The sequence below is a fragment of the Lepidochelys olivacea genome (genome assembly GCF_965140295.1).
Source record: "Lepidochelys olivacea isolate rLepOli2 genome assembly, chromosome: 1".
NCBI classification, from domain to species: Eukaryota; Metazoa; Chordata; order Testudines; family Cheloniidae; genus Lepidochelys; species Lepidochelys olivacea.
The window spans coordinates 209,526,463-209,647,204 of NC_140411.1; the positions used below are offsets into that span (position 1 = coordinate 209,526,463).

At 44.9% G+C, this 120,742-nt stretch overlaps 4 protein-coding genes and 1 long non-coding RNA gene across 7 annotated transcripts; 2 read left to right on the forward strand and 3 right to left on the reverse strand.

Annotated features, from left to right (window-relative positions):
* Window positions 1–4,562: 4,562 nt before the first annotated feature.
* NAA50 (N-alpha-acetyltransferase 50, NatE catalytic subunit) lies at window positions 4,563–28,105 on the reverse strand. Of its 2 annotated transcripts, none has more exons than XM_084642558.1 (5): window positions 27,907–28,105; window positions 14,903–15,036; window positions 14,197–14,316; window positions 12,669–12,735; window positions 4,563–8,355 (listed from the first exon to the last, which is right to left on the reverse strand). In XM_084642558.1, exons 1-5 carry the CDS (start codon window positions 27,912–27,914, stop codon window positions 8,175–8,177), a joined length of 510 nt encoding a protein of 169 aa, XP_084498684.1. In that variant the 5' UTR covers window positions 27,915–28,105; the 3' UTR covers window positions 4,563–8,174. The 2 variants fall into 2 exon arrangements, with proteins under 2 accessions (XP_084498684.1, XP_084498683.1); XM_084642557.1 differs by having other exon boundaries at window positions 14,903–15,039; window positions 27,907–28,099.
* A 164-nt stretch (window positions 28,106–28,269) lies between these two features.
* On the forward strand, window positions 28,270–65,624 carry ATP6V1A (ATPase H+ transporting V1 subunit A). 2 transcript variants are annotated; one of them, XM_084642343.1, is made up of 15 exons: window positions 28,270–28,417; window positions 43,134–43,229; window positions 44,285–44,413; window positions 46,414–46,628; window positions 47,451–47,588; window positions 49,336–49,487; window positions 50,297–50,459; window positions 51,993–52,101; window positions 53,029–53,151; window positions 53,244–53,358; window positions 55,052–55,115; window positions 56,001–56,204; window positions 60,126–60,220; window positions 61,675–61,846; window positions 63,462–65,624. In XM_084642343.1, exons 2-15 carry the CDS (start codon window positions 43,148–43,150, stop codon window positions 63,552–63,554), a joined length of 1,854 nt encoding a protein of 617 aa, XP_084498469.1. In that variant the 5' UTR covers window positions 28,270–28,417; window positions 43,134–43,147; the 3' UTR covers window positions 63,555–65,624. The 2 variants fall into 2 exon arrangements, with proteins under 2 accessions (XP_084498469.1, XP_084498470.1); XM_084642344.1 differs by lacking the exon at window positions 28,270–28,417 and adding an exon at window positions 39,009–39,141.
* A 2,795-nt stretch (window positions 65,625–68,419) lies between these two features.
* On the reverse strand, window positions 68,420–76,757 carry DUSP12 (dual specificity phosphatase 12). Its single transcript, XM_084646812.1, has 6 exons — window positions 76,408–76,757; window positions 75,719–75,832; window positions 75,495–75,613; window positions 74,860–74,956; window positions 73,920–74,106; window positions 68,420–70,711 (listed from the first exon to the last, which is right to left on the reverse strand). The coding sequence occupies exons 1-6, from the start codon at window positions 76,656–76,658 to the stop codon at window positions 70,550–70,552; spliced, it is 930 nt and encodes a 309-aa protein (XP_084502938.1). The 5' UTR covers window positions 76,659–76,757; the 3' UTR covers window positions 68,420–70,549.
* Window positions 76,758–94,587: 17,830 nt separating this feature from the next.
* On the reverse strand, window positions 94,588–99,398 carry LOC311526846. The gene is made up of 3 exons (XR_014713177.1): window positions 99,148–99,398; window positions 97,025–97,150; window positions 94,588–95,344 (listed from the first exon to the last, which is right to left on the reverse strand). It is a non-coding gene; the product is annotated as an uncharacterized lncRNA (long non-coding RNA).
* A 103-nt stretch (window positions 99,399–99,501) lies between these two features.
* On the forward strand, window positions 99,502–105,970 carry TENT5C (terminal nucleotidyltransferase 5C). The gene is made up of 2 exons (XM_084617190.1): window positions 99,502–99,605; window positions 103,228–105,970. Exon 2 carries the CDS (start codon window positions 103,255–103,257, stop codon window positions 104,425–104,427), a length of 1,173 nt encoding a protein of 390 aa, XP_084473316.1. The 5' UTR covers window positions 99,502–99,605; window positions 103,228–103,254; the 3' UTR covers window positions 104,428–105,970.
* Window positions 105,971–120,742: the final 14,772 nt, after the last annotated feature.

Genomic DNA, 120,742 nt, shown 5'->3' on the forward strand with positions numbered 1-120,742 from the left:
GGAGAGAGCAGAGCTTGAACAATGGGATTCACTACAGCTTGACTAGGCTCTGAACTAAACAGAATGAACTATGCTTTATTCTTCATTCCTCTGTGTTAACCTAGGGACTTCCTATGCTGTGTTCCAGATGACTAATAAACCCTACTGTTTTGACAATGCTGCGTGAGTGTCACTGCAAATGCTTGGAGACATGCCATCAGTGTACACATCTCCATCAGGGGTCTGTCTCATCTAGACTTGCTGAACAGGGCTCACCGTGTGAAGGAGATGTGGTGCAGGCCAGAGGTCCTGCCTAAGGAAGCAGTAAAGTCACGTGGCTTATCGTGGAGGAAGAGTGAGACACTTAGTCTGGCACACTACAGAAGTTACTTTAGAGACCATTCCAAAGCTGGGGCCACAGCACTGATCCTGTGGATCCCTGACACTACCTCCCTTTCCATTTGCAATTTGACAATATCCATGTGGCAATCTTAGCAAATTCTCTCACTGAACAGTTAAGAGAGGTAGCTCAGTATGTCCAATCTGATCACTGTAGACCACCCACAACTGCACTTATTCCAAGCAGCTCTGTAGGTGAGTGGATTTGGATCTGCCATATGAAAGACCTGGCTTCTATTGCCAGGTCTACTTGAAGTGATGTTGAGCAACTTCACACTTGTAAAATGGGGTGGGGCTAATACTCAAGTGTCTTGCAGGATTGGGGTATAAGAAGAGCCCTGCAAATCTGTGGACCATTTTTGTGGATTGCATGCAGATACAAATTTTTTTTCCGCACAGGGCTGTAAATATAGGATCTCAAAGGTGGGGAAGCAGCTGTCTAGAGCTCTTAGCCTATGAGTTTGCTCCCCGCCTTCCAAATCTTATATTTCCCCCCTCCCCCGTATGTACTTACTTAACAGAAACAGCTGCCTCCCTCTCCAACTGACCTCAATAATGAAGTTGGGAGAAGTTTCCTAAATAGCTTGGCTACTTAAACTGTTGTGATAGGACCACAGGGGATTTTGCTGTCTGTCTTGTTCTATCACATCCCCTATTTCAGTATGCAAGGGAGAGGGAATAGAGGCTGCTTCCCTGCCATCCAGATCCTCATAGGCTATGAGCTGCAGTCAGCTGCTTCCCTGCCTTTGAGAGCCTATATACCAGGGGTGGTCAAACTTACTGACCCTCTGAGCTGCATACAATAATCTTCAGAAGTTCAAGAGCCGGGCGCACCGCCTGGGTCTCGGGACTTCTGCCCTGTGACAAGGTAGTGGGGCTTGGGGCTTTAAACCTGTGGGGAAGGGGATCTCTGGGTTTCAGCCCCACTCCTGCTGAAATCCCGAGCCCCAGCAGGTGCCTCCCCAAGGGCTGAAGCCCCACCACGCTGCTGCAGGGCAGAAGCCCTGAGCTTCCCTCACCCCCTCCCAGTCTGGTAGGTGGAGAACGGGGGGAAGCACACTTTAACTGTAAAAGAGCCACATGTGGCTCAGGAGCTGTGGTTTGGCCACTCCTGCTATATGCAGTGCATGCATGCATGCATACAAGCTGCTCCTCCTGAGAGGCACTGTGAGAGAGTGTGCTGCTGTTGGTGTAGTACAGATAGATAAAAAGACTGAGTGCAGATCACAGGTTGATTCTTGCAGATGCGGATCCACATTTTTGTATCCATGCAGGGGTCTAGGTAAAAGGATCTGGTCAGCAATAAGGGGTATGAAGTGCAGATATATAAACAGTAGTAGACAGACATGAGACCATAATTCACATTCTCCCATGTTCTCCTAAGGCCCATGGTTATGTCCATCTCATAGATTGCAGGCTAGTTGGATGGTCTGTCATTTACAGCAAAATCATGTAGACTTCAGCTGTCTGTTTCCTTCTCTTTGTTTCTTTTATGAAATTATTGATGCCTGTTTAAGCAAGACACGTACCCCTCAACTGTGCTGTGTTTTGGATGACAGCGAGCAGCAAAGACACACCTACAAGGCAAACTGGATGAGATATGCTAGATGGACTTTGGTAGGGGGTGGGCTGTAATACTGCAAGGGACAGAGATTGCAGTCCTCAGCTGATGACTCTCAGCAGAAGTGAAGAGAGCAGTCCAGGGGCAAGCAGACATGCCCCACAGCAGCCTCTGCTGCAATCACGTCTCCCTGTCCTCTTTCTAGTCCTGAGATATCACAGCTAAGGCGCTTGAGATGACAGCAGCTGCAGCAGTGTGGAGCACAAATTTGCCAGCTTCTGCTGCTGGTGAGACCAGAGCTCTAAGCTCCACTCCTGATACAGCTTTAGCACCAGCTGTGCCCTTCAGGTTCCCCAGTAAGTCAAGCGACAGCTGGTATCTTCAGCATTGGCAGCAGTGCATTCTATCCAGGCTCACAGCAGCCTGGCACACCACACTGCAGAACCAGAAACTAAGACCAATAAGTTCAACTACTGCTTTGGGAGCAGGTTTTTTTGTGACAAGACAATGGCTGTGAACTGGGCAAGATCCATGATGTAAATTATGGGGGTACTGCCCATAGCACTGTCCAGCTTTGCTAAAAAAGCTAAACTGGAAATTTTAAAAGCAGGTAATTTTAATGGGGGAGTTTGTGTCTTGGGAATCCCTTGATCAAGCGATCACATCTGCTTGCACAGCAGTTTTCAGGCCAGTTTGACTATGCACATACATTTTAAAGTACTATGAAAAATTGCTCTTATTCAGAAACTGCATCAGAAGCTTAATTCTGGGGCATCTTCTGGTGCCTCATATTTAGCATTTTGGGATAAAGTTACTTTGTAAGTCAGTTTTGCTGGGATGTATTAAGGAAATAGATGTTGCAATTACTTTAAATTGGTCATTTCTTTTGTTTGTAGTGCTTAAAGATTTCAGAGTGGTAGCTGTGTCTGGATCAGCAAAAAGAACGAGTACTTGTGGCACCTTAGAGACTAATACATTTGTTAGTCTCTAAAGTGCCACAAGTACTCCTCGTTCTTAGTGCTTAAAGAGTCTCTCACAGCCTTATCTGAGTTAATGGAGCTTTTTAAAAAGAAAAAACAGAACAGGTAAGTTTTGCCCCTTCCTAGGCAGTGCCTGGAGCTACTACTGACAGATTGTCCATGCCTCTTTTAAAGAGGACACTACCAACAATCCTAAGGAAACCTCTTAATACTTTACCAATCTCAATCAATTATTGTCTAATTTCACTTCCCAGGGTAAGGTTACAGTGATGGATCAAGTCCAGCAACATGTTTGCCTCCTGCAGCATCTTAGATGATGATCCCTTCCACTGTGGTTTAAGATCAGAATATAGCCCAACTTTAAAAAAGAAAAGGTTTGGGGGATTTCCAGCTGCTTCTGGAGGTTAGGGAATTAAGTGTGGCCAAAATCCTTGTTATACACTCCTCCAGATTATAATTGATATTGCAATGGTGTCTGAATTGTGCTTGGCAATTTGCATGCACTGTTATATATTTATAATATAAAAATATGCTTTTTGGGGTAGCTGTTGAAGCAAAGGAGAGCAATAGTGGGAAAGAACTGTTGGAATGGAAAGAGCAAGTGAAAAAGGGCAGGAAGAAGGTCTGAGCAGGAAACATTTTTCCCATCCTGCAATATATATATTTTTTAATCTCAAAGTTCCCATCCCACATCAGGATGAAAAAATTTTTTTCAAAAACTTAAAAGTTTTTACAAACCAATAAATGGAAAAAATTGGTTCAGGTCAATTAGACCATTTCATTTTGATAATTTCAAAGCTTTGTTTCAATTTTTTCACTTTTGTCTTTAGCTTTTTTTTTTGTGATTTTTTAAAATAAATTTCTAAACAAGTAGTTTTGAATCAAAACTTGAAATTTTTCATTTAGAAAATGTTGAAACAAGATTTTGATATGAAAAATGTTGAAAAAAGGTTTTGAAGTTTGGAAATTAGTTTTGTGCCAACAGTTTTAGTTGCATTGAATTGGCATTTTTCAGCAAAAAGTGTTTTGTCAAAACATTCCTGACCAGCTTTCTAGCAAATGACGCTATGAACAAGATGGGGCTGGGCAGCAGTGGGAACAGGATGAAAAGTGACCTTTTCTTTGATCCAAAACAGATTCACAGTGCTCTCTGCACCTTAAGACCACTTACTTCTACAGATACACACTACAGCTGCCTGCTTTTATAGCATTTCTCACAGGAAGCACGCTGTTTGTTCTTCAGGATCTGCAATGGCTGGCAATTATTTTCCAGAGACAGTTTAGTGGTTTTTAACCTACAAAGCCTAACGTGTTTTGTGTTGATGCCCCTCTCCTTGTGCAATACCACAGAAGTACATCAGCTAAAGTGTCCACAATTGCTCTGGTCCCACATAAGGCAGGGGATTTCAGTGAGTGGCCCTTGATTTTGGAAAAGTCACTTCCCTGATAGTCACTTACACACAGCAATCACCACACTGCCAGATCCATACCACAGTTCATGCTGCTCAACTTACTGAAGATCATCAGGAGAGGAAAGCTGCATGGTCTGTGAAAAACCTGAGTAAAACCCCACACCTGATTTCAGACAGACCAAGGATTGATGGAAACAAGGCTAAGTTACAAGAAATGCACAAGACAAATCATGGATGACAACTCCAATAGTGCACGTTTATTCTGAACAGTATTTTTAAAAGTTTTACTTTCAAGAGTTTGAGAAAAACAAAACATGCTCCTGATGTACAAGGGCAATGATCTAGATTAAAAATGGACCATCTTATTTGTAAAGAATTTGATTACCCCAGTAATTTAAAAGTCATAACATTGAGGATGCATCTGTAAGCCGCACAGTGCACCGGCCCATTCAGACAAAGTCCTAATCAAGAGACAGGGGCAATCTTAGCCATATTCAGTACGAGGCAGTTGCAGATTCCGAAAAAACATCCAAGTCAGCACAAACATTACAAAACCGACTCTGTGCATAGCTGCTGAACCTGGATCACAGCACAGGGGAGGAGAATGTAACAGTGGGGGTTTTTGGTTCAAATTTACTAGACATCACAGGGCACCATCAAGAATTAACACAATATCACTTATTTGTTTTAGCTGTAACAGCATTGGCAGGTTTAACTATTAACTGCACCATGTAAACTCAGCCCATTTGTGTATACAAAAAAAATATTCCATCCCCCCAGACGAGGGACATCATTCTGGGTGCTTCTTTTCCCAGGCCCCTATATTATGGTTTCTGGTAGCGAATGTCTCTTTGTGGAGGACAGTATCTTCATGGTTCAACTGACGTATGACATAACCTATTGTAGAGAGGTTTAAAAGCAACTTGCATGTACACAGCCTAAATGTTGCCTGCAAGCTCTTCATCCAGAACAGAAGTGCTGGTGATTATTTCATAGACACTCCTAACTTTTTAAATCATTGTGCATATGCTGTTATTTTCAAGCTAATGGGAGGTCCTGCTGCAGTAACATTTGGAGTAATAGAAATTTACTGCAGACAAACTAATACTCAACACTATTCCAGTGTCTCCTACTGACAGCACTGAGGTAAGTTCTCCTCCCACACCCAACAGTCTGGGTACACTAATATTAACACAACCGTTTGGTAGCCAGAACTATTGCCCTTCTTCCCATGTATGGGGTGCAGCTTTTGAAGAGGTTTTAGATGAAACCTTTTGATGTGTGTGCTTAAGAGTACAAAAAAACCATTTTCCAAGACTAATAGTCTGAGAAAAGGAGCCTTGATTTCTAGTTTCTCTCCCTTCCACTTCCTATAAAATATTTAGTTAGAAGTTAGTGAGACCGGTTTGCTGTGGAATGGGAGTTCTAAGAATTTTTTTGAGGGATACATTCATAGAATGATGGCAGCCCAAAGCAAAAAGACAGAGACAACCAAGCAAGTCCAGACACCAGACTCGTTTATGCTTTTGAAACCTGCAGGAAAACTGCCTACAAACCACTGATTTATGGAAGCCTACAACAGCAAATCCTAAAAAGCTCACCCCTATACTTACCTCCCCAACCCAAACACTTACCACTTAATTCTAGAAGAATCAAGAGCACTTGGCTTGGCACAAAAAACAGCTATGGTCTGAACTATAGCTGTGCTGCATGAACATCCTCCAATGCATATTCTCTCCCCCCATTAACACCTTTTAGTCCTGTCTACAACTGTTCAAGAAAACTATGTTGGCATCTGAGGAACTAATTGTGCTTCAACACTAATCTTGCTAGAAAGGTGCTGAAACTGCCTCCATAATCAGTGTAGGCAGGGTCTAACTATGCTATAAAACTTTTACAAAACTAGGTAATCTGTGGCCAAGGAAACACTGTCAGCACTTTTCTAGCTAGAGTCCACCACAGGGTGATATGAACACAGTTCCCCTGGCCACTCTAGCAAGGCTTTTACAAAGCCAACGGGGAGTTCTACCACCAAGACTCAATTAGCATAAATCCAGAAACTGAAGTCAATGAGCAGCTACTCAGTTCAGGCTCATCAATGTATTCAAAAAGCTCTCATGGTGAATAGTGATAGTTTTGGGGTTGCCTGTTTTTGATACCAGGGATCTAGATTGCATAATATGAGGTGAGAGACATTTTTTCCTGCCTTAGTCTCACACCCCCAATGTCAAAATCCTTGGTTCCCAAGTCAGCCTCAGAGCAACAGCACCTGCTCACGAGATGTATACTGTTATGTGCACCATGGGTTGGAGGCTTTTGAAGCAGATGGGCTCAACAGGCAGCTGCATTTTTAAAAACACTTATGGCAAAGGAATGCAGTTTAATCTCAATCTAGGTGATGGGGCAGGAGGGTCAGTTTCAATTCAGTGCATTTCCCAGATGCTTGGAGTCTCCTCTTAGGTCAAGTTGGTATGTAACTGCTGACAACAGCGTGTACAAGGTAGCACTGAAATTCATGCAAATGAAGCATGAAAGGATGCAAAGCAGAGCTCAGTAAAAAGTTTACTGTAGTTTTTATGTTACAGTACTAGGAAGAAGCCAGTCAACCAGCCTATTTTCCAAATCCCAAAAGATGTTCCAGTCTGAGCTGTTTTCTCTGATGCTCCATGAAACACCCTTTCACAAGAGGAGAACTGCAACACTGGCAGGTGGGAGAAAAGTCTTCAGAGGAGTTCAAAGAGCAGTTCTTAATCCCTTCATACCCACAGATCATATAAACTCAGCAAGCCAAGCAGAGCCCAGGCCATTTCAGAGATCCCCTGCAAAGCTATTTGATTAGGGTCAGGACTCTGGTTTCCCTTCTCAGTCTCACTGCCTGGTTCCTCCACCTTTGCTCCAATCCCAGGTTTCTTTGTAACCGCAGGTTTGACAGTCCTAGCACCAAACTAACACTTGGACACAGGCACTTGCCTTAGAATTGAACTGGACATGATGATTACAGTCCCTTCTCCCATTCCAGTAGTCTGGATAAAATGAACTGCCCCTTATGGACAGCTGAGACCTGGAGAATTTCACTTGCTCTTAAAACAAGCACCTCACCTCAGGATACATGTTTTTGCAAGGCTCTTCTTGCTGACATCAGATTTAGCTCTTACCCTGGCAAGAGTCTGGTCGGAATTGGGTAGGATGAATGGTGATGGTAGCTGAAAAGGAAGAAACTAAAACTCACTCTGAATCCTTTTTTGGGTCAATCAAGGAATGTAGCACCAGCTGGGGTGATAACTTTCAGCACAGGCACAATAAATGTGCTGGTAAACCAGCCTGCTCTTCTCAGCAAGAGATGGAGAAAAAGTCAAACAAAAATATTTGGAAAGATTAAACATTTTGGGGGGCCTGGGGAAGAAGAGGGAAAAGAGAATTGCTAAAACAAAGTTCACGCATATTTCAGGGGCTGTAAAAAACAAACTGGTATTATAGAACTCAAAAAGGACAAGATATTGCTTTTTCTTTCAACACAGACTTTTTTAGGCCCTACCTTTCGGTGTGAAAGCAAGAGATAAAATCACTCTCTGAAGGAGACTGACTTCAGGAAAGCCTACCCAAGCCCTCCACACCTCAAACTAGGGAGATCTGTACACCTCTTCCTATCCTGTTGAACAGAAAGAGCTAAAAAACCCCAAACATGATTGGACAATCCTTGGGAAAAGCATTACATTTTGTTGGAGAGAGGGCAAGAAGAAAAAAAAAAGATGAAGGGAAGGGGGGAGAAAAAAAAAATCAACAGGCCTCTCTTTCCTTATTTGGCGACAAGCAAGTGCAAGAAAGTGTTCATTGGGGTTTTGTTCAGTTGTCGGTCTTTTGCACATCTGCATTCTGGCCAAGACAAGGGGTTTTGAGGTTTTTCTGGAGGACATGAGCATCTGCTGGCTCTATCCTCTTGTAATAGTTTTTCTTCGTCTCAATGATCTCAAAGCCAAACTTTCTGTAGAAGTCGATAGCTGACTCGTTGCTGATCTGGACATGCCTAGGGCACACAGGAGGATAGAGAAAAAGACATCAGCATTTTCTGTAGTATAAAATGTAGCCTACATACCCAGGAATTGTATACCCAGGAATAGAGAGTAAGGGCTTGTCTACACTGGCAATTTACAGCACTGCAACTTTCTCGCTCAGGGGTGTGAACCCCCTCCCCCCCCCCCCCGAGCACAGCAAGTTTCAGCGCTGTAAAGCACCAGTGTAGACAGTGCCCCAGCGCTGGTAGCCGCGCCCCTCATGGAGGTGGTTTTCTTAGAGCGCTGGGAGAGCTCTCTCCCAGCTCTGTGTCGCGACCACACAGGCACGTTAAAGCGCTGCCGCAGCGCTTTAGCATTGCCAGTGTAGACTAGCCCTACGATGGAGGTGAGGGGGGGTAATGCGCTAGAGTTAGATGCCGTGGTCTAATAGAGCACAGAATTGAGAATTAGGAACTTCTGACATCTAATCCCGTGCTAACACAGATTTCTTTTGTGACTTTTAGCTAACCACCTCACCTCTCTGCCTCTATTTCCCCATCCGTAAAATAAACCTAACCCCTCTCGAGAGAGCTGTTGTGGGGATCAACTAGCTAGCATATGAAGTGCTTTGATTATATGAAGTGTTAAGTATTAACATTATCAGCTCAGTAGTTTCCACCTTGGCAGATATTTTGTGAAATATAACAATACAACCTAGTTTCACTGGAGACACTACTGCAGTTTGATTCTGTAAGTTCTTTCAGTAACACACTCTAAACACTACAGTAAAATCAGGCTTATCAATGACAATCATGTCATGAATTCTACCACAACAAAAGAGTGCTCTGATGGTATTAACACATGCCCTGACCCAACCCACACAGGCAAGACCAGACTGTTTAGATGTGGTTGGGGCTTTGTATTACAGCACCTTCCCTCCTATACAACAGTTTTTGTAGCATAGACAGATTCTGTGGGGTTTGGGAAACATTTCTCCCTCTTCTTTAGAGTTTTACAAAGCTTGGGAGAACAGAAACTCTTGGGGAGGTGGCGGATAATCCCCCTAAACAGCCTTTAATTTTCTATTCTAAACTGCTAGAGGACTTAATTTCTGTCATGGGTCTTATAAAAAAAGATTTGTGTTTCGACTCCCGCTGGCTCAATAGTATCTGTTAAATAAATATTTTCAGAGTTGAACAGACACTCCAGATGCTTGTGATCTAGATGCTTTAGTACAGCATTTCCCAAATGGTGGGTCCTAGACCCACTAATGGGATGGTAGCAAGGTTCCAGATGCATTGCCACATTCAGGACGAGATTAACCCATCACAGGGCCCTGGCCTATGCAAACACACACTTCTCTCATCCTGGGGAAGAGGGGAGGTCTGGAGGTTTGGACAGTGAGCCAGACCTGAACTCACCTCGCAGCAGTGGCTCCAATCCTAAGGGGCTAGACCAACTCCCAGCTCCAGGATCTGTGAACCCATGCATCAGGTCACAATGCCTGGAGCAAAGCTCAGTGGGACAGGAGCACCAAACTGGAGTGAGTTTGTTCTCCAGCACTTCCCCGCCCTCACCCCAGGGCGTCCCTTCTGCAACTGGGCTGGGATTAGGGTTGCTGTGTCAGGGTGAAGGGTGCATCTGTGTAATAGTGGTTCGCAAAGACAGACAAAATGCATTTGGTGGGTTGCCTTAGTAAAAAGTTTGGGAATCACTGCTTTCACATATCAAGGTCCTAAATGACATGATGTGGAACCAATGGAACAAAAACAGAGTCCAGTCTCATCACCGGCAATGGTCAACATCTAAGAGGGCATTTCACACTTACGACATAAGGCCATGTTTTTGAACATTAGTTGCCTAAAGTTAGGGGCCTAAATTTGAAGATGCTGGCCCAAGTGTCAGCAAAACCAAGAATATGGCCACTCGTAACAGGTATTTGGTGTGCCCATCTTTGCCAGCTATTCATCTCCCATCCTAGAACAGTACTTTGGTAGGTGGAGAGACAGATTATGTAGGGCGCGCCACTCCCCCTTTTTTTTGGCAACAGCAGCAGATATTTCAGATTAGTCTTCCAACGTGCACATTACTGTAGCTTCTTAACTTGGAGACAGAAGGAAAACTAGTATTCATTAACAAATGTTTAACGATGGGCCTGATAGGCCACTACCTCTGAGGGGAGAGAGCAGGAAGCATTTTAGTTAGTTTGCAAACAAGCTCCACTGCAAGGCTTTTCCTATCAGTCACTACTAGCCAGAGTCAGCACAGTAAACTTTTGAGAATTCTCCCATTAGGGTCTTTGCTTCAGCTTCCTGCTAATGCAGTGCTGGGTGTGGGGACTGACCAATCCATCAGGAGATATTAGCTTGTTAAACATTCCACATACTAGGGTCCTCAGCAATCCTGGTGGAGGCTCAAGATTCAGTCAACTGCTCTGAAGTAGGATCAAAACCACATTTTCTAGTGATCTGGCGTTTTAATGTACATGTGTGGACTGGGTATCATTATAGACACTTACCACCTATGACATTTTAGTTTAATATAGGATTTATAGTATTACCTACTCTAAGGAGAGGAGATATCAGTGTGGTAAATGTTTGTTTATTTTTAAATGCTGCCCATTGTTTAATTGATCTTGCTGTTTGGCCATTAGCATGTAGTTACAGTGCTTTAAAATAGGGCTGTCAAGCGATTAAAAAAATTAATCGCAATTAATTGCATGATTAATCGCACTGTTAAACAATGACAGAATATCATTTATTTAAATATTTTTGGATATTTTCTACATTTCGAATACAAAGTGTACAGTGCTCACTTTATATTTATTTTGATTACATATATTTGCATTGTAAAAAACAAATAGTATTTTTCTATTCACCTAATACAAGTACTGTAGTGCAATCTCTTTATCATGAAAGTTGAACTCACAAATGTAGAATTATGTACAAAAAAACCCACATTCAAAAATTATTATTATGTCCCTTGATACTTCAACCACCATTCCAGAGGATGTGTGTCCATGCTGATGATGGGTTCTGCTCAGTAACGATCCAAAGCAGTGCAGACCAACCCGTGTTCATTTTCATCATCTGAGTCAGAGGCCACCAGCAGAAGGTTATTTTCTTTTTTGGTGGTTTGGGTTCTATAATTTCCACATCAGAGTGTTGCTCTTTTAAGACTTCTGAAAGCATGCTCCACACCTCGTCCCTCTCAGATTTTGGAAAGCACTTCAGATTCTTAAATCTTGGGTCAAGTGTTGTAGCTATCTTTGGAAATTTCACATTAGTATCTTCTTTGCATTTTGTCAGATTTGCAGTGAAAGTGTTCTTAAAATGAACAACATGTACTGGGTCATCATCCGAGACTGCTAGAACATGAAATATAAGGCAGAATGCAGGTAAAACAGGAGACATACAATTCTCCTCCCAGGAGTTCAGTCACAAATTTAATTAACGCTTTTTTTTTTTTAAACAAGCATCATTAGCATGGAAGCATGTCCTCTGGAATGGCGGTTGAAGTATCAAGGGATATATGAATCTTTAGCACAAATAAACATAAATATCTTGTGATGCCAGATACAACAGTGCCATGCAAATGCCTGTTCTCATTTTCAGGCGACACTGTCATTAAGAAGTGGGCAGCATTGTCTCCCGTAACTGTAAACAAACTTGTTTGTCTGAACAATTGGCTGAACAAGAAGTAGGACTGAGTGGACTTGTAGGCTCTAAAGTTTTAAATTGTTTTGTTTTTGAGTGCAGTTATATAAACAAAAAAACTACATTTGTAAGTTGCACTTTCATGATAAAGAGATTGTACTACAGTACTTGTATGCAGTGAATTGAAAAATACTGTTTCTTTTATCATTTTTCATGCAGTGAAAATATCTGTAGTCAAAAATAATATAAAGTGAGCAGTGTACACTTTGTATTCTGTGTTGTAATTGAAATCGATATATTTGAAAATATAGAAAAACATCCAAAAACGTTCAATACATTTAAATTGGTATTCTATTGTTTAACACTGCCATTAATAGTGACTAATTCTTTTAACTGCGATTAATTTTTTTGAGTTAATTGCATGAGTTAACTGTGATTAGTCGACATCCCTACTTTAAAATTCAGCACTACTTTTGAAGGAAACCTTTCAAAACTAGGGAAGCGTCTGCTACTGGGCAGTGCCTGGAACAAATCTAGAATTTGAGTGCTGAATGGCTGGGCAGTATTTATAAGATGGGACCAGTTTTGATCCATCATCCCACAGCAATTGAAACTGAAATATTGTACCCTCCTCACTCCCCTATGGAGCCTCTCCCAAGCCCAGGAGAGCAAGAATGTCATTTACTTACAAATAGATGTTGTCAAAAGTGCCATCTTTCTCACAGATGTTTAAGACGTGATTCAACATTTTAGTTCCTGCCAAGGAATAGAGAGAGACTTAATCACCCCACAAATGTGCAACCAAATCAGTTTAAAGTTTGCAGTCAGCTCTGTAACTGCTTAATTCCCTAAGCAGGGATATACTGCTCTTAGTGAGTTCATATGACATATTCATAGAGCAAGTGCTGAGAGCATTGCTATTGTACTCTGAAATTAGCATACTATACTGCACTTCATGTTTTAAGTGTTATTTGAGGCTGCTATGAACATTAAAATCTACACACTGGATATTTTAAACAGTAACTTAAAATTAAGTTGCCTAAATTCAAAGGCCTCAGGGAGGCTTAAAAATATCAATCACAAGGAGGACTCCCTGCAAAAGAAGATATTAAAAATAGGAGAAACCTCATGTCAGAAGACCAGGAAACATATTTAGAACAGAAAAGATTATTGAACATAATAGTTTGCTCTTCTGTAACACCTTTCATGAAAGATTTCAAATCATCTTACATATTTATGAATTAAGCCTACCAACACCTTGTTATGTATTTTCCCCATAGGTGAACAGATGCAGAGAGTTTAAGCAAATTAAATTTAAGGTTAATAGGCCTATCTTCCCTCCTTTGACTGTTCACAAAGTCTAATTCTTTATAATTTCTTTTAAGAAAATGCCTTAATGCTTTTAAAGTTAACAGAAAAAGCTTACAGCCTAGCAATGCTAATAAGCAACTCTACGTGGTACCAATGATTTGATTAGAGAACCTTCTTCAAAAGAAAACTTCCAGGGCCTCAAAGTGAGCAAAGAATGCGATTAAATTTAAGTAATAGCACTGACAGTATTAACAACATTACCTGACAAGCAGGTAACAAATAATTTAAATGAATAAAGCTCCGTTTTTGGCTTTTTGTCCCAGTGAAAGATTTTAATGGAAATAAAAGGCCTGTATTAATGTGAGAAGCCCATAGATCTGGGAGAAAAAGCTGAACCCCCCCCCCCGAAACTATATGCTATGATGTAGATAGAAAATAGCAGCTCTCCTCAAACAAGGAGAGTTAACTTATTGTGATGGAAAACTAAGATACATGGTGACTGGATGGAACATTGTCCAGTGGGTTATATTTCTACGTGTGCCACTGACTGGCTGTGAGACCCTAAGGCATATCATTTCCCCTCTCTTTGCTTCGGTATTTTTTATCTGTAAAATAGAATACCTACATCACAGGGAGGGTCTTAGGCTTGATATACAAAGAGCCCTTTGAAATCTTGAGTTAGAAAGCAGACTCACTTCCACAGGACAGGGAAAGCAGAGTTCACTATAAAACAAGTTCTTCTTTCCCACAGCTCCCTTCCTAAGACAGGAATCATCTTCTAATAAAGCATTAAGTTCTGCTGTATCAAAGGAACTGAAAGCTTTAGAAAAGCATTCAGAAGGCTGCCCAGCACTTTTTTTTTTTTTTTTTTTGGGAAGATGCAGATCAAAATGCAGGTAGCCTTACCTATTCCTAGCCTTCGGTAGGGTGCCAGGCATCCAAGTGTCATGATGTAAAGTCTCTTCTGGTTCTGAGAGTGATCCACTCTGCAGCACACTGCACCCACTGCAATATCATTGAAATATGCTGCCAGGGAGGGAAACAGTCAAGTTTTGGTCATTTAGAAATCTCAAGTCTTATAAATATCCTATCCTTCATTTGTCTTCCTTCACTTCTCTTCTTTTTCCCCATAACCACTTTTTCCCTTTTTCTGGGGAACATGGATAATTATATTCTTCCCAAAAATACAATAAAACTTTTAGTCAAATAAGTCATATGGAGATATATCCAATTAACTTCTTCCACACTGCTCCAAGAAACATTCAGGTAAATGTTAAATCTTGGCTGACATTTTCTGGGTGATGTTTGCCCTGTGGTGCTCATGTCAAAGGATTTGATTAATCAGAAGTCCAGCCAATGAACCACGTGGGAAAAAGGGGTAAGATTCCACATACATTTTCCTGTGCTTCCCCTGGTAATGAACAGAACATCTACTCCCAATAAAGACAGACCCTATTTAGACTGCAAGTTCTTTAGGGTAAGGACTATGCCTCATACAGAGCTAAGCATATTTTCACTGCTTAACAGAACAGGAGGAGCTAGTGTCACAAATACCAAGAACAGAGGAGGGTAATACTTCCACCCACCCCCAAACTACGGACAAAAACTGTACCTAATTTAGCTAGCTCGCCAACCTCCAGCACATCCTTGTAGAACTTGTCATTGTAGCTGACAGGAAAAATGACCTGATTTAACCTCTTCAGCTGCTTAATGTTGTGTGGCGTCACATCTCCCAGCTCGATCCGGCTACTGGAACAAATCAAAACATGCTTAACACGTCTACAAACCCACAATTTATAAGTATATCAAATATTTAAAACCAGGTATTTTATTTATACCTAGAGGGCTAGTTAGCTGAACAACCAATTGAATAGCTACCTGAATCATTGGTGTGGGGTCAACACGCACACACAGCTCCTACTCCCTCTTTTGCGGGCAGCTGCTTTAATACCAAGAAAAAGTCCCAATCAGTACCATAAATTCAGAAGATGCTAAAGGTCTTGAAATGGTTACACAAGGCTGGCTCTCCACAAAATACTGTGTCTGTGTGTGTGTGTGGTTGTGCCAGCATTGGAGAAAGAAAGCAAAAAGAGAACATGACAAGAAAATGTCAGAATCACCCTGTGAGCCAAGTGGCACTAGTTTCCAAACCTTCCCCTTAAATTTTTACCACAGATTCACTAAGATTGCCTCTGTGCCAGCCTCATGTGTGCCTCTCTCCATCTGTTCAATGTACAGAATAAGCTCCTTAGCCAAGTCCAACTACTAACAAGACAGTCCTGAATTTGTGCTGATTTTCAACAAAATCAGGGGATGAACCTAAGAGAAGTCAAATTACCTAAGAAAGGCAGGTCCTCCCTAAACTTCCTTCCCAGAGAGTCCTGGAGGCTGCACAAAATATTGCCACGAGCACTTGAGCTAGATCTGTTTTAATATGCTGGTGAACTACTGCTTGGGGGGAAAAGGTCACAGATTACAGTCATCAAAGTCACTGTTCCTGTTAAATATGACAGGAGCAGAACTGGGACTGTAATCTACAACTTTTGAAATACCATTATGATGAACAATACTGAGGAAAAATAACATGCCCTTTCATAAATCCAGAATACAGACTCCTGGTAGGAACATGATGCATCCAGGACAGCAATGTGTGGGGATATCAACTGTATACACCATCCCTGCCAATTTCTCTCCAAGCTATGGAGGGGGACTTAAAAGAATGCTCTAACAGCTTTAGCAAGGACTTGCATAATGAAAAAAAAAAAAACACAACCTTGTTCCAAGTGGACAGCTCTATATACACAGGCAGCTGCCAGCTCATTGTGTGTTATGACTGAGGAGCAAGCATGGATGATTCCAGATTAGTCTACGGCCTCAATTTTATTGACTAACGTATAGACAACTAGAATTTTCTTCTGCTCAAGAGACACCATTAGCGTTTTGTTTTGTTTTACACTCTATAACAATTCTGTTTTCAGGAAGACCATTTTACAAAGACATATGCAGGCTGGCAAGGTTTGAGGTAAGTACACTTCTCTAGAATTATTTTGATTTCCTGCACTTTTTTTCCTAACAGCTAGAGCTGTTCACACGGGTTAGTGTCTTTAGAAGAAAAAAAAAAAAAGTATAGATGACATATGCAGAACACTGTAAAACAAGTATGACCTCTGCTGAACTAGGCACCCTGCTGTCTTCAAGTACTGCCCCAAACATGCGGGATACAGTTTAGCTCTGTTTTATTAAGAGATCAACTTCTTTAAGCAAACAATTTTTTAGTCTCTTGATTAACTACTGACAAGTTCAACTGTATTTAATCACTTTAGGTACAATATACATCTTAATTAACTATCAAGTCAACTACCACCAGCAATGAAGGAAGTTAGGTTTTTGTTTTCTAAACATAGTGTTATAGCCTGAGAGAGCTACTACAGATCTTAGGGCCACAGTATAGAACCCCCAGTATGTACTTTAAGAAGTGTACACAGCCCAAACACACACTTTATAAAGTGTGCATTATTTCTGTACAGCTACTGAAGCATTCACAAGGTCTGCAAGGCTATTTCATTCATAGATTCTAAGGCTTAGATGACGATAATGATCCTTCCGAGTTTGATCTCCTGCATAACAAAAGCCATAGTTTTCTCCTAGTGATTCCTGCATTGAGCCCAAAAACTTGTGGCTAAGCTACTAGAGCATATCTTACCTTTTAAAAAGCCATACAGTCTTGATTTAAAGACTCAAGGGATAGAGAATTTACTGCATCCCTTGGCAATATGTTCCAATGGTTAATTACTCTCACTGTTAAGAAATATTGCATCTTATTTCCAATTTGAACTTTGCTGACTTCAACTTTCAGCCACTAGATCTTATCATATCTTTGCCTGCTAGATTAAAGAGCTTTCAGGTATAGAATCACAGAATATCAGGGTTGGAAGGGACCTCAGGAGGTCATCTAGTCCAACCCCCTGCTTAAAGCAAGACCAATCCCCAATTTTTGCCCAGATCCCTAAATGGCCCCCTCAACGATTGAACTCACAACCCTGGGTTTAGCAGGCTGATGCTCAAACCACTGAGCTATCCCTCCCCCCGTATCAGATAGAAGATACGGGAGGTATCTTCTCCTTCTGTAGATAATTATAGACAGATCCAGCCCCCTCTTAACCTTTCCTTTGGTAAACTAAATAAGTTAACCTTGGTTAGTCTCATTGTAAGGTGTGTTTTCCAGACCATTAATCATTCTTGTAGCTTGTTGCTGAACCCTCTCCAGTTTTTCTATTTCCCTTTTAGAGTATGACACCGGCACTGCATGCAATATTCCAGTAATGACCTCACCAATGCCATGTACACAGCTAATATCACCCTACTTCTATTTTATAGTTTATTTTAATACATCTGAGTGTATTAAAAGCAGAAATGGCTGGGAACCAAGTGGCCCTGTTGAGCTATTCCACAAAGTACCCATTTTTCTTGTCACCCTCACAGTTTTTGCCATTCCCTCTGTGTCACCGCTATCTCTTTTGCCTTAGGCTACTCTGAGCATGTCTACATTAAGGATTTTGGCACTACTGCATCAGTGCAACCTCTCTCCTTTTCCTCAGCGTAATTGCACCAATGTAAAGCAAGGCTTGAACCAACATGACTTACCCTGGGGCAAGCAGTGATGTTGCAAGCCCCTCTTTTCACTGCTGCAAAAAATATCTAACATGCCATTGGTATAGGGTCTCATCTAAACATTCACTCAGCGCTCTAGACCCTGTCTACATGGTTCTTCTAAAATCCACACGCTTGCAAATGGTCCTTTAAAATGCATCAAACCCAGTTCTTGATAGCAGGTGTAACTGGATTTCATCTCGAAAAGTCAGTGCCAACGAGAAGAGAGAGGACCAGATACAATGCCACAGAGGAATCTTTTGTTGAAAGCATATTTTCAGTATATACCACTACATGATTGTCATCATATAAATTAGACCCCAAAAATCTTCATGAGCTGAAGGAGAGCTTGGCCCTCCATTCCTCACCACACAGGCCTCCCTCTCCAAATGCTCCTCCAGTTTGCACAGGACTTCAAAGCTCAACCTGGCCCAAATCTGCTCTTCGGAGCACCTGCGTGGACAATATCTAATGTCCACAACAGGCCTTAAAGATCTGAGAATCACATGAACTGCATTAGCTCTGAAGAACTGTGGACAAAGAAAAATAGATTCATTTTGTCTAGGGAGAGATGGGACAGCATAAGTACATGGAAAACAGGGACCATTCAGCGCATACATGCTGAAGCTCACTATCTGCAAGAGTCACTCTGTACAGACAGACAGTTTTCCGTCTTCAAATCTAAGGACTTGTAAAGTTGCCCTAGACCAAACATATCTCGGACACAGCATATATATTTGGCCATGCTTTTCTCTTCATTTGCATCAGTGACAACACAAGTATAGCGTTTGAAAAAAAATGTTAGTAATGAACGTGTATTCTTTTGTTATTTGCTAAAAACTATTCTATGCCCAAGGTATTAATGAAAACTGTTTACTTTTTCTATTTAGTATATCCTGAGGAGGCCATCTCTGTGCATTCCACTCTGTATGTAATTTGTTGCAGAATTTCTATCCCTTATGGTGGTGAAGAAAACTTTAAAGACAACTTCAGGGTACTCCCGCATTACAAGTGCTACAGTGGTACAGCTGTAGCACTGTAGCTAAGCCACTCTAGCATAGACACATACTACTGCAATGGAAGGGATTTTTCCATGGCTGTAGTAAATCCACCCCTTTGAGAGGCAGTAAATAGGTCAACAGACTAATTCTTCTGTCAACCTAATTATGTCTACAGTGGGGGTTAGGACAACCTAACTACATAGCACAAGGCAAGAAATTTTTCACAGCCCTGAACAATATAGCTAGGTTGACCTAAGTTTTAGGTGTAGACCAGACTCTAGTGCAGATCTCTAGATCACGATTGACTGGTCAATCCTGGAGCCTCTAACAATCAATTGTGATCTCCAGCCCCTAAAAGGCTCCCTGCCTGCCCTATGCCGCTCCCAGAAGCGGCCAGCACCCCCCTGCAGCCCCTGGCAGGGTGGGGCAGGTGTCTCCGCACGCTGCTCCTCCTACAAGCACTGCCCCTGCAGCTCCCATTGGCCAGGAACAGGAAAGTGTGGCCAATGGGAGCTGCAGGGGCGGTGCTTGCAGGCATGAGCAGTGTGTGGAGTCACAAGCCGCCCTCCCCCCCCCGCGGCCACAGGAGCATGCTGGCCGCTTGCCTTAGCCCTGCTGTGCCACCAACCAGGAGCCGCCCAACGTAAGTGCCACCCAGTAGGAGCCCACATCCCAAGCCCCCTCCCAGAGCCAGCAACCTGCACTCCCTTCTACACCCAATACTCTGTCCCACCCCGGAGCCCACTCCTGCACTCAAACTCCCTCCCAGAGCTTGCACCCCTCACCCCCTCCTTCACCAGGCTCAGCCCGGAGCCCGCTCCCACACTCCGAACCCCTCTGCCCCAGCCCACAGCCCGCACCCCTTCCCGAAACCCAACCCCCTGCCCTATGAAAGTGAGTGAGGGTGGGGGAGAGTGAGCGATGGGGGGGGGTGGGGGGTGGAGTGGACGGGGCCGATCCTGGTTTGCACTTAAATTCAAAAAGTCATCTTGTGCATAAAAAGGTTGGAGACCACTGTTAGTGTAACAGATGCAGTCATAGATACTCGAGTCTTCAGACAGCCTGAAACAATCAACTATATGAAATGTCCCTATCTTAATGGAGCATTAACACTGAAACCGACAACATTATTTCACTAATTTTAGCAGAAACATCCACCTAATGTCCTCATCCCATAATCTCAAACTACTGACAACTGTATAGGTGACAGAGGAGTCCCATTTGTCCCCCACCCGGATGCCAAAATTTCTTGCTCTGACACCCCACTCCCAAATTTCTACCACAACTCCCAAAAGTTGTGTTTTTAATACAAAATTCTGCAGCCCGTTAAACTTGTCAACATAAAATAGAATTTAATACCAAATTAAAGCAAAGGGTCAGGATTGTACTGTTTTTTACTAAGTTAGATAATACAATCTCCACTGACCATTTAAATGACGCTGACAAAGAATTTCCAGTGTGTAGTATGTGTGTGTGTACAATGTGATGAAATTCAATGGGCCTCACTATAGAGTTTAGGGCAAGTGTGTCACAACATACATGCAACTTCAAGTCTGGTGGAATTTGAGTCCATTGGACAAAAATACTACACCATTCTTCTTCTTCAACACTTCACTAAGTGATTTTTAAAAAAAAAATCTCAAACTGCAAAAGTGTTTAATTTACTTTAATGTCCAAAAAAGTCTACTTCATGTTTTCAAAAAGTCAAGCTCAATGTCCAGAGTTAAGTTACAAGGATGTCTGAGGAACCTTGTCTTACGATTAGAAGTCTAGTAGCAAGTGGAACTCCAGAGAAACTTTGGTCTTTTCATACTATATGGCACTTTTCATCCCACAAACATTATGTAAAGGAATCACTTAACTACTGAAGGGCACCCATGACTTCTGGGGTATAATGCAGCTGCTGACAATGCACAGAAACACTACACAAATTTAAGAAAGGAAACAAAGAACGATTCTACATCAAATTGAAATGGAAGTAGGAATTTAGTGAGGTGCTTATTGCTACTGAAACTGGAAGCCTGCCCAGAACACTGGCATTAACACGTCCACTATCACTGCTCTACAATCTTTCCAGTGCTTGCCAAACACAAGCCTGCTTCCCCCGAGATCTAATTACAACTCATTGTGGTATGGGTTGAAAACCATACATAGGGGAGCGCAGAGTTGGTGTTACTGTGCAAACTGTAGATTTGAAGTTGGTAGGTAAATAACCTATTTGGCCCTGGTGGAACTGACAAGTCCCACTCACTTCACTGGCAGCAGCATCTGCTTGCACCAGGTCAGAATGTGTCCCCTTGATGGTGTACTCAAAGGAAGCAATGCTGTACCAAAAAGAAAAGGAGTACTTGTGGCACCTTAGAGACTAACCAATTTATTTGAGCATAAGCTTTCGTGAGCTACAGCTCACTTCATCGGATGCATACTATGGAAACTGCAGAAGACATTATATACATAGAGACCACGAAACAATACCTCCTCCCACCCCACTCTCCTGCTGGTATCCTTATCTAAAGTGATCACTCTCCTTACAATGTGTATGATTGGAAATGGCCCAACTTGATTATCATGCACATTGTAGGGAGAGTGGTCACTTTGGATGAACTATTACCAGCAGGAGAGTGAGTTTGTGTGTGTATGGGGGTGGGGGGTGAGAAAACCGGGATTTGTGCTGGAAATGGCCCACCTTGATTTTCATACACATTGTAAGGAGAGTGATCACTTTAGATAAGCTATTACCAGCAGGAGTGTGGGGTGGGAGGAGGTATTGTTTTATGGTCTCTGTGTATATAATAAAAAGAAAAGGAGTACTTGTGGCACCTTAGAGACTAACCAATTTATTAGAGCATAAGCTTTTGTGAGCTACAGCTCACTTCATCAGATGCATCAGATGCATGCTGTAGCTCACGAAAGCTTATGCTCTAATAAATTGGTTAGTCTCTAAGGTGCCACAAGTACTCCTTTTCTTTTTGCGAATACAGACTAACACGGCTGTTACTCTGAACGCTGTACCAGTTTACAGTTCAAAAGGAATTCAAATTATTTCCCAGAAACATTGATCATGATGAGAAGCTTCAGTGACAATCAATATTCAGAGCTTTCAAAACCAGTTAGAACCCACTATAAAGAGGAGAAAGGGAAATTTCAAGTTTTTTTTTTAAAATGTTACAAGAATCTCAGCCCCATTCAACCATAAAGCTAGGATCGATGCTCTGAGAACGACAGCTAGGATTGATGCTCTGAGATCGATCCACTGGCGGTCAATTTAGCGGGTCTAGTGAAGACCCACCAAATCGACAGCAGATTGCTCCCCAGTCAACCCCTGTACTCTACCCCCAACGAGAAGAGTAAGGTAAGTCGGCAGGAGAGTGTCTCCTGTCGACCCCCCGCAGTGCAGACCCCGTGGTAACTCGACCTAAAGAACGTGGACTCCAGCTATGTTATTTATGTAGCTGGAGTTGTGTAGCCTAGTTCAACTTACCACCGTAGTATAGACATAGCCTAAGTAATGCAAGTCCCTTTCTAAAGGGATGTACCTGACTGAAACAGATCTCTGTGTAACTGATAGCAGAGCTCAGATTTATCTAAAGCAGCTGGTGTTCTAAATTTAGCAGAACAGAATCTCCAACTCACAAATTTTACTGGAGGTATCAAGGAACAGTCAAAGTAAGCTGGGGGAGAAAAAAATTTAACACAACAAATTGAGGACTCAGGAGAGGGTTTGCTGCCCAGTATACAGCAAGCTAACTTTATTGCTTCTGTTTTGGCTTGCAAGTTAAAACAGAAGTCAAGACAGGATAATGCACTCCCATAAATTAAAACTGAAACAGAGCTATGAATGATCTGCAAAGCATAGCTTTGCTTAGAATCTCCTCCAAAGCCAGAAGAGCCTCTAGTTTTCTTAAACAGATTGGCTTTCTTGCTAGGCACACAGGTTACTCAGGGTTCAGGGGCATGTCAGTTTGTTTTCAACTATCCCTTAAAGACCTGTGGGTTGCACACCTACTCTGCTTCCCTGCAGCATTTTTCAAATGCAGCCAACTGTGGGGGAATTGGGGGGTGCAAAGCAGCAGCCCCTCCCGCAGGGCTGCCAACAGGAGTTGGGCCGTGCCCTCCTCTGGAGCCAAAAATGCTGGAGCAGGCAGCTAGCGTGAGTTTCCCCACCTTTCCGGGGATGGTGGGGGTTCGGGCTCTGGACATGCTGCCTCCAACTGTGGGGCCCTGGCTGCTTGGCAGCAGGTGCCAGCCCCAGCCGCCCATCCATCCCATTGCCCCTGCTGCCTCCCTACCCACCTCCCCATATTTGGCTTAAATTTGTCCCCTGGCTTGCCAGGGCTAAGTAAATGTGTGTTTCTCATGTTGCTTCTGATGCAGCCTGTAGTGTGCTGTATCAAATGTAGCTGTTGTGTGATGGTCACATTCTACCCACGGTACATGAAAGCGTAGGATTACCAGATCTAGGTCCTCAGTTCAGGACTCACTTTCCTAGCCAACTGAAGAACAAGGACATTCCTGTATTATTGTGGCAGTCTACCTGTCCAGGCACAGCGAAGAGTCCAACGTGAGCACAAGGCTTCACAAACTTGATCTACAGTTTGATATCCTCAGGCATTAGGGCTTTACATGTTTCCTCAATACCTACTCATCTGAGGTCTAAGCCTAGCCATAGCTATTCATCATGTGCTCTTCAGGGGTTTCATGCATATTACCACCACTTCTCTGGCCTATATTCAATGTTCCCAACTGTAGTCTCACCTCTATAAGTCCACAGAGAGCCAGCTGCCTCTGGAAGAGCTCATCTGCAAGGCTTCCAAGTTTCAAAGCTTTTTGGGGGAATAGGGGGTGGAAAAGACCGTTGATTACTATGCATATGTGTAGTATCTAGCATAGTAGGGTCCCGATTTCAGTTGGGTCCCCTGGACCAGTGTTTCTCAACCTTTTTGATTCCAGGGACTAGTTTTCTGCCTTCCTGAACTGTGTCAAGGAGATTTTAGGGACCGGCGTTGGTCCATGAACCGGTTATTGAGAAACACCGCCCTGGATAATACCATGACATCTGAATCAACCTGTAGAGTCCTTAAGGCCACAGATAGAGCTTCTGAGAAACTGCTTTTCTGTTTTTCATTCCTCTTTGAAGTCTGCCTTTTGGCTAGACCCCTCCTGCCTCAGCAGGTGGTATAACTTTATTTTCTGACACATTACAAATCCCACAGAAATGTTAATCAGCAAGTTGTAACTTGAGCTCTTGCAAGTCAGTGAGAACCTCCCTTTGTACAGTCCTTGCTTGGAGGCAGCAATGTAAAAACTTTAACAAAACAGTGTAACAGAATGTGATATAGAGACAGGGATGCTATTCGCAACTGCTTTGCATGCAAACAGTGAGGTCAACAGGGGGCGGAGTTCAAGTTCCTCTCACTAAAGTCCCCCCCACAACTAATCAGAGCCAATATTTTTAATTAAAAAAAATATGAAAACTGGATTTATGGCAAAAATAAGAGAAGCAAAAGTGGATCTCCATGGACCATCAATTTCACAAGCTGCAAAGTGAACAAACATGAAAAAGTTTTGCAGATAACCTTTACATTGGATAAACTTAGTGAGTAAGGCCTGGTCTACACTACAGGATTAATTCGACATAAGCTGCCTTGCCTTGACCTAGCTGTGGAAGTGTCTTCACTTAAATTTGGCTCCAGCTGACATAAGTGCCTCTCTACGCTGCTTTTGTAACACCGCCTTCCAAAGCAGCATAGAGTCACGGTCGACGTAATTAGGTTGACGCAGTGTTAGTGCAGAGATTCATTGCTTACATCGACTGTTATTGGCTTTCACGAGCCACCCCACCATGACAGTACAATCGATACAAGCACTAATGGAGAGAATGTGCACCGCTGACACAAGGAGTCAAGTGTGCACACACACAAGCGATTTAATAACTGCAATAGCTGTATGTTGATGTTAAGTTAGGTTGATGTAATTTTGTAGTGTAGACATGGCTTAAGTCATGAAAAAACAGGGAAGGTGTAGAAGATGAGAGAAAAGCAAATGTGATCATGATCTTCAGAAAAACAAATGAGATCCTGATAATTACCCTTCCGAAAGTCTAATGTTTAACCTCTCGTAAAACAGAACAAATCAGAGAAAACTGTTTTTCACAGCTAGATGATTTCACATCCTCCTTGAAAGAAACCACAGCTCTTCTCCATCTTATGCAATATCTGTCAGTAACAGGGATCTTTCTGCTAGAACTTCCAGCATTAGAAAGTCCAACGGACAGGAGTTTTAAAAATGGGAAGAGGCTCCCTCCAGTAGCATAGGTCTCCTTAGAAGAGAATGATGGGAACTTCTGCGAGCACCAGCAGTGGAGGACTTGTTCAGAAGCTTACAGTTCGGCTCACTTGCTGGAATCCAAGGAGCCACAGCAGCTGCCAGCAGAGGTCCCTTAACTTCTCATTGATTTCTCCTTGCTCTCAGCAGAGGGGGTTCTGGGCCTATGCAGATTCTATGGCCACACTAAATGATATGGTAGATTCAACATAGAACGTGAAGCAACTGCACACGCAGCTTCACTGCTGCATGTTCTTCTAAATTCAGAGAGATTGGAGAGAAGAGCCATAAACCACATACACTGTGCCACTGCCTCCTTAGATTTGAAGGGTCACAGAACATTAGAGGACTATGAATGGCTTCTTCCAGAACTGACCTGAATGGAGCAGGATTGGGGACATAAAATTGAGTATTAATTTGTTATGAGGGGGTGGTAGTGGGGTGTTGTACTTGTATGGGAGCCCCAAACTCAGAAGCCACTGAAAGCCAAGAGTACACAGAACACGACAGAGCTGCACTAGAGGGATATATAACTATATCCTGCCAAGAGACCCCAGTCTGGTCTGCCCTGACATGCATAGACATACAAGTATCATATCCAGGCCCAAATAGCTCCTCTGTCTGATTCACAATCAACATGGAGTCAGAGGAGAGCCAAGCTGTAGAAATCTGCAAGATGGGTTACAAAGAGAAGAAAAAGACAAAATTCTAGCTCCAGCAACAAAGGAGCGGACCTAACTTAATAACTATGCCAACTGCTGGCTCACCTTTGCTGATCAATTCTATTGCCCTTCCCTACACCAAATAAGGTAACTCTGACTAGCTCCAAGGGAGTGGGAAAAGAGAAAGGAATCCATCACTCCTGTTGGGCAATCTTTTATTCATATGCAATTCTATGGAACCATTCCACATTGTTACCTGATGTCTAAGTTTTGGAGCCTGTTTTTTATCTCTCAGCTTCACTGACTCAGTCCCCGAAAACCATTTAAGGTGTTTGAAACTAGTCATGAAAATGAGAGATAACCAAGTTTTTATCATCAAGCAGCCTTGGTTTGTGACCTCATCCCAACTGCTAACAAGTTAATAACAAATAGAAAGTGGTTTAAAAACCTAAGAACTTCAGCTATCATTCACCCTGCCTTAAGCTGCCAAACTGGAATAGTAATATCGGACACTTATAAAACACTTTCCAAACAGTAATTATTTGCAACACCACCTCTGGAAGACAGCTTAGGAACACCCTTATTTTATAGAAAGAGAAATTGAGACACTAGACATAAACAGGTCATCAAATCTGGGAACAGAACCTTGGTCTCATGACTTCCAGTCCTGTGTTCAAAGCACTAGACCATGTTACCTCTGTTTAGCAGTGGAATCAGTGTGTCATTTACCACATTTGAAATCCCTATCCTACATTTTCACAAGACAACCAGAAAGGGAGGGAGACCCCAAACAGATTACACTGCAGAAATCATTGTTAGCTACAAAACATAGCTCTTTCTCATCCATCCATGTCCTGCAACCTCAAAGAGATGTCAATAGAATTTAAAGGCTACATCAAAGCAAATACTCATGGAAATTACACCATCCTTTCAAACCTCCCTATAAAGCAGTCACACAAAATTCTACCTGGCCTGGGGAGGCAACATTTTAAGATAAAACATTATTTCCAATGCTGTTCAATCCAGAACTTTGCTGAGTGACTTCCAGCTACCAATTTGATGACACTAGTTATATCTTCTTTATTATCTTCTTTATTATTATCGTGAAGGGAGGCTAAGGAGATTGTATGCTAAAACCAATTTGTTTTTATATCAATTTGGCAAGATAACTTCACAGGAAAGACCTCTGCACAAAATGATAATCTGCATTTCCCAACAGCGGAATGGAACGCACCAGCTTTTCCACCCAGTATTTCTGTAGTACAGCAGATAAGGTGAGACAAGGACTAGGAGAGCCGCTTTTGTCGTGCAGGTGGGGTACTTTCGAAGGGCAACGTGCTGTGAGCTTCTTGTAGATAAACATCAGTGTTTACCAGACAGACCCTTAATGGGTTTTACTTTAACACTAAGCACCGACTGCAACTCAATAGCTGAGTTTTCTCTAGCCCGTTCCACACACAAGGTAGCCACACGACAACCAACAATCCAAGAGCCCGGCCCAGCAGCACGCCCCAGGGGCCGGGCACAGACAGCCGGGGGCTGCCCGGCTGAATGGAGGGCCCCAGGCAGGACTTGGCCGGGAAGCGGCGGGGCACGGCGAGGGGCGGACAAGGCGCGTGGGGCGGCTGGAGAGCGGTTAACGTCTCGGTGTTCGCGCAGCTTCGCTGGGGAGCGGCGGAGGCGGCCCAGGAGTAGCGCTGGCCCCCGCCCCGGGAGGATCACGCCACCAGTCCCGGCAGCCCGCGCAGACTCCGGGGCCGGGTAGGACCAGGCGGCTTCCCCCACTGATCCCGCGGCGCCTGGGGCTCCCCCGCTGGCCAGGGCCGAGGCAGGGCCAGCCGCCGCCAGCCGGGGATGCCGGGCGGGAGCTCGGCAGCGGCACGGAGCCGGGCACGGGGAGGCCCCGGTCACAGCGAGGCCGGGCCGCGCCAGGCCCCCCCCGGGCTCAGGGCCGGGCTGGAGCTCGGGGCCGCACTCACCCCTTCATGGTGCGGCCTGGCGGGGCCGGGATCCGCGCTCAGTGCGTGCGGGGCCCGACGATGCGGCTCCGGCCTCCTCCTCCTCTCCTCCTCCTCGGCGCTGGCGGTTCGCCCTGCAGCTCCCCCTCCACATGGGCCTCGGGCCGCCCGTCCGCTGCGCTCCGCCCCACCCCGCCGACGTAACCCCTCACCTCGCTGCGGCGTGACTGGGCCGGCGTTATGCGGCGGCGCCACCCACGTGACCTCTCCCGTGGCCACTTCGCGGGAAGGGCCTTGTCCTGTCACGTGGCCCTGGAAGGCCAATCGCCTGCCTCCGCATTGGCCACCTGTCATTTAAAAGAAACACCCCCAGCCTTAAACTAGAAGGTCTCCCGATTCCCTCACTTCCGGCGGGTCAGGGACTACGCTCGTGACTCGGAGCATGCGCCCTATGAGCGAATGAGCAGCTGATCGCCGCTGCCTGCCATTGAAGTGAAGGGAAAAAGAAGTGGTTCGGCTGCGCCCGCCCCAGGTGAGACTCTCCCCCATCTCCCCTCCCCCCCCCCCCCCCCGCCCGGCCGCGAGACGTCGTCACCTGGCAGATGTGGGAAGCGCCGAGCCGGGGGTGGGCGAGGCCGGCCGAGCGCGCGGGGGGCTCTTCAACCTCACCCCCGCGCGCGCGCCCGTGACGCCGCCGGGCCATGCTGCTCGGGCCGGGGGGCGCAGGGCCGTGGTGACGTACCCGGGCCCGTTGCGCCGCTCTGGCTGCGGCGTCCGGGGCGCGTCGCTCTGGCGGCCTGTGGGCCCCTGCTGCGACTCGCGGCGGGGGGGGGGGGAGGCGCTGGCGGGGGAGGGGGGGTCGCGCGCGTTGCCGGCCTGGGGGCGGCTGGCGCCGCGGGAGCTGAGGCCGGTCCGTGCTTACGGGGGTGGGGGAAGCCGGGCTGCGGGGCTGACGCGTGACCCGGCGGCCTGGGCACCCTGCCGGTTACTGGCCGAATGAAGACGCGCCCCTGTTGCTGCGGTCCGGGGGCCAAGCCTGGCAAACAAAAAAGCAACGAAACCGCCCCCCTGAAATGCAGAACAAGGGGGCGGCGGGGGGGGGGGCGGCTAACCTGAGGCTGGAAGGTGGCAGCGTTTAGCAGCGGCTCCATTGCGGTGTCTGGCGTTGCACAAGTAACGCCTGTAAATGCTGCTGTGCGGGCTGATCCTGCTATTGAGTGGGTCCCCCGTGAAGGAATTAGCGCCGCAATTTCGAAGGCCCCAGAGAACTTCCATTTCAGCAATGGGAGAGTAAGAGAACGTGAAACGGCTCTTGAATCTCTTTAATCTAGAGCTACACTGGCTGTATGCTTCCAACTACTTTGATAGTTGATCTGAAGTATCTATTTATAGTCTCCCCTTTCCAATCTCTTGTACTTACCTCATCCAGACACTGTTCTTAACTAAGGGAAGGGGATGTGGATGTTTCTGTTGGCGTTGAACGTTGTTGTTTGAAGCCACTGTAGATCATCTGATAAGGTGACTCAGTCCCATAGGGAGAGTCACTGTATGGCTCCCTATCCAGTGTCCCCACTACACTTAGCATAATCTGGTGGTATGAGATCATAAGAGTGGTTCTCTAATTTTCTTAGCCCCTGCAGCTTTAGACTGTCTTATTCTGGAATAAGTGTCTCCACATGTGGACTGGTTCCTGAAGAGCTCCATGTGTAGACCAAGCCCTGACTTCTTTTAGAACTCTGACACCACATCTAAGGCTCTTATTAATTTTCATTAAGTGTTCTTCTCTTGCTCCTTTTGCTTGCACAGGCACAGATAGGCCTGTCAGCCTGAGATGGATCTCAGATGAAATAATGGAATCTCTGATAGAGGACTCAACTAATAAAGGAGGATAAGTAATGCCAATCTGCATGGATTTATCAAAAATAGATCTTGATATTATTTTTGAGAATACAAGTTTAATAAAGGTGGTAGTGTTGATGTGATAGACTTATGTAAGGCATTTGACTTGGTACTGCATGACATCTTGATTAACAAACTATAGCAAAACAAAATCAACATGGCACACATTAAATGGGTTAAAAACTGATTAACTGATGGGTCTCAACATGTAATTGTAAATGGAGAATCAGGTGGATGTCCCACAGGGATCAGATATAGCATAGGGCTAAGAAAACTTTTTGTTTTTTTATTAGAGATAAAAATGAATAGTGATTAAAATTTACGGATGACAAAAGATTGGGGGAGTGGTAAATAATCAAGAGAACAGGTCACTGGTATTACCTCTTGGTAAGCTGGGGGAAGACAAACACTATGTTTCAATATGGCCAGATGTAAGGTCATAAATCTGGGAACAAAGACCGTAGGCCATTCTTACAGGATCGGGGACTATCTTGGGAAGCAGGGATTATGTGCGGGGGAAACGGACTTTAGGAATAATGGTGGATAATCAGCTGAATGTTAGCTACCAGTACGACACTGGTCAAAGGCCTAATTTGATGCTTGGATGTCTAAATGGGAAAATATAGAGTAGGAAGGTAATATTACTTCTGCTTGGCACTGGTGCAACCACTGCTGGAATAGTGTCCAGTTCTAGTGTCCACAAATCAAGAAAGATGTTGATAAATTTTAGAGGGTTCAGAGAAGGGCTACAAGAATGTCCAAAAGATTGGAAACTATGCTGTATAGCGAGAAGACGTAAGAAACTCAATCTATTTATCTTACCTTATCTTATCAAAGAGAAGATTCAGGGGATGATTTGATCAGTGTATATGTACCTACAAGGGGAACAGATTTTTGATAATAGGGGGCTCTTTAGTTGACAAATAACAAAATGCAATGGGGAGAAGTTGCAGCTAGACAAATTCAGAGTGGAAATAAGGTGTCAGATTTTAACAGTGAGGGTAATTAACCATTGGAACAATTTACCAAAATAAATGTTTTTTCAAACAGATATGCTGTAGTTCAAGTACAGCTACTGGACTTGAAGCAGGAAACAATATAAGGAAAATCCTATGAGCTCTGTTAGACAGGAAGTAAGACTAAGGCCAGAAGTCTATGAAGAGTCTGTCTCTTTGGGTGGAAGGTAAAGATCCATCTTTAAAGTAGCAAAGGGATTGCATTGACCATGTTAGGTGTGAGCTTCTGTTGGAGGGGAAGAACAAAAATAGATTTTTTTCCCTTCAACATGACTCCAAAATTTTCTTTCGACTTGAAAATATTGCTGACTTTTTTTTTCCTGAGCAGTCAAGTCCACATGACCTATTGGAGGGAAACAGCATCAAGAAAACCCAGACAGTGGACTGAGCTGGAATATCATGCCTGTGTGTTTCACCCTTACTCACTGTGTGTTTTGAGAAGTGTCTACTTCAGAGGGGTAGAATAGAGGAAAACAGAACAGTCCTCTTCCTTTGTGGTACAGCCGTCAACTCCTAATGTTGTATTCCAGGGAAATAGTGGATCCAGAACTTCTTGGTCCTCTTTTCCTAGAGGTGATCCGGCACTATGTGTGCACTGGACTTAAAGGTGATCTACCAAGGAAGGAAAATTGGCCTTATCTGCATTATTTTTGTTTCTTCATAGTGAAAACACAAGGCCTGAAACTTTTTTCTTTTTTTTTTTTTCTTTTAGAAAGTAGAAAATAAGGAACTGACCTGCTGAATCAGAGCAGTGGACTTTTAGTCCAATATCATGTCTAACAGTGGCTCATACCAACTGCCTCAGAAGAGCCACGCTGTAATAGAGGCAAAAATGGTATATCCTGCCCTTGGGCGTCCTAACTCCCGGTTGTTAAAAATGTCCTAAGGTGTAAGGGCTTATATCCTTAAACTTTTTTTAAATTGTAACTTTGTATTTGTTTAAATGTCTAATACCACTTTGATTTCTTCAGGGCAACTGCACCTGGGTTCCCCCTCAGTGGTCCAGCAAGGGCACCCACTCTAGGTTTCTGGCTCCCCAGCTGTTGCCTCTCTTGGGTGGAGTCAATTATCTCTCTTCTCTCAGAGATTTCCACATTGCATGGTCCCTTGATGATACTGTGAAATCCCCAGCAAAAGACAGGCTGCCTACACAGGCTTCTTTTGACCTCTCTTTAGAGAAAGTACACAGTGTAGTTGCCACAGTATAAATTGCCACGCAGTTCTTTCTAAGCAAGCATGTTTTATTCTTAAGTTTAAAGGAATGCAAAGAAAACATTTTAAAACAATTAAAGAACCCTCACACACATACCAAAAAAGCTTAGCAGTGATCACCCCACCTGCAACGTGGACTACGGCAGGAATAGTCTTTTGGCTCGCACTTGGGTTTATCCTTTGTGTCACTCATGTATCCAGTTTGGCTCTTTGAAGAGACCCTGAATAGGTAATCAGCCAGACAATGGGTCTCTGCTCAAAGTGCAACTTCAAAAAAGTGGATTTCAGGTGGGGCATTTGCATTCTCCTCTGCCTTAGTATTTCTTAGGAAATCCACTTCACATGTACACCAGACCCTCGCTAGAATGTGGGATTTGGGATCCATGCCTAGTACTGCGTTATAGTGGGGACCGTGTTAAAATGAAATTACTGTATACAGTAATTGTCACATCCATAAAGTATAGAAAACCCTAGAAAATAAACTCCGACTTGAAGGAAACAATAAACGACGAAAAGTGTTGCTTTATTAGAGATTTAAAGTAGACATTACAATAAAATAGTCTAGTTTTTCTTAGTCAGTGAGTTGCTTTTGCTTCTTGCTGCTGTGCCGCTTCCGCTTAGCAAACTGCAAAAGACTACGTAGCTGCATAATTTTTATAGGCTCAACGTCTTGCATCTCAAAACGGTCTCTAAGCCAGCTACGGTCGCAGTTGACATTGGAACGATGTCCACTTCATCTTCCTCCTCTTCCATGACTAAGGCCAATTCTTCAGCTTCTGGAATGTTGTTTGGTCATACTGCCTGAAGAATTTGGTCATCCATTAGACTTTCAGCAACGGGATAAAATTCTTCTGCTTCATTGTCGCCTCTTATCCAGGACTCGATAATTTGTGGCGGAACAGTTACCCTGAGCCCGGGCAGTTGCTGGCACAGCTCCTATATCCACTCCATGTCTGTTCTTCCAACTTCCTCTTCTGTAAATTCCTCTAAGTCGAATTCCTTGTCAGACTGTGATCTGCTTTCTTCATTTTCTTCCAGGAGCGGGTGGCCAAATGACACTCTCCGTCCCACCATCCAACAGCGGTTTATTGTTTCGGCGCATAATAAATTCCAGGCATTGCTGACAATGTAAAAAGTCTTTTTTATAATCAACTTCTTCAGAAAATCAGTGACAGACAACTCGCTTTCTATCATTTGTCGTACCAAGTTTCATTAATAGTGCCGCTTAAAAATGGCGATAACACCTTGATCAAGCGGCTGGATTTTTGAAAGTCGGGTTTTTAGGTAAGTATTCAACCCATATTTTACCATCATGGGTTCTGAGTCTTTAGGCCAGAGGATGCACTGGACAGTTGTCTAGCAAAAGAACGGCCTTTTCTTCTAAGCAGTTTGCCCTCAAAGGCTTTTGCACAGAAGGGACAAATTCGGTGAAGAGTCATTGTTCAGAAATCTCTCATCCAGGAATTTTTGGAGTTCTTGTATGAAAATGGCAGGCAGTTCACATTTACGTGATGACAGCACCAAGGCATGCGAGACTTTCCAATGCATAATGGTTTTAATTTATGCTTGCATTTTGCATTCACACAAAACAATAAAGTAAGGTGACTTTTTGCCTGTTTATATTCTTTCTTACATTCATCTGTTCTGACAGGCAGGGTTTTATCGGGTAACATTTTATAATTCCTGTTTTGTCTGCATTGTAAACCTGTTCCTCCGAGTAACTCTCTGCATGTAAAATTTCCCTCAGCTTTGCAGGGTATGATTGCTTGGCGTCTGCATCAGCAGAGCGTTTTTCTCCCGAAACTGCAATCTTAGAGATTCCGTGTCATTTCTGAAATCACCTTAGCCAACCTGAACTCACCTTAAAATTGCTGAATTCGCCATTAAGTTCCAGGTCGAATTGCATGGCTATAAGCAGACCAGAGATCGGAATGCCTTTCTGCTGTTCTTGCACAAACCATGTGTACACTGCAGAATCAAGATCGGCATCATTTGCTAAATGGGCTCGTTTTCTTTGAAGGCCATGCTCTTCATCCAGGTTATGAATGCAAGTTCCGAGCTTGTCAGCATTCTTTAGCCATCCACAAAAGGTGGACTTGTTAATGCCAATATCACGGCTAATCTTTGCCTGGGTTTCACCATTTCTAAGTTGTTCGATAGCGTCCAATTTGTCCTGCACCAAGTAAGCCTGCCTTTTGCCTGCCATTTTTGACTTTTCTAAACATAAATACTGTACCTGTAAATTTTTATTACATTACATTTGTATGGTGTTCTGGGCCTACAGCAATCGTCTTAGGGCTTGTCTACACTACCACACGAGGTCGATCAAAGATGCGCAACTTCAACTACATGAATAGCTGACGCTCTCCCATTGACTGTGCTTGCGCTCCTCGTTCTGGTGGAGTACTAGAGTCGACAGAGCACTCAGCGGTCGATTTATTGCGTCAACAGTTTTTTTGAGTATACTGTACAGTACTTAAATTTGGGATCCATGGCTGCGACCACGTTATGTCCGAATTCACATTATATAGACACACGTTCTAGCAAGGGTCCAGTGTATTATCTCCCAAAGGTCCTTTGAAGTTCCTAATATCTCCTAGAGGATGCATTAATCCCAGTTTCCTCCTAAAGAAGTTCTATAGAATCCCACAATAGTACTCAAACATTTGTATTTTGAATACAAATACAAAATATAGCAGCCCTAGCCTCTGTTTGCCAGAAGGTGGGAATGGGCAACAGGGGATGGATCACTTGATTGCCTGTTCTGTTCATTCCCTCTAAAGCACCTGGCATTGACCACTGACAGACAGGATACTGGGTTAGATCGACCTTTGGTCTGACCCAGTATGGCTGTTTTTATGTTCAATAAACCCCAATGGTATGAAACTTAGTAAGGTTTGTCTAGGATATTGTTGTCTTCTATCACAATGGCCTTGCAAAAACTTTTTTTTTAAAAGCCGTAGGTTTGTATGTTTAGAACTCAAGCAAGAATTAGACATTTAAACTCTCAGCCTAGTAATATCTTGTGGCAATGAATTCCACAATTTGAATTTGCCACTTTCAGTTTCTTTGAATGTCCCTTTGCTTTTGTATTATGAGACATAGTTGTTAGAAGTTCCCAATTTACCTTACCTATACCATTTATTGTATCACATCTTTTCTTATCTTCTCTTTAAGGTATGTAGCCCCAATCTTTTAAATATCTTTTCATGAAAGTTTTTGCAGGCTGCTAATTACTCTTGTTGCCCGTTCCTGAAACCCCTGTAATTTTGTTGTGCCCTTTGAGCTGTGGTGACCGGAACTGGTACAGTATTCCAGGTGAGGGTATACTGTTGGTTTATATAGTGGCATCATAATTTCTGTGTTCTCTACTCTGTTATGAAATCCAGTATATTTACTCTTTTGACTCATGCTGCACACTGAACTCTGTACAATAATGCCCTGGTCTTTTTCCTGAGTTAATACAGTTAATAACCATGTAAGAAGTCTGAGTAGTTCAGATAATTCCCTTCAATGTGGATTACTTTGCATTTGTAAACACTTAATTTCACCTGCTATCATGTTGCCTATTGACCTACCTTGTTTAAATCTCTCTGAAGTTAATTTTTCTCTGGTTTTGACTAACTGAAATAGTTTTGTCACACGTAGCTTCACTGTTTGCCCCATTTCGAGATAATTAATATTTGTAACAGTGGTCCTAGTGCAGAATTTTATTTTTTTTTTTTTTTTGCCGTGACTATTTGTACTTCGCATTGTCTTTGCCACCCTGAAACTCTATGGATGTCTGCAGACCTCCTTTGAGTTATGAAATCTCAAGTAGTAAGGAAGTGAAATCTAACAGACAAAGCTATTTTTAAAAACAGTTTTTATACAATTATTAAATGCAAATTACTGACAAACGGTTGGGAGGAATGATCTCTCTGATTCAACACCATTGCACCTTTTAATTAAGGGCTGAGACTGCTCCCAGGCAACTCTTCTAAGTCAGCCAAGAAGTTCTCAAATGAAAGAATAACAAGACTTCACATTCTTGATATTTTTGAAGAAAAAACAAGCAGGAAGGGAAAAAACTTTGCCTCCTTCAGATTAAAAATAATTCTGTTTTTACCCTCCAGTGCTGCTTCTAGTGACTGGTTCTCAAAGCCTCTGCAACATGAAATCGGTCTGGCTTTGAAATGAAGTAATTGGCAATTGACTAAAAAAAAGTCTCATTGTGCATGTGAAAAACTTACAATGCACTGGGCAGCTGAGCTGAAACTTGCTCACAGTCCAGTGACTGTCTTTCAGTGCAAAATTCTGCATTTTGGGGTGGGGGGGGGAAAGAGTGTTGCATTGAGACTGGGCTTCTGCTTTCAAACATTACACTACCATAAACCATGCTCATGTGACAACTTCCCTTAAAGCCACATCATCTACTGAGAGGCCTTCAATACAGGGCTCGTCAACATTTCTGTGCCCTACATAGGAATAGTACTTATGAAAGCAAGTTTCTGTGAAATTTGAAAACATTCCCGCCCCTCCAGTGTTGAGAGCCCGACCACAATACACGGTCAGTAGGGTTGCCAATTTTGGTTGGGTGTATTCCTGGAGGTCTGATCACATGACATAATCGTTAATTCAAGATTAATCTCCAGGACAATCCTGGGGGTTGGCAACCCTAACTGTCAGTGAATGAGAAGAAAAGGAAAACACTTCTCTGATGAAATGCGAATCATAGAATATCAGGGTTGGAAGGGACCCTAGAAGGTCATCTAGTCCAACCCCCTGCTCAAAGCAGGACCAATTCCCAGTTAAATCATCCCAGCCAGGGCTTTGTCAAGCCTGACCTTAAAAACCTCTAAGGAAGGAGATTCTACCACCTCCCTAGGTAACGCATTCCAGTGTTTCACCATCCTCTTAGTGAAAAAGTTTTTCCTAATATCCAATCTAAACCTCCCCCACTGCAACTTGAGACCATTACTCCTCGTTCTGTCATCTGCTACCATTGAGAACAGTCTAGAGCCATCCTCTTTGGAACCCCCTTTCAGGTAGTTGAAAGCAGCTATCAAATCCCCCCTCATTCTTCTCTTCTGCAGGCTAAACAATCCCAGCTCCCTCAGCCTCTCCTCATAACTCATGTGTTCCAGTCCCCTAATCATTTTTGTTGCCCTTCGCTGGACTCTCTCCAATTTATCCACATCCTTCTTGAAGTGTGGGGCCCAAAACTGGACACAGTACTCCAGATGAGGCCTCACCAATGTCGAATAGAGGGGAACGATCACGTCCCTCGATCTGCTTGCTATGCCCCTACTTATACATCCCAAAATGCCATTGGCCTTCTTGGCAACAAGGGCACACTGCTGACTCATATCCAGCTTCTCGTCCACTGTCACCCCTAGGTCCTTTTCCGCAGAACTGCTGCCTAGCCATTCGGTCCCTAGTCTGTAGCTGTGCATTGGGTTCTTCCGTCCTAAGTGCAGGACCCTGCACTTATCCTTATTGAACCTCATCAGATTCCTTTTGGCCCAATCTTCCAATTGGTCTAGGTCCTTCTGTATCCTATCCCTCCCCTCCAGCGTATCTACCACTCCTCCCAGTTTAGTATCAGCAAATTTGCTGAGAGTGCAATCCACACCATCCTCCAGATTATTTATGAAGATATTGAATAAAACTGGCCCCAGGACCGACCCTTGGGGCACTCCACTTGATACCGGCTGCCAACTAGACATGGAGCCATTGATCACTACCCGTTGAGCCCGACAATCTAGCCAGCTTTCTACCCACCTTATAGTGCATTCATCCAGCCCATACTTCCTTAACTTGCTGACAAGAATACTATGGGAGACCGTGTCAAAAGCTTTGCTAAAGTCAAGAAACAATACATCCACTGCTTTCCCTTCATCCACAGAACCAAATGATGTGGGAGAAGGGGCCCACTTCTTAATATTGTCAGTTGCAGGACCTAAAAGTGTCTGTCTTCTAGATCCTTAACACTTAGTTACACTACATTACAATTAAGATGTCCTTTTTAAAAAATACATGTCCCATGCGATGCGCACGGTGGAGTGGCAGCATCTATGCTATTGTCCTAATGAGAAGGGATAGTAACTGTGTGCCTATTTTTGTTTTTGAGGCAACTATTTTAAGGTGGAGGAGACTTCTTCAAAGACCTACTGGCTCTTTGAGGCAGGGCTCACATCTTCCCCTGTCTTTTTATATAGTGCAGAGCTCGCTGTTGTCATGTAACTATTTTCCACAGCAAATTCTAGCAGTTGTTACTCCAAGAACATTGGTCCTCATAGCTAATACCCTTCTTCTGCTTGCTAAGCTAGAGAAGGTTTTTAATTTTAACAGCATTAAATCACCATATGGACTTATTCCTTACCTTACCATGAGTTCATTCCCTATTTTAAGCCATAAGTAGTATTGCAGATTCTTTCCCCTGTTTCTTCACTGTCGCAGCGGTGTTCCATTCACAGGCTGCTGTTGACTGAGCAGTAAGAAACAGTCATTCTTTAAAACTGCGCTCGAATTTGCGTCTCACGTTCGGCTAGTTACTGTGCTGCTTGATGTGCATGCGTAGCTATGTAAAACCACCAAGAAATAACTAGATAGAACTTGGTACTGAAACTGATGTATGAAATCTGAAAGTGAATTAACTGATTGTATAGACTGACTTAAGCAGCTAGTAGAAAGTGTAGGAAAATTCTGCTTCTTTTAAGGATTTTGTTTAAGGATGTTAATTTCCAAAGCTGAATTTACTAGCTTTTCCCCTAGAGACCTTTGCAGGAAGAACTTGCTACGAACCATGATGTTCCTTTTACCTCCTGACAGCTAATACAGTGAAGCTGTATTTAGGAACAAGAGCTCAGATGGGCCTGGAGCAGCTTGATTTGCTATTGCAGCATTCTCAGTGCTGTTGGGGAGAGACTGATGAGTCATCAAGTCAGGTGACTGTGTCTTTGCTGTGTGCCTGGAATTTCTTCCCCCTCTGCAGCAGGCTTTTTGCATCCCTCTGTGTAAGGGGGTTGGAGGGCCTTTTGGGAAGGACAGTCATTTGCTACTAAGTGCTGCTACTTTAGTGCTGAAATCTGGGTTGCTTCATCTGGCCTGTGGATTTTTTGCCTCCCCCTTTCCCTTACAAAGCAAGGTAAGAAATCCTTTGATATTTATGGTATGATAAATCGAGAGTCATTTGCTTCCTGCTAGAAAAAGGCACTTTATGATCATCTCACCAGGGTCTTAATTCCTAAACCAATTTTCGTCCAAGGATATGGGGCTCAAACTTTGAATGGAATTGAACGTCTCTCCATCAATGATCGCATATCAAATTTAAAAGGCAAAAGATAGTAATCATGACAGAGAATATTGGGTGCTTTCTTACACTGGCAGCAGAAAATCTTTCACTTTTTGGGGGTCTTCTCTGCAGTCAAATGATTTTATTGGGGGGAATCTAGGTAGAAAACTACTGGATTTGGGGCTTTTCTGTCTGTTACTTATGGATTTCCATTATAAAATGACTAGTTAGATTCGTGGTGTACTTGCATAGCTTTCAACCAGCTAAGTCTGAATCTGGTTGTGTTCTGAGGTCTGCTATTACTGCAGGGTTTTGGACAGAATACATTCATCTTCTCTCTAGAAGGCCACTCTGAAAGGATCTTTAAAATCAGGTTTTTTCAGCTTTTTATTAAAAAAACAAAACTGGTCAGTAATGCTTGTTAGTCTGTTACATTCTATGTAACTGCTCTGCTCACGCTGCGGGTAACCAAGGAAAAGTGAACTGTGTGTAATGTTTAACCTCAGGGGCTGGGGGAATCCTCTTAAGGGACTAAAAGAATTTAGTAAAATCCTTGTGTCCAGCTCTGTTAACATATTAAGGTGGTCTTGGCTGATGAAGGTCAGTAGTGTGGTGGTGGTTAAATACTAAACACAATCACAATCTGTGCTCATAGTGCAATGCTGGCTGGCAGATAGCAGCCTCCTATAGCACATGGATGAGTTCCACCAGTGTGGGGGGGCACAGTACAGAATATAGTGACAGTCTTGCCCCCGAAGGAGTTGACCATACAGGCTAAGATGAAAACCTGCAGAACCAACCTGAGCACTAGCTACCAGGTATCTCAGTGGGGGAGATGCAGAACAGTGGTTTCTGAATAGTGTTCAGTATTTCAAGGATCATAACCTCTTGAGAAAGGTGTCAGTGCTTCTGGGGCTCATGGCTTGGTGCAGCAGGATGTGGAGGCTGCTCTGACCATGTGGGAGAAGGATCCGAAGGGAGTGCTGAAGCAGGTTTCGTTGCCAGGGCAGTGGAAACCTTAGCAGTGGATGTTGGTTTTGGAGAGGTGTAGGCCAGAGCAGTGCTGTGCAGACATTGGGCATGCCTACACTGCAGCTGGGAGGTGTGATTCCCAGCCCAGATAGACTCATGCTATGTCAGCATGTCAAAAATAGCAGTGTGGTCAGTGCAGCATGGGCAGCCATTTGGACTAGTCACCCAAATTCAAGCCCATCCACCCCATGGGTCTGAGCTCAGGTGGCTAGCCTGAGCCACTGCCTGTGCCACAATGTCCCCACTACTATTTTAGCATGCTAGTTGGAGGTATGCATGTGCGAGTTGTACCTCCCAGCTGCAGTGTAGGCATATCCTTAAAGGTCAGGATGAGGAGCTTGAAATGGTTGGGTCAAGGGCAGTCTAATGGAATGATTCCAAAACATTCCACCTGGAGAGAGTGGTGGGTGAGGAAAATTACTTTGGTAGCCTTCTGGACAAAGTACAGGGAAGCAAGTGGGGAATGGGAATGCTAGAGAAGTGGAGGAGATTGACCGTCTGGATGAAAGATGGACAAGATCTAGGTAGGGTGTTTTTGCTGCAGGTCTAAATGCATGTGCTTGTCTGTCCTTGGAATGATTGCTTTTGCCGCCTGCTGTGAGCTCTTCAAAAAATCTGACTGAAGAGGAGTTAAACCCTTTCAAATAACCTCACTGGCTTTGGCTCACAGCTGACCTTCCTGATCTGAACAGTTTGTGTTTGAGCTCCAGAAGGAACTGACCTAGAATGGTGTGACCTGATCAAGTCCCTTGTATGCCTCTGTTAAGCTAGGTGGGAGTATGGATGAGGAGGAGCAACTTTTTACCTCTCATGGTTCAGTCCCATCAGAATGTAGATTAGTCTTTGCTTCACCTTTTTAAGGATTGTGTAGGTAGGAACTAACCCTGCCGTGGTGTTAATGGCTCTGGAGCATCCATCTGTGAATGATCTCTTGGCGTACACGTTCTGGGTGGAATTCTAAGTCTTGCTGCTTGTTCAGTGGGGCATGTGGAATAACGCTGCTGGAGCCACTGCTGCACCGATTCCCTTGCCTGCGACTCCTGAGCTTCAGGTGGCCTTTTGGTCACGACACCCTCTTGGAGTTGTCAAATAGCTGACGGAATTCTCAACAAACTTTTTGAAATTGGCTTCTAATGCTAAGCTACACAGTCTAGTTTCACAGTGCTGAGGACTCCACTCTGTTCCTGAGGTCCTGCACGGTCACAGGACACTTTGTGCCCAGAAGGACTAGGTAGCTCTAGGAACTAGAAATGGAACACCCAGTCTTTGATCTCTAGGTTACCAGTTCCCATTCAAGTTGGTAGGGACTGAGTCATGATCATCTCTTTGGTGGCTAGAGAAATGAATAAATGGGTATCCACATCACACAAACCACTACCATGAGTGAGCACTTGGGCTTGAAAAAACCTGCTTGCTCAGGGTGAGTAGGAATTCTGGCTGAGTGGGGCTAGGGAAGAGCAGAGGGCCCATGTACAATGGAAGAACTGAGAGACTGAGCCCTATGTGCCCTGGAGAGCAGCAGCCTTCTCCCTACTATCCCTAGAGAGCAGACTGGGAAGAGGAACCCTGCAAGGCGGGTGGGATAGGCGATGTGTATGTGCAGATGGATTAGCAGCACATGCATCTTTTACAAGGGGTAGTCGGTTTATGGGGCAAGTTTTTCAAGCCATGATAAACCCCCTTGTTAACTGTTTCAACAGAGACACTGGGCATAGGGTGCGCTGTGAGCCTGAACTCAGTTCTCCAGGGTTGGTTTGATGGTGGGGATGAACTGCTGTTGGCTGTATCTGATCTGCCCTGTGGATACACAGAGCAGCCAGTCTCCAGGGCTTTTCCCAACCCTTTATTTTGATTTGTTCTAGGAGTGAATTAACATACGAGTAGCAAGTGATGCCCACTTAGATCAGTAACATTGTGGGGAGTTTCCAAGGTAACACACACCAAGCAAAGGGCTGTTATCTGCACCTAAAGCGCAGTGCAGCCCTACGGCCAGTTACTACAGGAAGAACGTGCATCTACAGTCTGTTTGTGGCCAGTCAATGAGGAGCTGTTTTGCAAATCCTTGTTTTTAAACTCTAAATCTATTTTTAAGTCTTTCCCAATTAGTAAGTATAAGGCCTCCTGTTAGCCCTGCAGAATCTATACAGCTGTTTAACAAGGGAGCATATAGCAGCTGGATGCTGTGGTGTTGGCATCACTTGACTTGTAGAAGGAGTACATTTGCTGTAGCAGTCACAGAGAGATAGCACCACTTTTCAGCGTTTGTTATAAAAATGCACTGGGGGAATTCCAGGCATAGTGGTACTTTAGGCTGCATACCGTACTTACGCAGCTCAGAAATGCTGGTTTGAAAGTTGTGAAATCACTTATCATTCTAGTAAATGTTGCAGATTGAAGTGAGCCTTTCAGCAAGGGGGAGGGGAGTGGGAGATGAACTTTGAGCTTAAAATAATACATTCAAAGCATAGTTTGCTGTACTTAGTGATTTCTGCTGTTAAAATCAGGGTGGAAGCAGTTCCATAATAAGCTCTTTGTGACACTGTCAGTACAGGGCCCCATGTTATTGGTAATAAAGCTTGCTCATACTAGTATGTCTTGCTGAATTAAACCAAGCAAACCACTCTTGGCTATAGCTGGCTATGAATTCATAGTGGTGGAGGGGGGAGTTAAGGTGCATGAGTCCACATGAATTTTGAGACTCCTGCAGTGGGCTTTAATTGGAAGCACTGGAAAAGGGGAGCCTGCTACTCACTGGGTTAGGTCTCTTCCTGCTCTGTATAGAACGAACTGTTGATTGTCTTCTTACTGGGCAGGTAAACTGGGCAAGATGAACTTTTCCAAGCTACCCAAAATCCGAGATGAAGACAGGGAGAGCGTGTTTGGCTACGTCCATGGAGTCTCAGGACCTGGTAGGTGCTGCTTGGTTGGGGATGGCCCACGTGGGTTCAACATTGTATTATGAAAACTGTTTCATGGACCTTTATATCCTCTTGGAGGAAGCACAGTGAAGCTTTTCTAAGTGGTTAATTGTTTCCCCCCCACTCTACCTAGCACAGAGCCCTCAAAGAACTGTCTGCTGCGTTACACATGTGTACTAAATTGGGAGCCACCAGCATGGGAAATGTCAGCAAGGTGTTACTATGTATTTTATTTATTATACATCGGCCACAGTGGATGCATGTCCTCCTGTATGTCAAACCCTGTGTATTAGAGGGCATTGTATTGAAGGAAGCGGGACAACTTTAGGAATCTCTTAAACATAACAGTTTAATTCATAAGCCAGTGTCTAAACTATTGTAGTTAGTTTCTGGTCATTTAGGATAGTGAAGTAGCTTAGGGCCAAAATATAATCTGCTTTAAAATAGTTCTAATCAGGTGGCAAAGGCTCTATCAACTTTAAAGATCTGTTTAAAAATCATCTGTCACTTTCCTGCAAAATCAAACTTATCAAATACAAATAGTAACAATAAATGGCACAGTCCCTGCCCCAGCACACTCCATAAGTTAAATAGACAATACACCAGATGGTCTGATGTCAGAGTAGTGGGGGTGTCTTGTTTTGTTTTTTTTTACTTTTTCCCAGAGGCGAATGTGCTCATGATGGGCTTTGGGGAAGGAGTGTCTTTATAGAGGGATTTGGGAGGATAGTCATTTAGAACCTTAAACCTTCTTAATCTTGTGCTGAGTACAGGGCATATCCTGGATATGAATTACAGCTGTCTATAGACTACTATGGTATGATGGTACCTGGCCATAGGCCCCAGAGCAGGAATAATAAGCACAGGACAGTTTTTTGTTTTGGTTTCTAAGCTCTGCAGTTGTGCCTCCCAGACCGGCTTACTGCTTACATGGACTGACTGGGTACCAGGCCTCTGCTTTCCAGCACTCTACATTCTCTGCTGGGTTAGCAGACTTCTTCAGACAAGATGTGAAATGGTTTCACCCAGGTGTTTTTCTTTTTCAGTGGTCACTGCCTGCAACATGGCAGGTGCAGCTATGTACGAGTTGGTACGAGTTGGCCACTGTGAACTGGTGGGAGAAATTATCCGGCTGGAGGGTGATATGGCCACTATCCAGGTGTATGAAGAAACCTGTATCCTTCTCATTGGTGTCTTTAAGGCCTGTCAAACTAAGTAATCCTAACAGGTAGGATGATGAGTACAGTAGAGCAAATAAACAAACCTCAGTGGGACCAGATCACAGAAGCCATCTCTGTTCCTTATCCCTTACACTGCTATAATTGCACAACCCTGGTAATGACAGTCTTCAAAGTACACATCTGCTTGTATAAGACTTGCATAATATACCCAGTACCTATTGTTCCAGTTCAAGGCAACTGCACCTGTATTTACTTTCTGGCCCGTGCAGGGCACCCACTCTAGGCTACCGGTTCCTCAGCCATCATTTCTCTTGGACAGAGACCTGTGTCTCACTCCCTCCTAACTAGAGTATTTCCAGGCTGCACAGTTCCTTGCCTACACTGTGATATTCCCAGCAAGCCAGGCTGCCTGTACAGGCCAGTGTCTGGGCTTTGCTTCCTTTCCAGAGGCTATGAACAGAGAAATTGCCAGAAGTTACAAGTTACCATACAGCTCTACATAAACCAGCACCTTTATTCTAAAAGTGAAAGTAATACAGAGAAAACATATTAAAAATAATAAAAGAATCTACACGCATGCTAAAAAGCTCACCAGGTTCACCAACTCCAGCCTCGGGCTTTAGTAGGAGTCAGTCTTTCAAAACCGCAACTGGACTTTCTCCATCATTACAAGTTCATAACTATCTCAGACGGAGAACCAGAACGCAGACTGGACAGATCAGCCTGTTTCTTTTATAGCTCAGGCCTTCGATCGCCAACCTCCCAGAACAGGTAATCAGCAGAATGTCATCCTGTCCTCAGATACAGCGTCAAAAGGCTGGAATTTTGTATGACTGGAGGTGGGGAATTCGCATAAACCTCTCTCTAGATATTTCCCCGGAAATCTACTTCACATTTGAAGTCCCAAAAGTTCATTCCTGCCTTTCTCAGCATAGTCCTTTGAACTCCCACACATCACATTACATCTCCCCCCTAAAGCGGTTACTTATAAGCCCAGTAAAGTTTTTCGAGGATATAGAAGGAAATTTCTATCACACCTCCTTGAACCTCAGTCCTAATTTAATGTCTAACATCAGTTACACTTGAACTTGGTAACTGGACTGTATTTGTTCATTGACAAATACAAACATCAAATACCAGCGCTACCAAGCAAATTCAGTTTTTGGGGGTGGTTTTTGCTTTGGTTTCAAAAAGTGTGTACTATTAAAATATCCTAATACAGCTTTAAAATTGGGAAGGATTCATCCTTTGGGTGGATTCAGATTTCGCTGCTAAACATGAGCATATTACACATGTATCCTTGGGAAATCCATTCTATTGATCCAAACTTGCTTGCTACAAAAATGTACCATCTAGTAGTGGTGATGATGGTAATAGATAATGATGTTGAAGAAGGAGGGAGACTATCAGGGAGGGAGTCATTAAACTTGGAGTCTGCCACAATGTTTCCATCTCTGTGCAAAAGTACTATGTGGGCCATGAAGTCTGGCTGAAGTTCTATTTTGAGGGCTTAAATGGAGAATAGACCTCTTGCCGACTGACTCCACAGGTTAATTTCACATGGGAAGAGCCCTTATACAGCCCTCATCACCATGGTATGTGAGCACCTTCCTACAGCATATTAAATGGCAACTGTCACCTGTGACTCATTCTCTTATCCTCTCCTCAGGAGGTGTAAGTCACATGAGGCTCTTTAGAGATGAGCTAGCTTTTATCTGTCCTCTTTGGATCTCTAAATATGGTTGTGAGTTTCCAGTAAACTTTTCCATTTTGTGGCTCGAGACTAGTGATCATAAGGGAAAATATTTAGTGTCTCCTCTCTGGAGAGTGAAAACGTCAATCTTAATTATTCCAGCCCGAGGTATGAGAATAGAGGCTGAATGCTTATCTCCTTTGCAATACAGTGCATTGCACAACCTGAGCAATTGAATTGGTGAGATAAAGCGTCTTTTGGTAAATGTATGGATGAGCTTTTCCTGAACAGGCCTCTTTAGCTGGTGTGTCTGTAGGAGATCCTGTACTCCGGACTGGTAAACCCCTCTCAGTGGAACTTGGCCCTGGCATTATGGGGGCCATTTTTGATGGTATCCAGAGGCCTCTGACAGACATCAGCACTCAGACCCAAAGTATCTACATCCCCAGAGGTGTCAACGTGTCAGCTCTGAGCAAAGACCTCAAATGGGACTTTTCACCTTCCAAAAACCTGCGGGTAGGCTATGACAAAGCTGCCAAAAATCCCCCAGGCACATTGCAGTGTGGGGGAAGAACGTGCAGTGATGAATTGTCACATTTTCAGATACATTGTGTCTGTGAAACAGAAGTCCAGTGCGCTTGAGGATGGGCATACTGGTGGATTAAGGCAAAGTGGCTATGAAAGAGCAGGTCACTGTACCACTGACGTGATGCTAGGTGGCACTGTTGGGAAATACATTGGTACCTATTAAACTGGATGTCTTTACAGTACAATAAAGAGAATTAATGGGAACATGCTGGGCATAGCAAGTAGGATAGCTATAGCTCTCTAACGCATCTGCTTTCTGGGAGAGGGTGGTATACCTCTGCAAATGGAATACTTCTAGCCAAGTGATTTTGTCAACCCTGAAGACGGCCTCGCTGCTGAAACATGCAATCTTTGATCTGATTGCCGCCTTCTAGTACCTCACTTTCCATTGCCTACAAATTGATGCATTCCACCTCTGCTGTACTCAACAAGTCAGTCTGGCTGGTGGGTAGAAAGGAGTCCAGGGAATCTCCAGTACTCGTCTGTAATCACACAGCTGCCTGAGCCTTGCAAGCCTCATTGCATAGAATGGTTGCTGTTCTTGTGTAGGCTGATGGCACGTTTCTAGCAGGGCTGTCACAGTGCTAGTAAAAGATGCAAACAGGCTATTGTGCTGTTACAGTACCTTACATGGGAGACAATCAGGGTGCTAGATTTAAGGACCATTTTTATAAAGCCTTGTGCTTCTCTCTCTAAACCTAAACCTTTCATTTGTATGATTAAAGGAGTACTTTCTTTTCCTGATCCTAGGTTGGCAGTCACATCACTGGGGGAGATATTTATGGATTGGTGAATGAAAACTCCCTTATCAAACACAAAATTATGTTGCCCCCACGGAACAGGGGTACGGTAACATATATTGCTCCGCCAGGGAACTACGACACATCAGTAAGTTTTCCAGATGGTGCTGGCTAATGCATTTCACGCTTTTGCCAGAAGGTGTGTACTGTGTACACCCCTTCTGTGTCCTGCAGCACCAACCAAAGGGCATTATATGCAGCTGGGTATTGGAGATGCAGGTCACCTGCTGCCAACTTGCCAACAGTGATCACCCTAATGCCTTGTGAAATCAAGCTGCTCTGTATGGTGAAAACTCAGCCTTGCTCATGTGCGTGAGCAAGTGCCATTTAAATACACCATGTTTGCTACTCTACTGTGGGTGGTCCTGCTGTGTCCTGGGTATATGCAGAATCAACAAGGGCATTTTCTTTAGCTACTGTGCATCATGATTATTTGAAGCTGAGGCTTTATGCTTACACTTGATTTCCTACTCCTGAGGGCATTGTGTGCCAAAAAATTTAAAAATTCTGTGCACAATATTTTAAAATTCTGCAAAATTTTGTCAAATGTGGAACCTCCAGCATGGCATTGGGGAGCACAGGCCACTGGCTGCACAGAGATGGGAGATCACTGTGCAGGGGCCCCCCAATTTCCCCAGACATGAACTCAGCAGTGAGGCTGCACCCAACCCTGACGCAGCGCAAGGACTGGGGCAGCCACAGAAACACCACAGTGCCCTGCCCCTCCATGCCAGGTGTGGGCAGACAGGCTCAGCAAAGCAGGATCCAAGTGTGGCGGGGCTTAGTGTGCGGGGGGGTCCAGGTGTGGTTTGAGAGGGTTCTGTGTGGGGCAATCTGGATGCAGGTGGCTCAGTGCGGGATCCAGGTGCAGGGGGGATCTGGATGCACAGGGGCTTGGGGCGGGGGGGACTGGTTCTAGGTGCAATGGTAATGGGACTCTACAGGGGGGTCCAGGTGAAGGTGATTGGGACTCAGCAGGAGGACGGGGGGGGGGATAAAGCTTGGCAGGGGGGGTTCAGATGCTGGGGGAGTGGGGCTCAGTGGGTTGGGGATCCAGGTGCAGGTGGCTCATTAGGGTGGTGCAGGGGGAGTGGGGCTTGTCAGGGGGTTCTGGGTGGGGGGATGAGGCTCAGTGGGAGGGTCTGAGAATGAGGGGGTCTGGATGCATGGAGGTTGGGCAGATGAAGGAGCAGCGCCCTGTACAGTGATTCCTCCCCCTGCAGCTGAGGAGCAATGGGCACAGGAAGCATGTGGGGGAGGGGAATTTGCAGAGCTTCCTACAGCTGGGGGAGAAATCTGGGGATTGGTCTGACATGGCCCCGGATGCCATGCAGGAGAAGTAGTCTCGTCCTGCTCAGCCGGGACTGGCAGCTGAGTCTGGTGCAGGGTAATGGCCACCAGCTGGGTCTTCCCCAGTCCCACCCTCTGCCCCACAGTGATTTACCCTCTGCTGGCTGCCCTGGGCACCCGAAACATACTGCTGGGGAGGGTCACATGACGGCTCTTGTGGCTTCCCTTTGCTTCCCCATCAGAAAGTCATTTTTCTGCTGGGAAACAAAGAAATATGTGGGGGAACATAAATTCTCCATGCGCACATTGGTGCTGAATTCCTCCAGGAGTAATTTCCCCGACATGGTAAATCTAGGAAGTGGGCTTCCCCCAGGCTGGGGTAGTACACTGAGGTGTCTGGAAGGCCTATGGCTCTAAAAAATACCTAGTCATTAATGATGTGGGTTGCTGGTGGGATTCTGTATAGACTTGTGAGAATGAGAACTCGCGCATTCCCCCCGCATCCAGCTGTCTGCTTACTCTGGGTGTCTGCTTCCTTCTGGTAGGATGTTGTCTTGGAGCTGGAATTTGAAGGTGTGAAGGAGAAGTTCACTATGGTCCAGGTCTGGCCCGTACGTCAAGTCCGTCCTGTCACTGAAAAGTTACCAGCCAACCATCCATTGCTAACTGGCCAACGGGTCCTTGATGCCCTCTTCCCGTAAGTATCACCTGGGGTTCTGCGGGGCTTGGTTCCGATCTTTGTACAAGAATTCCTTTAAGGGGGGCTGGAAAATTATACATAAATCTCCTGTGCCCCAAAGCAACATCCCAAAAATGGTGATGCAAGTACTTCAGAGGAATCCCTGGCAAAAGCAAAATCTCACTGTGCACCAAAAGGAGGAGGAAAATGTAAAACAGGCCTAGTAAATACTATAACTGGGGAGTCTCCACATATAAATAGAGTTGAAGGTCTTATCACTGAGAGAGCAGCTTGTTCAAGGGCCTACATTTTTCAAATTGGAAGCCTAAAGTTAGGCACATGCAACTCCTAGTGACTTCAGAGGCTTGGCACCTGTGAAAACAGACCACTTATTTAGGTTCCTACATATCGATTAAGTGCCTAACTTTAGGCATTTATGCTTGACAACTTTGGCCTAATGTCTCATCTCTCAATGATGCTTCTAAGTTGGATGTTCTCAGTGTGCTCATTCCTCAGACATCTCCATTCGTGAAACATATTTTTGTACTGAACCTGTTCCAGCCATTGTCCCAGCACTAGGTAGTTACTCTGGGAACAGTGGTAGGTGCTGTTGGCATAGAGGGACAGCCTGTTCGTTCCCTTTGTTCTGGCTTGTTGAAATATCACATGCACTTATGACATGGGGTAAATCTGGCTCCATGTGTTGTCTTAGGCAAGTGAAGTGAGAGCCTCAGAGGGCTGAGAAGAAAACTTACTACAATATGCAAACAGGACATCGCTTTTCTCTGTCTGAGTTCAGTATAAACCAGTCTGGCTCTTTTCCTCAGGTGTGTACAAGGTGGTACTACTGCTATCCCCGGGGCCTTTGGCTGTGGAAAGACTGTGATCTCGCAGTCTCTCTCCAAGTACTCCAACAGTGATGTTATCATCTACGTAGGCTGTGGAGAACGAGGAAATGAGATGTCTGAAGTACTCAGAGATTTCCCAGAGGTCAGTATGGGATGCAAGGATTCTTTCCAAATGTTCCTGGGAACAGAGCTGTTGCGTGTGTCTTGGTGAGGTGGTGGTTTTGAACCACTGGATACTGTCAGACCTCAGCTGTTGTGGGCCTTGTTTCATGTCCCTCCAGACACCCTGTGGCATGGTAATCTATGTTTTGCTATAGTAAGAGCTGTCACTGGCCCATCCAGGGAAGGACATCAGTTTTGGGAGCTCTCACACAGCATTTGAACTAACACTGGGATAAATGTTTGTTTTAAAACAAACCCAAAATAATAGGCAAAATTACATAAATGTTGAGGTTTTAGTTACACCCATGAAGAAAATCTTTCCAAAAGCTGTTTGAACTCTGCCCCTTTGTATGGTATATACTAGTGTTGAAGTAACTGAGAATGTAGGTGCTCAGCACCTCTGCAGATCCGATCCTAGGGGGTGTTCTTGCAAGATAATACAGGCAATGTGACAATGTGCTCTTCAGTGCTTCTTTCTTTATAAGGGAAAAGGGAATCCCTGTCTCTGTTTCCTAATGGTAGGTCTCATTTATGGAATGGAAAACTCGTGTATAAATTTATTTATTTTTTAAAATCTAAACCCTAATGTAGCATTAAGAATGTTTTGCACGTCAGTTTATTAACTTGACTACTGTGGTTCCTTCCTATAGCCTTATGTTTTCAAAGCAATACCTGTGCAGTTCCCTGCTCTTCCCTCTTCCCCCCAAAAAATAATCCACCTCAGTTGTCGTTGGGAGAGTTGAGTCAGTTCTTTACGGGGATATAATAGTAGGGAGGACAGATGTGCCTCCTGGGAGAGCTAGCTTCTTCTAGAAATTACAGAACACATTGCACAAACGTGTAAGTAAATTATTTTCTGGCCACACAGGGAGGCCGAGGAAGAGTGTGTAATTAAATTCATAAAGACAATACACTCTGCATTTCCCTCACAAGTTTACTGAACAGTAACACTGCTAATACTAAGATAAGCCAACAAAATGGCAAACGTAAGAACCAGAGAGCAATAATATAGCGATACTGCTCATCTAGCATATTTACAGGACATGGTCTGAGCACAGGAGTGAGGCCTGGGCCTGTGAGTTCTAATCCCACCTCCTGCTCTAGAAAGTCATTTACCTTTTCTGTCTGTTTCCCTATCTACATATTGTCCACAGAGGTTCCAAAGTACAATTGTTCGTACACCATTTTGAAGGTGAAAGCATTTATATCCGTTCTAAGTGGTATTGATCCAATTACCTGAACAAGCTTTACCTCTAGTAAATCTGTCCTCTTCCTTTCACCGGTGGGCAAACAAAGGCATGTAAATTAAGGGATTTACCCAAGTCCCTTGGGGGTCTCAGTAGTAGAACAGCATCTAGAACTCACGAGCCCTGAGTCCAATCCCCTGCTCTAGTTGTTAGACCACTTGTGAGGGCAAATACTCTTGTACTGGGGCTTTTTCTGGCACAGGAGTATGAGGATAATCTCTGTAGGGTTATACAGATTCGTGTGCTGCTTTTTTTTGCCTTTTTAGCTCACAATGGAAGTTGATGGCAAGGTAGAAAGTATTATGAAGAGAACAGCCCTAGTAGCAAATACCTCCAACATGCCCGTCGCTGCCAGAGAGGCCTCTATTTATACTGGTAAGAGTTATAAGAGAAGTAAAGGCTACCCGGGACAGGTGTCACCTTGCCCTCCGGTATATCCAGATACCGATGTATTCTCTGCTTACTAGCTCTGCTTAGTTTCAGAAACTGATCTTTTTAAACCTTCCTTATCCAATAGGTTTTGTGTAGTAGTTTGATCTTCTCTTAGATATAGGCTGCCAAGGAATTACATTTGCCATTTTAATCCTTGCCACTAGTGTGGATTTTTTTTTTTGTCTGCTCTGATCCTGTAGTTGTGTGGTATTAACTCTGTAAAGCTTAGCTCATTCTGGAGAGAGTCTATGATTTCTTGACTGTGGAATACAGCTATGCACCTTTTTATCTCCCTTTACTTTGCTAGCTTCCCCCATTAAATTGGTGGGATGAGGGTTATGCCCTTCATCTTAAAATACAAGCTGTTTACTGAATGCTGTTAAATATTTGAGACAAAATCTGACCTCCCTTAAAGTTATTGTAGTCTGCCATTTGGAAACCAAAGGATGCATCCCATTAGCTTTAAATCCCCTTCTCTACTGTAAAGGACTGTTTTAAAGCCACACTTCGAGGTTAGCCTCCCTCTCTGTTACACCACCACAGAGGCAGCCTTTCAAAAGAAGCACAAGTTAACTGATGGCATAGCTCTTGAATCTCATGGACGAGAAGAATGGGACACAGTCCACGTGGCTCACCAAGGGGGAAGCAAATCTGTGTTCAGAGAATAGGAGCAGAGAGGGAGAAGAGACCAGAGCAGTGAGGAAACTCTTGGGAGTCCAAAAGGAGTAACTTTCAGCCTCCCTTGTCATCAAAATCTAAATGAGTAATTCAGTGATACTTGAACAGGCTTCCTGCCCTTCTAGGGAAGGCATATGAGCCAGAGTACTTGTCTGAACTGTAACCTGCAGTGTGCTCTTCTCTTTGTTCTAGGAATCACCCTGTCTGAGTATTTCCGGGACATGGGCTACAATGTCAGTATGATGGCTGACTCCACTTCCCGATGGGCTGAGGCCCTTAGGGAAATTTCAGGGCGTTTAGCTGAAATGCCAGCTGGTGAGTAGTCTTTTTCTTGGTGTCCAGCCACGGGAAGCCTTCCTGTAGATGTTGAGCCTTCACGTGACTTAGTTTCTGTATGGTGCTTGCAGACAGTGGCTATCCAGCCTACCTCGGTGCCCGTCTGGCCTCATTCTATGAGCGAGCTGGCAGAGTGAAGTGTCTGGGGAACCCTGAGCGAGAAGGGAGCGTCAGCATCGTCGGGGCGTAAGTACTGAACCTTTCAGCATTCCCTGGATTGCAGCTCTTCTCGGGGGGGGTGGGTAGTGGGAGCAGTGGGTTGGTGCTTCCCAGACAGGCAAGCAGAAATGGCCCCTGCCCTGAGGAATTCCCAGCCTGAGTACAGACTGACAGGTAAGCAGAGTTTGGGCCGGGAGGGAATAACATACCTGTCAACAGAATTCAAGAGGGACTGAAATGTGGAGAGGATAAGAGGATATGTGGTATGTAGGTATGCTCAAGGAGACTGTACCATGCTCAAGGGGCAGCATGGATGGAAGACAGTATGTAGATGATTATGTGAGAAGCTGGAACATGAGTGGTTGAGAGTAGGAACAGAGGCAGAGCAGAGAAGCCAGTGGGGGCTGGACAGGAACTCATTGTGATGTGAGAGAAGCTTGCATAAATAGGGAGGGTTTTGATAGTGGTGACATACTGCTTGAAAAATCCCTCCACGGACTCCCCATCCACTACGGCATCAAGCTAAGGGAGGGAAGTGACCTGATCAGAATGACAGGCAGGGAAGCTGATTGTCTCTTCAGCAGAGAGGTTGAGCAGGATGAGAGTATAGGTGCTGAGACTTGGACAGGAAGAAATGCTGGAGACCTTTGACAGCAGTTACTGTAGAGTGAGGTAATAGTTGTAGATGGGCTGACAGCTGTTTCAGTGTGGCATTAGGAAGGTAACTTTCCCTAGACTTGCAGGAATGTCTCTGATTTCTTCTCCTTGTGCTCAATCTCCTAATAATTTAAACATCTGTATACCTGTCTGAGGAGCTGGAAACCTTTAAATTTAAAATCAACTTCATTTGCTTATCTGAAAATGGTAGATGGGTCTACTGGTTTCTAGTGCCCATCCATTTCTCTGGGAGGTCTTACAGAAATTAAAATGTTCATCAGTCATCCATAAGGCTACATTTTAGTCACGGGTATGTTTAGTAAAAGTCATGGACAGGTCACAGGCAGTAAACAAAAATTCATGGTCCATGACCTGTCCATAACCTTTTAACTAAAAATACCAGTGAATAAAACTGGAGGTTGGCCCAGTGGGGTGGAGGCAAGCGGCGGCGCGTGGCCTGGGACCCCTGCTGTTGCTGGAGGGTGGGGGGGAGGAGTTGGCAAGGCCATCAGGCTCCCTACCTAGCTCGGCACCTCTTTCCTCTTCACCCCGCCCCCCAGCAGCAGAGTTTGGGTTTGGGTGTGGGAGGGGCTTGGGGTGAGGCGGGCTCTAGGCGGTGCTTACCTGGGGGGCTCCTCGGCGACATCCCCCTTGCTCAGCTGCTAGGCGGAGGCGTGGCCAGGCAGCTCTGCACGCTGCCTCCGCCTGCAGGCACCGCCCCTGCAGCTCCCATTGGCCGTGGTTCCCTGCTGTCTGCTTTGAAACCTTGACTCTTGATAGATGAATTCTATTTTGTACCAAGAATTGGGAAGGCCTGATGCTGCTAATGCTGGATTAGGAAAATTTGACTGTTCACCAAGAGTAAACCCAGTCAAGATCCTTCCTCTTTCTGCATCCTCTGACTTTGGTTTCAAAGGAGTGTGGCATTTTGTTGAAAGAAAGATGTGGAGGGTGGCAAATCTGGCTGCTACTGGTATTGAGTTGTGGTGCTGGGTTTGGAGCTTCAGCTTAGCCCTGCACGAGTGCTGCTGATCACCACTTTCCTTTCTCTCTTCCTGCTAAGTGTATCTCCCCCTGGTGGTGACTTCTCGGATCCTGTCACATCTGCCACTCTGGGCATTGTTCAGGTACGTGCGACCTTGTTGCAGTCTGTGTTGAAGCTGTATTCTCCTAGTTACTCCACTTGGGTTTGAAATGAATGAACTGCACCAGAAGTGCATGAATGTACAGTGACAGCCATTGTGCCTAATGGCCATGGTGTGAATGGCTTCATTTGCAGAAAGAGGGTTTTGTAAGGGTGGTTTGAAATGTTCTGGCAGCATCGAGGCCTGCCCCTATGAAAGATGTTCCCTCAGGCCTGGTGCAGCCAGGATTCATGGGGAAATGGGGAGGAAGGGCAGCTGCCCCATCCCTGTGTCGTGTCCTGCCTACTCCCGACACACACAGGATCGTCCTGTTGGCTGATTCCCCAGGAGTATTCATGTCCCTCTTAAAGGGCAAATGTAAGGATGGCAGCCTTGTACTAGGATGCAGCCCCCTCTCTCTCCATCCCTAAATGAAGGAGCATTGAGACTTGGACAGTTTTCTAGGGGGGGTGAACCTACAGCACAGTTGTGTTTTGGGAAGAGAGGTTGATTTTAGGTATTGGCGGTTAGTAGGGCCCCACTTAGTTTTGCAGGTACCAGTGCTGGAATCTGTTCTGTGCAAGGCAGTCCCTCCAGCGTGACACTAGGATAGTATTCAAGACAGAGTTTTGGAGCTGGGATCCACCATCATGAAATGAATGTCTAGCATGCATTGAGTTGATCTAGTAGGGGAGGATCTCTTAGTGTCTAAAGGCCCCGAGTTATGGTCCAGTTAGTGTGGGAAGGAAAGATTTCTCTTTCAAGCCTGTGTCTGGATGGTCTTTGCTGTACTCATTATACAGAAATGTGTGGGAGTTTGGCCATCTTCAGTTAATAACTTGGCTTCTGCTGGGAAGGAAACTCATGAATCTGTTTTGGATTTGGCAGGTGTTTTGGGGCTTGGATAAGAAGCTGGCTCAGCGCAAGCACTTCCCATCTGTCAACTGGCTGATCAGCTACAGCAAGTACACACGGGCCCTGGATGAGTATTATGACAAGCACTTCACAGAATTTGTCCCCCTGAGGACCAAGGCCAAGGAGATTCTGCAGGAAGAGGAGGACCTGGCAGAGATTGTGCAGCTTGTGGGGAAGGTGAGCAATGATCACTCTGAGTGGGGAAGAGTATCTTGTCTTAGCGAGACTTTCCAAAGAACTGGTCTGCCTCCACTGCACAGCTCCTGGCATAGACTATAGACACTATCCATGGGGAGATGGGTGGATATTGGTGTGCAGGCACTGAGAGCTGGAGGGAAGGTAATAAGAGCTTAAGAACATAAGAATGGCCATACTGGGTCAGACCAATGGTCTATCTAGCACAGTATCCTGTCTTCTGACAGTGGCTGTTGCCAGATGCTTCAGACAGAAGTGTTTCTCAAAAACAATAGACTTGCCTGCCACTAGCTGTACTTAATTCAGTCTTTTCTACTGCTCTGGTGCTGGAACCAAAAAGCAGCCCTCAGAGTAGTCTAGAAATAGGAGAAATCGCCACGCCAGTAACCCGTGAGTACACTTGCAAAACAACTCTGCAGCCAACTGCAGTGCACTTCTTGTTTGTTAAGGAAAATGCTCTGGATGCAGTGATCCTGACCTGATATTTGTTTCCCCTATCTCTGAACTAGACCCGGAAGCTCAGTCTCTAATTTAATAAACGTGTTGAAAAGTTTCACTGTCACTTCTTTGAGTGCCCCTGTCATCTGGTGAAATGCCAGTTCACAGCCATGCAGCAGTACAGTATCCTGAGGTCCCTTCTCCTGCAGCACCCTGACAAGGGCTATTTTCAAAGCACTGCACTGATGCGCTTAATTCGGTGCTCAAAGTATAGGCCTGAAGAGTGGGTTGCATTTAAATTTTGTCCTGTTAGAGTTTTTAACACACAACAGTGGCATGATGATACAAAGAATTAGAGATGAGTGATGTCTGTTCTCTATGAAGTGGCTGAGTAGTCGTCATGCCTAGTGTTAGAGACCTATTAGCTGTGACCTCCCATTCTACAGGCTTCTTTCAGTTTCTCAGTACACCTCAGCATTTTGGGGTAGAACGCGTAAACCTAACCAGAAAAACTGCTCTTGAGGAAAGGTGTCTTGAGGGTCTCAGTGAAAACTGACTTTGTTTCAACTGATATAGATGCTATAAAGACTGTAGCTCACATGTGCGTAGTACACATGAGCCAAGCTAGCTTACATGCATTAACTAACTTTCATTGGAAGAAACTGGGGGAGGAAAGTAATGGGCAGGAAGAAGTCCTCCAGCAGCCACAGGAGGGGCCACTTGCACCAGAAGGTGCCTGTCCACCAGAGCTCTAAGCTCTGCTTCTCTGTCCTAGAAAAGAGGAAAATGTTGGGGGGTGCCTTTTTCTACTTTGTGATGTATGAAGGTCTAAAACGGAATGCATCTGATGAAGTGAGCTGTAGCTCACGAAAGCTTATGCTCAAATAAATTGGTTAGTCTCTAAGGTGCCACAAGTACTCCTTTTCTTTTTGCGAATACAGACTAACACAGCTGCTACTCTGAAACCGGTCTAAAATGTGTGTTCCAGATTTGTTTTGCTTGATTTGACCTTAAGCCTGAGTCTACACACAGGTTTTTGTACCGCTTTAGCTATATTGGTTTCTAGACAAAGTAGTACAACCCCTGTAGTGTGGATGCATTTATGCTTGACTGAAGGTGCTTATATCTGTATGCCTCATTCACCTTACAGAAATCCTAGCCTCTAATAAAACTCTTCTCCCAAGGATTTTTCATGTGTTGGAGTTAAATGTTGGCAAAATCAAACCACTTTAAGCAGTGCGGGGGATTGGAAGAAGAAACTGCTTTTCCTCTCAATCAGATTTCACTTCTGTGGCTTCTCTGTCAACCTACCAATTCTTCACTCTCCAGGCAAAATGATGATCACAGTTTGAATTTCTGATGTGAAAAGAGCAGGAAAAAAAGCCTAAAAAACCTAAACAACTCACCTGTTCAGGGCTTATCTACACGCCACAAAGAGCAAAAAGGCACAAACCCAAGTCTTGTCTGTGCCAGACACCTTTTTTAAAACCGAGCATGGACCTCTGCTGGGTGGCCTCCTTCTGACTGAAGCTGTCCTCGCTCCTGGTCCCTTGCATCCATATCAGCAGCTCTCCAAGGTTCAAGACTTCTCTTCTTCCCACATCCAGTTCCCCAATTTGTGACTCACCTAGCTTTTAAGCTGGAACTGCGCTCTGGTAAAACTGTAATGCTTCCATTGTGTGTGTCAGATTTACACATGTCCATTTTTATTTGTTTAAAATTGGATGGGCTGGCAGACCTGGAAGTAAGAGATTTATTGAATGAGGGTTTCTCTGTAACCCTACATTATTAAGTGGGACATGTGAAATAGTGCGCGCGCACAATTTAGCTTTGGCTGCTCTTCTGCTCTCTAGCCAAATGACCTAGAAGAACCGTGAATGTGGTTTGGATTCTTCTGGTTGTTCTGGGGGTAAAATAGGACCTTCTGAAACACCAAAAAAAGAACACTGAGGTTGCAGAGTGAAATGCTGAAGTCAGGAGATGCCAGCATTAAGGTAGCCCATGCAATCTTAACTCCTGCCCCATTTTGGGCATGCATGACTGTAGTCTTCAGTTACAAGATCGCAGTTCAGGTTGTGCTTCCTGGGTGAGGCATGACAGCACTCAGGACCAGATAAGATTAAAATTGTTTGTTGTTAAAATGGAAGCAGTTTAACATGTTATGGGTGCAGCCTTGCTCTCTGCTGTGGTTATAACAGGTTATTTTGGAAAGAAGTGTCATACCCCTGCTTCGTTCATTGAGCACTATCCAGCCTGCATATTGATAAGGCTGAGGTCCCGTGAAAATAGCCCATGGTCGTGGAGTGAGACTGCTGTAGTGTACCTGCACAAGGGGTAATTTAGGTCATGTGTTTGTCTTCAACTTTGGCATTTCTCTTCTTTTTTTTAGTGCATAAACATGCTCCTTGGGTGCTATTTTAATTATCTTTTATATTGAAACTTTCTGTGGTGCCTCTCACATGACTCTCTGAAAGCACTTCCCAAACATTCAAGCCTCAGTCACCCCCTTTTGAGAGGATAAAATTGAGGCAAAGATGAAGGGACTGATAGTGCAAGGAGCTCAGGAGAAGGGGAATAGATGGCTCTGCACAACATGCTATTAAGAATTTTCTTATCGCTGACTTCATTTGCGAATGGCACACTGGGGAAAAGCAACTACTGGTTTCAGGGATTAGCGGCAGTTTTCTTTTTCTTTTTGATGGTCAGAAATATCATCATTTTACTGAAATGCCCTCAGATGCATTTTTGGAGTCTGGTTTTCCTCATGTGGACATGCTGGAACCGGGAAGGGAAAGCAGAAGTTCTGGCTCCCCGATCTCCTGCAGGCTTACGTCACTGCTACAGCTGCCTCTTAGCAAGCATTGTCGAGGGGGCTGGCTCCAGGCACCAGCATTCCAAGCAGGTGCTTGGGGCGGCCCTGTAAAGGGGGCGGCAGCCCGTGTGCCTTCAGGGCGGCATCTCCTCTTTCCACGGTAGCGGCAATTCAGCGGCAGCCTCTTTTCTCAGGCTGCCGCGGGGGCAATTTGGCAACAGCTTTACTCTGCACGCTGCGCCTCGGCGGCAGCATCCATCTTCAGACGTCCTGCTTGGGGTAGCAAAACCAGTAGAGCCGGCCCTGGCAGGCAAGCAATTAGCATCTTGAAGGAATCTCTCACTTAACTCATTGCTTAACACCTGCAGGAATCCCAACATAGGGTGGAAACTTAACAGTTGTGTTTAATGCTGCTTGTAATCTACTGGTGGCTGGCTGAGTGGCTGGCTTTGTATCTGTGAATGGGAAATATGCAACAAAATTTCCTTGTATTTATACAAAGATCTGAAAAGGCAGGGAGGTAAGCCACATGCCTGTAGATGAATGTAAACAAGTAACTGGCATTATGGGCCTTAGCAGAGTTAGGAAGCCAACACCCAGCACTCCCATACACAGAACTTGGCACCAAACTAAATTTGGACTTTGCCTTCTAGGCTTCCTTGGCGGAAACAGATAAAATTACCCTAGAGGTTGCCAAACTGATCAAAGATGACTTCCTGCAGCAGAATGGCTACAGCCCTTATGACAGGTGAGGGCCGAGAGGCTGTGTGCTCCCCATTCATTCTTCCGTATATTATGTTCAGATGGAAATCCTATTTGGGAATAGGATCCAGTTTGATGTGGCAACCCAGGACCTGTTTTCAAGGTGATCCGAGAGCTGCTCCTAGGAAAATGCAGCCTGTGGTGTTCCATGTAGGCCATTGGCTCCATGTTGTCAGAGAGGCACCGTATGCAGACCCCTTCTGGGCCCCGTGGTAGGGTCTTGGCTATATTGATAGTTTCCCCAGCATTCTGTCCATTGAAATGAGCACTGCTAATAAACCAGTGCTATGAACCAGCCCGTTGCCTGGATAAACGAACTCCCTCTGGAAAGGGAGAAGAGGATCATTTAGTCTGAACTGATATTCCGCCCCCCCCCCCAATAAGAATCTATCTTTGTTTCAATAGGCCCCAGTGATACTCAGGAGTGTCACAAGAATCTGGTTGAAGCCACTTATTCTCCACTATCACTGCACAGCTCTAGCCCATCTACAACTCCTAACTTCCTCTTACAGCCCCTACTCAGCCTGGTGCTCCACTCAATCTTCCCTCTCAATGGCTCCTCTTATCTACTTTATACCCTGTTTCCATGCTATCCCTTTTGTCTGGAATAGCCTTCCATGGAGTTCTTCAGCCTTCCCTCCTCCTCTCCCCAAACTCCAGACCTATCTGTGCTGTGACACATTCCCCCTCCAGTGGCAACTTGCTTGTGCTGCTCTGTTGCAGCTGCTTGTGCCTTTAGACCAAGTTTTGGGAAGGGATTCTGTTTGCTACGTGCACCCGTTATCTAGTACAACAATGCGCTGCATAAATAATGTGGTATTTCTGTGGTATCTGTCAAGACCACCACTTTCTTTGCCTGGTCTCTCAGTGTGGAGTGGAGTGCTGGGGCCATAGGAGCTGCCAGGTCATGCTAGGAAACACACTGGAGCTGCCATCATTCCTCCAAACAGATGGGAAGGGAAACACTCAGAAATGCACTCCAAATGGAGTCAGCCACAATAATGGAGATGATGTGACTTGATGCTGTGGTGTTGCCATGATGTCAATATGTGGTGACACTGTGTCACTACAGCTTGGAATTGTATTGCAAGGATCACACCATCATGCCAGGCCACTACTTTAAGATTTCAGCTCTGCTTATGACTGAAGTTAAAGATCCATTGCCAGTGGGTCATACTTTTGAAAAAGTTTGCGGCCTGTAATAGGTAGTTTATGCCACTTGGCAGTGAGTGTATCAAGGGTTTTGTGATGTAGCTTTATGGGATGAAATAGGCCAACACTCTTATACTTCCACCCACCAAGGGAATCCAGCCTCAGTGAGGGGGTTATGTTAGTCATGAAGGCACCAGAGCTCTCACTTCATTAAAGATATTCTCAACTGCGCTACAGCCTGGGAAAGTCTTTAGTTGTACATACTAGATTCTGTCTTGTTTCCATCAGGTTCTGCCCTTTTTATAAGACCGTGGGGATGCTTTCCAACATGATTGCGTTCTACGACATGGCGCGCCGAGCTGTAGAGACCACAGCCCAGAGTGACAATAAGATCACCTGGTCCATCATCCGAGAAAATATGTCTGAAATTCTCCAGAGACTTGTTTCCATGAAATTCAAGGTATGTCTGTGGGCAGCAGGGCATTGGCTCCCTGGCTTCTCTGTACGGCCACCCGCTGCATTGGAATTAGGGATATTGACATTGCTTTGCTAAGGAGACACAAAGTTCTATGGAAGCCTTCAATGCATCTACAAAGCCGTTATCCTGGGTTGCCTGTAAACATTTTTCTTACATGAGGAGAAGTGGTTCCACAAACTGAGTCACTTGCTCTACTTTTTTTGGTTAATATAAAATGCCTCTCTGTTTGAGACTCGGCCTAAGCTGCAATCAAATACATGGCCCTGGTTCTTTCAGCTGAGAACTGCCTTGGTGGATGAGTACAGAGAAAGCAGCTATGTTAATAGGGTCACGCCCAACCAAATGGCCTTGGGCACTGCTAGTGGCTTAGGTCCAAAAATTAGATAGTATTGTATTTTAGGTGTCTGACAAGAAATGTGTTCGTGACTTATTAAAAACACATTTTTTTTCAAGTAAACCTTCAATAAATGATGGGCAATGTCCATACAACACACATCCAATCTGGAACGGAAAAGAAGCACCCATGAAAATAAAAAAAAGTACCTTGTGAACAGGACTCTGGTTCAAGAGAGGCACAAACTGTTTTATTAGCATTTACATGGCCCACATCCCACAGTTTGACATGAGCCTTAAGGAGAAATGTTGAGGGAGTAGATTGAAAAGTATAAACCATCTGTCTAGATACATCTGTGGCCTCCCTCACTGTAATATCACTATGGAGTGTGCAGTGATAAGGGAGAGGAGAGGTGAAGATCCAGCGGATCAGGTTGTCCCAGCCTGTTCATTAAATGGCTTCTCTGGAGTAGAGGCCTTATAGCCTGTCTTCAGTGGGAGTGTAGCTGCACGTTCAGCCACCCTCCATTTGTAGTGAGAAACTGGGGCCTTAGAGTTCTCTGGTATAAAGTGAAGATGTCCTGACATGTTCTTGCAGACTTGTACTAGCTCAATTTCAGTGGAAAGGATTTTGTTTGTGCAATGAGGAAGATGAATCTTAATGTGCTCAATTGCTTTTTTTCATGCCACAGTTCCATATGCCATTTGGCTGTAGCTAGAGGGGAGATGGTATTTAATCATTGTAACACTTGTATCACATAGCATCACTCCCAGTGTGAGCATTACCTCAATCTTTTACACTTGGTTTTCATCTGAGAAGTTTCTACAAACCATAGGTCCAATTTCCTAGATAATGGCTGGGAAAACTTTCCATTATGCTATTGTGTGGTATGTGGGAGAGGAAGGAGAGACATAAACCCAGCTGTCATTTAAAGAGGCTATAAACATTTGGGGGAGGGATAGCTCAGTGGTTTGAGCATTGGCCTGCTAAACCCAGAGTTGAGAGTTCAGTCCTTGAGGCGGCCATTTAGGGATCTGGGGCAAAAACTGGGGACTGGTCCTGCTTTGAGCAGGGGGTTGGACTAGCTGATCTCCTGAGGTCCCTTCCAACCCTGATATTCTATGATCTGCATTCTCCAGAGTGTAGTGAGCAGATATAAACTCAGAAGTCAGGAAGGAGTTAAGCCAGTGGCAAAGCATTGTCAGACTGTATGAGGGAGCAGAGGTTTTTCAAGCCTAACTTTTTCACTTGATGTGTTTTCAGGACCCAGTGAAAGACGGCGAGGCGAATATCAAGGCGGACTATGCTCAGCTCTTTGAGGACATGCAGAATGCATTCCGTAGTCTGGAAGACTAGGCTTTGCCCCCATTCCAATTATCCCCTTCAGTTTAAATTTCTCATCTCAGCCCCTCTGCTTCCCTACTGTGCAAGACTGAAATGAGAGAACCTGAGTTTATAACAGTCCTACATGTCCTTGTTCATACACAGTAGGTCTTTATAAAACATTCCTCTTAGTTTGTTTGGCCTCACAGTGTGTTTGAAATGGTAGGTGGAGTTAGTGTGAATGGGCCTGAGAGAAAGTGAGGTACTGCAATTGTAAACTTGTAAGGTGGGGGATTCTCTACCCCCCCCCACCTTTCACTCCCAAATAGATGTGATCTCTTAACAGCCAGGCTCTTGCTTCTTGGGGGAAGTAAATCAAATAAGTTGTAGTGGCAGAGGAGGTGAGACTCTTAGTGCAGTGATATGGTACATTGAGGTGGTGATGTTAAGGGCATATGGGCCTAGCTTTTAGTCAGTGACTATCATGCAAAGAATGGGCATTTCCCCTGCTTTGAAATAGGATTTATTCAATTTTTCCAGTGAACTGCTACTACTAATATATAGTGTATTCTTTGGTACAGTTCCCCTTCTAAACCTCCAACTGAGCCTGTATTAAAGCAAGTGTATTACAACACAGTAGTTGTGGAACTCTGCAAGGTCTTAACTAAGAGGAGAAACATGTGAAAGCAGCCATGTGTCAGTTTGCATTTGAGAAGTAGCATTTATTTTCCTACCTAATATTTAAATAGGACTATTGGACTACACTTTAATTAAAAATCAAAGCCATAGTTGCTCAACTATCAGCAGCAAGAATTTTATTCTCTTGCATCCCTCTCCCAACAGAAAATAGCATGACCCTCAGTTGCTTCAGTGTAGCTACTTTGTACTACAGGACAGGACAAGCTGTGTCAATCCTACTTGTATGGAGCAGGAATCCCGTCCTGCCTCAGTGGCTGCATGCCATAACATTTGCCTTCTAGTGCAATGTTGAGTCACCACATGCTTCCAAAACTTTCCCTTAAGATACCTGAATTTGATTTGTTTGTCCAGTTATGGTATGCAAGGTCCTTTTTAGAGGGAATGTTCAATGCTAAACTTTCTTGTTGAAAGGTTCATTGTGATGCCAAGAGAAGCTGGTAACTCTTTTTTGCACTGCACTCTGGAGGTGTTTGGTGTCCTCAAAGTAGTCAGAGAGCAACTGCTTCTTGGACTTGTTTAACGGCAGACCCAATATGTGATGAGGACTAAATACAGAGGAGCCTTTTCTCATTAACCTGCTAGAGCCAGAACTCACCATATTGCTTCACAGTGGGAGAAATTAATAAGGGAGTGGGCAGCCTTTTTGATCTTGTATTTCAGGAGGAATTAAATGTGCTTTTTTGTTTGTTTTTTTGGCCACACAACATTAATCCCAGACTTATTCCAGCTAATGCCTTTGAGCTATCCTTCAGCTTTGAATGACAATGGACCAACTTCTGCTGCTTCCTGTGTTATACTAACTCACTTCTGGCATTGAGCCCAGCTGAAACTTTAAAAGGCTCTTCACATATTAACCTCTTTGATCTCCCAAAATAAACAAATTAAAGATATTCAACCCAGTGCTCTGGTGATGAATAGCTGACAGTTTACAGTTCATTTAATTTCAGTGTATGCTGCCCATGAAGCATGGTCATGTATAAATGAGTAGTTATACAAGCCCTTACCAGAATCCTCATTGTTCACACCTATCACAAGTGTACTGTGTCTGTAGCATTCCATGCTAGAGGACAGATGTTCTATTTCTCTAAATTAATAGAGGATGTTATAAACTTTACAACAGGTCTAAGATAAAGCAGTTGTAATATTTATTGTGCTGTACCTGGCCCTAAGGTGTGACCAGTTCAAAGTTGCATATATATATATTTTTGTTTTGTCTTGTCTGTTTTCAGTGTTGAAATTGATGTTTCACTGTGTTGCTACAAATTTTTCCTCCACACATGTGGAAGGAATGAAAGGATGTGTAAAAAAACAAACCAACAGCTGCTCTTCCTCATTTCATAATGGATGTTGCTGAAAGTTGTGCAAAACTGTTCAAGTCAGTGAGAATAAAGTGGATTTAAAGTATTTGTGGGCTCTTCCTATTCATGGTCTATTTCCTCTCTGCAAAATCAAAACTACTTCTAGGAAGTTAGAGTGCATACTACAAATAAAGTCTGAGCAAACTAAACTACTCCCACCCCTTACACTACTGCTTTTAGAATCCCTTTAGGTTTTAAAGCTGCCTTTCAGAAAGGAAAAGCATCCTGTTGCATGGGGCTTAGCTGGGAAGAAATATCAAGAAAATGAATGTAAAACTAGAATAGACCATTCTAATCTAGCATCACCTATTGCTGTAAGAGGAAGACCAACCTGGGGTTCTAGAAACACTTTGAATCTTATGTGATTAAAGGCATTTATTATATTAAAATCCATTATTAAACTTTTCACTTCCTGGTTTTAAAATGTTATAAAATTTAATGCAGGAATTGTTTTAGGCTTGCCCTAGCAGATCAATGCTTGAAATGTCAAGGTAGTTTTAACTAACTTACAAAAGAACCCAACTGTCAGTCTTGATGCTTTTCAATGCACAATTTCAATGTTCGTTGTGCAAATGGCTACTTAGTTCTGCTCTATCCAGCTCTCACAGGAAGGGATGAGGGGGATCTCCCCCCTAAAACTGCCTTGGTAGACCTAGTTTAACTTCTTCCCAAGCATCTAGCCCTTTCCCTTAGAAAACTGAATCAGTACAAATCCAATGGCTGCAGGTGAAAGGTTGTCTCTTTCCCTAAAGACAAGATGCAATTAGTGACCTTTACAGCCACCACTGTTGGCCTTTTAGCCTCTGAAAACAGTCCCACGTTGTTTAATAGCACAGGGAACAGCCTCTTGTCACACCATCTACCTTTCTGCCTTTGTTTCTATAGCTATGGAATGGGTGCATATATATATACTTGCCTTGTTATAATGCATACAGGTTGATCAGTAGGCCCCTGGCTTATTTGGACAATTGATCCCTTAAACAGTAATGTGCTGGGTCCATGAACAACAAATTAGGCTCCACTTCTGCAACAGGAGCTTGACAGCCCTTCACTTCGCACTTTTCCCAACCCTCATGCTATGGAAGCAGTTGTTGGGGCTCTATAGTACTAAGCTTTGCACTTAAGTGCAGGGAGATTCAGCATGGCTGAAGAATACCCTACCCATAAATGAACAGTTTGAGAATTTACATGTAAAGCCATTAGCTAGTATGGGAGTAAAAAATTTCTTAAGGGATCCATTATAAATTATTTGACTTATCCCACATCTCTCCACTCAGGCATCCCTACAAACAGCTAGATGAATCTTGTGGATCTGGAGCAATGAATATTTTTTTGAAAAATGGGATTGTTTCTCTGGACACTGAAGAATGACATGCCCCAAAAACTGTTCTTTCAAAAATGGCAGCCACCTCCCATTTGTATTAGTGCAGGACCTGAGACTAGGTCTTTGTTGTGCTAGGTGCTGTCTCCAACAGCTTACAATTCTGCAAAGGAGTGAGGCCACTAGCTACCCTTCACAAAGATGACCGTACCACCATCCACCTGTTCCTCCCCTCATCCCATCCCACACAGAGGCCATCTTCTCCAAGGGCAGCTTGGCATCACTTACCGTACAAGAAAAGGGATTGGTGCTCTTTACTAAGGACAGCCTTTATATGGCCCTTTTGAGAAGATCTTAAAAGTAGATATGGGCAGATATGGGCTCCCTCCCATTGAACTGTGGGTGATAGGGGATATTGAAAGATGGCAATTTATGTTCGACAGTCTTGTCCCAATAGCTACTGAAATAGAAACTTATGAAGAATGACAGACCTTTAAATAGTCACTGGAGCAGGAGGAAGGGGAGCCTAGGTCTCCCATCTCCCAAGGTGGTGCCCTAACCAGCAGGCTATAGAGCAGTGGTTCCCAAATTGTGGGGCACATCCCCCAGGGGGCACAGAGGAACATCAGGGGAGATGGGACACAGCTAGGGTGATCAGCTGTCCCAATTTTATAGGGGCAGTCCCAATATTTGGGGCTTTTTCTTATATAGGCTCCTTTTACCCCCCAGCCCAATTTTTCACACTTGCTGTCTGGTCACCCTAGACACAGCAGGCCTAGGCCTGCCCCCCCAAGAAAAGGGAGAGCACCTCCCAGCCCCATCCTGCCTCAGTCCCAGCTGCCCAGACAATAAAAGTCAAGTTACCTGCAGTAACTGGTCTCTGCCACCAATAGGTGGGAAGAGCAGCAGCAGGTGCTGCTGCTCCTGGAGCCTGGGGGAGCTCAGGGATGGCTCCAGCAAGAGAGGTATCAGCTGCTCCCCTCTCCTGGCCCAAGTGCAATTGCCCCTTCCCATCTGTCCCATTCATCCTCCCACCCCCAAAGTGCAGCTTCCCCATCCTGCCCCACTCACCCCTTCATCCCCAGAGCACAGCTCCCTCTCCCCCATCCTGCCCCACTCACACACACCCCAGCTTCCAGGGGCATGCAATTGGGTAAGGGGGAGCACAATTGAAAAAGTCTGAGGACCACTGCTATAGAGTCACTCTCTTCTGGCCCAATGTTCTACAGCAGAACAACTTCAAGAGGAGACTGAGGGAGACCCGCAACAGAATATCCCATAGGCTAGTAGTTGTCCCATAGCACCCCCCAGAGAGGATCTGAACGGGAGTCTCCCACCTTTTTCCCCAATCAGGCAGATGGGGGAAGTGAACCTGGGTCTCTCACATGAGTGCATTAACCACTGGGCAAAAAGTTAAGGAAGTGTTGGAATGATTATGCAGGGTACAATCAAGACCCTAATGTAACCATAAGTCCAAAGGCCTAATTGTATTTTATACAATTGCTCTGAACATGCCTAAAAAGACTAAATAATAGCAATTTAATACATCCAAAACACAAACAAAACATTTATAAGCATTTGATCAAGATACCTACAAAAACACCAAACCCAGGAGTGCTTAGACCCATTTTGGGCAGCTTCAACATGGTCAGGCAGGTATTAGCAATGCACCCTTTAACTATTACTTTTTATACCCTTTAGCAAACGAGTGCTTGTCATTGCCAATTACTGACTTCCATTAAAACCCATTTCAGACCAACTTCTAGTCTTGATTAAGATAAGATTTACAACCTCCTGTCTTTCTAAGGCCTTTCCTCCCTCATTCCTCCCCTCATTTTTGCTGACCAACAGTTTCCCCTTTGCACCTGGGTTCACACAGGCTTTAACACTGGTATGTGGGTTGGGAAGGGCCATGTAGGCTCATTTTAAAACATTCTTTTTGTCTTATTTTAAATCATCTGCAATCACTCTTATCGATCATAGTTTCTTTTTAGAAACTTTCCATTAACTCATTCTCACTGGCAGGGGGCATGGCAGCCAGCACTGACAAGGGCCCGCTGTCACCACACCCCCTACTCCCAGGGTCCACAGACAACCATCCCCCCGCCCCCCGAAGTGCAGGGTCGAGACAGTGCCCAGGAGCCCCCAGGCATCACATTTGCTGGGGGGCTGCCCCCATCTCCCCACAGCCCCAGGAGAGAGAGACTCGGGGTGGGGGGAGCCAGGAGCTCCAAGAGGGAGGGGAGCGCAGCGGGATTAGTGCTGGGAACCCTCTCCCTGCACCACGCCATTTCCTTGCTTGGGGTTTCTTTTTGGTCCGCTCTGACAACTTCAGCTGGGGTGGCTGGTAGCATGGCGGGGGGCATTCTGGGACTAGTAGTGCAGCTGGCAGTGCAGGTCCCCGGGCCCCAGTGGAACACAGCGGCATGCAAACTACAACTCCCACCACTTTTTAGAAACTTGCAACACCCAGTCCCTTTTGCACCTGCGCGCTGCGCTCCCCAGGCTGCTGAGTGTTTCAGCTGGTGCTGGGAAGTTGCTGACTCTTCACATTGCTGGGCTGTGGCCCAGGCTGGATTAACCCATTGTGGGCCCCTTCCAAGTGTGGGCCTGGCGTAACGGTGCCACCGGAGCCATTTTAAATCCGGTACTGCTCTCCCCTTGCTACCTATGAGGCCCGTGAAAAATTGTTCAGTGACTTGTTTAGGTTCCTGTTGTAAAGTGGCATTCATAGAAAATTGTCTCAACATCCATTTACTAACTTAACTTGAAACAGTTCTTTGATCCAAATTAAACAAAAGTTGAAGAACCACCCTCAGAAGAGACCATCTCCATGACTAAACAGTACATACACAGCACCTTCTTTCCAAAAATCTCAAGTGTTTTACAAAAAACCACCACCTCCATTTTCCAGCTGAGGAAACTGGAGAGATTGGGGCAGAGGAGAAGTAGCTTGCCACAGTCACACACACAGTTTACAGAAGAGAGTGGAATAAAACTCCTCACCCCCAATGCTGTGTTCTGGTCATAAGCCCCTATCATACAGCATGCACTCCCTTTTCAGAACACTTCATAAACATTTGCCTTCAAATAGGACCTTTGGAACTGGTCTTACAGAAATGCTACCATGAAATGATAGCCCACAAGCAAAAGCCACACGCAATCCTCCTTCTAAACTAAGGAGCCTTCACAACACCACTGGTTTCAAAATATGCCTTTCATGCTCTGTGTTTACAGATGTCAAATGTGTTCCACCACTTTACCAGATATTTTGCAAGACCATAGGCATGACTAGATGGAGTTTATTAGCACTTCACACTTGCAGGCTCTACGATCAGCAATATTTCATCTATGGTTTTTTAAAAAGATGTCAATGGATTTTTTCCATTAATTCATATGGCCCTCCCCAAACCTATGAAATACAGGAAGCCTCAAGGAGAGTCATCCAGCCCATCTTAAACAATTCTCTTGCACCGATGCACATGTTCATAAACACTAGAAGCTTGTGCTACAACTGCATGTTCAAGCAGTGTCAAACTACCCTCATGCTAACAGAAAGGAGGTAACTACTGACCACATCAATACACTATAACAGGCAACAGTTCTCAGAGAATCTCAGGGGAGTCACTAAAGCCAGCAAGCACCAGCGTTCACGTTTTGAGAGTTTGGAATCCACAGACTGGCAGCGCTTTCATTTCATCCACCCGACTCTTGTGAATCTGGAAGGCAGGAGTCACCCATCGGCCACACGAACACTGTTCACCACGCCAACTGAAGCAGCCCAACTTCGAAGTGCATTTGGGGCACAGAAGCTGCAATAAACACAAGCAACAATATATAAGGCTCTTTCAAACAATTCACTTCTCAGACTTCAGGACTAGAACTCCTAGGAAGCAGCTACAGAGCCTGGGACCACATCAACAGTTTCACATATTCCAAGGCTAGAAGGGACCATTGTGATCATCTAATCTGACCTCCTGTATAACACAGGCCACAGAACTTCCCCAAAATAATTCATAGAGCATATTGTTAAGGAAAACATCCAATATTTATTAAAAATTATCAGGGATGGAAAATCCACCACGACCCTTGGTAAGTTGTTCCAAGGTTAATTACCCTGTTAAAAATTTACACCTTATTTCTAGTCTGAATTTTTCTAGCTTCAACTTCCAGCCAGTGCATCATGTTCTAACACTTTCTCAGCTAGACCAAAGAGCCCATGTTTGTTAAATATTTGTTCCCATGTAGGTACTTATAGACTGCAATCAAATCCACACAAGTCCCTTCTCAGACTAGAGGATCATACTTCACAAGTCCAACAAGACTACTGAAATCTAGCCACTTCAGTATAATAAAGGAAGAATTTTTCTATTTTTTTATTTTGCAGATCACTTCAAGAGATCACCTGTTTTGCTGGGTATTCAGAACATTTTGGACCAGATTCACAAGAGCATTCAGCAACCAGAAGAAGAGACAGCTCATCTCCTGATTACAACTGAAATGAAATAGCCAGATTTTAAGACGTTCTCAACATTTAGCATCTACAATTGTCCTCAATTATAGCTGATGGGTCTGAAGCACTTAAATTAAGTGACCAGATTTTCAGATGCCTAAATGGGAGTTGAGCTTTTTTGAAGATCTGGCCCTCCACTTTGCAGACCGCTAGAAAGGGCTCTGTGAGCCACAGTTTGAGCACCTCTGCGATAAAGCCTATTGTGCATAGCATTTCATGCTGTAAGAACTATCCCAAAACATAGTAGAATGCAGCTGCATAAGTAGCAGAGGAACAAAAATAATTAAGTAAAGGCAAAGTCGGGATTCTAAAGGATTTGGGGAGATAGAAGGCGGCTACTCCAGATGGCAGAAGCTACAGCAAAGAAGAATTTTGCATCTAAAGAAGTGAAACTGTGGGGAGAGAACCTAAGTCCATTAGATAAGCCTGGGAAAGTGCACAGAAAGTTTGGAAGACAATAGGGAAAGTTTTAAGTGAAATTGACCAGGAGTACTGTATGGATCATTTATTTATTTAGCGTGTGCATAGTCATCTAGCCAAGCGATGGCATCTTCAGTGGCGTGATGCAGTTCTTCTAGGCCATCACTGAAACTAGTCAGCAGGCATTCGTTGACAATGTGCATCACCATCTGTGTTGCACCGCAGCTGCATAAAGGGCTGTCACGAAGGCCCCAACTACACAGGTTAGCTCCAGAGAGATCTTGCCTGGTCCAAAACCTGTTCAATAGGGACTATTGGCGACGGGGCAGGTCAAAACCAGGTGGGCAAATTGTGGGGTCGGCGATATCATTTCCTCTCGCCAGAGTGTTTCTGCCCTAACATCCTGGCATGGCAAATGAGACTATAATGGACGACGTAACAACAAATGTGCAGCTGGTGGTTTTAAAAGGTCATCGTGCAGAGGCAGGCTTGAGTTGGCACATACTTTCTCCAGTAACTTGCCAGTGGCAACCTCTCGTCTGATATGAGAAGAAGAAATATTACTCAGAACTGGAAGCTTCCATGGGAGTGGAGTTGGATGCAGGGTGCCGGAGATGATACTCATGGCAGCATGTAACTGCTATCTGCCAGTTTGGTGTGTGATGATCAACTCCAAACTGGTGCACAGTACTCCGCCACCGAATACAAGGTGGCAAGAGCTGATGTCTGCAAAATTGGAGCACGAGCACCCCATGATGAACCTGCCACTTTGCTAAGAAGATTGTTGTGCATCTTAACTTTAGCTGCTGTCTTCTTCAGGTGGGCATGGTAACTCAGTGTGCGGTCTAAGGTCACACCTAGATAGAGCAGTTCTACTTTAGGCTTCACCTTCTGACCATTCAGATAAACATTCAGTTCTCGTGTTGTGCTGGCGTGATGAAGATAGAACGAACTAGAGACTGTTTTTATGACTCTTGTGACCAAGTCTTACAGTAGTCAACTAACTTTATCTTGTCCCAGTTTAAGGTGGCATCAAGCTCATGAAATGTCCGGGCCTGGGTACCACAACAGATGTCGTCTGCGTAAATGAACTTTCGTGACTCCGTTGTTGGCAGGTCATTAATGTAAAGGTTGAACAGGGTTGGAGAAAGCACAGAGCTCTGGGGTAACCCACCGCTCTATCGTCTCCAAGCACTCGTATTCTTCCCCACATGGACTCTGAACTGCCTATCGCAGAGGAACAGTTCAACAACGCCTGTGATCTAAGGTAGCAGAACCCATGATACCGTCACGAGCAGGCCACTGTGCCATACCGTATCATATGCCACTGTTAGAGCGATGAAAACAGTGCCTATTTTCAAGTTTCTCTGGAAGCCATTTTCAACAAATGTAGAGTAATGTGATCATGCTTTTCTGGAATGTGGGAAGAAAGAGGCAGCAGAACTGCATACATGGTAAAGCTGGGATTTTTGGGAGGGCAGAAGAGAGCTGAGAAGAGTCTTCTGACAGAAGTGGAGCTGAGAAAGCAGCAAACATATAGTTTAACTCAGCTTTACAGTGTTGTCATGAAGACTCACCAGTCCAGGCATCAAATCTACTTACTTGTCCTTCATTTTGGTGATAATGGAAAAAACCTAGATATGCTTCTTCAGCAAAACAAAACCCACAATCTCTAACAGGGTAAGTGAAACTCTGCAAGGTTGCTCTAAAAACATCTCTGCTGCATAATCACAATTTTACTCGATAGAGCTATAAAAATGGTGTCCTATGGCTTAATAATCTACTGTTATGGAGGATACCTGAAACAGAATTCCACTCCAGGTATCATCCTCCATCAGCTAGTGGCTATTGGTGACTCATGTGGGAGCTGTAGGAAGTGGGAGAAGACGACATTTACAGCTTATTAATGAGCTTCAGAGGTGGTGGAGACTGAAAGGACTGTAGCTGTAACAGCAGTCTTGCACGAGCAGTAAAACCAGGAGATTTAAGGAGTCTGGTCAGATGCACAGAATCATTAAAAAAAAAAGTGAGAATGTCTCTTAAGGGAGTTTCATAGATAAACATTGTGAAGTGCTTGCTCCCCTCACCTGTCCTTCCATCACTCCTAACAATACTGGCTCCATCCACTGTACAGGCTCAATGAAATAAGAGGTACATTTAACCCGACTGTCATTACGAAGCTGAGCAGGATCTGTAATCCTCTTGTGAGCAAAGGCTGCTGGTCCACTTCCTTCAGCATGGGCCAAAATGCTCGAACTACGAAATAGGGAACGTCTATTCTCCAGAGGAAAAAGAGAGAGAGAGAGAAAGAGAGAGAAAAAGGCTGAAGATAACTGGACAACAGTGAAGTACAAGGCAATAGTAGCAGCAGCAAATGGATGGGGTAATACAGTGTACATTTTCTTTTTTCATTTGACGAGGACAATGAAGGCTGTCCCTTTTTAGGCCCCCTCCCGACCTCAGCAAATCCTATCATGTTTTCAGCCCTGGGCCTCTTTCCCACAGTTACACTTTGTTTCTTATGTGGTTACTTTTAGCAAACTCCTAGCTAATGAAACATGAGATCATCCAGGTACATGCGTCTGGGAACTGTACAGCTAGAAAATAGGAATTTCTCTTATTTCCAATGCTTAAGAAAAAGAGGCCGAAACAAGACCAGACAACTGACCTATGGAGTTAAGAGGCTTCTTTGGGGTGGGGCAGATTTTGAACAGTTTCAACTTATTAAACTCAGTGTTAAGTTGCTTCTGCTTACACCAAAACGAAGTGGAGCTGCACCTACTTACAGAAGATGTACACTTAGCTCCAGGGGTTCTAAGGGACTTCAGAGCCTGAGAGACATTTTATTCTTCATGATCACAAAACAAAGATTAGGCAAAGGAAAGTATCATATGTACTTCTGTTTGAAAGTTTTTCAAGGACTTATTCCTGTTCTGAAAGAGACAAACCCAATAAGCTATAAAGGCTATTTTCCTTACAACAGTTTATTTCAGAGTAACGCTTTGTGAGAAATGAAAGGCTCCATACCTGCATTTTCTGCACCTGTAGAGAACCTCACTGTTGAGAGTTTGACAAATGCTGGTTGGGTCAACTGCAAAGACGTCTCGTGGCAAGTCCTGCAGCTCTGCAGAGAGAGAGTGATACAAATCTGTGAACTGAACTCAAACTTAATGACCTATTTATAGTCTTCGCACTTCTTACCCTCACCTTCCCCTTCCTTAGGAAGTTCCTAAGAGATGAGCCTCACTCCTTAGTTCCTAAAAAGGGGAGTTCCATTGTGCTAATTACAAGAAGCTTTGTATCTACAGATAGTATGTCTTGATCTTGTCTTGGTGTACAGATAGCTCCCAGTCACAAAACTTTATACACACAACATGCAAAGTTTTCAGGCTATCAAGGTTTTTACATGCACAAAATCACCATATTTGGGCACTATCTGCTCTCAGTTGCACTGGTATAAATCAACAGAATTGCCAAACCAAATTAGATTAGAGCCAGCAGAGTGTAACTGAAAGGCTGATTCCGATAGTGCTAATATTTCAGTCCTGGAACAGGTATCTACCCTAAAACTATAATATACCATCCTTTTGCAAGTTCAATAACTCTTAGCTACCATATAGCTCCCCTGAACACACACCACCTCAGACATTACCTTCACTCACCAGAATATTTCTCTGTAACTTTTTGCAAGCGATACTGTTTATAAATGGCACTGGTCACATCAACTTTACAGCCCATTGCTTCATACAGTTTCAGCTGCCATTCAAAGCCTTCGTTCATTCTGGAACAATAGTGAAAATCAGAGGCACATTTCCTAGGCTATGGAGAACGTACATATTAGTCCACACAGGGACAGAAAGGAATCTTATCAGGGCAAAGAACTCACTTGGCATCTGATTTGATGGCTTTGATAGTGGCATAAGCCTCTTCGAAGGTGAGATTGTTGGTTTTCATTAAATACGCCGTCACTAAAGCAACACTTCGACTGACTCCAGCATGGCTGAAAGACAAAGAACTCTTCAGAATAAGATCATGAACAAAACTGGGGAAAATACACTAGGAGAATTCATTCATTTCAAGCCTCTCTTCCATTTTTACTGGTCTGCTTCTGGGGAAATTAATCTCTTTCCTCCGTTTCTGGCCTGAGGGGGAAGGTGAGCAGGGCCTGGCAGGGGAGCGTGCGGACCTGGGAGGTGAAAACGGGATCGCTTGGTCCTGGTCACTGCAGGGAGCGAGGGCCCGACCACATCTCACTTCTCCAGGGATGCTGGAAAGATTTGCACCGTGGGGGGGCTGAGAGCCATTGAACCAAACTGTAAACCCGATGTATGACGGGAACCGCTTCCAGCCTGGCCGTGCGGCGGCAGCTCCCACCCCGCCACACGGCTCGTTCCAGCAGCTCTGCACTTCTCCCCCAGGCCTAGCGCTGAGGCGCTGCCTGCCCTGGTGCTAAGGCCAGTGCAAAGGGGCTCCGGCAGCTCAGCCTCCGGCCGCACTGCCCCGGGAGCCCAGCCCGGGCCAGGACGCGGCCCCTTGGACGCTGGGGGGAGGAGGGGTCCCCTGCCCCGGGCTCACCATCGCACCAGGACGGCGCCGCCCCCCGCCCGGGCCGCGCTGAGGAAGGCGGCGCAGGAGTCGAGGTGGCTCAGCAGGTCGGTGCCGGGCTCGTCCCGCGCCGGGATATGCAGGGTCCGGATCCCCGGCACCGCGGGCGGCTCCTCCGCGTCCACCGAGAGCAGCGCCGCCACCCCCGCCGCCTGCAGGGCCCCGGCCGCCGCGCCGGCCGCCGCGCCGCCCACGAACAGGCCAGGAAGCACCGGCACCATCCGGCCTCGCGCCCCGCTGTCAGCGTCTCGACTGGCGGGTCGTGTGGCCCGGCCTGGCGGCTTCCGGGCTGCCCCTTCTCCCCGCCCTTGCCACCACCAACATGGCGTCTCCCGGCCTGCCCCTTCTCCCCGCCCTTGCCACCACCAACATGGCGTCTCCCGGCCTAGCCCTTCCCCATCGCTGCCACCGAACCCCGCCTCCCGGTGCTTCGTTCAGCACCGACAGCGAGACGTCCTCGGTTCTACAGTGGAAAGGGCCCTCCTGGTACCTGAGGGAAGAGCCTCTTCCTTCCCCCACCCACCAGCAGGGCAGTTTCCATCTTTGTCTCCTCTGGTGGTTGCTCGCGCACACACACCTGTGCACTGTGAGGCGTACACACCATGCGCACAGACACCTAAACGCACCCCCGCAGCCGAGTCAGGCGTGTTCACACTGTATGTACAGACACATATAGACACGCACCCCAGCTGAGCTTTGCGGACACACCATACCCGAACACACAGGCGCACACACCACCTTTGAGACCTGCATATACATACCCACCCTGCTATACACAAACTTGTAGACTCAGTACCCCAAACCAGGCTGCTTGAATGCCCTGCATGGAAACATAGGACTGTATGAGGTAACAGAGCAGTGGCTCTCAACCTCTCCAGACTACTGTGCCCCTTTCAGGAGTCTGATTTGTCTTGCGAACCCCAAGTTTCACCTCCCGTAAAAATTACTTGCTTACAAAATCAGACATCAAAATACAAAGTGTCACAGAGCACTGTTACTGAAAAATTGCTTCCTTTCTCATTTTGTCCATATGAAATTTTAGTTTGTACTGACTTCGCTGGTGCTTTTTATGTAGCCTGTTGTAAAACTAGGCAAATATCTAGATGAGTTCATGTACTCCCTGGAAGACCTCTGCATACCCCTGGTTGAGAACCACTGACATAGAGTAAATTGGAACGGGCTAGGATTGGGGTGGGAGGGCAGGGACAGGGCTCTGAGAAGACTTTGCAAGGTCTGAGACTACAGGAAAAGGAGTCAGATTCCAGAACTGAGTCAGCCTGATCTGTATGGGGGATCATGTGGTGGCCATGCCTGCCAGCAGCTACATGTTCCATGTGGGTCCAAGAAGCAGGAGCGCTCTTGTGTCAATACCAAAGAATCCCTGAAAGTTGTTTTCTTCTAGCACTAAAATGGGATATTTTTTATAATAAGGAAAACAGTATTATCCCTAACATTGCTCTGTCTCCTCTTCAATGCAAAGCCTCTGCCTAGCTTCCCTATCCCCTTCCTACCTGGCTTCCTGCTGTTTCAAAGCAACAGTACACAGATCCTTACACCACAGAAAGGGGTGTTCCATCATCTGGGACTGGCTTTGGGAATGGCAAGTCCTTTTGTGTTTTCAGGAAGAGTTTTCCTCTCCCACTGTGCTCAGAGGTCAGCAACTAGGTTCTGAGGAGGTCTCAGGAGAATAAGAGCACCCAGAGTGCTTGGTCCCTATATTTGCCTTCCCAGTATGCAAATAGCAAAAATGTCAGCAGGGGGCAGGCTTGAGCTTGTTTTACTCTGAAAAGAAAATTCAGCCACTTACTGTATTACAATCTAATAACTGGGTTGGTTAGAACTGAATCAAGTCAAAATGGATCTGCATTAACAACAAATCAGATGAACCAAGAAAAGACTCCTGTTTTTTTTTTAAATATATCACTGCAGAACACCTTTGAAGCCTCCCCCAAAATTATCCCTAATTCTTAGCAAAGGCATCTGCAGCAAAAACCTTTCTGGGAGCCCAGAACTGGTGCTGACAAAATGTGTTGTACTTCACCTTTAAAGTAAGTTAACAAGTAAAGTTGTTGGAAGTTCCCAACACAGCTCTCTATCTTTACAAGAAACAGACAACATATTCACTGTTGTATGCAGTGTTGTAGCTGTGTCGATCCCAGGATACTAGAGAAACAAGGTGGGTGAGGTAATATCTTTTATTGGACCAACTTCTGTCTCTCTCACCAACAGAAGTTGATCCAATAAAAGATACTACCTCACCCAGCTTGTCTCTCTAACATATTTAATGTCATATTTCACTAGTCAGCTGGGACTGGCTCAGAGTGTTCCCTCCTTGTTGCAGGTCACTTTAGCTAGGTATGAAGATCAATGCCTTGATATGCTGCTGCTTCCCTTTCAGTACCCACCTTAAGGGGCTCTGGGATTTTGTGAACTTTTCTTCCCTGATCCCATTCAGGCTGCCAAAACAGAACATAAGAACGGCCATACTGGGTCAAATCAAAGGTCCATCTAGCCCAATATCCTGTCTTCCTACAGTTGCCAATGCCAGATTCCCCAGAGGAAATGAACAGAACAGGTAATCATTAAGTGATCCATCCCCTGTTGCCCATTCCCAGCTTCTGGCAAACAGAGGCTAGGGACACCATCCCTGCCCATCCTGGTTAATAGCCATTAATGGATCTATCCTCCAGGAACTTATCTTGTTCTTCTTTTAACCCTGTTATAGTCTTGGCCTTCACAACTTCCTCTGGCAAGGAGTTCCACAGGTTCACTGTGTGAAAAAATACTTCCTTTTGGTTGTTTTAAACCTGCTGCCTATTAATTTCATTTAGTGACCCCTAGTTCTTGTGGTATGAGGAGTAAATAACACTTCCTGATTTACTTTCTCCACACCAGTCATGATTTTATAGACCTCTATGACATCCCCCCTTCGTCATTTCTTTTTCAAGGTGAAAAGTCTCAGTTTTATTAATCACTCCTCATATGGAAGCCGTTCCATACCCCTAATTATTTTTGTTGCCCTTTTCTGAACCTTTTCCAAGTCCAATATATCTTTTTTGAGATGGGGAGACCACATCTGCACACGGTATTCAAGATATGGGCAGACCATGGTTTTATATAGAGGTAATATGATATTTTTTGTCTTATTATCTATCCCTTTCTTAATGATTCCCAACATTCTGTTCGCTTTTTTAACTGCCGCTGCACATTGAGTGGATGTTTTCAGAGAACTATCCACAATGACTCCAAGATCTCTTTCTTTAGTGGTTACAGCTAATTTAGACCCCATCACTTTATAAGTATAGTTGGGATTATGTTTTCCAATGTGCATTACTTTGTATTTATCAACATTGAATTTCATCTGCCATTTTGTTGCCCAGTTACCCAGTTTTGAAAGATTCTTTTGTAGCTCTTTGCAGTCTGCTTGGGACTTAACTATCTTGAGTACTTTTGTATCATCTGCAAATTTTGCCATCTCACTGTTTACGCGTTTTTCCAGATCATTTATGAATATGTTGAACAGGACTAGGGTGACCAGAACTTTTAGGTCTGTAATCAAGTGACCAGAGAGATTGAAGTGTTCTCCAACTGGTTTTTGAATGTTACAATTCTTGACATCTGATTTGTGTCCATTTATTCTTTTACGTAGTGTGACAAAGCTCTGTCCTTGCCTCCGTGGGTCCCACGTTTCCTGGCAGATTTTGCTAGCCTCAGAGGCTCACTGTGACCCTGCATGTAACCCTTCTCTCTCTAGAGACAAGGGTCACAGTCTACTGAGCCATTTTCATCATAAGCCAGCAAGGGAGGTGAGGAGAAGTTATCCTTTCTTGCACAGTCTCTGTTGTCTCCCAGTCTCAGTGATTAATCAGGGGGCAAAGGTGTGTGTGGGGGAGCCCCGGCCCACCCTCTACTCCAGGCTCCAGCCCAGGGACCCTAATAGTATCAGCTATGGTAGCTGACCTTTTAGAAACATAACATGTGCAATTCCCTGGGCTACTTCCCCCACAGCAGCCCTCACTTCCTCAAGCTCCACTTCACCCTTACCTCAGGGCCTCCTTCCTTGTGCCTGATATGGTGTGTATTACTCAGCCTCTCCAACAGCGCAACTTCCTCCCACAGCTCCTGACATGCACACCCACCTGACTATCTGGGAGGCTTTTAACTAGTTTCAGCCAGCCCCTGATTGGCTTCAGGTGTCCCAATCAACCTAGCCTTCTCCCTGCCTCCTGGAAAGTTCTTAATTGGCCCCAGGTGTCTTAATTGACCTGGAGCATTGACCTCCCTGCCATTTCACTTATCCTGGTACCAGGGATTTGTTTAGCCTGGAGCTAATATATCTATCTCCCACTACTTTTCTATAGCCAGCTGGCCTTGCCCCGTCACAGTAGAGACTGTTCGGTTTGGCCAATGTACATGGCAGAGGAGCACTGCTGGCACATGATGGCATATATCACATTGGTAGATCTGCAGGTGAATGAGCCTCTAATGGTGTGGCTGATGTGATTAGGCCCCATGATGGTGTCCCCTGAACAGATATGTGGGCACAGCTGGCAAGGGGCTTTGTTGCAAGGATAGGTTCCTGGGTTAGTTGTTCTGTTGTGTGGTATGTGGTTGCTGGTGAGTATTTGCTTCAGGTTGGGGGGCTGTCTGTAGGCAAGGACTGGCCTGTCTCCCAAGATCTGTGAGAGTGATGGGTCATCCTTCAGGATTGATTGTAGATCCTTGACGATGCACTGGAGAGGTTTTAGTTGGGGGTTGAAGGCGATGGCTAGTGGCGTTCTGTTACTTTCTTTGTTGGGCCTGTCCTATAGTAGGTGACTACTGGGTACTCTTCTGGCTCTGTCAATCTGTTTCTTCACTTCAGCAGATGAGTATTGTAGTTGTAAGAACACTTGATAGAGATCTTGTAGGTGTTTGTCTCTGTCTGAGGGGTTGGAACAAATGCGGTTGTATCGTAGAGCTTGGCTGTAGACAATGGATCATGTGGTGTGGTCTGGATGAAAGTTGGAGACATGTAGGTAAGTATAGTGGTCAGTAGGTTTCCGGTATAGGGTGGTGTTTATGTGACCATCGCTTATTAGCACTGTAGTGTCACCTTTTCCATTTTAAATGGGAGATCTCTTTACTGTTCCTTCACTTTCCCTTAGCTTTTTAGTGCTTTGTTGTTTTACCATGTCTTCCTTGTCAAGATTATGGTTTTTTTCTGCATTTATAGAACTCTTTGTGCTCCTGTAGGATGCAGGGTACTGTATTATTTAGCAGAGTGCCACAGCTCTTCCCTGTGGCTGCCTTCCTTGCAATATTCATCAGGATATAGTAACAGGAGCCTGATGTTTTGGTTTATCAAATGACCTTGGCATTTCTTTCTCTCCTCTTCGGTCCATGTCTGGGGTGCAGGACATGTGTAGAGTCTAACAAGGATTTTCCACAGATAGTATTTTTCTCTTCTGTCCAAGGATACTTCTGCTTAGGACACAGCCAGAAAACAGTAAAGTTTCTGTACCTGTGGCTACAAAAAGGAGCTGTGGGGGCAGAAGAAGAAGCAGTCTAGCTTAATGTTGCCAACTTTCACAATTTATGTAGCGTTTTTCTTAAAGCCCCAGTTCTTGAAGTCAAGTGATAACCTGAGAAATTTAAACAATAAAGTATATTTCTAGCTCTCCGGGTGGTAGAGAAAACCTTGAAAGCATGACCTTAGTGTATGCTAAAGCAGGGGTGGGCAAACTTTTTGGCCCAAGGGTCACATCAGGGTTGCAAAACGGTGTGGAGGGCCGGGTAGGGAAGGCTGTGCCACCCCAAACAGTCTGGCCCCTGCCCCCTATCCGCCCCCTCCCACTTCTCACCCCCTGACTTCCCCCCTCAGAACGCCTGACCCATCCAACCCCCCCCCCCGCTCTTTGTCCCCTGACCACCCCGACCCCTATCCACACCCCTACCCCCTGACAGGCCCTCTGACCCATCCAACCCCCCACCCCACTCCTTGTCCCCTGACCACCCCCTCCCAGGACCCCCATCCCTAACTGCCCCCCCCAGGACCCCACCCCCATCCAACCCCCCTTCTCCCTGTCCTCCTCCTCCCCAGACCCCCGAGGACACCACCCCCTATCCAACTCCCCCTGCTCCCTATCCCCTGACTGCCCCAACCCCCATCCACACCCCCGCCCCCTGACAGGCCCCCCACTCCATCCAACCCCCCGCCCCACTCCTTGTCCCCTAACTGACCACCCAGGACCCCACCCCCATCCAACCCCGCCTTCTCCCTGTCCCCCCCTCCTGGGACCCCCCAGGACCCCACCCCCTATCCAACCCCCCCTGCTCCTTCTCTCCTGACCGCCCACCCCCAAACCTCCACCCCATCCAACCGCCCCCTGACTACCCCCCAGGACCTCCTGCCCCTTATCCAACCCCTCCTCCCCCCGCTTCCTTACCATGCCACTCAGAGCGGCAGGACAGGCTTATTGGAAAGCCTGGGAGGTAGGCGGGCACAAGCCGCACTGCCCACGTGGCTACAGAGGAGGAGGGACAGCAGGGGAGGGGCCGGGGGCTAGCGTCCCCGGCTGGGAGCTCACAGGCTGGGCAGGACGGTCCTGCGGGCCGGATGTGGCCCGTGGGCCATAGTTTGCCCACCTCTGTGCTAAAGGCTCAAAAACCAAAAGACAAGCAAAAAGAACTCAGTATTTATTACTTTTTAAAATACTGCCATTTTTAAACCAGTTGCATAATTTTTCAGGGCTTGATTCTTATTTTTAAGTGCTCTGTGTTGGCATCATTGCTACTCAGCATCAGGAAAATGAATTATCGATAAAAAATTAGGAACCTCTCTAGATAAGATTAAGGGTCATGTTTTCTAGTCAACATTGAGCTCATCAATTAATCTCTCCTGATTGAGTGTCTGAGATTTGGAGCAGTGCGAGTTCCATTGTATATTACTGTGCAGAATGAAATGGGAAGGTGAGCATAGGTGCCACAGACAGACCTAGCCTAAAGGCTCATAATTAAGGCTAAGATATTTTCATGCATATATTTAGTAAAAGTCATGGACAGGTCACGGGCAATAAAGAAAAATTCATGGAGCTTAGAGCTCCAGGGTCCCCTGCTGCCCAGGGCTTGGAGATGCAGGGTCCCCTCGCAGCCCTTGGGAGCTGTACCCTGCAGCTCCCGGCTACCACAGATGGCGGGGGGACCTTGCAGCTCCCAGCCACTGCGGGCTGAAGTCACAGAGGTCTCTGGAAGTCACGGATTCCATTACTTCTGTGACCTCCATGATAAAAATTGTAGCCTTTACTCATAAATAAGGGTTAGATTTTGCCATCCTTTACTTCTGTGAGTAGTCTTATGACCACAGTGGAACCACTCATATAAGTAAATACTGCTCAACATAAGGATTTAATAAACTAACCTTCTGGTAAAGACTGGGAGCCTAGAGAACCAGTCTGAAAAACTTGAAGATCCAGTACTCAGACCTAGACTTGGTTTGAGAGCCACTGGGTTTAGGTTAAAACAGTTAATTGGAGCCCAGAGGATCCTTTTCTCACTGTGTGATATCCATCTGCCTTGCTGGAAATTAGGTACCAACTGGATTTTACACTTGAGCCAAGCTTTCCTAAGGGAATAACCCCCACAGAGAATCTGCTGGGAAATAAGAGTTGACTCTGCCCTAGGATCTATTTCATGATAGTATCACATAAGTGGGAGTTAATAAAGGCAGGGAAAAAATAAAAGTCTAAAAATCTCTTTCTAGACTGAAATTTTCCACATTTGGGTCCAATCTAAGACTGATTTTTTTTTTTTTATGTTATAGACCAAAATTGGTCCATCTGCTTTGGCATTCAACTGGGCCCTATTCTCATTCACACTAAGGCCCTGTTATACTTGCCAGTGTATAGTATCGTTAAGGGGCCTTAACATAAATGAGAATCTAACCCAAATAACTCCTGAGAAGTCTTGTTTGAAACCCCCAAACTGAGTCCCATCACTGAAGGTCAGTTGTTCCTCTGTTTAATTAAATTGCTGTTGCCCTCCTCTATATTATGCTAGTTTCTGTGCAATTGCTAAAGGTGAATAGCAAAATAGAAATGGAAGTTAAACCTAGATTTCTGTGCTGAACAATCCCTGTTAACCAGACTATGGGTCTCAATCAGCAGTGAAATAAGATAAAATCTAGAGACTGGATTTCTTCAGGGATCAGAATTTATTTGGGTCAGAGGTTTGCAACCCATGATTCTATTTAAAATTGAGGGGGAAAGCAGAAGCCTTTGTACAAGGACATGCCAGCCATCTCTGCTGCACACCATAACGTTCAAAACCTTGCTGTGACACAAAAAATGTAACTTAAATTGTGTTGCTCAGAAAGCACTGGCCCCTCCCACCTTAGGTAAGGTCAGAACTTAGAACTTAGCATGCACATGCAAAATCCTTTGTTAACATGCAATTAAGGCTGCAAGTGCTAGACACTACAATGTGCTCCTTGTGCCCTTTGAGAACATGAGAACATAACAGTAAAAACATCATAGGTGTTACAGATCTAGTCAAGCTCCCCCTCTTGGACAGTCCCTACACTACTCTAAGGGGATCCAAATGATGAGTCCCCTGTGTGCTTTAAACCTCCAGAGTCTGAAGAGAGTCCAGACACAAGACACTGCCCCTGGCAGGGGGTCCCTAGGCACACTCTTCTGGGCCAGATCCTCTATCTAGCTCCCCTTTATGACAGCTGATACCCCAGGGCATTTACCATTGTGCCGGGTTTACCATTGCGCCGGGCCCAGAGTCAGAAGTGGCCCCAGCCAGCCCGATCCCCCAGCTAGCTGAGCCGGCCAGGAAAGCTGCCCCCGCCCCTGCCCCACCTCTTCCCACCCCTGCTCTGCCCCAGCCCTGCCCCCACTCCACCCCTTCCCCTGAGCTACATCCCAGAGCTCACTGGGCGGTGGGAAGTGGAGCGACCCGGCCCCAGCCCGCTCCGCTCCACCGGCTCCCAGACGTGCTGCTGGTGAGTGCTGGGGGGGCAGTTCCCCCCTGCCCCCCAAGTTCAAGCCTGGGAGCCAGGGGAGCAGAGAGGAGCAGTTGGGGCCAGGTCACTCCACTTCCCGCCACCCCGTGAGTGCGGGGTCGGGCCCACCCTGCAATCACCTGGCGGCAGGAAGTGGAGTGACCCGGCCCTAACCCACTCTGCTCCACTGGCTCATGCTGAGGGGTGGATTCACCCCTGTCCCCCAAGCCTGGGGAGGAGATGGAGCGGTGGGGAAGGGGCATGGGATGGGGAGGGGAAGGGGATGAGGGCAGCGGGGGCGGGGGGAAGCCGGAGCCCAGCATGCGGCATCTCCTTGGCAGAAGCTGGGGCTCCCGTTAAGCAGGCCCATCGAACCCTCACCCTGACAAGCCCCAACTCCCCTGCATCTGTACCACCCCAATGAGTCTCCCCAGACACCCTCCCCACTGAGCCCCAACCACCTGCACCTGAACCCCCATCCAAGTGAACCCCACTCCCCCTGGTCCCATTGACCCTGCACTGGGAACCCTCAATGAGCTTCTGTGCATCCAGATCTCCCACTGAGCCGCCCGCACCCAGATTGCCCCACAGATAACTCTCTTACCCCCACCTGGATCCCCCCACACAAAGTGCCTCTGCACTTGGATCCTGCTGCTGGGCTGAGCCTGCTCACCCACACCTGGTGCGCCTGGCACAGGGGGGCAGGGCCCCAGGATATTTCTGGGGCAGGCCTGGCCCCTGCACTGTGTCAGGGTCGGGTGCAGCCTCACTGCCGAGTCCCTGTCCCGGGGTTGGGTGGGGAGGGGCGGGGAGAGGCTGCAGGGTAATCTCCCACCTCCATGCAACCAGTGGCCTGTGCTCCCAGCTGCCATGGTGGAGCCTCCACATTTATTTATTGACAAATAAAATTTGCAGAATTTTAAAATACTGTGCACAGAATTTTTAATTTTTTGGTGCAGAATCCCCTCAGGAATATGGGGTACTGTGCAGCTGTGATAGTGGGACTGTGAGGAAGGTGGTGGGTAGTGGGGAGGTCTATGGACAGGGGGTGCTGGGAGAGCAGTGTGATATGCAGAGTGCTGTGCAGTTGTGGTGGGAGGCCAGCGGGGGAGGTCTCTGGGAGGAGTGGGGGCTGGGCATAGAGATCTGTGGTGGGGGTCTCTGGGCGAGGGGGTACTGGACTTAAGGGTGGGGCACTGGGCGGGGAGTGGTGTGGTGCGGGCCTGCCCTCAAGGGGAAGGGGCATGCTGGCAGCACAGGGCTGGGCAGGCCACTGTGCATCTGGCAGCTGCAGGTTTGTAAACAGTGCCCTCCTGCTTGGCTGCGCAGAGCGAGGCTGCTCCCTCCGTGCTGTCCCTCATTGCCCCCAGCCCACTCTTCACTCTGGAGACTGACCATCCCACCCCCCTGCACCTTTCCCCATGAGGGTCCACAAATATGTTTGGCACTGGGCCCGCAAAAAGTTAATCCGGCCCTGCCCCAAGGTCCAACTGCCCAACCCCTGGGATTAGTGCTGACCCCTCAGTCTCCTGCGTAGTTTATGCACATCCCCTTCCAGAACTCCACCTTTGTGAGCACTTTGGCTTTACAGGTTAACTCTTCAGGGGCATGGCGATAGTGAAAGCAAACAGATACACAGACAGCCTTTGCATAGGATTCTAAAACACCACTGCTTTTTACTTCACAGCACAAGAGATACAAAGATCTAGACAAAATAATAAACATGTCTACACATATTTCCTTGCCTCGGTTTCCTCACCACTCTGGAGAGTTCTTTAGGCTTGGGCACAGCCCTCTGGGATGTGCAGAATCCTTCCCCTGCAGCTCATGTCTACTTTCAGAAACATGGAACCTCTCCCTAGGTCAGCTAGCTTTCCCTCACTGTGCCTGGGCCAAGGTTAAACAGGAAACCCTGCTATGAAAACCTGATCATTTCTTCCCCTTTCCGGCGCAAAATTTCCAATCCGTGTCGCCCAGAGTCTCTTGAGTTTATATATTCCCCTACCAAGATCTGGTTCCTTAGTTCTGTTGCTGGTGTTTTCATTCTTCTTCACCAGCCTCCTGCAGACAAGATAAGAGAAGACTAGTTCTCCTAAGCTCTATCTAACCCACTGTCCCAAGGTGTTCCCACCTGAATAAGCAGCCTTTAAGTTCTAACAATCCACTTTTGTATCTGGTCTGTAAAGGACATGACACAGCCCTTGTCCGCAAAGGGTGGATTCCACATAGGCAGAGGCATTCAAAAACACAGCAATTTCATCAGAACAACTTCACAGCATCAACCATAATTCACAAATTGTACAGATAGATTCCTGATGTGCTGATTTGAGGAAACCAGGAAATGGAGAATTAAAGTGACACTTCCCACATAAAACAGCCACAATCTCAACTATGCCCCTTTTCTTTCATATCCTAAGAGATCACAGTGCCTTACTCTTACTTCAGCTTTCTTGTCCAGTCTGATATCTACTAACTAGCTACAAGCAGAAGATATTGGAAGTGAACTGCTGTCTAGGTAAATGGTGTAGGCTGCAGAGTTTTGGTTTTGCGGAACATTGGTCCACCTTCTAGAGGAAAAGGGAGTTGTACAGTTTGGGTGGCCTCCACCTCAGTAGACAGGAAACCAATCTCCTTTGAGACAGGCTGGCTAGAGCAGTCAGGAGGCTGTTAAATTAATAACAAAAGGGGTGAGTAAAAAGAGGGAAGATGTGAGCACTCATCAAGCAGAAAATTGAGATGTGGAGAACAAAATTAATCAAAGAACCAAAGGACATGAAGAGAAGACATTCTTTAATTGACAATACACCAATGATAGGAGCATGGGTAACAAACAAGAGGAACTGGATTATGGACATAAATTCAATCTAGCTGGTATTAGTGAAACATGGTGAGTTGATTTACATGATTGGAATGTTAAAATCAATTATTACAACCTATTTAGGGAGGATCACATAGACAAAGGAGGGGGAGTGGGCTTCTATGTAATAAATGGCATTACTTGTTTCTGAGTCACTGACAACTCGGAAGAAAATGATCTTGAATACTTATGGAACAATGTACTAACAGATAAAGCATAAGATAGAGTATTAGTTGGTGTCTGCTACCAAATCATGATAGGGAACAGGATGACTGGCTCCTTAAGTACCTATTTATAAAGTGCTGAAAAAAAAGCTGCGTTATTATGGGGGACTTCAATTTGAGTGACATATGCTGGCGGTCTCATGCTGCCAGTACTAAAGCATCCTTGGAATTTCTTAATACTATAAATGAAAATTTCCCAACTCAAAAATTGTTGCATCCAACAGGGGGGAATTCTATATTAGACCTCATCTAGACAGAGAGAGAAACTGATCACATAACTAAAAATTAAATCTACTGTAGGTACAGTGATCATGACTTGATCACACTGATAACGTGTTAACAGAATAAAGTCCAAATCAGTAATATACGTACTTGATCCTTTAAAAGGGCCTATTTCACAAAGCTGAAAACAATTATGAGCCAGATCAACTGGGAGGAAGAATTTAAACAGAAAAATGTGAATGAAAACTGGGAATTGTTTAAGAACACTCTACTAGATACCCAAAAAACCCACAATCCCACAATTGAAGAAGTAGGTGTATCGGTTGAAAAAGTTGGTTTAGAGGGGAAGTGAAGGCACCTGTTAAAAGTATAGATCTATAACAAATGGAAGAGAGGGGAAGTTGGTAGTAATAAATATAAATCAAAAACTTGGAACTGATAAGGGAAGCAAGGGGACACAAGGAGAAATCTATGGCCAGCAGAATTAAGAACAATTAGAATGTGTTTTTAAGTATATTAGGACCAAAAAGTTTCCTAACAATGGTATTCGTTCATTACTAGATGGAAATGGTAGAATTACCAATAATAATGCAGAAAAGGCAGAAGTGTTCAATACATTTTTTTGTTCTCTATTTGGGGAAAAAATAGATGATGTAGTCATGTCATATGATGATAACACTCTTTCCATTCCACTAGTATTTTGGGAGGATGTTAGACAGCAATTACTACAGTCGGACATTTTTAAACCAGCAAGTCCCAATAACTTACATCCAAGACTTTTAAAAAGCTGGCTAAGGCGCATACTGAGCCATCAGTGTTGATTTTCAATAAGTCTTGGAACACTGGGGAAGTTCCAGAAGACTGGAAGAAAGCTAATGTTGTGCCAATATTTAAAAAGGGAAAATGGGATGACCCAGGTAGTGATAGGCCCATTAGTCTGACATCAGTCCTGAGCAAGATAATGGAGTGGCTAATACTGGACTTAATTAATAAAGAATTAAAGGAGGGTACTATAATTAATGCACATCAACATGTGTTTATGGAAAATAGATCCTGTCAAACTACCCTAATACCCTTTTTCGATGCAATTACAAGTTTGGTTGATAAAAGCACTACTGTTGATAGCTGGACTTCTGGAAGGCATTTGACGTCGTGCTGCATGACATTTTGATTAAAATACTAGAACAATATAAAATTAATATAATACACATTAAATGGATTAAAAACTGGCTGATAGGTCTCAAAATGTAATTGTAAATGGGGAATCATCACTTAGCAGATGTGTTTTGTAGTGTCGTCTTGCATAGATCAGTTCTTGGCCCTATGAATTTTAACATTTAGCATTTTCAAACAATGTATATTTTAATACAGCTAGATGTAAATATATACATCTGGGAACAAAGAATGCAGGCCATACTTACATGATGGAAGACACTATTCTGGGAAGCAGTGATGCTGAAAAAGACTTGGGGGACACATGGATAATCAGCTGAACATGAACTCCGAATCTGAAACTGTGGTTAAAAGGGCTAATGTTATCTTTACATGTATAAACAGGAGAATCTGAAGTAGGAATAGAGAGGTTATTTTACCTCTATTTGGCACTGATGCAAATGCTGCTGGAATACCGTGTCCAATTCTCATATCCACAATTCAAGAAAGAAAAATTGGAGAGCATTGAGAAAGAGTCATGAGAACGATTAAAGGATTACAAAATATGCCTTATAGTGATAGATTCAAGAAGTTCGATCTATTTAGCTTAACAAAGAGAAGGTTAAGGGGTGACTTGCTTACAGTTTATAAATACCAACATGGGGAACGAATATTTGATAATTGGGGTCTTCAATCTAGCAGAGAAAGGTATAACACAATCCAATGGCTAGAAGTTTAAGCTAGACAAATTCAGACTGGAAATAAGGCATCCATTTTGAACAGCGAGAGTAATTAATATTTGAAACAATTTATCAAGGACCGTAGTGGATTCTCCATCACCGACAATTTTTAAATCAAGATTGGATATTTTTCCAAAAAGATATGCTCTAGGAATTATTTGGGGGGAAGTTCTATGGCCTGTGTTATGCAGAAGGTCCGACTAGATCAGGGATCTCAAACTCAAATCACCACAAGGGCCACATGAGGACTAGTACATTGGCTCGAGCGCTGCATCACTGAAACCTTTTCATACAAAGATACAAAAGTATAGTCAAAAATGAAAACAATGAAGAGTAATATAGTATGCTATTAAAAGTCAATGTATTAATTTTTTAAAAAACTGTAATGCGAAGAGGGGTTTTAATAAAATATAAACACCTGTAACTGTTCCTTATATGGTCAGTAACACTGATGATGATCTACACTAACAGTCTATCAACATACCTGTAATGGCAGGACCTTTTAAAGTAATTATTCATACAAAATATGTTGCCACTTTTAACAAACATTCTTCCCAACTACTCACAGCAAAGAATCATACATGCTGAACTTCATACTTCAGACTGCTCATCTAGACCGTGAGCCTCCACCCCTGCCCTGCCTCTTCCCTCCCCTTCCCCGCCCCCATTCCAACCCCTACCCCAAAGTCCCCGCCCCAACTCTGCCCCCTCCCTGCCCCTATTCCAACCCCTTCCCCAAATCCCCACCCCAACCCCGCCTCTTCTCCACCTCCTCCCCTGAGCACCCTGCGTCTCTGCTCCTCCCCCCTCCCCCCTGGAAAGCCCTAAGTGCCGCCAAACAGCTGTTTGGCAGCGGGAAGTGCTGGGAGGTAGGCAGAGGAGCAGGGATGCGGCGCGCTCGGGGGGGGGAGGAGAATGGGGAGCTGGGGGAGAGGGGAGCTTGGCTGCCAGTGGAGTCGGCGCCTATGGCAGGTTGCAGGAAATAACTCCGCGGGGCCACATCCACATGTTTGAGACCCCTGGACTAGATAATCACAGTGGTTCATACTGGCCTTGGAATCTATGAAAGAACTTCCCAGTGCAATGGTGCTGCACAGATCAGAATGAGGGTTTATGGGAATGCATGAACAGAAGTGCTGTTTTAGAGTTCTCTTGGGCACAGTCAAAATGACAGATTAGGAAGAGGTAAGGTGCTGTTACATTCACACTGTAATATCCTCACACCCACCCTGACACCTTTACACTGTGTAAAAGGGCTGGAGTGGCATAAGGGATCATAAAAGCCCTGGTTCATGCCAGGGGAGCATTCCCCTGATGCAGGTACTGCACAAGATGGATATAAGGCTGCCCTTCAAAATCCCCTTTGCAAGGCCTGGGATGGTGTCATGCTGGAGGCAGGATTGTATTGGGGGCAGGGCCACAGTATGCAATGTTGTAGAGATTCCAGGCAGTGCCACAGTCCACAGGGCAGCCCCAAAAGGCTGTTATAACTTAGATAGGACCAAAGGACTCTCTAAGTTACACTGGGTGCCTTGGAGCAGACCAGGATTGTGAAGGTGCAAAGGTGACTCAAAGCCACTTTAGCGTCCCCTCCCCCTGGGCTGCGTATTCCATGCTGTGCCCCTATTTCCTATTGTCATGGCCACAGGGAATAAACCAAAGGCTTCAACTGTCAATTCAAGACCTTTCACCAATGTTTCATTCGATAGTTTAATCAATGATCTGGAAGTAAATATAAAGCCACAGCTGATTAAATTTGCAGAAGGACACAAAAATTGGCAGAGTGGTAAATAGTGATGAGGACAGGGCAAGTCATACACAGCATTCTGGACCCCTTGGTAGGCTAGACCCATTTAAATAAAACGTTTTTAATACAAATGCAAGGTCCTACAGCTAGGAATGAAGAATGCAGGCCATTCCTAAAGTGTGTGTGTGGGGGGGTTGTCCTGGAAAACAGTGACTCCGTAAAGAAATGAGGGGTCCTAGTGCACAAACAACTCATGAGCTACCAGTGCAGTGCCATGCCTAAAAGGGCTAATATGATCCTTGGCTTCATAAACACAGGACTAGTGAGTAGGACAGACAAATGGTTTTTCTTCATTACGGCATTGGTGAGATCAATAGTAGAATAGTGTGTCCAGTTCTGTGATCCACATTTTAAAAATAATGTTGAAAAATTGGAGAGGGGCTATAAAAGGGCCACAAAAATTATTCAAGAACTGAAGAAAATGCCTCATAGTGAGAAGCTCTCTCTGTTTAGCTTATCAAAAAGAAGACTTGAGGTGACCAGATTATGGTATATAAATATCTTCACAGGGCATACAGGAACCAATGCTGGAAGTTAAAGCCAGAAAAAATCAAATCAGAAATAAGAGATACATATTTCTAACAGTGAGAGTGATTAACATTGGAACATACCAAAGGAAGTGCTGGATTCTCCATCTCTGGCTGTCTTCAAATCAAGACCAAACGCCTTCCTGGAAGATATGCTTTAGTCATCTACAGGTTATTTTGGCTCAATGCAGGGGTTACTAGCTGAAATTCTATGGTCTATGTTATGCAGGAGGTCAACGTAGATGATTTAATGGTCCCTTCTGGCTTTAAAATCTATTAATGTACTAGGAGGGGGGACAGCACCATTCAACTAAATACAGAACAGAAAAGAGGAGGAGCAGACAGGACTCAAGGATTCAGATTCTTGGTAAGGATGGTGGTGTAAGCTTTACAGAGCACTTGACTAACATCATCTTCCATGGGCATGGAAGATGATGCAATATGAAGGAGCCAATATTTCAGAATGAATGTCTATCTTGAGAGGAGAGCATTGAATTCTGTTGGAAGAGCAGGAGGACAGCCCCGCTGGAAGACCTTCACATGGCTGGGGTTGTACATTCAATTGTCTCTCTTTTGCCATTTCTCTGAACTACCCTTTCACCCGGGTTGCTACCTGCTGCTTTTGCCTAGGGCTTTGTTTCTTGAATTTGCTCACAACCTCCAAAATAGATTAAATGTTTCTCAGTTTCATCCACAATCTCCCTACTACCTTTCTAGTGCTACTGAAATCTGTAACAGTTTGTTCTACCCTCAGTTACAGAAAACGTTATGACTAATTAAGTAGTTCAAGCAAACTCGTGTGCAGGGAAAAACAACTGCTACCCACTGTCTCCGGTAAATGCATTCTGTCTCAGCATGCTTCAATCACTATGGTTTCCATTTCATAACTGAAACGAAAATGTTGGCCTTCTTTGGGCTGTCACAGCAACAGCAGGAGTAAAACTGAGATCCTCCTGCTCTAAAGGCACAAGTCCCAGAGACTTGAACTAAGGCATAAGCAACCATTCAGTATTAGCAGTACAGGGCCTATGACATACAGTTGAGGAGTTTTGATTCATTCAGACAGAAGGCAGTGACACATACACACACAAACCAGTTCATTAGAACATTATACAGATGTGTCCAAGGTTTCATATTTTTCTACAGCCGTAACACAGGAGAAAGAATGCCTGTATCTCCCCCAAGCAGCGTGAAAGCCCTGTAGCTGCTTCTGGTATTAGAGAAAGGAGGATTTTGTTATGATGGAAGTAGTGGATGGTATTGTTCTATCTGTTCTTTGAGTCTTCAGTATTGTCTACCATGTTGTACTCTATGTTTCCACAGAATTATTCCCTGACTGCAGAACTATTTGTCTATCACAGAATAGAGTGCGATCTATCTAATCTATCTCACACTCACTTCTAGGCTTTTGCAATTTATAAATACCTTCCCTAGATTTATAGTGACACACTGCATTCAGCTTGCATCAGGTAAGGCAAATGGTAATGCCAGATCGTTGACATTTACAAAGGTTTTTAACTGCTTTTCTTCTGCCAAAAATAAATTTGTTGTCCTATTACTGGATTCAAATGGGGAAAAAATTTTAATCCAAGAATTTACTAATCTTTAAACAAATTTTAATGTGACCATCACAAGGTTTCTGGGCACTATGTACAAAAGTAAATTAAAAAATATTTTCCCACAAAGGGCATCTAGGCTTCATCATTCTGTGTGACAGTATTACTTTGTGTTTTTCACCATTTCTTTGTTTCTTCTTTTTTCCCCAGCAAGGTGTATCACCAGAGCATTTTCATACCATCATCGTTGAAGGAAGGGTTGTGTGAAAAGATGAATCTTGCGTTGTCCCCTTCCTGAAAGGAAGCCAGTTTTTGGCCTCATTTTCTGGAGCATCTCCAGAGTCAGTCCTGAGGGAAACTAGACCCCAGACCATTAAAAACTAAGACTCTAATCTTGAATTGGATCTGGAACCAAATGGGAACCAGTGGCACATAGAGAGTACTGATGTAATGCATGTTCTTTGGTCTTTTTTGCGTCAAAGGTAATTTGCTAGTCATGCTTCCATGTGGCCCTCCCAACCTGCTCCATGTAGAATGCGTTGCAATAACTAACTTGAAGGTGCAAAGATGTGAATCACAAAGGCTAGATCCTCATCAGAGAGGAACTGGCACAGTCTCCTATCAGTCAAAGTGGAAGAAGGCATTCCTCTCCACTACTGCAATCTGTGTAATAGAGTCCAGTAGCTCCTCACGACTGTGTACCATTCCACCTTGGTAATATGATGACAGATGCCTTCAGTAGAGATGAGGTCATTGTTCCTCCAATTATCTCCTTCATTTTACCAGCATTTGGCGTAAAACAAGGATCTTGTAAACACACGTTGTAAAATGTGGGCCTGTTGTAACAAGAATACAATTTTTATATTTGTAGTTTCAGTAAACTCTATACTGTATCTTTTTGCTTTTATTGATATTTAATAAATATTGTAACTAGAAAGTGTTTTTCAGGTTGTATGAAAATTGCTATTAATCCACAAGAAACCAGAAAATTTGCTGCCAAAAATCATTTCCTGCCACAGAATCCAAAAATGCTTGAGGCAGGAGTAGGGTTGAAGATGTAGTATAATTGTAGTTATGACTCAGAACTGAAACTAACTGACACAACTGAAGGGGCTTGCCTTGTTTCTCATGGGAGACCATTCTCTAGCTTTCTACAAGCCTCAGTGATGGGAAATTTCTCTTCATAACCAGTCTAAATTTTTCTTTTCTTAAGTCCACCCCATTACTCCCCTGTATGTCCCCTCAGATCAGACTTTATAATTCCTCTTGCTGCTTGATGTTTACATCTTTCAGATACTTGTACCCAGTGATTATTGTTTAGTCAAACTATAAATGTTTACAGGTTTCAGAGTGGCAGCCGTGTTAGTCTGTATCAGCAAAAACAATGAGGAGTCCTTGTGGCACCTTAGAGACTAACAAATTTATTTGGGCATTAGTCTCTAAGGTGCCACAAGGACTCCTCGTTGCTTTTATAAATGTTTAGTTTCTTTTATCTGTCCTCACCAACAAGCTCTTCAGCTTGTATTAATTTCCATTTCTCTTCTCTAAATTCCACTTCTCTTTCTTGTTCTGGTATAGAAGTATCTTCTACTATTTACAGGCTCACAGGTGCAGTCATACCAGAAAGCCTCCCCACTAAGCAGGGACAAGAAACTGACCCTACAGGGTGTGGAAACGGAGCCTACACAGTGTGTGGAAAGAAGGTGATTAAATGACTGGTTTTTGGCTTCCCCCACCATATTTGCTAAATATATTTTTCTTTTCCCCATCTCTGAAGGATGAATTCATGCAATGATGACTGGCATCTTCCCTCAGAGTTTATGGAAACTCACAGTTTGGTAGAGATAGAATGTGGTAGAGACATTCTCAGAAGAGTTTTCCATTGCATAGAAGCACTAGTTTCTGTCCCCCAAGACTACCAAATTTAGAGAATATTCACACTCCCCCAACACACCAAACACAATCTCATAGACATCTAAAGGTGCAGTGTAAAACTGCTGAAAGCACTATTAATAGATGTGGGGATTTTGATGGGTGTTCCCTGTATGACTTTAAACTGATTGCATTTTGAGTGAACATTACAGGCTCTACTAGGTATGAAAAATAGAAATTGTTCCTGCTCTGAGGCTCAGTATAGATTCCAGAATGTTTTCATCAGGTTAAACACTGGATGCATAATATGCCTATGCATCCTGAGTTCTACAATGAAATCTGTAGCGACTCTCAACTTTAACACAGAGATGTAGCCCACCGTGAGTACAGATCACATTGTGGAGTACAACTTACAATTTGCTAATCCAAGTGAGCAAGTAAATGTTGTGCCTCTGGAAAGTGTTTAATTTTTAAGCATGCTCCTAAATCAGCAATGGTGAGTCCCACTCCCAATTACTCCTTAGTAACATATCCATGAGCCTGCTGATTTCAGAGCCTTATTGGCCCCATATCTCGACGTATTGATTCATTCTGATAGTGGTTTGGTATTAGTGCATATGCCTTGGCAAACACTTCTCTCCTACCATAGCAGCCCATTATTCCACATTTTCTTTGATGTTCCTGAAGCATTTTTCCTCTATTTAATGTTTCTATTTCAGTTGAGAAAATCAAGTTGAATGTTGCTGACAGCACAGAATGGATATGAACAGCTAAAAAGAGAGGACAGAAGACATGTACATGGAGCTTATTCCAGAAAGAGAAATCAAACAAATTATTTGTGATGAGAATCAGATCAGATTTAGTTAATTTATCAGGTCTCAAAATTACTACTAAAAAAATACTATGCACTAGCCAGGGGGAGTTTAACATCTTCTGTCCAAAATTCAGGAAACCGAGATGTTTTTCACACATCATTCTGTTTTTAATTTCAAATCTCTTTCAGGTTTATGGATTGAGGTTTCCAGGATACTAACCAATGGAAGGTGTGTCAGTGAGTGAGGTGGCTGTAAAATTCAATCACATCTATATGCTGTGATCCTGAGCTATCACTATGCTCTCAGCTACACATATATACACAGTTAGACAATTAACTTTCCCTATGATCCTTTCCCATTTTTCTAAATGAATACCTAAAGGTGGGCTCCTAAATCTTTGTTTTTAGGAGCCTAAATTAAATGGCCCGATTTTTTAAAGTGCTGACTACCAAGCAGCTCCTTACTGAAGTCAGTGCAAATTGCTGGTTATTCAATTTTTGAAAACCAGGCTTCTTACATTTAGATTGAGTTTAAAATCTTGGCCTTTCTGTTCTTCCACCTATTCAAAGAAGGAGCATGTCTTTAAAAATAAAATAGTCAAAGCATTTTTATCCCCTAAATATGGAAAACAGAATAAAATCTTGTTACTAGCACAAATATTAATTTGTCTTAAATGTACATAAGTTCAGCTAAAAAGGAGGGTCTGTCCTCTACAGTGGAAAGAAAGGTTTCAGAGTAACAGCCGTGTTAGTCTGTATTCGCAAAAAGAAAAGGAGTACTTGTGGCACCTTAGAGACTAACCAATTTATTTGAGCATGAGCTTTCATGAGCTACTCCGATGAAGTGAGCTGTAGCTCACGAAAGCTCATGCTCAAATAAATTGGTTAGTCTCTAAGGTGCCACAAGTACTCCTTTTCTTTTTAGTGGAAAGAAAGGCTATTTACCTATTAAATGTAATTACTGGAGATCACTGTTTGTATGGACACCATTGAATAAGATGCATCACAGTGTACAAGCTTCGTATTTTCTAGTCAGCCTCATTCACTAGCAGAACACCTTCCTCACACTTTGACTACCTGAAACATCTGTAACTACCACTGCATTTGTTTCTCAGCCTTTATTCACCATAGACAGGGATCTTAAATGTCTCGAGGCATGGTGGCCAACACTTCCATGCTGTTCAGTTGTGGCTAATATTATTTTCTTAGCCAGCTCCACAGCATCTATCTGTATACTTATATGTCCCCCATCACTACAGTATCTTCACAATCATTAACAGATTTACCCTCACAACACCCCAGGAGGAAAGGAAGTGCTATCCCTATTTTTGGGATGGGAAGCTGAAGCACATAGCAGATTAGCCACGGCCACACACAGAACTTGTGGGAGAGCCAGGAACAGAAACCAGATCTCCCAAGTGCCAGCCCAGTGCACTGTTCACCAGACCATCCCTTCTAGGTCTCATCATGTTGCTGGAATGGAAACTAGGAGCTGTGTCTAAGCAAATTCAGTACTCTTGCATCCTGGGGCCTTGCTGGACCACAATCCAGGGCACTAGTGAGGGCAGCACTCAGGAGAGGTTCCGCAGGGTGCTCTGTACCCACAAGGGGCTCCCAAATGGCTGGGGCTCCCAGTGGCATGAGATGGAGCAGCTGTGTTAGAGGGTGCAGGCAGGCTGGTGCGCGGGGTGAAAGGCATCCCCATCTGCCCCTGCCTGCCAGGTGGCCCGTTCACTGGGGGATGATGGCTGTCACACACGGAGCAAGCCCAGGCAAGATGTCCTATCCCACCTGGCCTAAGCCCCCATCCCCCCCACACCCCTCTCCTGCTCCATCCCCCTGGAGAACCCCAATATACCCCCGCCGTCCCTCCTGCGTGCGCTCCCATCCCCCTCCCGCCCCCCGTCCCCCTCCTGCCCCACCCCACGCGCCCGCGCGCCTCCATCTCCCTACGGTGTCCCGCTGCGCGGCGGGGGGCTACAGGCCGGGGAGCGGTGTCTGAGGGGTGGGTCCCCGCCCCCAGGCCCAAGGCCAAGGCCAAGCCCCGCCCCCCGACCGCGGGGCGCCTGGCTTGGCCGGTGCCCGTTAGTGTGGCGGCGCGTTCCCGGAACGCGAAGCTGGCCGCTCTGGCTGGGGCGCGCTCCCGTGATCCATCCGCCGCGGTTGCCAGGGCGCCGGCTCTGCCGTGCTAGCTTTGCGTCACGCGCGATCCACCGAGGCGGCGGCCAATTACAAAGCGGATGCTACCTATAGCAGCTGGGCTCCGGCGCCCGCGTGCGCCATGCAAATTAAGTGGGCGCGGCCGGAGGGGGCGTGGCCGGAGCGGGTATAAATAGGGCCTCTGGGGGGCGGCTGGACGGAGTGACAGGCTTGAGTGGCGGTTGCGGAGGCGCGTGTCGCCGAGTGAGCAGGTGAGTGAATGAGACTCCGCGCGGCCGCGTTTAATGAGCGGCGCGCGAGCCGGTAAGACCGGGCGCGAGGAGCTGACGGGTGCCCTGCTGCGCTCCTGTGGGCGGGCCGGGCTGCGCTGCACCCGGCCGGCGCTGGCTGCGCTGCAGGCCACGGACTGTGCGCGGCTCCCGGGGAGACTAGCGGGCCCCGTGCTTGCTGCACCTGAGGGCAGAGCCTGGCGGTGCCCCGCACACCCCGTCCAGGTTACAGGTGCAGGCAACTCCATGAGCAAAATCCACCCTGGGCTTCACTGTTCTCCCGGGGGCGCACTTAAAGCATTGGCTGATCTGTCCGCGCTCCTATTAGCTGTTGAGCCAATTGCAGCAGTTACCTTTGCACGCTGATAACTCAATTGCTAAACTGAAAACCTCCTGCTTGCCACGGAGTCTGTCTTCAGTGAAGACACAGCATGTCTGGCAAAGGGGGTTAGACAGTCTGGGGAAACACGTCTGTTACATGTGAGTCGTTAAACAAGATCCCTGCATGGGGGACTAAGGGCGATGGTAACTTACTGAAGGTAAAGGGGTGACCCAAAAGTACCTACATGGGGAACAAATATTCAGGGCTGGTGCACAGGAGGATTTTACATCGGCAGTGGTCACTTCTGGCCTTGGCATCTATGAAACAAACACTGGGCATATTTTGGTATGACTTTGTGTGCCTCTATAATGAGGGAAACACAGATGTACAAATTTTGGTTGCAATAATACCCAACATGCTTGAAGTAATACAATATAGAGTGCAACTTTACTGTATGTAACAGTAGCTGCACTATATAGAGCAAGTGATGATGAACCTAGTGTGCAGAAGTATAATAGCTTGTGCATTTAAAATTATCAAGCTTGTAGCTGCAGCTGTTATGTCAACACATCTACCTATGTCATTGTCTAGTTACTAAAACCAAGTGTAGACCAGCAAATGTGCTTTCCTTGTATTCTTAAAGATCATATAAGATACAACAAGCTTGTTTCTGCACTTCTAATATATATTGCTATTCACCACACTTATGTAATGCCATAGCAAATGCATTCTGAGTATACCTGCAGTTAACAACTAAAATGTTTGTCATTCTATCAAATAATACTTATTTGTCTAAGAAATATTCTTTGCTGTAACACAAAGTACTCCTATGTTTTATACTAATGACTATTACAAGGTAATACAAATGGTTCATTGGGCAAATTAAAAATCTCAGCCTGTTGTAATTCTCCAGAGAGTCTAAAAACTAGATTTATCTTAAGCTAGTTTCTCTAGCTTTAGGTCTAGAACCATGGTAGGGCATAGGCTACTTCTAATATCACATTGCTTTATATAAAGAATTTTAGGATGGAAGTTACTGAAATGTAAACTATGCCTTAATCAGCTCTGATGTCCCAAACCTATTAGAAACTAGTCTAAGACAGCTGGGTCAGTTGTCACTAAACCACTACCAGTTAACATCTCATCTAATCTGTACATGATTACAACCAGTGACCTAGATGTGAGAGGCTTCTGATTTTAACAATCCTAGGGTTTAAATTCTACACAACTGTAGAAATTCCTCTGAGGAAACTGACAGTAGTAGCAGCACTAAACTAACTTTCCATCTAGAAGTGTCCTGAAAGCAGGAATAGCAGTACCAAAGAAAGTTCACAAAGTTTTTTATTTTGCTAGAATTCTACATACTATTTTCACTTCAGTTGGGTCCAAAAGTGACATTACTTAATGTTACTAGTGTTGACATGGGAGGGGGAAGTCTGTCCCAGATGGAGCATCTAAACACTTGTGGCATAAATGAAAATATATTCTCTCTAATTAGATATAATATGGCATAGAATGTTGATGACTGAAGTAATTATGTAGGTCTAGCAAAACGGGCCATGTAGGTGTTCTTCCTTATCTTTTTGAGGTGTCCAAGGAGATCCAATTAATCCATGCAGTGTTGCCAGAAGGTTTGATATCTTGGCCTGTGTTTGCCTTGCTCTGACTCAGGAGCAGCAGTGTCATCTGGATCTGAGGAGCTCACTAAATATTTTAGGGCTGATCAGTAAATGAGATCCAAAGATGGAATGTCATTAGAGAGCTTGCCAGTGATCCATTTAGACAGTGGTCTTAGCATTTTTGGGGACCCGTCATACCCACTGAACTAAATGAGCGCTATGCATGCATGAGAGGATGTTATCAGGTCTTTGTAGTAAGTTCCACCCAAGACCTCAAAGCACTTCACAAATGCACTTAGCCTCGCAGTGTCCCGTGTGTAAGGGGTCATCCCCATTCTACAGATGGCGAGTGGGGACATAGGTGAAATGAGTTGGCCAAGGTCACACTAAGGCTGAAGGACAGTGGGTATAGAACCCTGCAGTTCTGATAGCCACATCTCTTGCCTGAAAAACCCTCTCCTCCTTGCAGTGTGATTGCAATGGCTCTTTGACAGGAAGGTACAAGATTAGTAATGCATGTAAGACCTTCTGCTTCTAAGAGGTGTTTACTATTGAATGAATACCTTTGCTGCACCAGTTCTTGCAGCTGCATGTGCAGCCTCCTTGAGCATTCCAAGATGGAGCAACAGACCAGGCCTTGATTGGCAAAAGCATCTGGCCACAATGGAAACCTAAGGTGTCTGTTTCCCCTGTGTCTTTATATGTAACTTAATATCAATTGGAGTTGAATACTAGAGCCATAAGTGTCTAACATTTTCAAATAAAGCTATTTAGGCAAGTAAGATGTAAGTCTGTTCAACTTCAACACAACAGACTTCAAAAGGTCTGGACTAAGACTAGGCATTATCAGACTTGCTGCCTGACATCAAGCTGCTGAGGTTAGAAACACCTTTGCATAAAACTAGGTGAGATACTGTCATTATGTGACCCTTAATAGCATTTAACTGAATTCATGCTAGCTCCTTCACAATTGAGGCAAAATGTCAGTGCAAGCATATCAGTAATTTCAAAAATAGTTATGCATTGTAACTAATGACTTCTCTTTTGAGGACCAGGGTGAGACTAGAGTAATGTCGGGGCTTTAGCTTTTATATGACTGAAGTGTAGTTTCAGCTTGCATTCAGAATCCTGAAATATCTTGGAACTTTTAGAGTGGTAAGAATTTGAGTTTGAGCTCAGTGGGGTTGGATTTCTTTAACTGGGGTGTGATAAGGTACAGACTGAGTCTGCTTTCCAGCATCATGGCAATTGGAGGTGAAATCTAATTATTTCAGCTCTAAATAGAAATATCTTGGATCTGATCTTCAGAAGTGCTGAATTTTGAGTTGGCATTGTGGATTTACAGTCCCTATGAAATTCAGGCCCTTAATCTAATTCAAAAGACAAGTTTTTTGTCGTGATGCAGCAGCATGTAGGATTGTAGCTGACGGTAGGTCAGCTGCTAACAAAAGTCTTTCGCAGCAAAACTGAGCATGAAACTACTTTTGTCTACCACAAGACAGACTAAATATCTCTTCAGAAAGAGATCACTATTGGGGTGTAGGTGGATGGCTTTTCAAGTACTGTGTATAATGAAGATATGAATAGACTAACTTCCTGGATGTATAGCCTGTGCTCTGTGATAACAGTGAAATCTGACTTAATATTTTTCTTTCCCCTCCAGCTTCTTTGGAGAAGATCAAACTCTAAAATGGCAGGCAAAGGAAGTAATACTGATTGCATGTCATGCAGTGTACTGAGCTGGGAGCAGGTCAGCCGTCTGCATGAGGTTCTGACAGAGGTGGTTCCAATCCATGGACGGGGCAACTTCCCAACACTGAAAATAACCCTGAAGGACATTGTTCAGACTGTTCGCAACAGGCTGGATGAGGCAGGCATCCAAGTACACGATGTCCGGCTGAATGGTTCTGCAGCTGGTCACGTCTTGGTCAAGGATAATGGACTGGGTTGCAAAGATCTGGACCTAATTTTTCAAGTGTCCCTTCCAACTGAAGCTGAGTTTCAGCTAGTCCGAGATGTGGTGTTGCGGTCCCTCTTAAACTTCTTGCCAGAGGGGGTGAGCAAACTAAAAATCAGCCCAATGACACTGAAAGAAGCCTACATCCAGAAGCTAGTGAAAGTATCCACAGAGACGGACCGATGGAGCTTAATATCTCTCTCCAACAAACATGGCAGGAATGTAGAGCTGAAGTTTGTAGATCGCATACGACGACAGTTTGAGTTCAGTGTGGACTCCTTCCAAATCATACTAGATGCCTTGCTTTTTTACTATGACTGCTCAGAAAATCCGATGTCGGAGCACTTCCATCCAACTGTAATTGGAGAGAGTATGTATGGAGACTTTGAGGCAGCCTTTGACCACCTCCGAAACAGACTGATAGCTACCAAGAATCCTGAGGAGATCAGAGGTGGTGGGCTCCTGAAGTACAGCAACCTCTTAGTGCGGGATTTCCAGCCTATGGACAAGGAGGAGATTAAAACTCTAGAGCGCTACATGTGCTCCCGGTTCTTCATAGACTTCCCTGACATCCTGGATCAGCAGCGCAAACTGGAGACTTACCTCCAGAACCACTTCTCCAAAGAGGAGAGAAGCAAATATGACTATCTCATGATCCTGCGCAGGGTGGTAAATTCAAGCACAGTGTGCCTCATGGGACATGAGCGGAGACAGACTCTCAACCTGATCTCGCTGCTAGCACTTAGAGTGTTGGCAGAACAAAACATCATACCTAATGCCACTAATGTTACCTGTTATTATCAGCCAGCACCCTATGTCAGCGATGGGAACTTCAGCAACTACTATATTGCAAACTCTCCCATCCCCTATAGCCAGTCTTATCCCACCTGGCTGCCTTGTAACTAATCTCTAACTTGAGCATTTCTTAAATGGAATCTTGTGGTGGGAACCATTAATCACCAGAGGCTTTCTAAAGGGGATCTGTGGCTTACCTCTGGCTCTGCTGTTTCCCTGGTGTGCAGTGTGATCACACCACTAGGTTCCTGGCTTTAAAAAAAAAAAGCACCTTTCAGGACCCTCTGTACAAAAGCCACAAGAAGCCTTATTGCCCTTTTGTTAGGGGAAGGGATCCTATGGCCTCATGTTTGGAATTAGTTAGTTATAAATTTTTGAGGACATGGCTGTTGCACATTTGATTTAGGTACTGTAATACAGCTGCATACTGAGAGGAAACTGAGAATAACTTGTACAGAACCAAAGACATTCTGTCCTAGAGTAGCAACAAGATCATTCTGTGTGTTCCTTATTGCCTCCCCTGCTCACTTTACACTCCCTCAGTCTCAAGTCCTGGTCAGTTTTTTCCATTGGAAGCTCTTGCATAAGCTGTTCCCCCTAACAGCTCATGCTGTGCATGAGCATCTTGTACTTTCTGGCTTTACAGAATGGGTCACTGTAGGGACACTGTCCTTTTTCATGGGGGGGCTCCAGAATTTACTGGTTCCTGCAGTAGCTGTGTATTGCTTTTCTAGAGTTGAAAATTGATTTCTTGAGGAGTTTGACAGTGGGGCAGGTTTGAAATACTCTTTGGGTGTCAAGTTTCAGAAGAGAATTTCTCAGCTGACCAATTCCCCAGAATGTTAACTCCTATGTACTAAAGACTGAAGTCCTTAACACAATTAAAGCTTCAAAAACAATTACAAGTATTGAAACAATGTTTGGGTAAAAAAAAAATTGTCTGAAGCCTGCCCTTCTAAAGGAACTGGAACCCTTTTTTGACTGGGCAACCCTTCCCAGGAATGTCTTTCACAGGGTTCCAATAGGAATAGCACACCTCCTATACTAAAGCTCAGCTTAATATGCCCTTTCCTCACCACCATGTACAGTACTAAGAGAGCATGTTTTTTCTCCTAAATTGTAGGATGAGGTGTGCCTATATGGCACACTCCAAACACCCAACCTTTTCTCAAATATATTTAGATATTTACCAAGTGCCTCATACAAATGCATATATTCCTGTACACCTTTGGGCAGGACCAAACCCTTTCCCTTACAGAAACTAATCTAATAATTTCCTGTCTCAAACTGAAAATGCTCCTTTCAGAGTTCAACAATAGCCCTTTCACAAGTTCATAGCATCAGATAAGCTGTTTGGAGACCTATTCAAATTCTCCTCTGTCTTCACTGCAACTTCATATGATTGTTAAATAGTGTAGCACAAAGACTGAATAAGGCAGAAATCAGGCCATACTGTGTTCTGAGTAATCTCTGAAGTGGAGACCCCTTTTCTATGAAGGGGAGGATTGCTCTTCAAAGGAGTATGTCTTGAATCTAGTTAAATGGTGGATGCTTAGCTTGTCTTGACCCTTCCTAACCAATAGAGAAGAGTCATGTCTACATTGCAGTTAAACACCCATTGAGGGGCTGAAGCTGTAAAATTGCAGTGTAGATGTTTGGGCTCAGGCTGGAGCCTGGGCTCTGGGACCATCCTCCCACCTTATGGGGTCCCAGAGCTCAGGCTAGAGCCTGAGGCCAAACATCTACACTGCAATTTTACAGCCCTGCAGCCTGAGCTAGCTGACAGTGGGTGTCTAATTGTAGTGTAGACCTAACCAAAGGCTAAAAATCCCAAATCTTCCAGAGTTCTCCATAGGAGGGTCAGGAAGCTTATTGGCACATTAACCCATATGATTATTTAGATGCCTAGTAGTGAAACATGGATTAAGTACAGTCCAGCAGAGGACCTGGCAGTCTTAGCTTTTCTTTCCCAGAAGTGGAAAGAGGGTAAAATGATAACCTACACATGGTAACCTTCAAATAGACTTAGCCAATATTTAAGCCTGGCTTTGCATAACTTTTCTTACCATCTTCAGTAAGTTGAAGTTACATCTGTCTTCTCCTGTTTGAGCCTGGGGTGATACTTCAATATCTGGAATTGCAATAGCTTAACTGTCAAGTATTAAGCACAGGATTCAAACTTCTCTACAGAATGAAGTAGAAAGTAAGATGAGGACCCAAATCTTCAGAACTAAAGGTGAAGGGCAAAAGCAGTGGTTGGGCAACACTCCTCTGGCACAACCAGAGAAGGCTGTTTCTTGCTAGAATAAAATTCCTCTAATGCCCCTTTCTCAAAAGGATAAAATTCCTCCTCCAATAAAAAGCTATCGGTATGTCTGACTCTTGGATGGCAGACTCATAAGGACCACTTCAGCAGGACAGATGTAAAATATGAAACGCTTAGTTTTAGTTATTCAGTTAGCATAACCATGGCTAGGTAGGAGTCTAAAGTAGAGAAGAATAAACTTGAGCTTAACCTGAAGCATTCTTTTAAATATCAAACAGCTGACTTTCAAAAATGAGTATCTAGCAACTTCATTGACTTAACTGGGGGGCTTCTAGGTGCTCAGCACTACTTTATGCTGCCAAGTATAAATGAAGACACCTACTCCTAAAAAATCTTTACTTGTGCGTCTAAGTGTGGCGTTTCCTTGCCATGTTCAGAAAGAAAGATTGAACCAGTTTGAAAACTTAGTCCTCTTTTTCTAAAGTTCCTGTGGTTACCAAATCTACTGACAATCTACCTTGTCGTCTAAAGCCAAAATCTTCAGACCAGGCAAGTAAGCTTACCAAAAGTGGTGTACAGGAGTAAATCAAACACGGGTAGTTTTGGGTTCTCCAGTGCCACTAACAAGGACCACTAATAAGGGAGGAGGAGAACTCTCTTAAGAGGATCACAAGAGTAAAACTATACCTCAAATATTGTCCCTTTTTAATGGTTTTTAGTCTCTCTGTTATCAATACCTGAACTTATCCTTTATACTAACTTTAATACCAACCCCCTTCCTGAAAGGGGCACGTTTCTTTCAGTCTCAAATAGATGTGTATATGAGTCAAAGCTGTTTTCTCTTGTAGGATCTAAGGGCTAGATCTTTAAGAAAACAAAACAAAAAAACCCACATACCTTTGCTCCTGTTCTGATGCCTGAAGGAAGTAGGCAGATTCTTATGTGTACAACTCCACTCTTCTGAGAGCTGCTGACTGCTGAGATCTCTCAAAAAATCTAGTCCTAAAGTCTTACTAACTGTAATAAATCCTACTACTGCAGATCTGGCTAGGTGGTATTGCTGTATGTACCCTAAACTCAGAAAGGTGGGGGGGAATCAAGGCCAGAAATCTGGCTGCCAGGAAGTTACCTAGCAAGGGAAACCATCTTTCTAGGAGAGGAAGAAAGCCAGAGGAAAAGGCTATGGATCCCTCTGGAGCCAGGGTAGCTAAGCTCTAGTTTCAGGAAACTTTGTTTTGTTTCCCCTTGTTCAAAGTGCTGGTGTAGTAACCAGATTCCTGAGTTGCAGAGCCACATGCTAGATGGTGACCCTGGCTCAGTATCTTCCTTATTGCCAGCTTCCTGGCTTTAATTTTTATATGTTGAAATACTCTTCCCCACCCCCCCCAGTCTGCCTTCCTAAAATTAAGGTCTCAAAGCCATATCTAGCTCTGCCAGGCTCACCACTGGCACTGGCAAAAGAGTATTGCTAGAATGTACTTTATTTCCTCTGTACTGCTCCACAGCAATCCTGGCTTAATGGTGCGGTAGAGCTGGAGTAATAAATAGCCTCGCATAGGGTGCTACTACTAGTCCAGCTTTTCTCTGTTTCAAAGTATTCTTGGCAACCTATTCACTGGCTTATCTAATTTTGTAAGTCCGTCTTTTTTTAGCACTGGGTAACATGAGAATGAGCACTGGGAAGAGTTTAAGTAGAAGCCTTAACCTAACTTTAGGCTGCTCACTTGATTCAGTCTCCCTTGGTGGTATTAATGATGCCTTTGCAACTAGGCTTTGTGCTGCCATTGCATGCTTCTGGTTCAAGTGCAGGTTGAATGTGGGGTAAGAGGCTGAACTGCAATAGTTAATACCGCCTGCCTGGATACTGGAAGCAAAACTTCCATTTGAATAGAACTCAAATCTTACACTAGAACTATCACAGCTCACTGTTGCAGGAGTAGCTTCACAAAAGTCTTCAGAAACACCAGCCAGGTAACTTATAGTCTAAACAACACTTGAGCCCCAGGAGAATCTGTTTACCAGTTTTGCTGGGCTAGCCTGACTTGAGACTAAGAGTGTGTCTACATGCAATCGGGAGTGACTGCAGGATGTGTGGACATACACATGCTGCAGTCACCCCGATTGCAATGTAGCCTTAACTATAGGCAGTATGCCCTCTTGAAATCTAATCTCTACTCCTAAGGCTTGGTTTGTACTATCAACTAATGTCTGTATTGCTACGTTGCTCAGGGGTGTAGAAAATCCACACCCCTGAGTGACATAGTTATACTGACCTAACGCCTGGTGCCAACAGTACTGTAGTGATGGGAGGGCTTGTCCCATCACCATAACTACTCCATGTTGGGGAGGTGGAGTACCTATGCTGATGGGACAAGCTCTCCTGTTGGTGTTGGTAGTGCTTAGTGAAGTGTAGAGAAGTCCTAAGACTTCATTGTATCTCTTCTCTCCCATCCCCCCAAATTTTTTTTTTAGAGGAAGCGGAGCTACTGCTCCAATGAACTGTTCATGCACATTAGGCTAGTGCACCCAAACATTTAGACCACAACAGGTATTCTGAATGACCACCTCTGTGTGATTCATAGCTACTCTGAACTGGTGTGAGGACAGCAGCATTTCCCCTTTATTGCAAATTAAGGGAAGAGCAAATGTTACCGTATTTATCCTCTGCGTATCCAGTTATCAGTTAGACTGGCGGCTAAAGCATGCTTTTTAAGGAAGCAGGCGGTGACCCTACCTCTAAATGCCCTATTCACTTCTGATTTTTTTATACTTATGTTCAAATACTAGCTGCTTTAATTTTAGCTGAAATTTTCACCCCTCAGAACAAACTTTATAATGGAAATAACTCCAATTTTCATACCAGAGTGACCTGCTGTTGGAGACAAGCACTTGGTATTTACATACTGCCTATATTTCAGGGGTTTCTATTGCTGACTAATGATGTGATAACTCTTGACTTCCTGTTCATTGAGAGGTTTGAACAGAGACTTAGAAGAGAAATAATCTTAAATTAAAAGGAAACTCAAATATAAGCCTTCAGCCCATCCATCAACTTGGAATATTCCCTCTCCTTTACTGAGGGACATGCCACACTGCACTGGATCAGGGTGTAGTATTTGTGTGGCAGGAAACAAGAGTAACAGGAAACCAGTTCCTGTCACAGTTGGCTCAGAGTCCAGGCCAAGTTTGGGCATTCAGAGGAACATTCTCAGCCTTGGTAATATCTGATGGGAAGACTAACTAGTGCTTCCAAGTGCTGAAGTCTTGCTTACCTGTTGCTCTTCACAGTAGTTAAAATGTATTAGTCTATAGCTCGTTTTGATTGGACTAAAGGGCTTTTGAAAGGAAAACTGGGCTGCATTCATGGACACTGGAAAAATTAAAGGTCAGAACTTCGTTCTCTTTTTGTTCCTCATGTGTAAATGGAAGGTGAAACAGCCACTCACTTGAGGCATTTAGAATAGTTGTTTTCTTTTTTCCTTAACTGACTAAAGTGATGTGATATTCTTGCTTTAGGTCTGGGAGAGCCTGTTCTATATTTGTCCTCAACAAGTGGCTTTTTTGTTTTAATAGCAAACTGTTTAAAAGCCAGTTCCAGAAACCTGCCCGGGGGTACTTGGGAGAAACTGATTTTATTTTTATTTTTAATTTGAGATGGGGTTGGGGAGTTGGCACAGCTTGGTGTAGTCTCTGGAGGATTTTCAAACTTATAATGAGCCCCCAGTGCTTAAGTAGGGCCTATCTCAGAATGGTTGGTCACTTTTAACGTGCTCACTCCCATGCACTGTGATCTCAAATTTATTTTGTTATGTTTAAAATAAAAATGTTGGATGTTGGACCTTAACTATGCCTTTGAGTTTCTTGGACAAATAAAAACTTAAGGACTCCACTGTCATTTAATGTTGCCGCTTGTGTGCTAAGGTCTACTTATTGTCTGGTAACAATAGATGGGTATAAAACTAGGCAAATGTTCCAAATATCAAGTCATGTGGAACAGTGTTAAGTTAATAGCTTGAATATATAGCAAAAAGCAACTTCATGTCACTGGTCTGCTCTTGGGTGTAGCAGGTAATGAGTACAAACTGTTTCATGTCCCTAGGGGGAGGAGGCTATTCATCCCTCTCCATTCAGTCACTTGGGAAAAGAACCATAATTTAGGAGTGGTAAGATCTTTACAATGGAGGTGAAATGGAAGAGATTTGTCATGTATCTGAACAAAGTTGAGGAGAACCAACAGCACTGGAACACAAGTCAGATTATGTTCCTTTCTAATAAGGAGGAACTAGCTCATCCTACTGGCCTCAACAGGGTTTATTTACTGAACAGTTGAGGTAGGCACCTTCCTGGGCCCACTATGGCAGAACTCCTATAGCTGACCTCATTTAGGGACTAATCTCCTCCCCCTAGCCAGTTAGGCTTCTTGTAAACTTACTCATTGATCCAGGGGTAGTAATACTAGTCTGTCTCCAGACCCTATGCAATGGTCTCATGTGGGCAGGAGGGGGAAGGTAAAATGTGGTGGGGGGGAAGAAGACAAATGGCTTATGCTTCCTTCTTGGGACAGGTGGTGCACACTAAACCATTTTCTGTGCTTCAGTTCCCCTGGTGGCCTCAGGAATGGCAAGAAGGAAGCTAAACAACGCTTATACCTCACGATGAGAGGCATCTTCTTGAGTAGTCATGAGCTGTTGATGGCATTTTACTGGGCCTACCCACAACAGTGAAAGAAGCCAAGTCTCTAAAGGAAACTAGAGGCAGCCCTTCCATGCCAGTCTATTGTTTGTTTCATCCCTTTGCTCTCATTACAGGGGAGGGATCTAAACCAAAAGCCTCAAGTTTCTTCCATCCTCTGAGTATGGGGGAAAATGTCACCTTTCTTAAAGTAATGCTCCACCAGGCACTTCAGTAGTGATGAGCTAGGCCTCTTGATCAAGCTTCAGAGCCCTAGATCACCTGGTGGTGGTGTCTTAAAACTCCTGGAGAGGTTCAAGAGGAACAGGACTTCAGCAGTGTGTTCATTACCTTTGATCTGAAACAAGCTGATCCTTCCCCTAAAGACCTAACCAAGAGACAGCAGAGGCTTGGAAAAAGCTACACATCTTTCCTACAGCCTATGATAGCCCGTATAGCCTCTATTAACAAGCTGTATTACTCTTTCCCTGGCAGTGAGCCAGCAGATGCTAATGACTCATCCCCATGTTCATCGTTGGAGTCGAGGGGGGGTAGACTCTACTTTACAGAAACAATCTGAACTAGCGCTGGAGAACCTCAGCATAGCTCTTAACTTATTGCATGCTTCTACATTGTCGCCTTTAGATGCAAGATTGCAAATTAATGTAGGCTTTTGTTGTCCCTGATCCAGCAGAGAAAGTCTTCCTCCTTTATCTCTCAAAGATCTAGCATGCTATCAGGAATGCTAGCACATCAAATCATGGTTCTAGTCTAAAAATAGCACCATGATACACTTCTTATATGGGTTCAGTTATAGCTGCTGACTATTGACTGAACAATTTACGAATTGTGTATAAAAAGCATTATAAAAGAACTGAAACCTATTACTGTGTGAGTGCTCCAGGGTGAATATAGCTGCAGGAGCTAGGTTCTCCTCTAGCTCATGCAAAAATAAGACTTGTCTTAATTAATTTGTATGAGCAGGATCTTTATTGTGGATGTGTGAGCCAGAAAGAACCTAGCTTGACTTTCAGATTCCAGGTTGTTTTTAGTGCTGCCAGTTGATGTGGCAAGGGAGGAAACCATGTATGTGTTAAGGTTATGGCTCTTCTCTCACCTCCACTTCCTCCTCCTTACTCTATCACAACTTTTCCTTTTGTTCCTCTAGTCAAGTTCATCTAAGGTGACCAGGTATCCCGATTTTAGAGGGACAGCCTGATATTTGGGACTTTTTCTTACAGGCACCTATTACCCCTCACCTTCTGTCTTGATTTTTCACATTTGCTATCTTGTCACTCTAAGATCATCAGACGCAGTATTACAGAAGTGCAAGAGCATTCTTTGCAGCTCTGGCCACCCTGAATAGTCCCGTCTTATTTCTGCCTCACTTTTTAATCTCATGTGAAACCTCCCTCTGTCCTCACTTGTATTTCTTGTTTTGGTGTACCAGCCTCTCCATTCTTGTTCTTATATGTAAAACCTTGCAACCACATTGGCCTTACTCCTGCTTCTCCACAGGAATAACACAAAAGCTATGTCTCATTGTAGAATGGTATCTATAGCACCCCCAGTCATTTTACTTTATCTTGTATAGCAGCTCTTCACATATGTATAGTGTAGGATCAAATCTTTACGTTTTTTCATCATACAAGCAGTTTTTCCCTTTACAGAATCATGTTGATCCTTATGGATTAAGTTCAAACAGCCACTTAACTGATGATTCTCTGTGTTGATTCAGCTGTAACTTGCAGGTGCCCTCCAGGGTCAGGTCAAGGTATAAGACATGAAAATAACCCATCTTCAATGTAACAAAGGTGTATTTCACTCTGGTTAGGTATGTAAATGAGAAAAAGGACTGGTATAACTTGCTTTATTGGGTGCATCAGCTAAATCCTATACAACATTCCTAACCAGTTATAGTGTGGTGCAGGGCAGATGTGAGAACACACCCTGTGTGTGACGGACTATTTGTATGTGGGGGTGGCTGAAGGATAAATGACAAATTAAAATACATCTCTTCTTCCTGAAAGCTGCCTTTTCAACAGAAAAATTATTCAAGCTTTACTTGATTGCTTCCACAAAATAGCATGCGGCTTTACAGCAGATAACTTTCAAAAACAGATTGCTCACTCTCCAACTAGGTCAGCTGGCTAGGACTTGGAGGCTATGGAAAAGAGGGATTTCTTAACCTCCTCTCTGCACCGCCATGAATCCCTTATGCTTCAATTGAGGGGATTTAGAAAGTTGTTTGCAAAGAACCACATCTGATTACCTTTCATCTGCCACACCTATATTCAAAGGAACCTGGGGTGATGGTGAGGACCAAGTGCCAGATACTAATGTATTTACGGCAAACATATGTGATCCTGCCAAATCATTGTTACTCTGCTCCTAAAGCTGAGGAGCAGCTGCAGGTGGGCATTTTGGAAACGTATAGGACTTCATGGTTTCTAAGAGTACTGGCATAGTTCGTGATGAAAGGATTGAAAAACCCCTAATATCTGCTAGTAGGAAATGGGCAGTGAAAGTACGCTTAAATACCTCATGGCAACTCCTACTACTGATCATAGTGTGTTAGACACCACCCATGCAGAAGCTGAAGTCCCTGAAACTGAGTCTATGCAACCCAGTCCCTGGCTCCAGCATAGCTCTATTTAAGTCTTTGAGGGTTAGTATTATGAGTAGGCTTCTGTCCTACCAGGATATCTTGACCTTGGAACTTATATGCAATTTGTGGGTACTTGAGATTTTATCTGCATCTGAAGTCTGATATGAAAAGTGTGCTTACTCCTGTCTTTGTTTGTGTTGTACTGAGAAAGGGCCACGCACAGACTGCTAATCTAGTACCAGTTCTGCCATCCACCTAGGCTCTGGATAGAAAAGCTCCATCCAGTGATTGATCCAAGAACTGGTTATGATGTAAATACAAGCAGATTCAGTGCTATATTGAATGCAGAACTCATTGCCTACTCATCCTCTTACTACTATCCCTGCCATTTAAATGATACAAGCCAGGGAATGGCTCTACAAAGTGAAGTGTTCCAAATAGGGATGGAGCCAGACAGTTCTGTGTTCTAATCCTATCTCTGCTGCTGACTTGCTTGGTGATCTTGCATAAGGTTCATAAGTACACTGGGCCTCAATTTCCATTTGATAAAATGGTGTAATACTCTTCTCTTGAGAAATAGGTCCTTATATTGCCATAAGTAACACAAAGCTATCACTGGTCTGAGAATTGTTCTTATTGTTACCATGGTGTGCAATATTATTTTGGGCAATGTTGAAACCTGCAGGTGTCTTGAAATACATTTTAGTAGATACAGGTTTAGTTGTTGCGGAGGCCCAGATGCGAGATTTTGGGAGCAGACATTTATTTTTGCTGCAGTCACCTGGTGCAAACAGAAGAAATATTTAGTATTCTCACTTATTTTAGTAGCAAAAGTCCCTAAATCTTAGATTTGCCATGTACCCTAGGTCTTGAATTTTCTAGCGGGGTGGGTTGAGATTGAGAACCTACCTATTCCTGCTTTCACCAGCACATTTGCTAGTCATAATAGTACTTAGCCTGCCTATTTTACCATTAATCCAAGGATCTCAAAACACTTCACATTCAAAACCCCTCCAACGCATTATTAAGGATCTACAACCTATCCTGAAGGATGACCCAACACTCTCACAAATCCTGGGAGACAGGCCAGTCCTTGCCTACAGCCAGCCCCCCAACCTGAAGCAAATACTCACCAACAACCACATACCACACAACAGAACCACTAACCCAGGAGCCTATCCTTGCAACAAAGCCCGTTGCCAACTGTGCCCACATATCTATTCAGGGGACACCATCACAGGGCTTAATAGCATCAGCCACACTATCAGAGGCTCGTTCACCTGCACATCCACCAATGTGATATATGCCATCATGTGCCAGCAATGCCCCTCTGCCATGTACATTGGTCAAACTGGACAGTCTCTACGTAAAAGAATAAATGGACACAAATCAGATGTCAAGAATTATAACATTCATAAACCAGTCGGAGAACACTTCAATCTCTCTGGTCATGCGATTACAGACATGAAAGTTGCGATATTACAACAGAAAAACTTCAAATCCAGACTCCAGCGAGAGACTGCTGAATTGGAATTCATTTGCAAATTGGATACTATTAATTTAGGCTTAAATAGAGACTGGGAGTGGCTAAGTCATTATGCAAGGTAGCCTATTTCCCCTTGTTTTTTCCTACCCCCCTCCCCCTCACGTTCTGGTTAAACTTGGATTTGTGCTGGAAATGGCCCACCTTGATTTTCATACACATTGTAAGGAGAGTGGTCACTTTGGATAAGCTATTACCAGCAGGAGAGAGAGTTTGTGTGTATGGTTTTGGGGGGAAAAAAAGGGGGGGTGTGTGAAAACCTGGATTTGTGCTGGAAATGGCCCACCTTGATTATCATACACATTGTAAGGAAAGTGAGCACTTTAGCACCCCACTACCAGCAGGAGAGTGGGGTGGGAAGAGGTATTGTTTCATGTGTATATAATGTCTTCTGCAGTTTCCACAGTATGCATCCGATGAAGTGAGCTGTAGCTCACGAAAGCTTATGCTCAAACAAATTGGTTAGTCTCTAAGGTGCCACAAGTACTCCTTTTCTTTTTGCGAATATAGACTAACACAGCTGTTACTCTAAAACCTCACATTAGTGAATCACTGCCAGGGCAGATGTAGCTTTTACAGAGCACATGAGTGCATTTCTCTTCCCCCTCCGCCCCCCCTCCCCTGCCAGGTGATTTTTCTTAAAGCAAGGTGCAGGTTTGTTTTCAGGCTTTTGGGGCTGATCCTGCCATCCAGCTACGCTCAAAACTCTCTAACTCCAGTAGAAGTTCTGCTAAGGGTAGCGTAAATCAACCCTTAACAGACTGGCAAATATAACTGCAGCTTCTGGGTTATTGATTGTATTGCTCTAAATCTGACCTTGAATACAGCCCCATGACACACAGCCACCACTCATTTAAATGGGAATGTGCATCCTTGAACAGGACTTAGCCCCCTGGACCCAATTCATGGAATTACTCGAGGGATCACTCTGGCCCCAGGGTATAATGGCATGTCTGCTTTGGAGAGCTGGAGCAAAATTATGACCCAGAGCTGAACTCTGGCCAGTGGTGTAGATGTTTAAAACTGCTAGCTGCCCTCCTTCACAGTGGTGCTTTGATGGAAAGACCATTTCACAGCCAGAGAAACTGAGTCATAAAGAGGGGAAGCACCTTTGCCAAGCCCCATACTATAGAACAAGGAATTTAACCCAGGAGTCTTGACTCCCAGGGCCTGCTGCTCTAACCACGGCCTGTGCTAACCAGATCTAAAAATGGGGCATGGTGAACTGTGCAGTTTTAAGATGAAATATTCTGAAACTAGGAGTAAATAAAATAACAGGACAACTCCTTGTCTGGTTATCATTTGTTTGGTATCCCAGCATACTGAGATCCTTCTTGAGATGGAGTCTGATCTTTCATTTCTGCCATCACCTCTATAGTAGAATTGAGGCAAGTGTCTCTAGGGATGCACGAGGTGGGGACAAGATGTTGCCCATTTAACGATTCAGATGGGAGCAGGCTATTTGAATTAATGTCGGCTCATACCCAAGCCCTCTGCAGGTTGAGCCCATCACTTTGGAAGTAATGTAAGGTTTTGAATGTTGCTCCTGTGAGGGTAACCAAATTCATAGGACCTGCCATAATGACATGCCAGGTAGCTCTACTCTGTGAGCACAGGTTTCAGAGTAACAGCCTTGTTAGTCTGTATTCGCAAAACGAAAAGGAGTACTTGTGGCACCTTAGAGACTAACCAATTTATTTGAGCATGAGCTTTCATGAGCTACAGCTCACTTCATCGGATGCATACTGCGGAAACTCTCTTTGTGTTGGTTTGCTACTTTGCAAATTCACCAGTAGGGCTTCTCGTGTTGTCTTGTTGTGAGGTTGGTTGCAGTAAGACCTTGAGACTGTTCTAAAATGGTGAGAGCCATAAGCTCTTCTGTGGACTGACTCTGGCCTTATCTACTAAGCAGCCAGTCCCAGAGTCACTGTACATACAGCCATTTCCTTGCAGTGAAGGGCTGAGTCCCAGGACAAGTGGCAGTACATTCCTGCTATCAAACCTAGGTGATCCAGAGTGACTCCCTTCAGGCTAGCATAGGAACTGCTTTCTTTGTTGCTTGGTATTTAGTAGGCAGCCTGGGATTCAATTTGGAGGATGGATGTCACTCTGGGTGGGCCAGGTTGTTTTCCTCCAAACCACGAAAACCCCTTTTTTCTAGTGATCAGGAAGATTTAATAACATACATCCAGCCCCCACACTTCCACTAGAAACGTTCTGTCGTTAGCCTCTTGCATCAGACTAGATGGGCTGAGCCAGTGAGCACATGCAGGCCAGTTCCTTGTCACCATCTCAGCAAGCTTGGAGGTGCTGAAGTGAGATCTAACAGAGGCCAATGCCTTGAGATCAGTTAGCACAATGAAGATACTGAGCCAGTAGCCTCAGAGATGCCTGGGTTTTTTCTGCCCAGCATCCTAAATGCATTGCAACAGTGAGCTCACAGAATTGTAACTTGTCATCACCCTTGCAAGCTACAAATGCTATGCAGGTGTAAGGGGAAGAGTATGAAAGCACCAAGGGAGAGGAAGGACTCCCCCTTTTTCTTCTTGGGCTTGTGGACCTCTGCTCCTTTTCACCAACCAATGAAGAGGCAGGAGGAAACAGGGAATTATCAGACAGCAGAATCTGAAGTGGGAGCAGCTAGTGCTGGGATCTAAGGGTTTTCTATGCATAGGTGGTGCAGCATCAAGGCCAGCACCTTGTGGGGGAAGAATGGTCCAAATTGGAAGCCCTCAACTGCCTCCTTTCTTTACAAGACAATTCCCTTGCAGGTTGCTCCTCCCTTCCTTGGAAGAGAGGTGACACTTAGCATTTCCAACTCATTTTCTACTAGCTTTATCAGTTCTGTACTTTTGGGGATGAGGAGACCTTTAAGGGGCTGTTTAGGATTATTGCCTTATTTTTAATTCACAGTATTCCTGTTGAATAATTTATTAGTTCTGGCAACTTTGGGTAAACACACTTTTCAACTACAGTGTTAATTGTTTGTGCTCTAACTCTGCTTAAGAATAAAACTGTAAAATATAATTTTTTCCGTAAAGAAAAAACTCTCCCACCCCTCCAGTCACTGCCTTCCTTTTCCATAGCCAGAAACCAAGGTAAGCAGAGTGGGTCTGTCAGTTGCCCCTTGCTTCCTGGCTCTCCATGGTGGGAAGGGTGGCTGGGAGCTGCATGAGACTTTCAGCTGGATGTGGGAATAGTCTTCATTTCCTCTCTGAGCTGTTGTGGTGTTACTGTGATGGTCCACAGCTGCTGCATTCTACCTGAGTCAGCTGCATTTCAATGGCAGGGGGGGAAGTAAGTTTTGTGTGCTTTGTTAAATGTGAGTTTTTGAAGAAAAGGTGCTATAAAAAGCTGAGAGCATCTTAGGGCCATGTAAATTCAGCAGCCACAGAATGAGCTGCAGTACTTGCCATTTGCATCCAACTGCAACAGACAGCTGTCTCCCAGTGGTAGCAATCCTTTCTGTTGTGGTTATTTGTCACAAAATTAGCAATCATGTGCCACTCTATATGCCTTGCCTGCTTCTTCCTGCCACCAAGAGGGTGCAGAGGGTTTTACCTGTTTCAGTGACTCTGCTGCATATGTAAGGGGACTGTTGGGGTTTTTTGGTTGACTAGCTCCCAGTACCAAAAGAAAGGGGAAAGGTCGATGGGAAATCAGACCGACAGTCCCAGGAACAATGGGGAGAGGACAATGCTTCAGGTCAGCCTGACTGAAAGGGCAGGCAGGCTAATGAGCGAGTCAGGAAGCCAGGGGGGTCCCATCTTTCGTGTTAGCTGGAATTGTCTGGAACAGAGTGGGGCTGAGCCAGGAGAGAGCAGGAGCCCGAGCTGAGCTGGGGAGTAGGGCTGGGTGGGCCAGAGAAGCAGCCTAGGGAGCAGATCTGTGCTGGGAGCAGAGCCACAGCAACAAAAGCCAGAGACGTGGCCCAGGGAGCAGGTCAGTGCTGGAGGAGAGCTGCAGCAACCAGAGCCAGAGAAGCAGCCCAAGAGGCTGGAGGCAGAGCAACCGCAGTGCTGAAGTAGGGTTGCCAACTTTCTACTCGCATAAAACTGAACACCTTTGTCCTGCCCAATGTGCCACCCTGCCCCTTCTCCAAGGCCCCGCCCCCTGCTCCCTCCCTCCCTGTGTCACTCACTCTCCCCACCCCCACTCACTTGCTCATTTTCACCAGGCTGGCTCAGGGGTGGGGTGGGATGTGGTGGGGGACAGGGTAAAGCTGAGGGTGCAGGCTCAGAGGTGGGGCCAGAAATGAGGAATTCAGGATGCGGGAGGGGGCTCTGGGCTGAGGCAGTGGGTGAGGGCTCCAGCTGGGGGTGCTGGCTCTGGGGTGGGGCCAGTGATGAGGGGTTTGGGGTGCAGGAGGGGGCTCCCTGATCTGGCTGAGGGGGATCAGGGTTGGGGTTGGGGCATGGGGAGGGGCTCAGGGATGCAGGCTCTGGGCAGCGCTTACCTCAAGCAGCTCCCGGAACAGCGGCATGTCCTCCTCCGCCTCCTACGTGAAGGTGCAGCCAGGCAGCCGCCCCTGCAGTCCCCAGCCAATGGGAGCTGCAGAACTGGCGCTTGGGGCGGGGGGCAGTGTGAGGCCCCTACACCTAGGAGCCAGAGGGGGGACATGCTGCTGCTTGTGGGAGCTGCACGGATCCACAGGTAGGGAGCCTGCCTTAGCCCTGCTGTGCCGCTGACCGGACTTTTAATGGCCCAGTCAGCAGTGCGTTCCGGTTGAAAACCAGACACCTAGCAACCCTATGCTGAGGCAGAGTGGAGCTGGGGCTGGAGCAGTCCGGAGCCGGGTGCCGTAAGCAGCTGCAGAGAGTGAGGGGGGACCCTGGGCAGAAGGCCTAGCACAGGGAGACCTCCCTAGCCAAGAGGTTTCGCAGGCCAGCCTTGGAGGGGGATCGTAAACCCGAGGGAGGGCTGATACTGGGAAGAAGGGTCCTGCCCCCTAGAGCCTGAGGGCTTGTGTCCACCGCCAGAGCAAGTGTCTGACCCGCAGCATCCCTGCAGCACAGCCAGGGCCTGAGAAGGAGGCCTGGGACATGTGAGGAACAGACTGTCAACTGCCCTTACATTCCAGAGACGCTGGTTGTGATGTGTTTTCCTTTACCATTTCCCATTCGTTTTGTTTTTTTAATTTGATTGCTGTTTAATAAATTGCATTTGCTTTGAACTGTAATGATCAGTTGGTCAGGGAAGCATCCTGTGCGGAGAGAGCATCCCCGGAGTGGGGACACCCTAGCCCCTGTCCAAAGTGACCACAACAAGGTTGGGGGTTGAGCCCCGCAGGAATCCTGGGCCCAGCCTTGTTGGGGATACGAGGACTCTGCCACACAGG

Coding starts and splice junctions, on each gene's coding strand:
- NAA50 (XM_084642557.1), bottom strand. Junction 14,317..14,902: donor TGGCGAGCTAGCTAAATTAG/GTACAGTTTTTG, acceptor CCTCCCTGGCAG/CATATTTCAATGATATTGCA. Junction 8,356..12,668: donor ACTTTTGACAACATCTATTT/GTAAGTAAATGA, acceptor TGTGTGCCCTAG/GCATGTCCAGATCAGCAACG.
- ATP6V1A (XM_084642343.1), top strand. CDS start 43,148: ATGAACTTTTCCAAGCTACCCAAAATCCGAGATGAAGACAGGGAGAGC. Junction 53,152..53,243: donor TTTAGCTGAAATGCCAGCTG/GTGAGTAGTCTT, acceptor TGGTGCTTGCAG/ACAGTGGCTATCCAGCCTAC. Junction 53,359..55,051: donor AGCGTCAGCATCGTCGGGGC/GTAAGTACTGAA, acceptor CTTCCTGCTAAG/TGTATCTCCCCCTGGTGGTG.
- DUSP12 (XM_084646812.1), bottom strand. CDS start 76,658: ATGGTGCCGGTGCTTCCTGGCCTGTTCGTGGGCGGCGCGGCGGCCGGC. Junction 75,833..76,407: donor GGCGCCGTCCTGGTGCGATG/GTGAGCCCGGGG, acceptor TTTGTCTTTCAG/CCATGCTGGAGTCAGTCGAA. Junction 74,107..74,859: donor TACAGGTGCAGAAAATGCAG/GTATGGAGCCTT, acceptor TCTGGAGAATAG/ACGTTCCCTATTTCGTAGTT.
- TENT5C (XM_084617190.1), top strand. CDS start 103,255: ATGGCAGGCAAAGGAAGTAATACTGATTGCATGTCATGCAGTGTACTG.